Source organism: Pleurodeles waltl, chromosome 11, assembly GCF_031143425.1.
Source record: "Pleurodeles waltl isolate 20211129_DDA chromosome 11, aPleWal1.hap1.20221129, whole genome shotgun sequence".
Lineage (NCBI taxonomy): Eukaryota > Metazoa > Chordata > Amphibia > Caudata > Salamandridae > Pleurodeles > Pleurodeles waltl.
The window spans coordinates 425616756-425760934 of NC_090450.1; the positions used below are offsets into that span (position 1 = coordinate 425616756).

General features: G+C 44.3%; 1 protein-coding gene and 1 long non-coding RNA gene across 2 annotated transcripts; both read right to left on the bottom strand.

The window, feature by feature from the left end:
• Window positions 1-10347: 10347 nt before the first annotated feature.
• LOC138265108 (vomeronasal type-2 receptor 26-like) lies at window positions 10348-107596 on the bottom strand. The gene is made up of 4 exons (XM_069212650.1): window positions 107492-107596; window positions 91170-91397; window positions 52146-52269; window positions 10348-11328 (listed from the first exon to the last, which is right to left on the bottom strand). Exons 1-4 carry the CDS (start codon window positions 107594-107596, stop codon window positions 10394-10396), a joined length of 1392 nt encoding a protein of 463 aa, XP_069068751.1. The 3' UTR covers window positions 10348-10393.
• A 30523-nt stretch (window positions 107597-138119) lies between these two features.
• LOC138266627 (uncharacterized) lies at window positions 138120-141770 on the bottom strand. Its single transcript, XR_011199582.1, has 4 exons — window positions 141460-141770; window positions 139391-139554; window positions 138900-139170; window positions 138120-138500 (listed from the first exon to the last, which is right to left on the bottom strand). It is a non-coding gene; the product is annotated as an uncharacterized lncRNA (long non-coding RNA).
• Window positions 141771-144179: the final 2409 nt, after the last annotated feature.

The window sequence follows — 144179 nt, forward strand, 5'->3', positions numbered from 1 at the left end:
TGACCCCGTTTTGCAGCAAAAACTGCTTCAACAGCTCTGTTATAATACTGGTTTCTGACCTTAAATGTGCTATCCCATGCTATAGTATTGGGGAAAGTATTCCCTAAATAGTTGAAACTGGTGTACATTTGTTTTTGTCATTTTTGGCCCACAACTCATCACATAAGATGTGGACATATTTGTTGTCAGCACTAGGTTAAGCACGAACGCATTAAACTAATCCAATTACTTTTGCAGTCTGTTTCGAGTTCTGGCCAGCGGCACTGCATCATCTGCATGAATTAATATAGGAAAAGGTCTTTGTTCAACCTAGGGGAAATCACCTCCTTGCTGTAGGAGGAATCTCTCTACCTGATTTATGTGCATTGAGACTAAGAGGAGGGCCAATACACTTCCTTGGAGAACTCCCTGATTTATATAAAACGGCTCAATTAATTCCCAGTTGTAGCTGTAGCAGACCCTAGCTGATACTTCCCTATGCATCTCCTCAATAGATTAAGCATTGATCTCTCAAATCCCATAATCTACATAAAGTAGTATAGAAATGGGTCTTTGCTCAGCATAAGAGAAATCACCTTGCAGAAGGAAACTCTCTACCTGATTTAAGTATAATGAGAATAACAGGAGGGCCAACACACTCCCTTGGAGAATTCCCCAATTGATATAAAACATCTCAGTTAATTCCCTGTTGTAACTGTAGCAGACCCTGCCTGAAACCTCCTGTCATGAATCTCCTCAATAGATTAAGCACTGATCTTTCAAATCCCATCTCTAGCATTAATCCCCACAATTTTGATCTGTTAGTATTATCAAATGCCACTCCAAAAGCCAGATAAACTGGGGATTTCTTTGCGTATGAGATAAAGGTTCAGATATTGTTCCACTGTTCTGTCCGCATATTTGGAGCCATTCTGGATATCTAACAATACTCATTCCTTCTCCGCCATGACCTCTAATCTATTCAACAGTGCTCACCCCAAGATCTTTACCAAGGAGTACAGAAAGGAAGTGGGTCAGTAGCATGTCAGGTCATTCCTGCTTCATTTCTTAAAAATCCTTTGACCAGGAACTGAACAGGCTGTATGTGTTAGCTGTCCTAAAAATATTAGTTAGTAATGGAGCCTACAGATCGCTGTTCCTCTTGAAAAGGTCTGGTGGAATATCCTCAGTGCCGGGTGATTTATTACTTAGGATATTATTGCTAGTTTTACCTTTGAAATCTGGATTGGGGTTATCTTCTCTTCATCTCCTCTTCTCCCAAGGTTGGGCTTCTCACTTCACCCAACAGGTTTGAAGAATAAATATTCTTTAAATGATTGATCCACATTACTTGTGGGATGGAGTTCTCCATTTTTAGTGTGTGATATACTGATAAATAGTCACTTTTCAGAAACTCTGTTGATCATGAGCCTCGCTTGCTAATAGCAGGGACTGCCTGGCTTCTCACCAGGCTTCCTTCCTAATTACCCTCTTTCTTGTGGCCATGGTATCATTATAGGCTTTCCTATAGGCACAGATTTCTGCTTGTGAGCATGGCTCTGTTCTTATGGACACTCAAAGGGCGTGATGTACTTGTGTGCATTAATGATCAAACCATTTGTGCATCCTATCTTGAGTTACTTTCAGGGCAACAGATAAAAAAGACCTGACTATTTCTCCTTGGAATTCAAAGAAGCTAAGATCTTCTTCTGAATTGGATTCTACCTCCAGGCATCTCCAACCGGGGCTAGTAGTGAGATCAAAGATCACATATAGGTTGGTTGACTGTTCAGCACTTACCTATTTTCTCAAAACCCCTTTTGCAAACTCTAAATTACTTTCAGATTTGGGGGCAGATGGAGTTCTCTCAACCAAATTCAATGTGATCATCAGAGGGTTATGGGCACTTACAATTACTTACAATTTGGTGACACCTTATAATATGTAATGTGTCATACTAGGCTAAGGGATATAAAAATTAAATCTATCACACTATTTGCACCCCTCCCACTGTAAAAGTCATTACTCATCTACTAGTGAGGCCAAGAAATTAGCCACATGTGCAGGCTATATTTTAGTTTTAAGAAGTTAAGAGAATCTCCAGAAGGGTGATGTTCAGAATGCTTAACATCATTTACATTTTCATTTTCTCCTCCATCATCATGTCCACTTAAAAAGGGACAATTGTTAGATTTACATGCCAAAGTATTAAAGTCACCTGCCCATATTATGTGGGCTGCACAAGACTTTTTTGAGGCAAATAAATTATCCAAATCATTAATTATTGCATCTGTAGCAACTGTAGAGTAGCTATCGAATACATTGCGATAAAAATTGATCAACTTATTATCCAGTCGGTGGCCAACTTATTGGTACAAAATGTGATTGAAGGTGGAGTTCAATTTTGACAATACAAATATACACTGTATGTGAGTGGCCATAAAAACTGCCAAGCCCCACTTTTGCTCTGCCTCTTCTAGAGGGAGCAGCCTGTGCTAAGAAGGACTGATAACCATCCAAATATACTGGTTCAGTTGCCTATGTCTCCTGGAGTAATATTAGATTGTGGGACCTTATTAATTTATACCAATCTAAGTTCCCCAGCGTATTAACCTGACCTGCTATGATCCATGGAAGAATCCCAATGCTGTGAGTCCATGTCTTATCTACTAATGGAGAGGATATGTCAAGATATAGCCCTTGTGGGGAATCAAAAGTGTGAGTACTTGGTTCAATGGTACTCTGTAGTGGGTGGGGTTACTGTAGGGTTCCACCCTACCCTCTTAGGTGCCCCTGTCTTTATCCTATTGAATCAGAGGATGCAGAGGATTCCTGGAGGAGTCTTGCAAGCTGAATCTGAAGAGACACCTACAGGAGAGACCCTAAATAGCCCTGAGAGGGGGCTTGGCTACCTGCCCAGGTATGCACCTATCAGGAGGGGTCTCTGAGGTCACCTGCTGGCACTGGCCACTCAGAGATCTCCAGAGTGTCCCCACACCTTGGAAAACAAGATGGCTAATGTCAGGGACACACTGGAGGAGCTCTGGCCACCACCCCGTGGGTGGTGATGGACAGGGGAGTGGTCACTACCCTTTCCTTTGTCCAGTTTCACGCCAGAGCAGGGACTGGGAACCCTGAACCGGTGTAGACTGGCATATGCAAGGAGGGCACCATCTGTGCCCTTCAAAGTATTTCCAGAGGCTCTGAGAGGCTAGCCCTCCCACGCCTGTAAGACCTAATTCCAAAGGGAGAGGGTGTAACACCCTCCTCCCAAAGGAAATACTTAGTTCTGCCTTCCTGGGACTGAGCTGCTCAGACTCCAGTAGGGCAGGACCCTGTCTGTGAGGTGGCAGCAGCTGTAGCAGCAGTGCAAGCCTCAGAGAGACGGTTTGGCAGTACTGGGGGCCCATGGTGGAGCCCCCAGAATGCATGGGATTGGCCCCCCAATACCAGATTTGGAGTGGGGGGACAATTTCATGATCTTAGACATTTCACATGGCCATATTCAGAGTTACCATTGTGAAGCTACATATAGGTATTGACCTATATGTAGTGCACGCGTGTCATGGTGTCCCCGCACTCACGAAGTCTGGAGAATTGGCCCTGAACAGTGTGGTGGCACCTTTGCTAGTGCAAGGGTGCCCTCACACTAAGTAACTTTGCACCTAGCCTTCAGTAAATGAGGGTTAGACATATAGGTGACTTATGAGCTACTTAAGTGCAGTGAAAATGGCTGGGAAATAGTGCACACCCTGCAGTGGCAGTCCTGAAGAAAGTTTTGTCTGAGCTCCTTATGGGTGGCAAAAGAATTGCTGCAGCCCATAAGAATCTCCTGGAACTCCAATGTACTGGGTACCCAGGTACCATATCCTAGGGACTTATAAGGGGGGTCCAGTGTGCCAATTGGAATTGGACTATGAAGCCACTAAACTATAGTATCTAATTTGGAAGCAGAGAGAGCATAAGCACTGGATAGCAGAACTTCAGTGACACAGATAAGCACTACTGACAACACACACATTAGGCCACAACTTATGAGCACTGGGGTCCTAGCCAGCAGGATCCCAGTGAAACAGGCAAACATACTGACAAACAGGCAGAAATTGGGGGTAACATGCAAAGAAAGATGGTACTTTCCTACAAGTGGGTTCAATGGTACTCTGTAATGGGCGGGGTTACTGTAGGGTTCCACCCTACCCTCTTAGGTGGACCTGTCTTTATCCTTATGAATCAATCTGTGGCTTCTACATCTAATACTGGGGCAAGGTGATTTGCAGTTGGGGCAGTGTACCCATCTCTTAAGTTTGCCCCATTAATGCTGCTGCTGATGAGTGGGGAGTTACTCCCACTATGATCCGCTGGTCAGTAAAAGTAGTCAAGTGTAACCACTGCGTTCTTATCATTTCCTTCCTGAAGGGAGTATGCCCTGTGAATCATTGTTATTTCTGCTGAAGGGCCTCTAAAATATATCATCACCACACAGTCCCCACCTTCATCCTTTATATTAAAACCTAGCCAAGACACCATTCCCAACATGATAATGTTAGTGAAATGATAGTTTGGGCACAGGGTTACGTTAATGCAATGTGTCCCCTTATTATTCAGGTCTTGCCATCCCCCCTTTTGATTAGGATTTGGGGGGGGCGTGGTTAAACTTTTTTAAACCACAACATATGGCGTAGCTGCTGGGGGCAACTACAGGATACCCATTTGTTCATCACTAGGTACATTCACTTTACATTCACTTCCATATCATTCCATATCACATTTAAGTGACATAAAAACACACTTACCAGAGGGTTTCAGCTCCTGCTTGGATTTGGACCTTTGAACGTTGATTTGGTACCACCCCTCCATCACTTTCCATTAGTATTAGGTGGTGTTCTGGTAATGCAATTACTTCCATATCTTGTTTTTGGGTAATATTTTGATATGACTGCTCTACAGCGCTGGTCTCGTTCTGTGGGTCTGTAGAGTTTGACTCAAGACTATTAAACCTATTTAGTAGTAGGTTGTGCAGCTCTCTAACAGCTCATGCCAGCCGAGTCAGCCTTTCCAGCAGCTGTGACTTCAGAGCTACAAACTCTTTACCCAGACTAGAACTGGCAATGGCAGCATTCAATTGTGAGGTGATGTTGTCCCTAGCCATTGCCGTTGGTTTGGAGGTTTTAATTAATAATTGCACTGTTGGAGCAGTCTCTTAGTTGAGAGTGAGACTGATTGGGTGAGGGGATACTTTTTCTGGGCTGATAGTGTTTGCAAGTGAAGCATGGATTTCTCGCAATTTCTTGCCCAGGCCCGTTACCCTTTGTTATACGGTCAGCTGTTGGCGGTTGGGCTGTTAGAGCAGTGAAGGCTCCAACAAGCGGTAGATCACCCGCCAATTGCAGTACAGGAGAATGAACTGTCTGTAAATCAGTTTTATTTCTATATCTCTGCCACCATTGCACTGGTCAGGAAATTTGTTATGGAAGCAGTACTAGTTTTACCCCCCTCCCCACCCTGATTTAGCTTCCGCCTACCCATGTAGGGGTTTGAGAGTGTCCAAGCAGTTAGGAGTCTGAGCACTTTGTTATTAGATGGTTTAAAATGGTGGAATATGGGGCCAGGACACGTCCTTCACTGCGCAGCGGGAGGGCTCAGAGCCTCCAGGCCCCTCATCCTGTACAGAGGCCTCTGGATGTTGTAGCCCCCACCTAGGGGTGAAAACTAACAGCCATTTGTTGTTGTTTCAAGAGTCTGCAGAGGCCAGGACATGATACCAAATAGGACTGTAAACAAACTCCTATTAATTCACATTTTTACACGTCTTTTCTGCCTTTCTTTAATGATTGGTCCGGGGTCGTTATCGCATCTATAGAACACATTTAAAAGTGTTTTCAATTCAAATTTGCTGTTTGAAGTATGCACAGATAAAGACTAAAAATACCGAGTTTAGGTGATTTGCATAGTTTTTTGTACTGGCGAGGACACATCTCAACCCTATGACCACTGGCTGACAAGCAGGCATTAGTTAAATATGCGTCCCACTTGGGAGTGCTCTCTTTTTTTAGGAGCTTCCTGGCCCCTCCTGCTGTGTAAAGTCCTCTGGATGTTGGAATCCGGCTCGCAAGCAGGAATCAGGGGACAGTACAACAGAGTTGCAAATAAGGGTGCACTTGGTGCACACCTCCAGGTCTAGGACAGTTTCAAAACATCACTCAAATCAAGAGACATGCCTAGAACATACTAGGAGAAGGGTTTTCTCAAGTTGCTGTGCTGCGCTGCATTACATAAAAGGGAGAGAACTGAACCACAGCAATATCTACTAAGATTGGGTGCTATTTCTTTCTACTCCTGCGCTGGTGCACTTTAGGCTGCTATGCGCCAACACACACATCCTTGCACCACTGTGCAAGGGTGTTTGTTTAGTGGCAAACATAGGATTTGTACTGGAAGGGTACCATTACAAGACAAAATAAATGCTTAAACATAGTTTCATACTATTACCACTTTATGTGTGTTGTACAATGCAGTACACATGCAATGTTGGTGTATTTAGGCTAAAGAAAACTTTTGTCAAACTTTCCACCTGCCTTGAGTAAGCATAATTTTTATAGTATGACTGCCGGAGAGATACAGAGAAGCTGCAGAAAGCTATTCATAGGGGAGAGCACTAAGGAGACCAGAGGAGCAGGGATACAAAAATCCTTGACAGTACCCTAGTGAAAGCATACAGAATAATCTTTAGCCTGCCAAAGTACACCTCACTGGTACAGATCAGGCTGGAGTTCTGTCGGTCGAAACAGTCCTTGGCAGGGCAAGGACCTTTTATCATCTTCTGGGATAAAATCAGGAAGGTATTGCCTAGCACACTTAACCACCACTTATGGCAGGAACTGCAACAGAGACAAACATCCCAGGCTGGACCCTACCTTAAAGACTTTCTGGTTAAGACCGGATTAACTAAGCTGTGGGAAGCCCTGACCAGTCACACTATGTTAAAAAAAGCAGTGTGGAAATCGATTACGTTTCTGTTGTTAGTGGAAGACAAGGTGACCTTCTCTTTCAGAGCTCATGCCTGGATGGTCTTGCACACCTATACCACATTAACACCCCAGACATACCTAAGTTTAGGTTTTTCCACATTTTGTAAAGTGCAATTTCTGAAATACCTTCTGGGGCTGTTGCCCTGCTCCCAGCACCTCACCTACTGGCAGAAAGTTGGTACAACGAAGGTCTGCAGACTCTGTGGCACAAACTTGGAAGATATGCCACACTTCTTTTGTACCTGCAAGGGACTGTTGGAGGAAATAAGGCAATTGGTAAAAACTCCCTTTAATCAAAGGGGGATGTGTTCTCAGAGACATGCATTGATGGTCTGCTTCATCCGTGGAAAGCCTCAACTGATTTGTCGATTTGCTACATTTTGTGCACTGATGTCTAAGGAAATGCTGAAAGAGGACACCAAAGTGCCTTGACCTGGATTCTTCCTGGACGCTTCCGTTATCCAGTTGTAATATTATGTATTTGCAAATTTATTGTCATGACTGAAGCAACAGCCACGTGGATGCTCCTGGTGATACTTGCACATGGGCCCTGAGGGCAGGAGCATAACCTGTTTATTTTTAAGAAATGGCCCCAAGTAAGGCATGCAGCACTGTTGGCTTAGTTGCCGCAGCACTTGGCACTTTGGTACCTGGTTCCTGTATTTGGCTTGTTTGCGACGGGTCGTCTGCCAAGAAATTAGGAAAGAAGCAGTCACTTGCCCTCAAAATTTGAAGCAACAGCTATGTGGAAGCTTGGCATCACCTGTACATGGGCCCCGGGGACAATGGGGGGCCCTTGGCTTCTTTAAATTTCAATTGCTTTAAGGAATGCACAAGACATTTATGGCTTTTATATATATTTTTTTGCATTGGCACTTTGGAGCCCAGTCTTTCTACTTGAGCTCTCAGGGAGGGGCTCTCAGCCAGGTACAATGTTAGCTGTATGAGGCATACTTACTACCTAATATAGCGCTCCTGGTCTCTTAAAAATGGTTTGAGTCAATGGCGGGAGAGGAGGTTCTGACAATTGTTGTTGTTCCATACACGCTGAAACTCCTAATGTTCTGTATCAAACCAGATTTACATTTTTAGCTGTGAGCACTTTTTATGACTAGTATTCTATGCTTTTGATGATTTTTTTGCATTGGTTTTAAGTAACTATGCATAAAAATGAACTTGATAGGGAGATCAGTCCTAGCTAAACCCCGACATTCCCACCTAACAACGATAAACAAGAATCGCATGAAACCGGAGTATTTAAGTTACAACATTTGATATCTTTTACACTGAGTTATAATTGTGTCTTCAAGGTGGCACCGTCAGAGCCCTCAATTCCATCCACCAACCCTGGTCCTGCAACTGCTGCCACCTGATCTAAAGGCATCAAGCCCTCGTGAATTTCTAAATGTCCAGCAGCTTGCATTACAATCCTCAGCCTCTTAGCAACCCTGCCTCAATCCTGCGCTTGTAATCATGGCGCCGTTTTTGCATTCCTCAACAGTCCTTTTTCGGTGCTACTTCATTGCCTTTGTCCACAGTTCCTTCCATAAAGCTGCTTTATGGGCTAGTGGGACGTCTGAGATGACAACAGATAATTCTCTTGTTTTGTCAACTCAGAAATTAAAATAGAATTTTGGTGGGTAAAGATAAGCTTTTTTTTCCTGGTAGTCTCCTTGAAACCCCTCCTTGTTGTTGGGTGGGTGACCTCCTGCCACTTTTCTGGCTTCTGATCTTATTTGGAGAATTTTTAGAAAGTATGCATTGTATTTGCATCCCTTTTTATAGTAAAACACCACCCAAGTACACTTTGTGCCATACAACACAAGGTGCGTGTTGCGCTATGATGCAGAGCCTGTGCCACTGAGCTACATATAGTAAATACGGCACTGCCCATGTGGAAACAAATTCCATAATATAGCAAACATTTTTTTATGCACCTCAACACTATATGGCTGTTAGTAAACCTGGTCCGAACAGCTCAAACATTGCTGTGACAGAAAACATGGGGCTAGATGTACGACCATTTAATTTTGCGGGTCTCCAATTTTGATTTTTTGTGACTCACAATTAGAGACTCGCAAAATGAAATGCCCTAATGTGCCTCAGACACATTTAGCGATTCCCAATGGGGTCACAAATGACCTACCTCATCAATATTCATGAGGTAGGTCACAATTCGCGACCACATTGGGAATGGCTGCACTCACAGGGATGATGGCCTAATGGGAACAGCACACCACCATGTCTGTGACTGCTTTTTAAATAAAGCAGTTTTTTAAAAATGCAGACCGTTTTCCTTAAAGGACAATGGGATGCATTTCAAATAAAAAAATGAAGTTTTATTTTTTATTTTTTCAGAGTTTGCAGTGGTCTGTGGGACCACTACCTGCTCTGAAAAAATATTTTCCTTTCCATTCACAAAAAGGAAGGGGTCCCGTAGAGACCCTTTCCCATTTGCGAATGGGTTACCACCAACTTGAAGTTGGTGGTAACTGATTGTTTTGCAACCGCTTTCACGGTTGCAAAACAGCCTTGCATACCACTGAGACTCACTATTTGGAAGGGATGCCCTCGGCATGCCCCTTCCAAATAGTGACTCACAAACCTATTTTCCGATTCGGTAAATAGATGACTGGATCACAAAATAGCATTGGTACATGCCAAAATTCTATTTTCATGTCGCAAACTGCCTGCTTCTGCGAATTGGGCGAATAGCTGCATACATCTGGCCCATAGTGTAGGGAATACAGGGTGGATTGGTAAGACACCACTGTAGACTTAGACACCGGATTACTATAAACACTTGTGTGTGTAAATATTCTTCATTGAGCACATGTATTATCAAAGGATAAACAATATGGAAACTGCAAGTAAGATTTGCAGACATACAAAAGACATTTTAAATTTGAATAATTTTCATTTTTCTAGTAGACCTCAACTCTTTTTAAAATAAACATCAATGTGGGCTGCAAAAAAACTACGTTTGCATAAATATTTTTCCCTCCTGACTTTGCCTTTTCAAATGTCATTGTGACCATGAAGGCTGAAAATTTTCTGAATGAGATCTACAATTTTGACTTGTGAGCTTTTGTGGTGTCATAGTGATCGTGAAGGCGAAGGGTAGGTCTTGCATGAATGTAGAAGACAATGGGGGTTATTCTAACTTTGGAGGAGGTGTTAATCCGTCCCAAAAGTGACGGTAAAGTGACGGATTTACCACCAGCCGTATTACGAGTCCATTATATCCTATGGAACTCGTAATACGGCTGGTGGTATATCCGTCACTTTACCGTCACTTTTGGGACGGATTAACACTCCTCCAAAGTTAGAATAACCCCCAATGTCTTATCCTGTAAAGTGAAAGAGGAGATCCATACATGAGTTATTTATGCATTGAATCCAAACTTTTTCTCTTTATCCCCTTTTCTTCTTCCCATTATATGCTCCTTTGTGTTCACATCAGGTCTCAGAAGGATGTTGTAGCACTTGGGGAAGAATATACAACTCAGCAACCCAAAACTTGATGCCAGGATGGCAAAGATCTCCACTGACACCATGAGTGCACCCCTTGTGCTCAGGTAGGCAGGGACAAAGGAGACCCAGACACTAACAAATACCAGCATGCTGAAGGTGATCATCTTGGCCTCATTGAAAGAGTCCGGAAGCTTTCTAGCCAGAAAGGCCACCACCAGTGTGACTGTAGCAAGGAAAGACATGTACCCCAGCATCAGCCAAAATGCCCAACTGGAGCCTTCATTGCATTCATTTAGGATCTTCTTAATAGAGTAATGGAAATTCAGCTGTTGGAATGGAGGTGAAAGGACCAACCAACACATGCATATAAGGAGCTGAATCAAGGAACAAGTAACTGTGATGCAATATGGTATTTTAAATCTAAACCACTTCTGAAGCTGACTGTTTGGCTTGGTGGCACGGAAAGCCATTATCACCGTGACAGTTTTTGCCAAAACACAAGAGACACAGAGTGCGAAAGCAATACCAAATGTCACCTGGCGAAGCAGGCAATTCAGAGAATGTGGCTGGCCAATAAACATAAGTGGGCAGGAAAAGCATAGGGCAAGGGCTAGTAAGAGCAGGTAGCTGAGGACCAGGTTGTTGGCTTTTACAATAGGAGTCTGATTGTGTCTGATGAACACCATAAAAATAAATAATGAGAGAAGGCTACAGAGAAGAGAGATAGTAGTCAGGACTATTCCAAGAGGTTCCTGGTATGAGAGGTACTCAATCGGTTTGGGGATGCAACTGTCCCGGCTGTCACTGGGCATCTGTTCATATGGGCAAGGGAAACATTCAGTAGAATCTGGAAAGGAGGTCAAAAACATTGTTATTACTTGTGAACATGACTACAATTTCAATTTCGTTTTGAAAACATACTCATAGAGATATTATACATTAACCTCATTCAGTGAGTCAGCCCTCTATAAAGAATGCACGCTTATCTCAAGCAATAGTTGCCTCGTGGACTGAACAAATCATTTTTACAAGAGAATGTTCCATACAGTGCTACCCACAGGCACACTCACCCATCCTCATTATATGTGGAGAAGTAAAATGTACAAACATTTCCCAGGATAATATTTGTACATCATCCTGAAATCCCATTTGGTAATAGGGAACAATACACTCTTACACATTTTTGGACTGGTTGTACTGTATGCTACTTCCTTTACCGCAATATTTTGGCTGTGCAATTTCCTCCATGTATTATATCAGAACCTGGGGTTGACCCCAAATGAGTGTGAAACAAGTGATTATGTTTTGAATCGTGCTAGACTCTCAGAATGAGTCTATCAGTATGATAATATTGATATATTCCAAGTTCAAATCAAAAACGTGACTTAGCGATTGAGTACTACAAGCATACATTCACACACATATCTAGGAAATACAAAGACAATTACAATTAGGGCATACGGGTATTTATAATAAATTCACTGTATTTCATATTGATCATAAAACTACAGATACAATACAAATCGTACTATATGATAAAATCACATATCAGTCTCACAAAACATCCTGCTACTTAAATACCTGAGATAACCTACAGCAATTAAGAACTGACCTACAGCAAGACATTCAAAAGGAGTTTCCAACATATATATTTATAAAAGTCCATATTTAGACAACCTAATCCCACTCTCGTTTACCTTGGCAATGGACAATTTTTTTCCTATTTCCTCAAAGATGGGGCAGGAAAAAAATGAAATGCACTGTGGTTTGTATAGGTACAATGCATGTGCAAGTACAATCATCTTAAGGTTACACCCACTTCTGTGGATGGATCAATTTCTGTGGACAGCATAACATATAGGACAGTAGGCCCATCTAGATGAATTAACAGCATATTTTTAGTCAACACTCTCCCAATTCAATTATCTTCATGACTCTCTGCTCTTTAAATACACAATTGTGCATTTACAGGCACTTGATTCAGTTAACCTTATATCCTTTCCTCTCTTTTTAACTTGCAAATGCAAGAGAAGTAACATTGTTAACAGAGAACAGTTCCTGTCTGTTCAAAAGCAACGATGGCTCTCTATACTTCACCCCTGTTTTTTTAAAGCTTGCTCCTAATAGTGTAAACTACAGAGGGAAAATCTCTGCCCTAGGGATAGCCCAACCGAAGTACATAAAGCAAAAGGAGCCATCTTAATATTGTTCTCAATATATGAAAGGGATATATCGTTGTGTTAACTCGTTTTGCTGTCTTATCATAACTGAATACAGTTTTAACACCTGCTATGTTGGTTAACCCTCAGCGGTTTTGTGTGCCAATGTTGTACCATTCCAATCAGACCTTCTCGCTTTCTATGTGTCCTAGCCTTACTTTCATACTTGGCCGTCCAAAGTGAGAATGTAGAATTGAGTTTGCTCAGCAAGGAACCTCCCTTCATATATCTTAATGTCATTGTATTTTGCACACTTCTCATGAGAAAGCTGAGCATCTTCTACTGCCACTGCCAATGTTTCGGTTTCCATCTTGTTAACCTTCCTACTGTAGTTTATGTGAAACAATGTTTAAAAGTGGGCACATTTGTGGAAGAGCTGGCATTATATGCTCATTTGGTATTTGGAGGCGTAACTGTGACTCACAGTGTTGCAATATTGCTATTTTCTTTTCGCATAGTAAACATATTTTGGACTTCATGTAGTCGTGGAGCTGCTATTTTCTTTCACAACATCAAAAGTGATTCTAATTGTGGCAGCTCAACATACACTTAAAAAGCCAGTTTTTTTCCCTAATAGGTTTACAGTATCCCCACATCCCAGTGGGCCGGACTCCTGGAGTACCGATGGGGGACTTTTGATTTCATAAATATGTACCATGCAGTTCATGGCTTTCCCGCAGTATATGCTGCCTAGGTACACTTCAATGCATTCACCAAATATGCACATCCAGTTTTCAACAAAGGTTTGACAATCACTATAATAGATCACTATGGGGACTGTGTTGTGGTTAATTTTGGAACTTCTCATGTAGTGCAAAGCTTGACATTTCTCGCTGTATGAGTGCTCACACATTTTCCCGATGCATTTGCTTATTTGGATAAACCCTTTGATGTTGTATTTCTGATTTTTCCTGCTGGTCCACGTTTGAGCTTGTTACATGCATTATATAGTGCTAGTGCCGTGCCCCTTTCAAACAGATCTGCGGAACTTGATGGGTTATGAGGGGCTGAATGACTTAAAAATCTGCCTGTAGACAAGTAACCCTCAAGTGAACAGTTATGAATTTAACAACCATGGGTTCTGAGCTCGTGTTTAGCTTCCTATCTTGGAATGTGGCTGGGATTCATGGTAAATTGTCTCAGCCAGATTGGGTTTCTCTGCTAGGAAAATATATGTTTATAAACATGCAGGAAACCTGGGTTACTAACCCTAATCAGTGCAACAGGTTTTCCTGCAACTCCATACCTGCGGTCCTCTCAAATATTGGATTTTAACTTTAACAGCTGCGTGTTTCAAGTGTTACAAGTAACTCGTTTATGTAGGTTTTATTTTTTATAGTTAATTTTTATAATAATGATCTTATGAGTACCATCAAGGAGAATTTTGTAACCCTTTTTAAGATATTTTATAATCTTATGATCAGGTATAACCTATCTTTTTCCGAATGTGATGTTATTATATATGGTGATTTTAATGCTACATTTAATATACATTTATTATATACTAATTAGTTACTTTCTAATTGTTATAATACTATTGTCATGCAGGGCTCTTCTGATCACTGTGGTGTTCAGTTAGGCCATAATGTTCTGACTCAGGATCAGATTAACATCCGTGAGGCTGACCACAACAGTGAACCTAGGATTCCTACCTTCCAAGGCAGAGGTTGTACATCCATAACTAGTTACATATTTACCACTCTGGGGATATTCTAGAGACTGATGAAGTGTGAGTCATTGAATGTTAGGTATAGAGATCATAACCCCTTGGTAGCTACCTTACCTCTGGACCATGTGCATGTTTCATATGACATAGCTATTCAGCCTCTACCCCAATATGATAAGCTTAGACTAATCTGTCGTTTGTGCAATTCTACTGAGTTTTGGGGCAGGTTAATTAAAACTAACATGGATCATTTTGTGTCATGTCTGCAAGATATTGTGCCTTGTGGAAATTTAGGTCCCCAGTTTATGGTACTATGTGATATTATTAGGAAATCCTTACCCAAGGCAGTGTGCAGACCAGAGCAGGTACCACAGCCCTGGTATGACAGCTCTTGTTCATGCACAAACAAGGATTTGCATAGGGTTTTGTCCTCTGTACCAAGGAAATCCTTAGAAATGTCAAAAGTACGCACTGCATATAAAGTGGCTCTGTCAAAAAAAAAATATGAAATCCATAGAGATAATTGGGATTGTTTAACTGTAGCTGATTCTCTTTCGAATTCTTATATGTTTTGGAAAGTGTTTAGTGCCCTTTGAGTACAGAAAAACTCTGTTTCCCTTTTGAGTAGTCATATTATTGGATTTCAGAGTGTGACTCAGATCAGGACTATTTACTGTCTGTTTCCAGGAATTAACGCTACCTTTTTCTTTTTAAGTAATTATGGGGTAGATAGTAGGTTGTGTTTAACAGTTGATGAATTTGCTATTGCTCTTAACCAGAGTTCTCTCAGTAGAGCTCCTGGATCCAGATGGAATACCAATTGATGTCTTCAAATGCAGGGTTGACTTTTGAACCACATCACTTGTGAATGTATTCAACAACCTTGATGCATCTGATCTGCCTCCCTCTTGGTCAAGTTCGGTAATTGTCGCTGTCTATAAAAAAGGGAGCCGTTCTGATCCCAAATGCCACAGGTGTTTCAGCTTAATTGATTCAACAGTTACAATTTTAGGGAGGGTCATTTTTAACATGATTCGGTAATGGGCGATTGAGCACAACATCTTGTCTCCTTACCAAAAAAGGTTTCAAGAAATTATGGGCACATTGGAACAGTGCCTAAATTGGCATTTTTGATAGGCAAATATAGCATTGCTAGGCACAGTCAACTATGTCAAGTTATGGGCACTCTTGCTAGAGGTGGTTTCAAGAGGTGACTCCTTGATCACTTTCTAGCAACTCTACATTGGAACTTGAAGGTCACAATCAGATTTGGACCCAATGGGGAACTCTCTGACCCATTCACATTGCATCAATGAGTCAGGCAAGGGTGAGTTTTAGCTCCCCTGTTGTTTATTCTGTACATAAACAAACTTAATGGTTATTTGAAAGAAGCTACTCTAGATGTCCCTCATGTTAACTCCACCCTCATACCAGTACCCCTATATGCAGCAGTCCTCCTTCTTAGAACAATTTCTTCAAATCCACAAACATTGGCTGTACCGTCCTGAGGCTTTCATGGGTAAAAGCTGGTATAATGCAGGGATGAATTCCTATCAATCTATTTGGTGTACAATGCAGTGTAGATATGGCCCTGTTCATTTTGATGACAATGTCTACGAAATTCATTTCCTTTTTTGTTATAATAAATGGAAAACAAATGTTGGTAGATCTAGTGTTGAGCCACTTGTGAAAACCTATTAAATCACTCTCATCGTCTTTCCAAATCCTTAAAATGTCATCAATATATATTTTTCAGATATGTACATGATCCTGAAAAAGGTTATCAGTATAGATCAATTTGTCTTCATATTGTGACATGAACATTATTGCCATCTCAGTAGAAAGGGGTGACCAATAACTGTCCCCTTCCCTTGTGTATGAAACTGTCCATTTAAATGGGAAAATACAGTGTCAAGCAGATTTTGGCTGTTTGCAAGATGAATGGAGCAGGTACAAGGTGTGGTTTAGGCCACTGTTCTAAATACCACTCCAAAGCATCTAAAGCATCCTTGGGAATGTCTGTATATGCATATTCAACATCAAGGGTTACCAATAGTAGCTCCTACTCACAAGAATCCAGATTGTCCATTTAATTGATGATGGCCATAATGTCTCTGACAAAACTAGGTATTAATTAAATCAAGAATATTAGAAATATATCCACATATTTGCCAGAAGTACAAGGATAAAATTGACAGCTAATATTATCAGCCTACCTTGGGATTAGTTGTACTCTTATGGAGTTTGGGTAGGGTTTACATTACTGGACTTCGAATATGTGGGTTAATTAGGGAATCTGATTCTTTCTTTAATATCTAACCACCACCCCATCCTATTTGTACAAGCTGCTTAATTTCTTCTGGAATAGTCTGTATTGGAGCTTTGGGAACTTCTCTGTAATGTCCATTAATATATATTTAACTCATTATTTCTTATTCTTAATTAGTTCAATCCATCACTACAATGGTGTTGCCTTTATCAGCAGATTTCACAACAATATCCTGTGTAGTCTTTGTAGGGCCAGTAATTCATTCTTCATTAAGTTAGGTTTAACTTATTTCTACTGTATTTGTATTTTATCCAGTTCCCTCAGGCTAGTGTTCGCAAACATTTGAAGTTCCATGAGATTGCTACTAGTTGAAGGGTAGAATGGCAATGGCCTTTTTAAAGCAGAAATGTTCTGTGTCTGTTGACTATCAAAATTTAAACAATAAGGCCTTGATGTATTAAGACTGATGCAATGCTGCATTGGCTAGCATTGTCAGAAAAGTTGTGTTACGTTGCTTTGTTGCATCACGGATGTCCCATATTTACTAAACAGTGCACCACTACACAAAGAAGATGCAACCATGATGCAACACCATGTAAATTTGTTGTGTTGGAACGTGCCAATACACAATTCCTGTGTTGCAGAGCTGAATTGCCTTCCGCAATTCGTAACTGCATAGCACAACTCAGATTTGCATGACACAAGAGCAAAATGCTCTGACTTCCGTATAAAACAGACACATTTCAAGCACTGTTGGTCATTGTTACAATATGGCTACTATAGATAAAGCTACCAGTCAGGAGGGTTCAAGCAGGGATAGAGATGCTCTCCTGGAGGGCTGCCAAAAAAGAAAACTCACTTTTACCATAGGGGAAAAACAGGTTTTTATTTCAGAGGTGAGAAAGCAAGCAAAATATTTATTTGTTCCCTTCAAATTACTCTTATATAATACGAAAGATTAATAGCAAGCATGTGGAAAAAATGAATGCTGCAGCACCAATCAGAAGAACTGTGGTGGAGTGCAAGAAAGGTTTGCATGATTATAATTTCAGGACTAATAATAAACTGTCCAGAAACATGAAAGCTGCAATAACCACAGGAGGAGGACCAGAACTCCATAAGGAGTTGACGTCAATGGAGGAGCAGGTGGCATGTTGGAAATGGCCCTTTCTACAGGGTCTACCCCCAACTTTTTGCCTTCCTCCTCCTACTTTTAGCTGGATTTTTGCTTTTTGTCCTTAGTACTCTGTGTGCATTACCACAGCTAACCAGTGCTAAAGTGCTTGACCTCTCTCCCTAAAACATGACTTGATTGGCATATACCTGATTGGCATATTTATTTACATGTAAGTCCATTGTAAAGTGGTATACCATAGACCCAGGGCCTGTAAATAAAATGCTGCCAGTGAGCATGCAGAACGTATTGTGCCACCCACTTAAGTATCACTTTAAAACATATCCCAGGCCTGCCCTTGCAGCCTGAAGGCAGTGTCCCACCCATGTCATCTTGGCATTTAAAACACTTTGACAAGCCTTAAACTATCCTTTTATTACGTATGTCACCTCTAAGGTAAGCTCTAGGTAGCTCATAGGGCAGGGTGCTGTGCAATTAAAAGGTAGGCCATGCACTTTTTAGTTTCCCATGTCCTAGTAGTGAAAAACTCCCAAATTCGTTTTCGCTACTGTGAGACCTTCCCCTTTCGTAGGTTAACATTGGGGATTCCTTATTATATTTAATAAGCTATAATTAACTAGAGGTGGTAGATATCTCATGTTTGGTATCTCTGAACTTGTAATGATCAACCCTCTTTAATGGTAAAGTTGTATTTATCATTAAGAGTTTGAAAATGCCACTTTTAGAAAGTTGTCATTTTCCTGCCCTTAGCTCTCTATGTCTGCAGCCTGCCTTAGGTCACATGACTAGTTGTAACTGACAGTTGAAACTTTGTGAATTTATCCCAGTCATTCACACAATAGTGGGATTAGCAGAGCCTGAATGGGCTACTAACTGACTTGATGGGAGGGTGGCGGAGCTAAGCACAGCCCCGCTTGCATCTTTATACTCTGGGCTCAGCCACCACACAGTAGGAGCTAGGAGCCAGGGCAGGGGAGGCAGGAAACTTCTGAAACTTCAAAGAACCCTTCTGGAAACTTCTCCCAACTTCTAGGAGCCGGGTACCGGACTATAAAAATCAGCCTCTCAGACCTGCTCTTCAGTTCACTAATGGACCTAAGGAAGGACTCTCAGAGGACTGCCTGCTGCTGTGACCTGTTGTGCACTCTGCCAGACTGCTACTCTACCCGGAAGGACTACTATGGTGCCTGGAGCCTGCCTTGAAACTTCTAAGGCCAGCCCTGCTGTGGAGCTCTGTCTCTTCACCTGCACCCAGGACTTCAGAAGTGACTCCAAGGGCTAGTTTTGCTGGCCTGCTGTTCAGAGCCACAGGGACATAACAGGCTCCCAACATCTTCAACTCACACCTGGACCCAGCCTGAGTGAGTCCTGAACCCACAAGTGGTTTCCTTCCACTCTGTGTTGCTGTTTGCGTGCTGCATTAATGCTTTACACATTGCCCTTAAACTAAGCCTGGCTACTTTTTGTTAAGCTACCCCAGGTTAGCACAGGTTCATTTAGCGACTGTTAATGGTTGGCCTTAAAAGGGATTGTGGCTGTTGCTTGATCTGGCTCACACCCCAGTCAACCAGGAATTCAATTTCTCACATGGCATCACTAATTTCAACAGCCTTGGTTGCCATATTCGAGGGTACAAATACCACTGAGCTTGGAACTCACCATAATGTTTAAGGGTTTATAATTATAATGTCTAAATACTTTAGGTTAATTATTGAACATTTAAGTTGTCTTTACTAAGTGCGTATGTTTTTACTACACTGCATTGCATATTGTGAAAAAAATATATGAAGTGCAGCACAGCAAGTGTAGTTTGTGAACTGCGTTGTGCGAAAGGGAGAGAGCAGAAATGTGACTTCTATGGAAAGACATGGTGAAGTTATTTTTTCTCCTACTGCTGGCACATTTGTTGTTGCCTAGTACCAATGTACACACCCTAGAGCCATTGACCGAGGGTGCCTATGTTCTGCTCTGCTATTTTGTGGCTCTAGGTGTTCTTGTATGCACATAAATTATCCTTTGAGGTTATTTCCACTTTGTATGTGTGCTAAAGAATCCAGCAAAAATGGAAAAATGAAATACTGTGTACAACTAATATATAGTCAGGCTTATCTCAAGCTCAGTTTGTATTTTTTTTACATCACATTCTTGTTGACAAGTTTTTGATGATGTGGTTGTACATTTACATCACTGTGTGCGTGCATGTAAACGTACAAGACCCATCCATGGTGTGGCGCACAGTGAAATATTAAGGCTAAGCAGCACCAATGTTATGTATTTTCAAACATGTTTCAAGTCGTATAAATTTAATAATAAATTATACATTTTCCAAGTTCAAACATAACTTTGACTTATGGAAGTGTTAATAATTATATGGTAAAGTCATAGAAATGTTCTTGATATTTGTGTCATCATTACTTTTTGTGCATCTCAACATTTATTTAATCTAAGCCCAAAGTGCAGAGTTTCGCCATATCTGATAAGATATGTGCCCTTGCAGAGGTGCAGTTTATGCTGTAATGTGCCAACGGAGACACCCCAGCATCAAAATGCAAGGATGTTGGACTTATGGTAAGCATAGTTTTACTACAGGAAGGTGCTTCTTCCTGTACACAATATCTCATTTATGCCATTTCACTCAATGTACATGTGCTGTATAAAGCAGCACACATACAAAGAGGGAAACATCAAAGAAATGTAAACAATTTTCCTTGGTACATCTGCCTCAAGTAGGTGTAGGATGTGTGTGCTAATTCCTGTATCTAAATATTAGGAGTGAGGTAGTTGCGTAAAAAAGATGAGTGGTTGCATGTGAATGTCTTTGCACCATCCATGGAACATACCATTGACACAAAGAAAAGCTGAGGAGTGGATTGTTCAGTTTTGTCTAAATTTTTATAACAATCAAATTCATATAGAAATTTAGGTAGAATTTCAATTATCAACATAAATCTTTGTGTTGAGATTGCCTCACCAAAAGTTATACAAACACAACTCCAGGTGTTTGTAAAATGTTCTCTAACCAGCAACATGACAAAGGCGTAAAACATACTTTGAATTTCTCTTCTTTTATTTTAAGAACGAAAATCCCAAAGCAGGATTTTCATTCTGGAAATAAAAAAGCAATGATCCCTTCATCATGAGAATTTTCTCCCATGCTGTGGGGGTAATTGAAATGTTTTTACTTAGACTTACCGTCACATTTTGAATGGCAGTACGCCAAAGTAAAAACTTTTGTGCGCCTTCTCTAGAGAGGGCCGGAAGACAAATACCAACACCCCTAACACTCCTTACACTGTCAGACGATCAAAGGTATATGTCAGCGGCTGAGACAGAGTAGTCTTCGCTGCTGACAAACTAAAGTTCCACTTGACTCTAATTGAGGTGTGCAGACCTTCAGTATGGCAGAAAGGGTGCTCCATTGCAATGGATTACCCTTTACACCGCAATCTAAATCAGGCCCTATGATTTCAATTTTTGGAAGCCCACGCAAGTATATTTACTTGAGTTCTGCTAACCTCTGTTACAACGCATGTGCTTCCCCTTTCATCAGCGTGGCATTAATAAACACATGATTGCCATATTTTAACAGTTTAATCAGATATATATTAAATGTTTTGCAGGGACTGTAAGTTCAATATTTACATTGATCATCTTTACCCATTATGCAGGTCACTGCAGTTGCACCTAAAACATGTATACTTGCTTACTATAGTAGCTTTCATTCCCATCTTTGTTATTATATTTAAAAATATTTAGTCAGCCCTTAATAGACATCCAAGTAGTGTTTGAAGTATTTCCATTTCTTACATATTTTTTTAAAAACATGTCCATAATTAGAAAAGGATGTAATAATTATTTTATTATAACGGTGGCTAGCTGATCAATAGGGAAACAATAATGCTCTTTATGTAATATAATAATTAAATATTATTTGGTATCTAATCCAAAATCTGTACTCTTTCATGTCTGGCCGTTAAGTTGTTAACTGCTAAGGCTTTTTCACTCCAGTGCTGAACACTTTTTTGGCCAATTGGGATGTTTTCAGCTTACGCATCCGTTCTTTTCTTAGCATAAACTATCTATGCCTAATGTGCCTCTCTTTTTGCAACATCATGCATATTCTAAGGATACCAAGGGTATGTGAATTATCCTGAAGGGGACTGAGAAAATAGCTAAAATATAGCTGTATTTTGGGTTTATTGAAAACAATTTGAAAAGTGCTGCATAAAAAAGTGTCTGTTTTTCCCCTAGAAATGGCATCAGCATAAGGATTGCTGTGCCAAAATCACCATCTTCCCAGCTTTCAGAAACAAAAAGAGCTGGATTGAAAAATCATTCTTTACTAGTGTTGGAATTTTTCTAAGAGGTAGCCCACATTTTCTATTGTTTCTGTTTTAAACCTTCCAGTTTGTTGTGGAAACCTGTGTAAAACCCACTGGTGATGCCAGAAAGCTATATGTTTTTGAAAAGTATAAAAGAAAATGCAGCAAGGGGTCATTTGGGTGAATCCCTCAAGGTTTTCCCCACAAAACTATTGAAATTAAAAAATATTGACAATGAGTAGAAGAAAATAGCAATTTCTGACAATGTTTTCATTTGTAACTTCTTGTCACAATGGTTGATTTACAAAAGCAATATACTGAAGAGTCTGTTTGAATCTTCAAGTCACAGGAATATCCAAGGTTTGAAGGTTCTCGAAGATCCCAGGGTTTCCAGAGCCAACAACTGAGCTACATCTTACAAGGGTTTTCATTGTGTACTGAGGTAAAGAGCAATACATGTGGTAAAATATAAAGATTGTAAAATGAATTTAGGAGCAGTGGTTATTTGTACATCTCTGAATTTATGGTACCCATGCTACCATATGATTAAGTGGGCATTTTGCAAAGTCTTTTCTTTCCTATACACTGGCTTACACTTGCAAGGCAAAAATGCAGATAAGTACAATTGGTAGCCTGGCCACGCTGAAGATTTCAAAGTTCCATTTCTTTCAAAACCAATATTATTTTACATTACATTTACTAAAACCCTATATTTATATGTCACTATCACAGTTCTCCTGATGACAATGTATTGTGCTCTCTCTATCAAAAGTCAAATAAACGTTAAACCCAAGCCTAAGGTACAAATATAAATCTATTGATATAATGTAGTCTACTAAGAGAGACCACTGTGTTCTAAATTATTTCAGTATTATTATATTTCTAGCAATTCATACAAATGCAAATTTTCATTATTAAATGTGATTGATCTTTTTCTATTTATCAAAATTATTCTTCACACAAAAAATACATCTAATATTTTTAATTCTGCACCTTCTTTTACTTGTAGCCAGCCAATATCACTTATTTGTAAATTATTTTACAGGTACTCAACTATACCAAGTCTATGTAATATCTGTTTTACGCACTGGGAAAAAAAATAATAGGACAGTTCTAAATGATATTTTATGCATAAATGCTGACGTGTCCAGGGTACTTTATGGCATACATTTTGCAATAGCAATATGTTTTATGTAGTAACAAAATAGTATTTTATGTCAATTGACACTATCTCTAAATGTTATTTACTATTACAAAGTTATGTTGATTTTAATTAATTTTGTCTTTCTTTGAATAAATATTTATATTTTACAACTTTTAACAACTTGGAACACTTGCTGCATCATTATGCGTGAGGGTGCATAATTTCCCCCATGCATTCTCACTCCTTTGCTGATTGTGGGGCATTGGGAAGGAAAAGTCATGCAGTGGGTTACAACTCATCATGATGTTTGACAGAAGTGACACAAAGGCTGTGAAGAGCTTTTAGAAGTTTAAAGCTTAACACTTTTACTTTGTGTACTTGTGATTGGGAGGTGTTTGTAGTTGCTTGGGTAGTTTGGTGTTGTTTTGGTGAAAATTATGAGGAGGAGAGGTGTTTTTGTGTGAATTTGTATTGTGTGTGCTTACATTTAATTAGTTTATTTCATTTTTGTCAGTTGTGTGTAACTTAGTTTGTGACTTTGTACTCATGTTTTAGTCTAAGTCTGGCTTGTCTTATAAGTGTATTAAGTTAGGTGTAAGTGTGTTTTTGAAGTGTGTTTAGGATAGTGTTTGTTGGTATATCTGGAAAGGAGAGGAGGGAGAATTTTGCAGAGAGGGAGGTATGAGTCCTTGTTGGTTTGCCTTCCACTACCCCCCCTAGATGCTAGCATTTAGTGGACAAGTTTGGCAAGGTTACCTGTTGGACCCGGCCCTCTCTGCAGGGTCACTCCCAAACTGTATCCTTCACTCCTCCTGTTTTACTGAAGGCATTTGTGTTGGCTTTAGGACTCTGTGCAAATTACCACTGCTAACCAGAGATAAATTGATTGCAGTCTTGGCTTTCAACAAGGTGAAATTGACTTACCCCCAAATGGCCCTTTGAATCTACCTGTAAATCCCTAGTAAGGTGGTAATACATATACACATGGACTGTAAATTAAATGCTATTAGTGGGTCTAAAGCACGTATTGTGCCATCCACTTAAGTGCTTTAAAAACATGCCTCAGGTCTGCCATTGCAGCCTGTTTGAGTGGTTTTAAACTGCAATTTAGACCAAGCAAATACACCTTGTGCCAGGCTTAAACCTTCTGTTTTAATGCGTATATGCCACCCCTACTGTAGGCTCTAAACAACCCTTAGAGCATGATGTCCTGCATTTAAAAAGTTGGACATGTACTTTTAAGGTTTACATGTCCTGGTAGTGAAAAACTTTCAAATTCGTTTTTCACTATTGTAAAGCTTACATCTCTCATAGGATAACTTTGGGATACCTTATTACATTTAATAACTGATAACTTTTGATTAGGAGTAGGTATGAAAGTCATGTTTGGTATCAGAGGAATTAAAATTTAACACAATCTTTAATGGTAAAGTCGGAATTTAAGTTGCAATTCTGAAAATGCTACTTTTAGAAAGTTGTCACTTTCTTGTCTTGACCATTTGATATCTGCAGAATGTATCCGGGGTCACTTGACTAGGGATAGTTGGGGATGGCCTTTGTGTATTCCTACTAGACAGTATTTCAATAGAGGGTCTGATGTTGGCAGGATGGACCATTGTGACTAAAATGGGGGAAGCTGTTACCTACCACACTTGCACTTCAAAAGCACTGACCCAGCACACTGCCTCATGCTGACCTATGTGATATGGTCAAAACATGTCTCACTTTCTTTGAATTTTGGCTTGGGCCTTGTAGTTTGGCAGATTGGATACTCAATTACAAATGTTATGGACATCCCGTCAGTTGTATTCCAAGTGCCATAGGATATAATGCACTTGTAATACGACGGACAGGATTACCGTCATGTTTGTGACAGAGTATCCCATCGGCCAAACTGTAAATCAGGCCTAAGGGCCTCAGTCCATCTTGCAGGGCCATTGACCACTTCCTCTTCTGCTGTCACCTCCCAGGTTCAGGATCTTCTTCACTGTCTCTCCCTTGTGCAAGGGTTTATAAGTTGGGGTGAGAAATTGTAGATGGCAGGCACCCCTTGCCAATCCTAGGATCTCATATAATTATTCCATCCCTGTCCCAAGCCTCCTGCACAGCATTCTGGGACAATCCACTATGGTGTCATCAATTTTTATTTGTCAAGAGCTCCTCTGAGTGTCTCAGATCTACACTTAGCTGACATTACTGCCATGCCTCTTCCCACCAAAGCCTCACAGGCAAGCCTCTCTTCCAGGAACTAGATGAATCACTGATAGTTGCTCCTAGCGTGTGTGGAGACCTTTATTCCCTCTGCTAGTGAGCAGAGTAATTAACTTGGCCCAGCAGGCGGGACAAAGTTCCGGAATCTGATTATGAACTGATTTAGAGAACTTTTACAATTCTTGATGTCCCATAAGATGTATATTTGTGTTATTGGGACCTGATTTTCAAATCTTGCATGCATATTTTACCCCAGTTTGACACTTTGCTGGACTGTGCAGTGCTAAGTGGAGTAAAACCGCACTTTAAGGCAGAGTTGACCTATTTGTATAGTACAGTAAAAGCACTACAAATTTTCCAGTAAACCCTACTGACCTATCTATGAATGCCCAATAATATTATAAAGCCTACCTCAGGTCAGCACTAATGTTTGTAAAGTTCCTTCTGTGCCAGACTAACTGTGCGCAATTCCTGGGATGAGCATGATGATATTCTCACAAGCACAGACAGCACATATGCACACTCTCGAACAAGTGCAGATGCTCATCAGCAGAAACTAGGCTAAAGTAATTTTCTAAGAGCAATCATATATTCAACTAATCCTCTAATGTCATAACCATTGGAGACTGTAGGAGACTACCATATAGCAGATAAGGTTTCCACCTTTTGCAAGAGAAAAATACCAGACATTTGATGTTGTTTCAAAATTCTGCAAAAGTCTGGATGTGGCACTAAATAGGACTGTAAACAAAATCATATGTATTAGGTTGTAAAATGACTTTGCTGTCTTTGTTTACTTTAATCATTAGTCAAGGATCATTGGCCCAGGCACAGAACACATTTAACAGTTCTTTCTATTTATATATGCTGTTAGAGTATGTATAGGTTAAAAACTGGTTTTAGATGATTTTGCTTATTATTGTACTGGCAGGGGTGGGTAAATGGCGGTAGAAAACCTCATAAAACCCATCCCCCAGGGCCAAAAGATATCTAATAATGGGAGGGTGTGTGCAGCCCTCCTCCCCAAGACTTAATAGGCCCCAGGGACCCTATTCTCTGGGGTGAAATACAATAAAAAAGGGAGGGGCCTTGCAGTTCCTTCCACAAGCCTTATCAAGCTCCGAGGACCCCATTGTCATGGGGCTGCATGTTACTATGAAGGGAAGAGAAACTGTACAGCCCCCTTCCTGAGCCTTCTGGGGCCCGGAGACCCACTCCCTTGGGCCAAATACATTTTAAAAGGGGAGGAGGCATGTTTTTTTAAAACTTCAGTACAGGGAACTAAGCCCCCAAATCCTGTAACTGCTGGAAGTAACATTTTTCTCATGTTGCTGCCAACCAATCAGAGCGGTTACTCCCAGAGGAGTCTGACTCCCATGGGAGGGAGATGGCCAAGGGATAAAAAGCTTCCTGGGCCAATCATAATGCTTTATTTTTGAAATGGCACTACTGCAATACTCTTGTGTGAGTCCAATGGACACAAGGGTCCAGAAATGCAAGTATTTTATACAGTTATTTTTCAAAAACTACTAAACAGATTTACACCAAATCACAAACAGCACAATCTGCTGACAAATATCTAGTTTCCTGCCCAATTTTCTGTAATTCAGTTCAGCAGTTTTTGCAGTAGAGCTGCTAAAAGAATTGTGGAAAATACATGGGGAATTTTGACTTTGGGATCCCCCTTTATTCATGGCCCCTGTTCGACGGATGATCTTGAAACTGATCAGGAGGGAGCTGAAGTGAATTTGCTTTTTTTGTGAAGATTTGTCAAAGGCCGCCCAAGTTATTAGTAAACCAAAAATCACCTTGTCTGTGGAATAGCAGTCCTAATTATAACTCCCCCATTCAACTGCCGCTGGGTGATACAAGCAAAAAAAAACATTATCCATTAATTTATGTTTAACACACTGCTTAAGTGAAGCACTTTTGGTTTGCTGTGGGCCTGAAATTTGAGATTTTGCAAGGACTCTAATGTGCTCTGTTTCAGAACAGATCCTGCTATCCTAAAGTAAGTAAAGCTCTGTGAGCATAAGGGATGATTTCATTGGGGAACACCACCAGCAGTGTGCAGGTCCGAATTAGTAGCACATGAAGATGCATACTGCATGGCAATGCAGTGGCAAACGTTGCCCAACCTATCTTAGAACAGTGATCACAAAAACTTCAGAAACGCTTTCTTGTCTTGGTTAAATGTTGCCTTTATTCGATTTTAACTCACGTGCTTGCAGGAGGTGCTGATCATCAAAATCATTTAGGTATGATACCAGATTCTGCTGCGAGGGACCAGGTCACAATGTTGTGCCCTGTGGGTGTAGAGGTGGACAAGCCAGCAGATTAACAGGGAAAGCCAAGCCAGAGCTGATCCAATGGTCTTGATTGGCTCTAGGAGCCCTAATATTTGTCATGTAAATTGTGCAACAAAAGTTGTTTAAAAATATACTCTTCTCATTTATAAAAGTGTATTTCTTTAACAAGAGGAAGTGTTTCGCTTTAGTACATTAGATTGTATCACTGCATTGATTGGCCTACATTAGAAGTGTTAGTTTGTAAACATTAACTTTGAAACATTCATGCTTTTCCACCCACCACCCTGGCGACAATGCTAATAATCAACCAAAAGGCAAGTTCATCATTATGTGTGTAGATGGAGCAACACTTAAGCCTATTACAACACATACAAGAGAGGTTTTTGTAGCGTACACATCCTGAACTGATGTATTTCGAGGTCCTCTCAAATGCGATGATAAGGTAAAAGGTGTTACAGTGATACACTTAGATAAAGTCACAGTCAAAATTTTTTATTTGGTCTCATAAAAGCAGATCATAAAAGATACGTTATGTATTTAAAAAAAGGACATAATAAAAACAAAAATAATGAATTCAGGAGTAAAAATGCAATTATAATAAAATGGATAAAAACATGATAAATAGATTCACGGTTTTAAAAGAAAATCACACTGATCAAGAAGGAGGGAGGACCTCTATTACCATGTAAAAATAAATAAATAAAATATAACATTATTGTTAAAATATCATAGACGTCCGCAGATGAAGTACACTTTTTATAAAGGCGCCTACTGCATTACATGTAGCAGGTCCCTGTAGTTGTTGTAGAAAAAAAAAGAGGTAGTAAAAACCGTTTGGGGAGGGGAAGATAAAATTTGCAGAAAAAAACGAAGTGCAAGAGGGTCTAGAGCACATCTGATTACATGAGCAAGTACATATACCAAAGGGAGCAAACTGGCCTTGTGGGAAACATAGGAGCTACCTAATATAACCTAGTTTGAAAAGGGTCAGCAACATCCGTTGCTGTGTACCCAGAGCCAGATTCAAATATGGAGCCAGTAGTTTGCAAAAGACAATATTCTCTAGCTGTGGGTTTCATTGCTTCCCTACCCTCCTTCTGGGATCATCTATGGGACAGAAAACAATCTTTGAGCCATCCTTTGTCCTTTTTTTGTAATACCCTCTGGCTTTTCATATCTAAAAGAACAGTCTAGGGCAAGAGTTATCTCCCTGAAATATTTGAGGCAGGGAGTTTTGAGCCTATGTAAACTAGAGAGACAGTCTAGGATTAGTGCACGATTTAGACCAACCTCTTAATTTAACCATATTGAACACCATAGCAACAATGGGGCAAGGTTGATCAAATCTTCAGCATATTCCTAGCCTGATGGGATGCAAGGTCTTAGGTAGACGGGGGTACCACCTGCAGGATCTATTTTCCACAGATTGTATTCTTATCACTTTCCTAAAGCCTGTAACCCCGACTCATCATTCAGAGTAGGAAGGCACTTTCTACTGTAACTCTGTAATATAGGGGCTTTGGGATTTTTTTCTATCAAGGCGGGTAATGAGAAAATAGAGCCAACTGTGTGCAAAAAGTGATTTATCCTGTCCCCTACACATGGAGACAAAGTACATGCATCATCAAACATCAATCCAAGGTACGGGAACTGTCTCACTATTGATCTTCTACATGTAGAGCTTCTTTTAGTGTTTTGTTTATTCCACACACCATAGTAAGGTTTTTATCGAAATTAGTTTTCAAGTCAAGCTTTTTCATAAAGACACAAAGGTGGAAATTAATAACTTTAAACCACTGGCCGTCCTAGCAAGTAGCAGAGCATCATCTGCATTTAGAAATGCTGGAATGGGATTTGGATTGACCATAGGAACATCACCCCCTCCATTCACCAGTTCAGCTTCTAGTTTATTTACATACAGCAAGAATAGAATTGCAGCCAGCATACACTACCCTGTCGCACTACCCGATTGACTAAAAAGGCAAAGAACACTCTCCAATTTTCTCAAATCCTAAGAACACTGATAGGTCCCAGTGAATATGTCTTAGGAAAGTGACCAAATCTGCCTTAAGGCTCAGGAAAATCAAGTTATCCTATAACTTGGATCTATTTACAGAGTTGAAGGCACTTGTTGGGGGCCATAAAGACCAGCTAAAGGGAGCTGCTCTTGGCAAACATGTATTTGGACACAAGGAGATGGTGATTTAAACACTGTCTGTTCAATAGTGCCATGGCCTTTCCTAAACCCATATTGGGCCAAAGAGAGAATATGTTTCTCCGTAAACCAAAGGAGCAGACATTCCAACATGATTCTCCCAATTATATTGGTAACAGAGCCAAGGAGTGAATAGGTCCATGGGAATCCCATCCGACCCTGGAGCATTTTTTGAAGGGCCATTGAGAATGGCTTTAGGAACCTTCTCAGCAGAGAAGTATATTTTGAGGGGCAGAGAACAACCAGCCAATCCTTCCTCTGGATTTGGAGTACTAGAGTGATAGATGACACTAAAATGATCTATCCAGCTTTCAGAGCTGATATGGGTGCTCACTTTAACAGACGGTACCTCTGAGGCAAAACCAACACACACTGCCTTCCAGAAGGCCTAGGGGTCTTTGGTCTGGCAGGCAGCTACAAGTGTTTCCCATTTCTCATCCTTAATCTCCACCTTTCTTTTCTTTAGATCCAAAGTATAGGCTTTCCTACATATGCTGATTGCTTCCTAGTCCATCGGAGATTGCTTGAATTCCTTTTTCAACTTAGCATTTGCAGTTCTACAGGCTTTGTCAAATCATGACTTACTGTGTCTCATATGTTTTTTTGTGGGCCTAGACAGCATGTCTCTTATACAAGAGGTTAATTCTTCAAGGCTAGTTAATCTTGCAATTGGTCCCTAACATCTCCGATGAACAAGAATGAATCAAGTCCTCGCACCCATTGGTCATCTCATTCACTATTGACTTTATGTTTGCGGAACACCAAACAAGCCTACGCCCTGCATCTTTTGTAGATAGAACCTGCAAGCTCCTCTCATTAATCTTCGAGTCCTTAGCAAGAACCTTTATGGAGAGGATTAGTGGATTGTGATCACTCTATGTAGAGGGAAGAACCTCCCCATCCAGGGTGAAAGGGTGCATGCTCCTCGAAACAAAGACATGATTAATTACTGAACCTCACCCCTCACCACTATATGTTGGGTGGTATGGGTATTCGACTTGGTGACAACACTCTCTAGATCATGGGCTGCCGGATAGGTGTATTATAGACTCCCCCTAGAGTCCATATTAACCTCCCAATTATATCCAACTAAAGCTCAGTCAAAAGTTGATGATGAGAGAATAGGCACAGTATCCACTTTTACATTGAAGTCGCCGGCCATGATAAGGTTCAATTTTTTTCAAATCTGTTTATTGATCATAATAGGGATTGACAGAGCAAATGCTTACATAGGCAAGCAAACTAATTACACATACAGAGAGTCATACATTGTAATAAACATGTAGAAATACTATGAAAGCCACAACATCTAACTATGCCACTTAATAACAATTGGTGATGTTGCATTGTGTGTGGAGGGGGGGGGTTGCCTGCGTCCGATTCAAAGGGTGCAATTTTATGATTACAGAGCGCACAGTAGGTACCAGTTGCGAGCACCTAGATATGTTGGGCGATGATGCTAAGAGGGGTCAGCTTTGGCTATGACGTGACCGGCCGAATTGTGGGCAGGAAACATCCTAATCAGTATCTACCATACAGGGAACCTCAGAGACATGGTGGTGTGTGTCGGGTGAGTCATGTAGGCTGTGCCAGCAGGGCATAAGCAACCCAAGAACAGTAAGGGGCTATGTGTCTGTCCAGTACCATGCGATATGTGAATGGCTCAAGGTGGGTGTATGTCATTCTTAGCTTCAATACTTACAATGAAGGCGTCCCATATTGCAAAGCCTCCTTGAGCTAACACTCTATACATTAATTGGCGTAGGGTTTGAGCCTCCGCATGAGACCATTGATATGTTGGTAGCACTATCCGACCTTTAAAGGTAAGAATTGGAGAACATGCTAGAGCTTTGGCTCAACAGGACATTAGATATCCAGTGGTAGCGCATATGATCAGTTGTGGATCTCAGAACACAAGAGTTGGTTTTACTTTCTTTGGTGGTGAACAGGTGCTAAAAGATCAGAGAGGTGGCAATAGGGAATTAACGTTACGTAGAAAAGATGCAATGTGGATAATGAGGTTAAGGGCAGTAGAAGATGGATTGAATTCAGATAGGAAATTGGCATATTTTTTGGGAGACTGAAATACAACTCTACACGAATTTGGGTTAGATTTTGGCAAACATGGTAGTATAATATGAATTAAACTCTTTAGGACAAGATATAGGTATGTTATTTCTGTAATATGTGTTCAATAATTAACTTGTAACTGTTCATTTTCTCGTCAAACAATGTGATGGTATGGTATGTAAATTCATGTATGTATAATTTCAATATTTTATAATGGTCTACATATGTGGTGATACTAGAGATAAGCTTATAATTGGTTACATAACATTTACTCTTTTTGGTCTAATTCCACAAATCATTATTTGTTGTCACAGTACTAACAACCTAAGATGAAATGGCTACAGTAGTAAATACAATGATTTTTTCATTGGGTATCATCTTTAAGGAAGTCCTTTTTTACATTTAATTCTTTTATGATTTATGTAACATGGAGAGCAAAGTTTTAACCCTGCTCTATATATACAACAGATGGATTACTGGTCCACCGTTTTCCGATGTTGATTCGTTACGTTAGTCCTATGTTTATGCTTATAAGAATACCAGGGAATGTGGTCCTTTCTTTATTTCACTGTAGTCTGAACTTTCATCTGCGAGCGAAGGCCACGCCGTTTACGGCATCTTCAGGCGTACGAGCTGTTACTCGGGTTGTGTTTATTTGGTGTTTGATCTTTGAAAAAGACACGCAGTAGATTTTCATACGGGGGCAGTGTGCAGGCGGGTCACGCTCCCCCTGTTAATATATTTTTTTTCTTGGAGAAGTACGAGAAGGCACGAAGTAGACAAACTAGGTATTTATACCATGTGGGTTGATTTACGGTAACAAATAGTTACTAATGTGTGTGATTCAGATAATATTTTCGGTCATATAATTTGGCAGACGATAATTTAATCAGTTCTTTTTGTTAAGTGTAGGTATTATTTATGACAGATTACGTAGTGGATAACTAAAGTACATTTATTTATATTCTTTCTGTGCAGGATTTCTTTGTGACAGCTACATTTTGACTGAATGGAAACAATATTAGTTTACTAATTCTGACCACGGAGATGGTAATCGTTTGGAACATTGCCTAGTTACATATATATATATATTTTTGGGATTATTGTCAGGTAACTTTCGATTGTTCTCAATCCGTTGGATGATTTTAGATTACTTCAGGTATATCTAGTTGTTCGCGTATATATGTGACAACAAATAGGTTATATTGCCAACCACAATTCTAATCCCCTTTTCTTCTCTTATGGTTTCTTAAATTAACACAATTATACAATATTTGCATATGGTTTCTGTCTTTTCACTTTTTGATATTGTTATGATGAGTGCATGATATTGGCAAGTCACTTTTTGGGTGTCTGTATGTTTTAATATCCGAAGATCTTTTTGGGATACTAATTTTATGACAAGACCGGAGGCTCCTATTATGCGTTTCTCTTCTTGCTTTATTAACACAGCAGTCAAGAAGAAACTACAAATCCCATGGGGCTAACACAGAGAGCCAATGGGATTAAAAACGTAGTACATAACATGTTAACCAATAGAAACACCTCCGTGCCATTATGATGTCACTTGACTGCAAGCAGTCCTCTTTTCTTGCTGCTGCAGTCAAGATAAGTTCACTTTTCTTTCCTCTAATGTTGTTGAAATTTAATGTTAACATTCGGTATTTTCTTAACATATATTTGCTCCGGTTTTAATGCTATGTCGACGGCAAGTTGCCGCACTGCCTTATTTCAGCGCTTTCCTCGCGCTCACGTTCATTTTCCTGCCCTCGGGTAGCAACTCGGTTGCTCCCGAGTCAGAAAAATAAACAGCTTTGTGCGCGCTGCGCACGCGACGCGCTCTGGGTCTCCCTTGCGTCTAGGAAATAACCATCACTCGGTTTTTCCTGACGCGAGGAATCCAGCCTCCATACATGCGCTCCTCACCTTGTTTACATTCCTCAGAGGCCATTTCTTCGACGCGAGTCAGGGGGTTTCCCTTTTCTCCTACCGTCAAAACCTTCCTTGGCCCCGCCCTCGGACAGGAGGGTTTTTTTCCCTTGTTTAATCGACATTCCTCCTCATTTAACCCCAAGTTGCCTGACTACTTTCTAAGGACAATTTCCATTAATTCAAGCTGTTTTTCTCAGGAGTTTTTCCTCCTTATTTTAAATTTTTTTTACAAGAAAAACCCTGACATGGAACCTAATACCTATTCTGGGGAACAAGGTGTGCCCAGCGAGATTGAGGATATCAGAAATGAACTTCGGAATTTTATAAAAAACTCTGTTCAACAGGCAATGGCGTCATCAATGAAAAAATTATCAAAAAATGTGGAGTCTAATTTTTCTAATTTCTTATCCAAATCTTTGGCCCAGTCTGCGGGGGAATGCATTCAACGCCAGCCTGTCAACCCTACGGGTTTGACACAAACGGAGAGTGAGTTTACCTCACATATGGCAGAGGACGCGGTTCCTCACAAGGCTCCTGCCAAGGAGTATAATAATATGGCTCCCAAAGCCTCCTTGAAACGGACAGCTAAACAACGCAATATTTCCCTCCCCACTCCCACTGACTCCACCCCAGATACGGATGATAATATCCCTGATGCGGATTCTGACTACTTGGTCTCTGACAAAGACAATACTGATTCTTTTTCTCCTCCTCCTCCTAAGAAACCTAAAGTTCCCTCTGTTTCCCCCCCTCTTTTTGATGCAGAAGGCTTCCCCATGTTTGACCCTTCCCACATACTTCGTCCCAATTCCACGGAATGGTTCCCTGCTGACCATGTTGGTCGTTACGTGGCTCAAAAATTATTTTCTCCCCTAGATAAGCAAACCAGGGCCAAACTTAAGTCAGAATTCCCTCGCCCGGTGCTTCCACACAAGGCTACTTCTACCCCTTCCATCGACCAACAGATGCTAACCTTTTTCCCCAAACAGGGCAAAGACCCTCGCAAAGGGGTAGATAAAGCATGGTCGTCCTGTCAGGACATGTTGTTGGACGTCATTGGTCCACTCACCAGAATTTTCGACATGGTTGAAATGGCTAGACTGGATGGTAGCTTTTTAGATCCAGAAGAACTATCTTTGTGGGTTCAACGTTGTTTTTGTCTTCTGGGCAATGCTAACTCATCTCTTATACACGAGAGACGGAAGGGCCTCCTTATAAAATTAGACCCTAAATTGATTAATTTGGCAACGGTTCAACCTCAAATTCACACGGAAGGACAGCTTTTCGGGGACTCTTTCATTAAAGACCTCAGCAAATATGTTGCCACATTCACCTCCTTGGACAAAGCACAACAGTCCATGAGAAGATTTTTTAGTCAACGTGTTTTTGCCAGGGCCGGTAGAGGCAGGGGATGCTTTACCGGCCGAGGTACCGCCACCCAAGGCTCCAGAGGGTACTACGGTTCCTATCAACAAGACTTTAGACTGCAATTCTACCCCCAGCGCGGCAGAGGTTATCGTTCCAGATCCTTCAGACACAATAAGGCCGCCAACCCAACAGGTAAGCCCCCAAGTTGGTTTCTTTCCAAAACAGGGGGTCGCATCTTCCACTTTCTTTCAAATTGGTTAACAATTACTGCGGATGTGTGGGTGCTAAATACTGTACAAGGTTACATAATAGACCTTTATTCTACCCCAAACGTTCTCCATTCCTCTTCCCCATTTTTCCACAGAAATTACCCATCTTATATCTCTCGAAGTAAATTCTCTCTTGCAAAAACAAGCAATTTCAATCACCCAACCCCATCCTTTGGGATTTACCTGCCCAATTTTCCTAGTTCAAAAGAAGAACAAAAAGATGCATCCAGTCACCAACCTAAAACATTTCAACCGGTTTGTAGTATACAGACATTTCAAAATGGAAACAATTCTCCACCTCAGAGATATACTTCTTCAAAACGACTGGATGGTCAGACTGGATCTGCAGGATGCCTATTTAGTGGTTCCTGTACATCCAGACTCCAGGAAATTCCTTCAGTTCCACTGGCTCGACCAAACTTATCACTTTACCTCTCTACCCTTCGGGCTATCGTCTGCCCCATGGTGCTTCACCAAGCTCTTGAAGCCCGTGGTGGCTTTTCTAAGGTCCCAGGGCATAAGGCTCTTAATTTACTTAGATGATATCCTAATTTTAAGTCAGTCTCCTCAAACTCTCCTTCTCCACTTACAAACAGCCTGCTCACTTCTAGAGGATCTAGGTTTCATAATAAACAGAGAAAAATCTCTCCTAGTGCCTTCCCAAATCATAGAATTCTTGGGATTTCAAATCAATTCCATTTCAGCCACCCTGCTTCTACCTACGACAAAAATAAGATCCATAAAGTCAGAGAATCTACAAGTCCTTCGCAGTTCTCTTATCTCTCTCAGGACACTGGCTCGAATAGTAGGCCTGCTGTCCTCTTCTATACAGGCAATCTTTCCAGGTCTCCTCCATTACCGCTCCCTTCAAAGACTAAAGATCCAACACTTGAGGAAGGGTCTATCGTATTCCGAACTCATTCTCTTAGACGTGGAGTCCCGCACAGAACTTCAATGGTGGATAGACCATGTGGACGCTTGGAACGGGAAAGTATTTTTCCATCAGCCACAGATCTTGTGTTAGAGTCCGATGCAAGTCGTCTAGGCTGGGGGGCCCGGTGTGGTCCCATCTCGACTGGAGGTACATGGTCTTCCGAGGAGTCCAAATTGCATATCAATTGTTTAGAGATGCTTGCCGGCTCCTTTGCAATCAGAAGCCTGGCAAAACACAAAGTGCATTGCGCAATACTCCTCAGGATGGACACTATTTCTGCGGTAAGATACATAAATCATCTTGGAGGCACAAAATCCAAACCTCTAGCGGATAACCATCTTTCGGTTCATGCCTAGTACCTTCCAGCAGCTCTCAATTTGGTCGCAGATTGGCATTCTCGTCATCTCCAAGACTCCAGCGATTGGAGAATTCATCCTTCAGTTTTTCACAAGATTCATTCTTTATGGGGTCCATTCGCAATAGACCTGTTCGCATCTCGACTGAACACTCAGCTTCCCCAATTTTACAGCTGGCGCCCAGATCCCTTAGCCTTGGCATCAGATGCCTTCTTGCAAGATTGATCTCATTCCCTCAATTACACCTTTCCTCCCTTTATCATGATCAACAAGGTCCTAGCTCACGCCAGACGTCAGCATGCTTCTCTTATTCTCATTGTCCCGTTTTGGCAGTCCCAAGTATGGTTTCCGACCCTCCTGGAACTCTCAGTGGATTTTCCATTGTTAATTCCATCCTTCCCAGACTTACTATTGGACCCTCTCCAGCGTCCTCACCCCCTCATTGTGGACAACATTCTCACTCTATCCGCCTGGAAGATCTCAGGAATTCCCAATCTTTCCCTGTCATTTCGTCAGAAGCTTCCCAATACATCTCAAATTCCTGGGCCCCTGGTACCAAGAAAGCCTATAAGTCAGCCTGGTCTTTATAGGACGGCTGGTGTTTGGGAAGGCATCTTGATCCCTTTTCAGCAGATGTAATTTTTGTAGTTAATTTCTTGGCCGCAGAAGCCAGTAAAGGTAAGGCTTTCCGTACTATCAACCTTCATAGGTCGGCTATTTCTTCTAACCATATCCATGTCAATGGGAAACCGATAGGCGAACATCCGTTGGTATGCAGATTAATGAAGGGAGTAACATTTTCCAAACCTCCTTTACCCAAATATAACCAATTATGGGACGTTAATGTTGTTCTAAAATTTCTGATTTCTTTGCCGGACAATCCTTTTTTATCTCTAAAAATATTATCTGCTAAGTTAACAATGTTATTGTGTCTAGTTTCCATTAAACATTTATCAGATGTAAAGGCTTTGGACGTCTCCAACCGCCAGTTCACCACTTCGGGGGTGCTGTTTTCGGTTATACGACGTACCAAGACCAGTTTATCGTCAGTTTTTTATCCTTATTTCCCACAGCATCCCAAATTATGTGTGGGCCAATGTCTTAAAGTTTATGAACAGAAAACTGCAGATTTGAGAACATCCTCCTCCCAACTTCTTATTTCCTTTAGGAAACCCTATCACCCGGTTTCGTCTGCCACCTTAGCTCGTTGGGTCAGGTGGATTATGTCCCTAGCGGGTATCGATATTTCCAGATTTGGTGCTCATTTTGCCAGAGGGGCTATGGCCTCCAAAGCCTTCTGGGCAGGCTCCCGTTTAGAGGATATTATGAAATCTGCAGACTGGTCTAATGACAATACCTTTAGAGTCTTTTATTGCAAACCTGTTGACGATGTTTCACTAAATGCAATTAATATGCTTTGAACTCGCATAATAGGAGCCTCCGGTCTAGTCATAAAATGTAGATTTTCCTAGTTTATGACGGAAAGTCTTAATTTTATTAAAGACATGGAGGCGAGTATTATCCCGCCTCTAGTTTAAAAATTGTTTTCTCCCTTTCTTTCTTCCAGCGCCAGTTCCAGCCGCTCAACCAGGGTCCTAGTACGATTTCTTCACACCTTGGGAAGGCTTCGTTCATGGCAAGCACAGGATCGTATTCTCCTGATTTAATGGAACACTCTTTCCTTTGTAGGATTTTGGACTTTTCTTCTAACGTTTTTGCTTTCCTGATGGCTTTGTTTATTCTTTGTTCTCTATTTCCGTTATTATTCAACAATTGACTTCATTCGCAAGAAAAGAGGGCTGCTTGCAGTCAAGTGACATCATAATGGCACGGCGGTGTTTCTATTGGTTAACATGTTATGTACTATGTTTTTAATCCCATTGGCTCTCTGTGTTAGACCCATGGGATTTGTAGTTTCTTCTTGACTGCTGTGTTAATAAAGCGAGAAGAGAAACGCATAATACTTGCCTCCATGTCTTTAATAAAATTAAGACTTTCCGTCATAAACTAGGAAAATCTACATTTTTGTCACAAAATTTCCTTTTTTGGATACTGGTTCTCAGATTGGCACTAGCTTTCCACACATTAGCCAATTAATTTATTGTTACTAAAATGAGTTAATGTTATGTTCTCTTGATGACTCTTGGGTTCCAGAAAAACCTTCTAAAAGGAACGATTATATTCCAGCCCTGAGGAAGTCAAGTGACGAAGCACGTGTTGGCTGCGATATCGTTGTAAGAAATGTGGACATTTTGGTTTTCTATGGATTTCCACCCAAATTAGAGGTGATGATAAGGATTTCAAGAACATTTGTTTGGAACTAAAAATGGACTTTAGAAATTAATATAACATCTTTGGTGAATTCAGTTTACTTGGACTCAGATGGACTCAAGAAACTGGATTTGTGTAAATTATTTAGACTGTATATTAAATGAGACAATTTGTAGTAATAGAAAACCAAGATTCTTGACATGTTGATGATGCACTTATCTGATAAATACTGATATGAATGGTCGCTCTGGTGAATTAGATGTGGTATACAAGTGTTATGCTTTAAGATTCCTTACCTTAGGAAGCTTACTTTGTCAACGGGTGCCACGTTATGTACATAATGAGGGTGAACTGGTCCATATGGAATAGGGCGTGGATGATGTAGGCCAGATCTGGAAGTCCAAGCTCCCAGCCCTGCGGATGGCCTCATTCGCCCTGTTGCCCACCACCCCAGCATGGGGGCCCCGGGAGTGTGCCATGGATCCAACACCGCCTGTCCGCCAGCACAATAAAGGCACCCATGCCCAGCCGCGTGGGAAACAACACATCTCGGTCCTCCTAGTTACCAATGTGAGTAGTTTGGTTCAAATGTCGTCGGCGGAATGCGGAGTGAGAAGGGGGCCCAGCATTGAGTCCACAGAATCAGAGCGGGTCTCCTGTACAGCTTCAGTGTCTGCCTGATACGACAACGTTGTGGGGTGGACAGCCACAAATCGCGTGGTCTCATGCAGCAAATGAGAGCGCTCCTCCACTACCTGTGCCAGAGAGGGCTTGATCCCCAAGCGGGTCCGGCGTTTGAGCTTCACCTTGTGGGGCGACCATCCCTCTTCCACATCCTCCGGTTGTGCGGACTGGGCGAGACCCTTGGCATGGAGCCAGGTCCAGGCATCTTCTGAAGAGGCAAAGATGTGCACTTTAGAACCGTCCTGTACACAGAGTTTGTCAGGAAACAGGAGAGCATATTTAATGTTGTGTTCACGGAGGCGCTTCTTTACCTGGTGGAAGGACCAAATTTATTCTGAACCTCCGCAGTAAAGTCCGGGTAGGCCGTTATCAATGTATTTTCAAATTTCAGAGGGCCTACTTTGCGAAACAGCTGTAGTATTAGGTCCCTGTCCCAATAATTGAGTAATCTGGCTTTCATGGGGCGGGGTGAGCTCCCAGTGGCAGGGGTCTGCCTGGGACTCTGTGGGCTCGTTCAATCAAGAAGAACTTTGGGATTCTGTCCCCCAAGACAGTGTCTGTGAGCCACTTTTCTATGAACAATTCGGCATTGGGACCCTCAAACCTCTCCAGAAACCCCACCAAACAGATGTTGTTCCACCTCGATTTCCCCTCCACATCCTCCCCCCTGCGCCTTAGTCCATCCACCTCTGTTGACAGGTGGAGCATCTTCTCCTAAAGTTCTCTTACAGTGGGAGTCAATTCAACCAGATCTTTTTCCATGTCTGTGACCCGGTCAGCCAGCGCGCGATAGTCAGTTCAGAGTAAGTTGACATCTGTTATTACTTCACCAACTTTCGATTCCAGTGTGGTTTTGGTGTCCATTATAGCCTGCAGCACCCTTTCAAATTGTGAGGTGTGGTTGTGTAAAGTACCTTCCATCTGTCGCAGTGCCTGGAAGGTTGTGTCCTGCTCCTTAGGTGGGACGTCAGGTGCGTCCATGGTCCCTGCAGGCGCTCTAGTTTTCTTTGGCTTGCCCATTCGGCCTCTGCTACATAGGGGGAGGCCCCGGGGGGCTGCCCACACGGGTCCACGCCAAGCATGTCGACACAGGGGAAGGATGCAGAGGGGAGGGCAGCCGCCGCTCTGTCCAGCGTCTCTCTGGGGCGCCGAGAGGGCCCCGTCACCATGAAGTGTGGGCTCTGTCCCACTGGGCCCCCACCGGGCGAGTAACATCGAAGATAGAACCGGTGATGTGTTCCAAGTTAACAGATGTGGTGCCGTGTAAATGATTCCAGTCCTTTCCTCCCTGGAACACCACTTATGTAGGGGGCCAATACGGCCGAGCCCCAAGTCTGGGAGAATACCATGCCCCACAGGTCAGGGCCGGGTGAGCAGGGAGCATGAATCAGTCTGCCCCTGTCACAGGGCACAGTCAATGGAGCAGCAGCCCACGAGGCTGGCTCCCGATGTTGCGTCGCCATGGCACGGCTCCACCGCTCAGCGCCAGCCGCTCCCTTCTATGGCACTCGCTGGGCCTAGTAAGGGAAGCACTCGACCCCAGACCTTAGGTCGAGACCGGGTCCAACAGAGTGTGGCCCGACATGCACCGCCGACACGTTGCACCCAGTTCCTGGTGATCTCTCGCGGCCACACATGGCACTGCGTGGCCCAATCTGCCTCGGGCCGCAGAGTGCGACCCCCTCTGATGTTGGGGGGCGGCGCCAGCCAGCTGGACACCGCTCGTGTCTCTGCGGCGGTGTCGGGTCCACTCACCGGTGGCAGCGCACGATTGCGCCGCAGGCCCTGCCCCCTCGGCCCACGAGTCTGCACTGGTGCTCCGCTCTCGTTTTCTGGGTCTGCTCCCATCCGGTGGGGGCCGGAGTGCTGCGGGTGATCTTGGTCAACAGGGCACTTGGCGATCCACTGGAGAGGTCAGGTGCCTTTTATCAGGAGATTTTGGCTGGCCGGGAGCAGAGCTGCAGATTAAGCTGCCGCTCCTGTCGCCATCTTGGCCACGCCCCCATGATAAGGGTCAATGACCCTCCAAGATATGCACTCTTCTCAGTTATTGCTTCAACCAAGGAATATAGACAATGAACGCTCTGGTTTTCCCTAACAGAAAAATCATTGCTATAAAAGTTAATCATAACAACATCAAAATCTGAACCCCACCTCAGATCGAAGGCCTGCATAGTTTACCCCCAACACCGTCAGTATTGGCTATATTCTGCAGCTTTGCTTGACCTGCAGGGGAGGAAGTTGCAAAAAGTTTAAAGCATGAACACCCGTCAAAACAGACATCATTCCGAACCCACGTTTTCTGCAACAACAAAAAAATCATAGCTAATAATCATAGCACACTAATCCTCAATGCGTATCTTAGATGCCAAGGCAGCACTATTCTAGCTTAAGAACCTCAGCTTTGTCTCACCCTGATTACGGAGGGACAATATCTAGCCTTCCTTGCTAACCACAGGCCCAGTTGAGCTAAAAGCGAGGACCTGATTACCCCCTGGGTTTGGGTCAATTGTATAAGTATGCAGGTGGGGAACAAAGGGAAGTTTTTTAAGCTCAGTGAAAGATCCTGGACTACCCCTAATTTCCTGAGGAAGGGGAGTGATCAGAAAGCTCAAGTATATAGTATTCATTTTTGCAGAGTCCGTAGAGCCTGAGGTTTTAACACAATCACGCCCCCTTCCACTCTGACAGTCATTGTACTCAAGGCCAAAGAGTACCATAAATCTGTTCCCAAGCAGGGGTGGATCCATGTGCTCTAATGAGGGAGGGGTTGAAACGAGACTTGTTTGGCGACATGCAAAAGGGAAGTAGGAGCCAAATGTTGACAAAAAAGAGTCCAGCGGAAGGATCTTTATTGTTCCTGACTTTACTACAACTGCCCTATGTTGTCACAAGATGTCCCCAGCAACCAGAGGCCTACAAATGTTTACAATTATGCAGTCTCCATGGAAATTTCTGGGTAAGGGCTCCACTCTCCCAACTCTTTGCACAGAGAAGATTTCCTCGTAGAGATTACAATTGCATCTCACACTTAAATTGAGTCAGTGTGTCACCCTAATGTTTAGTTCCATTGTTGTTTCTGTCACAGTAAGGGTCAAACTTTGAACGGTGGCTAATATTATAACATAAGGGCAGGAGGCTGGTGGTAAATTAATCACAGGAAGAGGTGCTTAGGAAGTCTGTCCCCAACTGAGGCTGATTCCCTACTAACACAAGGCAAATGTAAAGAGTGAATGCCCCACTCTGGTTTCTAGGTTCAGGAGGGGGTCCTAAGAGTGTAATAGGCCTCTGCTTGTTTCCACGATCTCTATCATGCACTTCCCTTTCATGGATCCGGCGGTCATATATGATTGAGTTAATCTTACATCTACATTAGACAACTCTTTAACTGGGCCTCATTAACACCCCTTGCCATTGTTAATCTGGCTTTTGAGAGATACCTCAAAGGCAGAGAGACAGTCGTGCATAGGACATAGTTTTAGATCAAGCAGGTCCCTACGTTTTCCACTTATGCAACTCCAAAGGGCATAATCTGTCCATGAAGAGTTAAATATCATACTAAGCTTTAAGCAGTCAATGAGGGATTTGGGTTCCCCGTCTTAGGCTTTGAGACTCTTTTTCTCCATTTGGCTACAGGGCCTAGACCAGGAGAGGGTGTATCAAGTTCAATACCATTTATGCCTCCTTCTTCATTTTGTACCACCTACGTATTAGGAGTCGATCGGGTGGGGGTATGGAAACTAGTGAGATCATCGATGGTTGTGCTGGTGTGCGCTAGTGGAGCCCATGAGCCACAGAGTTAACTTTCCGTTTTCACAATTTGATAATAATGCAATACAGTGAAGGGAGAAGTGAAGCAGGCTCCCTTCCACAAATCCCTCCATAATCAGGAAAAAACACAAAAAACACAGAGTACCTTAAGAGTCAGTGAGGTCTCCAAGGTTGGAATAATGGTTGTAAAGGGTAAAACCAAGGGAAGTGGCCCAGCCTCCTCCTTGCAATGACTGGCGATGACAGTCCATATTGGCCTGGTCTTGGCCTGGCTGTCTGTCCAGGCATGTCCCACGCAAATCACGTGCTGCAAGATCCTTAAAGCACTTTTCAGGTGGGCCCTACCTTGCCACAAAGAAGGTAGTGGCTTAGTCCCAACCCAGCCTCTCCACACACGTTCACTAGAGTTGACCAAGGGCAGCCGGTATCACTCCCACACTGCAGGATCCTTTACGTGCTTTTAAGCACATCACAGCCTTGGGCCTCACCTTGCCTCAAAGAAGGCTGGGAGCCACAGTCCCACCCGAGTCTCGCCAGGTAAATTCACAAGAGGACAGCTGGTATCACTCCCACATTGCTGGATCCTTAAAGTGCTTTGAAGCTTGTTGCAGCTTCTGGCCCTGTCTTGCTTCATAGAAGGCGGGGGGATGTAGTCCCACCCCAACCTCACCAGTTAACTTCACCAAAGTTCATCAGAGGCAGCCAATATCACTCCCCGGCGGACTGCTTCTCCAAAGGAACTGACTGATTATAATCATTATTGTAACAAATTTTAACAAGCCCGTTCTACACTTCCTACCAACTTCTGTCTTATTGAACTGACATTATGTAGATGCACACCAGTGATATGGATAATGGACTACAATCAGACAATTTGATCAAACAGTGAAACCAAGACTCTTCCTAGGTTCTCTGGTTCCATGTTGAGCTGTTCAGCCACTAGATGAATATTTTTTATCTCCTAGTGTGAAATCAAAGGTTAATGCTTTGCATTACATTTTTTGAGAGTTTACAGCAGAACACCATTTTCACTATGTTAACTCAATATGTGGTATTACATGTTAACTCAAATTGAAACAAGAAGACTCTACAAAATTGCCAAGTTAAGTGGAGCGAATAGAAGGTGCACTCTTTTCATGTTGATGTCACCTGCTTTCCCTGACTTAAAAATGAGGCTATTAGAAGGCCTAGCCTCCTTTTAGTTCGAGGTTCCAGGAGGAACTTGTATCATGCTAGAGTATGGCATCTGTTTCGAGCTTAGCTTGTGAGTTACACACTCCACGTTGGAACTGTGTGTCCCAGTGACAGGAAACAGGTGGCTAAGATCCTGGCTGGGTTATCCCGACGGAATATTAAGTGAAGTTCCTCCATTTCTAACAAACAAGTCAGTGCTTCAAGTCCGGTGAAAAGCTATGTGTTAGTAATGTGAAATTACTAGGAGTTACAACAGACCAGAATGACATGATACTAGAAGAGCTATATACGGGACTCAGCTCTGAAATAAGAGGAATGCTGCAAGTCATCATTGACGTACCTGGAAACAGCGTGGATTGGGATACCAGTAATTTATAGCAGGGCACCTGCAAGACAGGAGCAAGGAGAAATGGAAGTGCTATGTGTGAAATTCCCCACTAGAACAGCAAGGTTGCTGCAGGTATTCGCCCGTGTGCTGGGTGCAACAGAGGGTCAAAGTGTGGGAGCAGCAGGGGTGTTTGTGAGAAGTTTTAGGATAGGAATGAGCTACTTTGTCTGAGCTATGCAGTAAGTCTCAATACTGAAATATGAAGGTTATTAGATGCAGTGACAGCTGTCTGTATTAAAAGGTGCAGCAATATCAGGAGGTGTTATAGTTAGAACCGAGGTGTGTAATAGGGCAGAGCCTGTGCAGGCACCCTTTATGAATACACAGCCATCTATGTACTGGAGAACTACATCTATTTGTGGTGCAGACATGAAGAATAAAAGCAGAATCTAGTGGAAAACTAAACTCATCAAAAAAGCCTTTTAGTAATGTGTTGCATAAAGATATTAGAATCAGTTTAATGTAAGTCAAATTTAACAATGGGGCTCACAATGTGTAGATAAATGCACAGATATTCTTTTTTTTCCTGTAAAAACATTTTGTGTACAAAAATAAAACATTTACTAAGAAATATCTCCTTTCTGCTCACCACTGCTCATTTGAGAAAAGGATTTGCTCCTTTGTTCAAACTGAAGCTGCAACGATGCTCAGTGAGCTGCCTTTCGCCTTGGCTGCTTGCAGTAGGCAAAATTACCTCACAACTTGACTCACAACTTGAATGGCAAAACGTATTGCAGTCGAACAGTGTAAGAAATTGGGTTTGTTTTGGTACAAAGCATACAGTCTTAATTTAGAGACAACGTGTAAAATGTTTATGCATTACTAAAACAGTAATAAAGTCAAAATGCAGAACAATACAAATCCCAAAATGAATTTAAAAAGTAAAGTAACATTTAATACACAAATTAACTCCAAAATGACAAAATTTTGAAAAGGGGAACTAGAGATATGAATGTTTAAAGATTTAAGTAGAAATAGCGCCAAGAAGGTCAAAGTGACAATGACAGTCAATGGTTGTGGTGGAATAGGACTTAGGCGCAATTTGATGCTGACCGTGTTGGAGTGCAGATTGGGTATACAGATCAGTTTTACCCTGGTAAAAGATTTTACCTTCTGATTTGAATCCTTTAAGTCCCATTATACATCAGGAACACACTTCTAAAGCCCCACAGAACCTCAGAAAAGGCACTTTGAGGTGGCAGGCAGTAGCCACAGCAGGGCCCCGTCCAGGTCCAGTTGCCACTGGTCTGCTGGCCAGTTGCAACAAAAGGCCTCTTTTAGCTTGTTGTGTACATGTAGATTCAACAGAAGGTCAGCCCTTGGAGCCCACTTCTTTGCCCTGAGCACAAGAAGGAGTGCAGGTCAAGTCTTCTAGGTTCTTCTCAGGTCTCAGACAGAAAGTACAGCCTCTTCTGAACTTCCACAGGTCAAGGAGTGTTCTAAAGTGAGTACCTAGAGATGCCACATTTATGTCTTGCACAATCTTGTAGGTGGGAGTAGCCCCTGGGGACGCCCTAACTAAAGGTTCCCAGTGCTACCGCTACCCACTTTTGGGCATTTCCAAGATGACTGAAGTCTTAGGACACACTAACTTGGGCTCTGAGGGCGCTGGGTGTCTGTGGGCAGTGTACTATGGCAATACTATTTTCCTCCCATATCTAACACCAAAATACAGTTTTAGGGAGTCCATGTACCCAGAAGAACCTCAGAGACAGATTTCTGGTAGGACAATAGATAAGCTTTCAGCAACCAGACAGCGGATACACATCAAAGAGATTTGGCATTCTGTTTCCCTCCTTTGACATGTGCCCCAAATGTTCTATGGAATCTCATCAGACCTGTCAGACAGGCTGACACTGTAATGTCTAAGAGAGTCCCACTGCGATTGGGGTCTGACGGGTTGGCAGAGCAACACAAGAGCCTTGCCCCAGTTTCAGCTGACATGTGCTTTTGACAAGGGAGGCCACTTTGAAGTGCGCTCTGGTGTCATATGAAAAACCCCAACTGACCAATCCCGTGCCACACACAGCAGTAGGCAGTGTGTGGTGGGGTTTTGGCTGCCTTGGGGGTCAGGCTCAGGGCCTAGGCCCTTCAACCAACCCAATGTTGCACATGACCGAACCTTGTGCGTGGTGGGGTGTTGGCTGTCAGGGGGTGGTGAGTGCAGAGCTTGGCATGTGGCCAGGCCCTCCACCCAACTACAAATAGTGCTTATTAAAAAAAAAAAACTAGAGATTCACTGAGAAAAACTGATTTAAGGGCTGTTATGGCTAGGTATGATAATAATAGCTTACTTTACATTTAAAGAAAACCTCAGAACTGAGCTGTCTGGAACATGAACACCCACCATGCTTTCCTTATAACTCCACAAAATCCACCACTATTGACATGTTCAATTACATCATTGATGACATCACTGATAACATTTCAAATGACATCATTATTGACAACACTGGGCATGGTGTGGGCACAACTTCTAGTTTCCTCAGTAAACTATAACTGGTGAATTCCAGTGCTTTTGAAGGTTTAAACCTTATGTTTTCACTGCCATTTTTATCTAACTATAACATCATATGAACCTTTTTTAATGTAGAATAAGAGAATAAGATATTATTAACATACCTAACCATAGCATCAAGTTAACCTGTATTTTTTTTCCAGAGACACTATATATATATATATATATATATATATATATATATATATATATATATATATATATATATATATATATATAAAATATATATATATATAAAATATATATATATATATATATATATATTTATGTGTGTGTGTGTGCGCGCAAATAAATATGTATACATTTGTATCCGTGCACACTGACAGTATGTGTGAGATATGGAAAATAGCATAGGAAAGTCCAGTGTTGAAACGGCAGTTAAAGAAATATTAGGCTGATAAAATAATTAATCGTTGTTACACGGGACTGTGAAACCGGGCATGATATAGTGCCTTATATAATGGTATAATGATGATACCATTCAGAAATTAGAACTTGATGTGGTGTGAAAACAAAATAGCCATGAATGGTGTCTCCGAGGAACGTTTCAACCATCCCTGCAAAGGTTGCCTCTGCGCTGATCTTGCTTCATAGTGTGCTATGCATAGGACAGCTAGCCCAGATCCTCTTATGCACAGTTCGGTTCACGCTGCAGGTCTTGGTGTAGCATTTCCTGTGCATTCTCCTTGTACGCATAATAATACTCAACCTCAATGTTAGTGCTCTTTCAAGCACGCATTTCATGTATTTAATAAGGAATTACCTTTCTGAAATATTTAATTGACTTTTTAATTCAATTATTTATTCATAAACTACACTCTTGTGTTCTTGTGTGGTTAGGAACATGCATTTGCATAAGAAAACGTAATATGCATAGTTACATTTTCCTTGCCTTTCAAAGGTAGCAACTTTCTATTGAGGAAACTAGTTTTTCTCAGACAAACTTAAATCTGAAATATTTGTTGTGCATCTTCCTGGAAGGGTGTTTCTCTGCATATGTATTTGTATAAAAAGAGTATGTTTGAACGCACAATAACGTATGGGACATGCTGTGTGTTCAGTGGAAAGATGAGACTTCTTTTATCCCCGTTCAAGAGCTATTCCTTGGCATATGGTGCAATAAAGTTCTCCGGAGATGGATTTATTTTTCAATCACTTTACTTATTTGGCCTTTTTTTCTAAAGGGTTCCATTTAGTAAAAGAGAAAAGTCACAGCCTTAACCAATACTAAAAATATGTCTCATGGTCATAGACCCGAAGGAGTTTGAAGCTTGAAGACGTTTGTCATATTGATGTTCAATAAGCGAGGTGAGGAAACCGCAGTTTGCTCTTCATAGGGATCTTCTTAGAGGGGGTCTTGAGTAAGATGATCAGCAATGAGGGAAGGCAAGGTTGCCCATGTTGTAAATCATTCCTTAGTGGTATGAAGTGAATTATTCACAAGCCTGATGTTAGAGTCAAAGAGCAGTAGGGAGTTATGTGAGTCGGTCAGTACATATCGTGCTAGCTCCAGGCAGGAGAATAATAGCAGATGCTCCGAGAAACGTTTTGGTTGTATGGTAGATTATCACACAGACAAAAGAGGATTTTGGTCCAGTGATGATTTTTCACAATTGAGTTTTTGAAGGACTTGTATTTTGAAGCCAGATAACCTGTTGCCCAGGATTGATTCATAGAAGACTTGGCTACCCCACCTCCTGAACTATGTTGTGCCGGAGATAAATATGGCCAGTTGATGAAAGGTACTAGTGGACAGGCAAGAAAGATCTCATAACCAGGTATCAGTGAATGATGGTATGTTGGGGAGTCTTACGTGAAGATTTCAAGGATATCCGAAGTGTGCTTAGCTGTTCACTTAGGACTGTAGAGTGCTCACCTGAAGGGAGTTGATTCAGGAAGAATATGGGATGTGTTCAGTATGGAGGAAGTGGATCTGTTAGTCATTGTTGTGCAGTGGCAATTGTTCTGTATTCTTTTGTAGTGGTACTCGTTCTGTAGTCCATCTATTTAAGAATGGTGGCATAGGAGTAAAACTGTCTTCATAGAGAAGCTATTGGTTCCAAATGCTTATATCCTTGGTGATATACATCAGAGTGAGTGGTGGAGATTTTGTGATTTCATGGCAAGAACCGAGGAGGCTTCAAGTAGGCCAGCGGTGTGGAATGCTGCAGGATCTTCAATAGCGAAGGCAGCATGGAGGTGAAGAGTCAGATTAAGAGCAAACGACCTCCCAGTACAGCTTGGGAACGTATTGGTGTCCTGGTTTAAATATATTTGTCCCACTGTGGTCTTTTTGTGTTCTGCATGTAATTCACTTAAAATTCGTAATACAAAATAAGTAGAGAAAAGGATTGTGCGACCTTGATCAGTTACTGCACCGTCATTGGGTGGTGGTAGCGGTGGGGGGGTCCGTTCAATGAGACTTCAGACTCTGGTGGTCATTACAACCTCGGCTGTCTTTTTACAAGACCGCCGAGGGACCGCAGTGCGGAAGACCGCCAGTAGTGGCGGTTTGCCGCTCGGCGTATTATGACTGTTGGATGCTCTCTGTCCTTTTTCTGACAGAGAGCCGCCAACAGCCATACTGGCGGGCGGCTGGGAAGTGGAGGTTGCTCCACCTCCACGCCAACAGAACACCGCCCAGCGAATCACGTCCTGTGATTCGGCGTGGCGGTGTTCTGTTGATGGTGTGGTGTCGGCGGAGCAGCCCCCATGGCTCCCATCCCCTCCCGGAGGATCGTCAGACCAGGTATGTCGATCGTTCGTGAGGGGAAGGGGGTGGGGGGGTGTAGTGTGTTGTGTGTTGTGTGCGTGCATGGGGGTGTGCGTGTGTGTATGTAGGGGGGGTGTGTGAGTGCGTGTATGCTTGCGGGGGTGTTGTGTGTTTGGGAATGAGTGCGTGTATGTCTGTAGGTATGTCTGTATGGATGTGTGCGTGTATGTTTGAATGTGGGTGTGCGTGTCTGACTGTGTGTGTGGATGTTGGCATGTATGTCGGTGTGTGTGCGTGTGTGTGTTGGTGGTGCCTGCGTGCGTGTTGTGTGTGTGTGAGTTCTGTGATGTTGGGGGTCGGGTGGGGAGAGGGGCCCTGCCACCTTAGGAGGTGGCAGGGGTATTGGGGGTGTAGGGGAGGGAGTCGGGGTGGGGGAGGGGGGTGTAGGAGACCCCTATCAGTGCCAGGGAAGGAATTCCCTGGCACTGATAGTGCTTACCGCCATGGATTTCATGGCGGTACCAACCGCAGGAAATCCACGGTGGTAAGCCGGGTCCAAATACCGCCGGCGGTATAGTGACGGCTGCTTGGCTGGAGACCCTGGTCTCCAGCCCGGTGGTCGTCTCCGCCCTGGCGGGCGGAACGGAGACCCGGCGGATGACCATGGCGGTAACCGCCATGGTCATAATACGCTGAGGAAAGACTGCCAGCCTGTTGGCGGTCTTACTGCCGCTTCTCCGCCTTCCGCCAGGGTCATAATGACCCCCTCTGTCTGATTGTGTAGTTGAAGAGCAAGGGTCCTAATAAGGATGAATAATTAGTCAAATGCATTTAAGAAGCTTCAGGGTACTTGGATCATGATGATTTTACCGTTTTAGAGATACACTGTCCTACTGCATCTGCATTTCGGTTTGGTTTGAATGATTTGGGAGGAGCATCAACAGAATGACTTTATGGGTAGAGATGTTATATTCAGATTCTTCGGACATTTTGCTGATGGCTAGCTGGTGAGGGTTTTGGAGAGAAAGAGGTGGTGAGCTTGGATGCACCGTTCAGATCGCCATGACAGTGGTCATGAAAGAGAGTTTCTGGGTCTTTAGTGAAACTGTTGTTTTGGGTTTTTCCTCACTCGTTTTATGACTATTGTTTGGGCCTTGGCGATGTTGAAGAAGACCACTCAAGCTCTCCCTAGGCAGCTTGTACTGGGGCTCGATGTGGGATTTCTAAGAGTACCCATCTACAGGGATGACTGAACATACCACGCCTTTCAAGCAGTAGACATTAACGCAAACTAAGCTGATAAAAGGCTTGAAGACTGTCCTCAGTACCAATTTCTTTGGCAGATTAACAGACCATTTACACTGGCATACATGGATGATATCGCTCATGAAGCTTTTACACTGCATTCCAGCAATTCTTTAATTCGTTTAAATGTTAACGTCATATTTTTTATCTGGGCCGACTGTTGATGCCACTGTGTTTTTATTTTCATCTCAGTGGACAATTTAAAAGCGAACTATTGGCATAATCACCCACCCTCTCTTATAGGAGAAGGGGAGATTTGTCAATCTCCAAAGGGTAGAGGGGAAAAAGATGTTAGAAAGGACATAGAAGAGGGAGAACATCAAAGCAGAGCCGAACACAGAGAGCATTAGAAAAAGAGTGAGAAACTGCGAGAATCATATTTTTTTTATAGAAAGACCAACCTTTAGGATCTGATATTTCTTTTTCCGAGCAGGGAACACAGTCAAAGCAGCAAGGGGCTTCTCCCTGACGGGAAGCCCGTCTAAACCCCATTGGGCAGGGCATACTGCACACCGAGTTAGGGATCTGCCAATGGAGAATTAGAAATTCGAATTCAGAACGCATTTGTGGCCTCCACTTTTTGACTGAAAGAATTGAAAGACAGTAACATTGTCATTTATTATTTTTTCATTTTATACCAAGTCACTCTGCACTTGCTTCTGTACCCCTCGCGCACACACACCTGGCTAAGGTGCACCTGTTCGGCCGTGTATCTCTATAAAATGAGTTTATGCTTCTTCTAACGGAATGGCCATTCATTTAAGTGACAATTGTTGAAATAACACAATGTTCCTCAAGATTGCCACACCGATCATGTGATAGCTGTCTACTGTTATTCAGTGCTTGTGATTAAAATTGTTAATGTTCCTCCCCTGGATAGTATTTATGAGCCAGATGTCTTATTTGCAGAATTTAATTGTATCTGAAAGGAAATTGTTTTCTTTGGTAGGATCGTCTGGCATATACTCATCGGCGGAGGAGTCTATTCTAGTGATACAAGATAGAAGGTGGGCTACTATTAAATTGTTCTTTGTGATGCATAGCTGCCTAGCCACATAAAAATAAGTTGACTTCAAAAGACTCTGTGGGAAAAGGAGCCAAGATAGAATTAAAAAATACGATTTATTTAAAGTTTACTTTACAACCATTATGTGCATACAATATTTAGAATATTTAAAAATATTGCACATTTCATAGATCTCAAGGTACTTCGTCATCCAACAATCAAATAAAGACCTGCAACTGGAGGATCTCCTAGAACACAACCATGAAATACGACGCCTTTAAGCAGATCACCAACAGAGCAGCCAAGCTTTCATCCTAAACTTTAGTTAAGACTGAATTTGCTAAAAAATGCAATGTATAGGCAGTTCTGCCATCTTATGAGACTAGGAGCCAACAGCAATATCTGACTTTTCATTTCTCTGTGGCTGGGAAACACGCTTTGCTGCTTTTCCGCCTCAAGCTTTTCCCATCTGAGGACTTTGTCCCCTCCTGGAAGCTGTCTTGGTCCAATAACCACTGCCGATAATGCAGATATATCCATGAAACGTTTCTCCATCTGCTTTTTATGTGCCAGGCCCTCTTAACACACAGGCGAAAAGCACTTATGACCAGCTTTAAGAATTCCGCAAAGCAGATCATGCCACCCAGCAGTAATAGTTCTACTAAATGGGAATTCAAGTCAGTTATCTGCAAGGCAGTGAGGTTCCTCACCTATGCTTCAAAGTAGCTGAAAGGGCACATAAATTGTTCAGGTGGGGAGGTGATGGTGGGAGGGGGCTTGTGGGTCTTCACCCGCAGTGGCTTGGTACTGGTGAACCCAGTCGTGGTTTGTCGCACATACATCAGCAGTTTTTTGGTTTTACCTCTGACTTGTGGACAGAGGGATCCCTCATATTGCTCATTCTCATTTTGCAATTGAAGCACCTTAGTCTAGCGATCCTACAATGTATTAAGACTGCAACTCCAGATGCCGCTCATATCATAAGCACAAGTACTTTACACCTCAGCATAACAGTAATGTTCTCCATTCCAGGGCCTGTTGTCTGATAGCTCTAATTGTCCTGGATGGTGCTTCCCAAAAGCTCTTCACGAGTTTGTTTTAATATTCGCTATCAAGTAACTAAATTGACTAAAAAACATAACTAATTTGGTTCATGTGTACTATTGACTACAGAGGTCCAACTGGAAGCACTTTAGTCAGCGAACACACCCATAATGCAGGAAGATCATGTCTCTACATGTCGTGGCCACTTCAAGCACTAGTACTTTATTTTCCAGACTGGATTACTATCTTCTGTATTCAATGCCTTGCTGACTTGAGTGAAATACAGCCATACAATCGGACATCATGTGTTACACATTAACCAACCAGAGTTTTTATCTCTTTTACTGCTTGTTCATGTAAATATATTTAATAATTTATATTGTAATGATTTGAATTTATCAAACAATAAAGCATTTCAGATCCTCACGTTTCATAAAACACTGAAAACTCAACCTCTTAACTGCACATCTTCATATCATTTGGATTCATCTGATAATGTTGTTTTATTTCAGTAATTCTAAGCAATTCTGCAATATTCTCACTTAATACAATTTCTAATAATATTGAATGCTTCAGCCCAAAACAAAAGTAGAATACATGTACAGATAGCACGGTGGCAATAGCAGAGCATTTTAGTTTCTGTTACTAGTATTTAGTTAAAACTGAACACCAGAAATATGGTGCTGTTTAAAGCTAGGTTGTTTTGTGCTTGTTATGTTATGATATGCTTCCGGGAGGGTACCCTGGGGTTCAGCAGGTATGAGTCTAGCCACACAAGGGGCCTAGTGGAACTTTTCGACAAAGTCCTGTCTTCAGTTTCTTTCGAAATTCAAGAAGCAAGGAGGAGGACCTCCTGTGAAGCACCGGGTTGTTACACGCTTTAGGAGGGATGTGTGAGAAGGCTCGACCAATGGATCAGGATTTCCATACATGTGAGATGTGTGCAAGTAAGAGTCCAGATGAGCTGAGGTGTCTGAAAGGTTTGTGAAGGCAGATGCAATTGTTGAGGTATGCTGGACTTGTGTTATGTAGTGCCCTTAAAGTGTGGGTGAGGAGTTTGAATTGTGCTAATTTGTGAACTGGGAGCCAGCGGAGCGCCTTCATGTGTGGTGTGATGCGAGTGCTGTGTGGGAGTTTGGTTGAGGGTGATTCTAGCCAATGAGGTCTGAATGGTCTGCAGCCTTCTGGTGAGTTTTGTGTTGATCTCAGCATACAGAGTGTTCACATAGTCCAGCTTACTTGTGACCCAGGCATGCATGATAGTTTTCCGGGTGCTGATTGAGAGCCATTTGACATCATCCTCAGCATCTTCAGGATAAAGAAGAATGAGAGTGTGACAGCATTGACTTGGGCGATCCTGTCAAGTTTGCTGTAGATGATGATCTCAAGGTCCAAGGCGTGGCTGGTGGGAGTGGGTCCTTTCTCTGTTGGCTACCAGGTGCAGTCCAACTGATGTACTCTTCCCAAAGACCACAATTTGGGTCTTGTCAGTGTTCAGCTTTAGACAGTTGGTCTTCAGCGAATGGGCGATTTCATTCATGCAGCCACTGCACTTCATCTGGGTACCAGGTGCCTTGTCTGTGTGGGAAAGAATGAGTTGCTTGTCATCGGCTTAGGAGATGACGCTGATGTCATGAGAGCAGATAATGCTGGCTAGAAGGATCATGTATGAGGTCTGGGCTCAAGGAGCATCCTTGTGGAACTCCTCAGATGAGGTCACAGACACCCGAGGGGTACGGTGTTTAGGTTGATTGACTGGGTCCTTCCAGTCAGGAAGGAGCAGATCCATCGAAGTGCATGCCCTTTGATTCTGATGTTGTGTAGGTATTGGTTGATGATGGAGTGGGAGACTGTGTCAAATGCTGCAGAGAGATCCAGGAGGATGAAGTCCGCCCGCCATGTCTCAGCCATGTAGATGTCATCTGTGGCAGCGATAATGGCACTTTTCATGCTGAGATTGGGTCTGAAACTAGACTGAGTGGTGTTGAGGGGTTGGTGGTCATTGAGGTGTTTGGTGAAGTGTCTGTTGATTGTTTTCTCTAAGAGAAATCAGTCTGTAGTTGGTGAATGTTGAAGAGGTTCAGGCACAGAGGCTTTCTTCAGCAAACAGAGGAAAGTTGTGAATTTATATCTACCTGGGATGGCAGTAGAAGAGATGCAGGCTTTCAGAATGGGTTTGAGCATGGCACTGATTGGAATGCAGTCCATTGAAGTAGGCTTGGTGGAGACAGGGGTCTGAGGAGGCCCCTGAGCAGATGCACTTTATCGAGATGGAAGTTTCTTCTGGGTTGATGATGTGCCATATGGTTAACACTGGTTCCTTGGATAAGAACGGGAAGCGTCTGGCAAGGTCTGCCACATCTAGTTGTGGGTTTAAGTTGTTGTAAATAAAGGTGATCTTGTTACTGAAAAATTGAGAAAGATTGATGCAGATGTCCTGCACTGGGGTGATCTAGTTGGAGGCGGATGCTGGTGAGGTGAAATCTTTCACAGTGCTGAAGATTTCTTTGTTTTTGTTTGAGCGGGCATCGGTGGGGTTCACCAGAGCAGCATATTTGGTCATTCGGATCATTTGGTCTTAGCGTCTTAGGGTAGATGTGAACATAGTCCTGTCAGCATTGTCCTGGCTAATTCTCCATTTGCGCTCCAGTAGTTTCTGGTGACATTTTGGCATTCTGAGCTCCTCTGTGCACTAGCTGGCCTGGGGCCTGAATCTTTTTGAACTGCTGTATTTGAGGGGAGCCAGGGAGTCAGTGCAGGTGGTGATCCAATTGTTGAAATTCTTGAAGGCTTTGGGGAATCTGTTGCTGTGTTCAGGTCTGTGGGTGTTGAGATCGGTGTTCCATCCTTGTCATTGATGCTGTTCCAGTTTTGGCAGGCTGGTCTGGCAGGGGTACATGTACATTGGATTTGATGGGGATGCTGAAAATGACAAGGCAGTGGTCTGTCCAAGGGACTAATGTGAGCTTATGGAGTCACGTCAGATGTTGTCAACTGTGGTGAAAATAGAGTCCACAAAGTGTCCGGTGATAGGGTTAGGTCCCTTTACTCATAGAGTGAGACCCAGGCTTCCAAGGTCTTCAAAGAGTGATATTGAGTTGAGATCGGCATGTTCCTCCATGTGGAAGTTCAGTTCTCCATATAGGATGCATTTGCTAGCATCAAGGGGGAGTACTGCAATGAAGTCTGTAATGGTGTCGGTGAATTAGGGGCACTGTCCCAATGATCTATAGAATAGTGCCACTTAGGGTGAACTTGGCTGTGAGTGTGGCACTTGGAGGTGTTCCATATTAGAGGATAATGTATCCATGAAAGAGGTGCAGCTGATGGTGTTCTTTATGGAAGATGGTGATCCGACCACCAGGCTTGTGAAGACTGTCTTGCCTGGCAGTCTTGTAGCTGAGGGGATGGCTGTGGTGATGTCAGTTGCCGCAGGGTTCACCCAAGTTTCCTTTAGAAAACATAGGTTCAAGGCATTGTTGTGCACCGGTCCTATTGCTCTGTGGCATGTTTGGTGAGTGAGCTGTTGTTGAGGAGCATGCAAGTGAGTATGGAAGGTTGTTCTCCCAAATATTTATTTATCCTTTTTGGTAGGTGCCCACTTAGAAGTTCTCCCACTCACAAACTCCAAAATGCCCAAGCATATTTTGCCTGCGACTTAAGAAATGTGCATGTCCGTCTTCCAGAGGCAGCCTTCCAGTGGATGCTTTACTTCCCATTACCAGCTTACACCAGCACAAATACTCTCCTTGCGTTTTGAAGCTAGCTCAAGACCTTGTTGAATGAAAAGGAGAGGGCAGAAACTTAGATAGCTTTTCCTGAATGAGCGCCTTACATTAGAAAATTGATCCACATTGGAAACAATCCAAATGTGAAGCCAAAATGTTAATATGGGAACTGCCATGCCAATATCTTTTTATCAAAGGAACATAGGTTTGCTGTGGAAACAAGACACTGAATTTATTCAGATTATTTTTAAGAGCATCATCCATCTTGTTCCGCCTTCCACAAGGAACTCCAGTATAGGTCATCATTAACCTTTACGCAAACATCATTAACCTTTTCTCAAAAACCTTTACCTTTATATAATCTCTGTAAAAAGAGTACCTGCTCTTACCATACTTAATGTCAGGAATTTGTTTTTAAGACAACTGGAGTATTTCCTCACAAAACCTGGAGAGTGCATCTAGTAAACATTGTAACTCTATTGCAGTTGGATCAGGAGACTAAGGATGTGTTCAGAACTAAACTTAGTGAGAAGGAGTCCTAGGGCAGTAGCCACAGTAAGGAACACACAGATCAAGAGGTAGTGCTGGAAAATCACACGCCTGTTTTACCCCCACCTCAAGTCCACCCTTGTATAGACAGTGCTGCAATTTGATGCTTCTTAAAATGCCCTGGTGCCATGGTGTCCATCTATAAATAACCCAAGGAGAGTGGATTCACCCTAACAGGCTTCTGTCAAGTTTATCAAAAGCTTTGCCAAAGTGAACAGATCTACAATGAAGTGCCTTAGTGTAGGAAAGTACCATCTTGCCTGGCATGTTACCCCCATTTTTACTTATATGTCAGTTTGTTTTTGCCTGTGTCACTGGGATCCTGCTAGCCAGGACCCCAGTGTTCATAATTGTGGTGTGTATGTGTTCCCTGTGTGGTGCCTAACTGTATCACAGAGGCTCTGCTAACCAGAACCTCAGTGTTTATGCTCTCTCTGCTTTTAAAATTGTCACTTCAGGCTAGTGACTATTTTCTCCAGTTCTTATTGGCACACTGGAACACCCTTATAATTCCCTAGTATATGGTACCTAGGTTCCCAGGGTATTGGGGTTCCAGGAGATCCCTATGGGCTGCAGCATTTCTTTTACGACCCATAGGGAGCTCAGACAATTCTTACACAGGACTGCCACTGCAGCCTGAGTGAAATAACGTCCACGTTATTTCACAGCCATTTTACACTGCACTTAAGTAACTTAAAAGTCACCTATATGTCTAACCCTCACTTAATGAAGGTTAGGTGCAAAGTTACTAAGTGTGAGGGCACCCTGGCACTAGCCAAGGTGCCCCCACATTGTTAAGGGCAATTTCCCCAATCTTTGTGAGTGTGGGGACACCATTACACGCGTGAATCACATATAGGTCAATACCTATGTGTAGCTTTACAATGGTAACTCCGAACATGGCCATGTAACATGTCTAAGATCATGGCATTGTCCCCCCGAGCCAAATCTGGGATTGGGGTGCCAATCCCATACATCTCCGGGGCTCCAGCATGGACCCCGGGAACTGCCAAACTAGCTCTCTGGGGTTTTCTCTGCAGCTATTCCTGCTGCCTACCCTCAGACAGGTTTCTGCCCTCCTGGGGTCTGGGCAGCCCAGTCCCAGGAAGGCAGAACAAAGGATTTCCTCTGAGAGAGGGTGTTACACCCTCTCCCTTTGGAAATAGGTGTTAAGGGCTGGGGAGGAGTAGCCTCCCCCCAGCCTCTGAAAATGCTTTGAAGGGCACCGATGGTGCCCTCCTTGCATAAGCCAGCCTACACCGGTTCAGGGAGCCCCCAGCCCCTGCTCTGGCATGAAACTGGACAAAGGAAAGGGGAGTGACCTCTCCCCTGTCCATCACCACCCCAGGGGTGGTGCCCAGAGCTCCTCCAGTGTGTCCCAGACCTCTGCCATCTTGAATGCAGATGTGTGAGGGCACAATGGAGAGCTCTGAGTGGCCAGTGCCAGCAGGTGATGTCAGAGACCCTTCCTGATAGGCTCTTACCTGGTTACGTAGCCAATCCTCCGGCTATTTAGGGTCTCTCCTGTGGGTTTCTCTTCAGATAACGAATGCAAGAGCTCACCAGAGTTTCTCTGCACTTCTCTCTTCGACTTCTGCCAAGGATCGATCACTGACTGCTCCAGGACGCCTCCAAAACTGCAACAAAGTGGCAAGAAGACTACCAGCAACATTGTAGCGCCTAATCCTGCCGGCTTTCTCGACTGTTTCCTGGTGGTGTATGCTCTGAGGGCTGTCTGCCTTCACCCTGCACTGGATGCCAAGAAGAAATCTCCCGTGGGTCGACAGAATCTCCCCCCTGCTAAATCAGGCACCAAACTTCTGCATCACCGGTCCTCTGGGTCCCCTCTCATCTTGACGAGCATGGTCCCTGGAACACACGAGCTGGATCCAAGTGTCCCCGACAGTCCTTCTGTCCAAATTTGGTGGAAGTAAGTCCTTGCCTCCCCACGCTAAACAGTAATCCTGTGTACTGCGTGATCTTCAGCTGCTAGGGCTTCTGCGCACTTTTGCAAGATTTCCTTCGTGCACAGCACAGCCCAGATCCCCAGCACTCGCTGAGTTGACCTCCGGCTTCGTGGGACCCTCTTTTGTTGTGTTGAGACGACCGCCATGCTCAGATTTCTTGAACGCCTGTTCAAGTGCTTCTGCGGGTGCTGCCTGCTTCTGACTGGGCTCTCTGTATTGCTGAGCGCCCCCTCTGTCTCCTCCTCCAAGGGGCGACCTCCTGGACTCTTGCAGCTAGCAAGGCTTGTTTGTGGTCTTTCTGCGTGGAAACAACTCTGCATCCTCCAGCACGCCTTGGGACATCTTCTGACCAAAGGAGAAGTTCATGGCACCTTCCGTTGTTGCAGAATCTTTGGCTTCTTCCACCCGGAGGCAGCCCTTTTGCACCTTCATCCGGGGTTTAGTGAGCTCCTGCCCCCATCTGGAAACTTGCGTGACTCTTGGACTTGGTCCCCTTCCTTTTCAGGTCCTCACGACCAGGAATCCTTCTTCAGTGCTTTGCAGTCAGTTGTTGTCTTTGCAGAATCCCCTATCTCAACTTTACTGTCTTTCTTGGGTACTAGGGTAACTTTACTCCTACTTTTCAGGGCCTTGGAGTGGGGTATCTTGGACACCCTTAGTGTTTTCTTACACTCCCTGCGACCCTCTACACACTACACTAGTCCTGGGGTCCATTTGTGGTTCGCATTCCATTTTTGGAGTATATGGTTTGTGTTGCCCCTAGGCCTATTGTCTCCTAATGCATTCTATTGTGTTCTACAGTGTTTGCACTACTTTTCTAAGTGTTTTACTTACCTGATTTTGGTTTGTGTGTATATTTTGGGTATTTTACTTACCTCCTAAGGGAGTATATCCCTAAGACACTTTTGGCATATTGTCACTAAAATAAAGTACTTTTTAGTAACTCTGAGTATTGTGTTTCTTATGATATAGTGCTATGTTGTGAGAAACTAGGGCTGATTGCAGAGGCCCCATAACTTTTTGCCCCCATTTTCCACTTTATGCTGGTGTTTTCCTGACTCTGATGGTGCCCTGGGTACTGCTAACCAGTCCCAGGGCCTGTGCTCTGTGTAAAATGGATATGCAAATTAGGCTAATTATAATTGGCTAAGTTAACCTACCTATAAGTCCCTAGTATATGGTAGGGCATGTAGGTTTAGGGACCACAGCATAGGTGGTGCACACCTAGGTGCATTGCTGAGGTGCCCAGTGTCATTTTAAAAGCAAGCCTGCCTTGCTGGCTGCTTTTAAATTAAAGTTATATGCAAATTCGACTTTGGAATTAAAGGTACTTCCAAAGTCTTAAACTACCTTATTTTTACATATAAGTCACCCCTAAGGTGTGCCCTATGTGCCCCTAGGGCTGGGTGCCATGTAACTATAAGCAGGGATTTTATAAAAATAGATTTATAAGCCCTGGTGAGGTAAAAACAGCCAAATTCGTTTTTCCCTCATTGAAGTAAATGGCCTTCATAGGCTAGAATGGGCAGACTTTATTTTAAATTTTAAAGTCTCCTTAAATGTTACATACCAAGAATTTGGTATCAAATTGATTGTTATAATAAATCCCACAACTTCCAGTTGTTGGATTTAATATAACCAGTTCAGGTAAAAAGTTTAGACTTTACCTAAAAAGTTGCCAATTTCAGCTCTGCATTGTTTTTGCTGCTGTGCTCTGATTGGCCAGCCTGCAGCAGCTTCTGCCAGGCTACTTTAATGAGGTGTGAAGTGGCCTGGCTTCACACAAAGGAATGTGCTTGGGGGAGAGAATCTCCCCTCAGCAGATGGTGAGGCAGGAAGGGGGAGGGCTGCCAAACTGGTCTTCAAAGGCAGAGAAGGACATCTGGAGCACCCAGCAACACCCCCACATCCTGCAACCCCAGACAGCTAGGTGCCCCCTTGATTAGATTAGGAGAGGGCAGGAGAGGGGTGTGTTTATGATTTTTAGCCACACCAGTGGGTGGGCTCAGCCAGATCTCTCCTCTAAAAATCAGATTCAGCCATGTTGGATTTTTGGAGACTGTTGCCTTTTGGGATGGATTTTTGCCACACTTCCCAGGAAGTGGTCATCACAGGGGGACGACCCTGTACCTGATTGGAGAACCAGGGCCCCCCTGCTTTTCACCCAGGAGCAAGAATAAAACTGGCAGACCTGCCCCCACACCTCAGATCCCCTCCAGAATTCAACAAGAAAGGAACTAAAGAAGAAGAAGGACTGCCCTGCTGGACCCCTGGCCTGCACCTGGACCCTGCACTCAGAAGGACTGCACCAGCTGCACACTTGGGCTTCACCACAAGAAGGACTTTGCCTGGCTTCAACTGGTTCAAGGAGGGACTCCCTGTTTGCTACAGGTGAAAAATTGCTAAACCAGAGTCCCCTGCACCAACTCCTGAAGAAAGCGACCAGCTGACCACTGTCCAGTGGCCAAAAAGGAGTTTGCGCCAGGTGCATTCTGGGAGTTGAAGTCCGCACCCCCCAAGGACCATCACAGAACTTCTGGACCCTTGGGGTGAGCTGTGGACCCCAAAAGAACCTTAAAAGAACATCTGGGTGAAGCCCCAGAAGTTTGGAAAAGATTTGAGAATTTTTGGAAAAAAGCTCCAGAGAGGGACCGACCCGCCCCAGAAATTCTAGCCGGCTTGCCTCAACCGCGACCCGGCCTGACTTCGTGGTTCGTCCCGGTAAAGAAAAACATCCAAAAAAGAGACTAAGGGGGTTATTCCAACTTTGGAGGAGGTGTTAATCCGTCCCAAAAGTGACGGATATACCACCAGCCGTATTACGAGTTCCATAGGATATAATGGACTCGTAATACGGCTGGTGGTAAATCCGTCACTTCTCCGTCACTTTTGGGACGGATTAACACCTCCTCCAAAGTTGGAATAACCCCCTAAGTCCGAACGTAAAAAGTTGACCGGGACCTCCCACCCATCGTATCCGAGAAGGGCTCCATGGACGTCGGATCAAGATCCAGGTTTACCCCGGTCGAAGGATTTTCATCTCGAAAAAACGACTAAGTCCGAAGGTAAAAGTCTCCACCGAGGAAACCCACATCGCGTATCCGGACAAGGGCTCCAGGAGGTCGGATTCAACTGGCAGGTTCGTCCCGGTGAAAAAAAACTTCAAAATAAAGACTAAGTCAGAAGGTAACTTTTTAACCGAGGCCTCCCGCGACCTGTAGCCAAGCAGGGCTCCATCGCGGTCGGCCTGAAAGTTTGACTTTGCCCCGGTCGAGGTGCAACCAGATGACCCGATTGGCGCTTTTTGTTTCTAAGCGCTAGAAAAGTAATAATTCTTTAAAAATTCATATCCCCGGTCCCCTGAACCGATTTTAATCGTTTTTGTGTCATTTTAAAGATAAAAATATAAACTATTTTTATAAATTGGTTTTGGATTTTTAAACTGTTTCCTGTGTTTTATTTAATTACTGTTTTGTGATATTTGAATGCTTTACACTTTGTCTCCTAAGTTAAGCCTTGACGCTCGTTGCTAAGCTACCAAGGGTTGAGCTGGGATTAATTTACTGAGACCTAACTGTACCTATGTGGAGGTTAGTGGCTTGTTGCTCGGTGTAGGTACCTACCTGCCCTACCAATAACCCATTTTCCAACATAATTGGAAGCAGCGACGGGATCCTGTACTTGTGTTCAATATCACGTTACAGTTTTAGGTAAAACAAATTAAAAATCCTTTAAATTGTCCTAGTGCAAAAATGGTTTTTAATTTTTAATTTGGATTAATTTCAAATATTGAATTTTAGTAATTTTTCTAAATTCTTGTTTCCAATTTTTGCAAAAAGTTTTTGTTGACACAAAACTAGGGAACCATGGAGCTTGATCTGGCTAGCCTACCCACACTGACAGTAGTCCAGCTTAGGGGGTTGTGTATTGAAAGAGGGTTGCCTGCAACCACTGATCTCAGGAAGCAAATCCTGATCACATCCCTGACAGCATGGGCTGAGGCCCAAGAGGTAGAGTCAGAAGAAGCTCCAGAGGAGGGAGAAAGAAGGGAGGATGCAAGCTCTAACCACTCAGGGGAGGGAAGGCATCTGAGCCTAAGTGAGGATGAGGAAGAACGGTCCTCAGTAAACACAGTCACTAGGGGCAGATCCAAAGCTAGTGGTGGGAAGGGGGTCCTTTCAGGAGGAGAGAACCCATCCATCAGAGAAAGAGAGCTGGAGGCCCAGCTAGCATATATAGCTTTGGAAGCAGAGAAGCTGGCCCTAGAAAAGAAAAACTGGGCAAACAAAGAGAAAAGAGATGGAGGCAGCGATAAAGAAGCTGAGGTGTCCATGGGTGGGGGAGTTTGCCCCAGATTACCCAAGGGGGTGGTTCCTGCTTATGTAGAGGGGGATGACATAGATAAGTGGCTGGGGGCCTTTGAGAGGGCACTCCAAATGAGAAGGGTTAGGCCTCAATACTGGGGTTCCCTTTTGTGGGAGTTGGTCCCCAACTCAGGGAGGGATAGGCTTCTGACCTTAAGGGGGGAGGAGGCAGATTCATACCCTAGTATGAAGAGGTGCTTAGTCAAGAAGTTTGGTCTGACCCCAGAGCAATATAGAATGAAGTTCAGGGACACCCAGAAGGTCAGTACCCAGTCTTGGGTTGACTTTGTGGACATTTCACTAAAGGCACTAGAGGGCTGGATTATTGGTAACAAAGTAGATACTTATGAGGGTTTATACAATCTGATCATGAGAGAGCACATCTTGACCAATTGTACCCAAGAAAGGTTACGCCAGCATCTAGTGGACTCTAAGCAGACCAACCCTAGAGAGCTAGGGGAGGCAGCTGATGAGTGGTTGAAAACCAGGGTGGTTGTCAAGTCCCAGGGGGGAGACTCCAAGAAGGGGGGGACAGGTCCCCAAAAACCTAAGGAGGGAGGTGGTAAGCCCACCACAGAGACTCCCTCTGTACCCCAGAACCCTAAGAAGGAGGAGAGTAAATCCCACTCCCACTCTGACATGCAGAGACAGGGAGACCCAGGGTTAAAAAAAGCTCTTGGACAGTAGGGCTTGCTTTGACTGTCAGCAGACAGGTCACTTCAGAGGAGATGCAGCCTGTCCAAAGAAGGTGGTTAGCATTGGGCTGTCCAGTGTAGCCATAGAGGAGGATTCCTCAGAAGATGAAGTCCTCCTAGCATTGTGCTGGGAGACAGGACCAGATGGTAAGCTGGTGATCCCTGAGGGTGGGAGTAGGCACTTCCACCACATTCAAGTGAATGGGATCCCTACCACTGGCCTGAGAGACACCTGTGCCAGTCACACTATAGTGAGTGACCGGTTAGTGACCCCAGACATGTATGTCCCAGGAAAGACAAAGAAAGTCAGGATAGCCACAGGGGAGGTCACCTCCAAACCTGTAGCCATAGTGCCCCTAGAGAGGGAGGGTATCCTTGACTGGATTAGGGTGGTAGTCAGTGCTGATCTTCCCCTAGATTGTATCCTGGGCAATGACCTCCCAGAGGTGAGTCTGGTCACAGATGGGGTGGTCGCCCAAGGCGCCCCCCCAACCCAAAGTCCTGGGGAGTCAGTCCCTACAGTTAGGAGACAGGGGTCCCCAAGAAAAGGAAAGAAGAAAAGGAAGGGTAGGCCACTCTTAAAGAGAGTTCCAGGGAGCCAAGGGCCTTCTGCCCCAGTAAGGGGGGAGCCCAGAGTTGGCACTGGTGAGGCCTCACCTGACACCAAGGAAGTCCTGAGTAGTCAGGCAGTTGTCCAGATGCAGGGTGTTGCCCCTGCACTGACAGAAGAGAGAGTGGAAGGAGGGTGTCTGCCACAGGAGGTGGTAGCCCCCCACTCTAGACAGCAAGAGGGGTGCCAGGACCCCAAAGTTGCCCCTAAAGCAGCTCAGCCACCTGTCAGTGGAGAGCTTAGGGTGTGGTTCTGGGTGCTGACAGCTGTCAGTAGCCTCTGCTGGGTGCTAGCCTTCCTGGCAGCACTGTACTTGGCCTGGGAGGCAGACCCCAGTGCCAATAGCAAAGTAGGCCCCCTGACCCTATTGGTCATGGTGGGGTTGCTCAAGTGTTGGGTGACCTCTTTAGGTAAGCTAGGTGTTGCCCTAGCAAAGTTAGGAGTAGGGGAGGTGGGCACCTCACTACCCAAGTTGGCAGAGAGAGAGGAGGAAGACCCCCCTAGAGGGAAGTGTCAGTTTGAATTGGGTCCTTTTACTGTTGGGATGGCTTCACTACCCAGAGGGAGTGACCCTGACAGGAGGATATAAGGCAGAGTAGGCCCTGCAAAGGGACAGCCAGTTTTCTTCACTGTCTTCCTCGCCTAACAAGCCAGGAAGACTCTCCCAGGGTTGGGCTGAGTCTCCTGGGCGTGTGGGCTGGGGGGGGGTTGTGTGAGAAACTAGGGCTGATTGCAGAGGCCCCATAACTTTTTGCCCCCATTTTCCACTTTATGCTGGTGTTTTCCTGACTCTGATGGTGCCCTGGGTACTGCTAACCAGTCCCAGGGCCTGTGCTCTGTGTAAAATGGATATGCAAATTAGGCTAATTATAATTGGCTAAGTTAACCTACCTATAAGTCCCTAGTATATGGTAGGGCATGTAGGTTTAGGGACCACAGCATAGGTGGTGCACACCTAGGTGCATTGCTGAGGTGCCCAGTGTCATTTTAAAAGCAAGCCTGCCTTGCTGGCTGCTTTTAAATTAAAGTTATATGCAAATTCGACTTTGGAATTAAAGGTACTTCCAAAGTCTTAAACTACCTTATTTTTACATATAAGTCACCCCTAAGGTGTGCCCTATGTGCCCCTAGGGCTGGGTGCCATGTAACTATAAGCAGGGATTTTATAAAAATAGATTTATAAGCCCTGGTGAGGTAAAAACAGCCAAATTCGTTTTTCCCTCATTGAAGTAAATGGCCTTCATAGGCTAGAATGGGCAGACTTTATTTTAAATTTTAAAGTCTCCTTAAATGTTACATACCAAGAATTTGGTATCAAATTGATTGTTATAATAAATCCCACAACTTCCAGTTGTTGGATTTAATATAACCAGTTCAGGTAAAAAGTTTAGACTTTACCTAAAAAGTTGCCAATTTCAGCTCTGCATTGTTTTTGCTGCTGTGCTCTGATTGGCCAGCCTGCAGCAGCTTCTGCCAGGCTACTTTAATGAGGTGTGAAGTGGCCTGGCTTCACACAAAGGAATGTGCTTGGGGGAGAGAATCTCCCCTCAGCAGATGGTGAGGCAGGAAGGGGGAGGGCTGCCAAACTGGTCTTCAAAGGCAGAGAAGGACATCTGGAGCACCCAGCAACACCCCCACATCCTGCAACCCCAGACAGCTAGGTGCCCCCTTGATTAGATTAGGAGAGGGCAGGAGAGGGGTGTGTTTATGATTTTTAGCCACACCAGTGGGTGGGCTCAGCCAGATCTCTCCTCTAAAAATCAGATTCAGCCATGTTGGATTTTTGGAGACTGTTGCCTTTTGGGATGGATTTTTGCCACACTTCCCAGGAAGTGGTCATCACAGGGGGACGACCCTGTACCTGATTGGAGAACCAGGGCCCCCCTGCTTTTCACCCAGGAGCAAGAATAAAACTGGCAGACCTGCCTCCACACCTCAGATCCCCTCCAGAATTCAACAAGAAAGGAACTAAAGAAGAAGAAGGACTGCCCTGCTGGACCCCTGGCCTGCACCTGGACCCTGCACTCAGAAGGACTGCACCAGCTGCACACTTGGGCTTCACCACAAGAAGGACTTTGCCTGGCTTCAACTGGTTCAAGGAGGGACTCCCTGTTTGCTACAGGTGAAAAATTGCTAAACCAGAGTCCCCTGCACCAACTCCTGAAGAAAGCGACCAGCTGACCACTGTCCAGTGGCCAAAAAGGAGTTTGCGCCAGGTGCATTCTGGGAGTTGAAGTCCGCACCCCCCAAGGACCATCACAGAACTTCTGGACCCTTGGGGTGAGCTGTGGACCCCAAAAGAACCTTAAAAGAACATCTGGGTGAAGCCCCAGAAGTTTGGAAAAGATTTGAGAATTTTTGGAAAAAAGCTCCAGAGAGGGACCGACCCGCCCTGGAAATTCTAGCCGGCTTGCCTCAACCGCGACCCGGCCTGACTTCGTGGTTCGTCCCGGTAAAGAAAAACATCCAAAAAAGAGACTAAGTCCGAACGTAAAAAGTTGACCGGGACCTCCCACCCATCGTATCCGAGAAGGGCTCCATGGACGTCGGATCAAGATCCAGGTTTACCCCGGTCGAAGGATTTTCATCTCGAAAAAACGACTAAGTCCGAAGGTAAAAGTCTCCACCGAGGAAACCCACATCGCGTATCCGGACAAGGGCTCCAGGAGGTCGGATTCAACTGGCAGGTTCGTCCCGGTGAAGAAAAACTTCAAAATAAAGACTAAGTCAGAAGGTAACTTTTTAACCGAGGCCTCCCGCGACCTGTAGCCGAGCAGGGCTCCATCGCGGTCGGCCTGAAAGTTTGACTTTGCCCCGGTCGAGGTGCAACCAGATGACCCGATTGGCGCTTTTTGTTTCTAAGCGCTAGAAAAGTAATAATTCTTTAAAAATTCATATCCCCGGTTCCCCTGAACCGATTTTAATCGTTTTTGTGTCATTTTAAAGATAAAAATATAAACTATTTTTATAAATTGGTTTTGGATTTTTAAACTGTTTCCTGTGTTTTATTTAATTACTGTTTTGTGATATTTGAATGCTTTACACTTTGTCTCCTAAGTTAAGCCTTGACGCTCGTTGCCAAGCTACCAAGGGTTGAGCTGGGATTAATTTACTGAGACCTAACTGTACCTATGTGGAGGTTAGTGGCTTGTTGCTAGGTGTAGGTACCTACCTGCCCTACCAATAACCCATTTTCCAACATATGTGATATAGTAGGAGCTTTGCATGTCTCCTAGTTCAGCCTAAGCTGCTAGAACACTACTAATCTACTAATAAGGGGTAACTGGACCTGGCACAAGGTGTAAGTACCATTATGTACCCACTACAGGCCAGGCCAGCCTCCTACACTTAGCATCCTTGACAAGAGACCTAATGACCAATAATGTGACGGCCTGAGCATTGTGCATTATGGATACAGCTTAATATATTCCACCTTGGCATAACATATTACACAGGTATTTCTGGTTCATTCTCATGGTGCTCCAACATGCCTTTACCAAAGAGTTCCCCTAATAAACTCAACCTTGCTGACAAATGGGAATTGACTGAGTTTTGCCAGTGCCAATTTCTAAGTATATGTGAACAGAAGCTAAAGGAGTACCATCAGGCAATCTTGACACGTCTCCAGAGCTTCACTGGGGAGTTCACAGTGGCAACTGGCTTTAGAAAGCATTTAGGGCCTCATTCCTACTTTGGCGGGCGGCGGTTGCCGCCCGCGAAGCGGGAACCGCCACTTGGCCGCTCCGCGGTCAAAAGACCGCGGAGGCCAATCTGACTTTCCCGCTGGGCCGGCGGGTGCCCGCCAAAGGAGCACCCGCCGGCCCAGCGGGAAAGGCCCTGCAACATTGAAGCCGGCTCCGAATGGAGCCGGCGGTGTTGCAGGGGTGCGACAGGTGCAGTTGCACCCATCGCGATTTTCACTGTCTGCAAAGCAGACAGTGAAAATCCTGCTGGGGCCCTGTTAGGGGGCCCCTGCACTGCCCATGCCAGTGGCATGGGCAGTGCAGGGGCCCCCAGGGGCCCCACAACACCCATTCCCGCATTCCTGTTCCTGGCGGTAAAAAACGCCAGAAACAGGATGGCGGGAAGGGGGTCGGAATCTCCATGGCGGCGCTGGAGATTCAGCCCAGCCAGGGGTAATCTGGCGGGAAACCGCCGGATCCCCTTTTCTGACCGCGGCTTTACCGCCGCGGTCAGAATGGGCACTGAAGCACCGCCAGCCTGTTGGCGGTGCTTCCGTGTCCCTCCACCCTGGCGGTCCATGACCGCCAGGGTTGGAATGAGGGCCTTAATCTTCTCCTAGAACCATCAGTTACTCATAACTTTGAGATGAATCACAGTATCACGAGTCCCATGAACTGTGACCTTAAAAGATGGATCAATAGCTTCTCTTTCTACTTACTTTGGACCACCACCTATTCTATTGCACTTGGTATTAGAAACCAATCTATGGGAATGTGACATTATCTCCAGGTTACATACGTTGATGCATGCATTTCCATTTCTTATTGTAAATATACTTTTACCTTTACTCTACATCTTGCATCTTTGTCTTAACTTCCTTTGTTCAGTTCTTCACAAGAAAACTCACCAACCATATTGCAAAAAGAGCCATGCTTACTCAACTGTAGGGGATATGTTTCCTTTCTTTGTGTACGAACTAACCAAGGACTGAATTCTCAGCAGTCTCTAGAAATCACATATATCATGAGGAAATTAACTGTCATGGGGGCTCTTTAATGTAGTTTATGTTTATCAAAACAGTAATCTTTCTTTTTTTCTGGTTTAAATATTCTTTTATGGTTTGAACATTTATTGTCAGTTTCAACTCATCCATTTGGCTTGTCACCTTGTTGAATTGGAATGTCTCCTGTATGGTGAAATAAAGGGCACCCCTGTCCCAGCTGAATGTTCTCTGGTGTCCTCACTTCCTTTTGGCCAAGCCCACACAACGATCCTGTGTGGGTGCTGATGCACAGGCTTTTGTACCCGTTCCAGGACCTAGAGTTGGGCTCTGTGATCAGGAGGAATGCACCAAATGCGCACTCTGGTAGACAAAAGAATACCTTGTGTGTCCTGGTTCGCATACATTAGGCATAACTTAGGTGGTAGCAGCATGTCGTTTTTGTAATTCCTATAGCTAGACAGGCCTTTTTCATGTTTATGTCAGTGTGGTACTGACTGGCTTAAAACGATTAGAGGTCTGCTTCAATTTAATGTCCAAAACCTGCATTGACAACCTGTGTGAATGCATGTAATGTGAATGGTTTTGGTAGCAGGACTCCATGTTGAAAATGCAAGTGTGACAGCAGAGATCAGTGGAATCCATTTTGGATTACATCTACTACAACTGCTCTTACCTCCACCAAAGTTGGACAGCTGGATGTTGGGACTGTCAGGGTCCCTTTATCCACCACCTGCGTTGCTGTATCCACGCTCCGGTCATCACTGAGGAGAGGTGCCTGCTGAAGCAGGGAAGTGACTCTGTCATTCCATGGGACATTCCTTTGGTTCTTCTTGTGCAGACTGAAGACAGGCAGTCCTCGGAGGATGCACGACCTGGAAACAGTTACAGTTGCTGCCAGGAGCTGAAGTTACAGGATTGCAGAGGTCGTCTTTGCTTCTTTGTTGCAGTTTGCAGAGTTCCTGGAGGGCTAAGCTGTGGTTCCGTTAGTAGAAGATGAAGTAAAGGATGCAGAGGATTCATGCTGGAGTGTCTCAATCTGAATCTGAAGAAACACCCAGAGGAGAGACCCTAAATAGCCCTGAAAGTGGGATTGGTCACCTAACCAGGTAAGCACCTATCATGGGAGGTCTCTGAAGTCACCTCCTGGCACTGGCCACTTAGATCCTCCCAGAGATCCCTCCCTATCATGAAAACAAGATGACAGAACCCAAGGATACTCTAGAGGAGCTCTGAGCACCACCCCTGGGGTGGTGATGGACAGGGGAGTGGTCACTCCCCTTTCCTTTGTCCAGTTTCGCTCCAGAGCAGGGACTAGGAGTCCCTGAACTGGTGTAGACTGGATTATGCAAGGAGTGCATCATCTGTGCCATTCAAAGCATTTCCAGAGGCTTTGGGAGGCTACACCTCCTATGCCTGTAACACCTACCCCTCTCCCTAAGGAAATTATTTGTTCTGCCTTTCTGGGCTGGAGCTGCTCAAGCAACAGGAGGGCAGAAACCTGTCTGTGAGGTGGCAGCAGCAGGGGCTGCCTGGAAAACCTCATAAAGCTGATAGGGCAGTACTGGGGCTCCCCTGTGGATCCCCCAGAGTGCATGGACATGTGCAACCAATACTATAATCAGGATTGGGGTACAATTCCCAGTTGTTAGGCGCCTTACATGGTCATATTTAGAGTTACCATTGTGATGCTGGTGTTGACCTATATCCAGTGCACGTGTAAAATGCCGTCCCCACACTCACGTAGTCTGGGAAAATGGTCCTGGATGACTTGGGCTAGTGCAGAGGTGCCCTCACACACAGGTACGTTGCACACAGCTTTCAGGGTTGAAAGGCCTGACTTATAGTTGACTTATTAGTGACCTGGTGCAGTGTAAATGGCAGTGATAGGGTGCATGCACCATTTCACATAGACTGCAATGGCAGTCCTGTAGAAGAGTTTGCATAGGCTCCCTATGGGTGGCAAAAGAAATGCTGCAGTCCATATGGATCCTCTGGAACCCAATGCCCTGTGTACCTAGGTACAATATATTAGGAACTTATAAGGGGGCACCAGTATGCCAATTTGGAGTGAAATACTGGGTTACCAATATGTAGTGATCAATATGAGAACAGAGAGTGCATATGCACTGAGGTCCTGGTTAGCAGGATTCCAGTGCCACAGTCAAGCATACTTTCAAAAACAGTGAAACATATTGACAAGCACGCAAGGAACAGTAAGCACTGGGGACCTGGCTAGCAGGATCCCGGTGACACAGTAAAAACACACTGACATCAGGAAGAAATTGGGGGTAACGTGAGAAAAATAGGGTACTTTGCCACACAACACCCCCCACCCAAACGAGGGACAATAAGTCTAACCTTGCCCAGATGAGTCTTCATTGTCTAAGTGGGAATATCTGGAGAGTCCATATGTATTAGACTGGTTGCTCCCAGGTCTATGTTCCACTGTAAAGTCTATCCCCTGTAGGGAAATGAAACACCTCAACAATTTAGGGTTTTCACCTTTTGTATGAGGCTGGCCTGGTTTGTAGTGGGTACCAAAGGTACTTACACTTTATACCAGGTCCAGTTATCCCTTATTAGTGAAATGTAGTCAGTGTCTAGAAGCCAGGCTGTCGAGACATAGATGTAGCAGAGCAGCCAGGATGAACTAGGAGACATGCAAAGCTCTTGCTATACCACTGTAGTCACACAGTACTCACACACATGAAAGACAATTCTCAGTGTTACAAAAATAAAGGTACTTTATTTTAGTGACACAATGCCAAAAATACTTTGGAAACTATGCTCTCTTAGGAGATAAGTCAATTACACAATATATACACTAGTAACAAAAAACAGATAAGTACATAGTAGGAAAACAGTGCAAATAGTAAAAATCACAATAGGTTGCAATGGACTTAGGGGGAACAGAAACCATATAGTAAAATAGAGGAATGTGAAATGCGGTTTCCCACCTAGGCAAGTGTGGTGTGCAGAGGGGCGCTGGGAGAAAGAAAACACCAAAGGTAAGGAATATACCTCACCCCAGAGACCAGGAAAGAGTAAAACACAGCAAGTTTCCTAAAACACTCTAGAAGTCGTGATAGAAGATAATGCAAGAACCAGAAGATACTGCAAGACACCAATGATGGATTCCTGGACCTTGAGTCCTCTGGAAGAAGGGCACCAAGTCCAAGGACCGATGGAGAGTCCAGGGAGAACGGGGGCTCCTGCTAACCCGGATGAAGGTGCAAAAGAAGAATCTCAGGTGAGAAGACAAAGTCAGGATTACACCAAAGAAGACAGATGTGGGTTCCTGGTTGGTGCAGAAGATGGCCCAAGCCAAGTGGATGAATGCAGTCTGATTTGCGTCGCTGGATTCCGCCAACAAGCCTTGGCTCACGCAAAACACGTGGTTTGCAGAAAATGGCGCTGACTGGGACCAGGAGGGACTTGCTGGCCTCTACCCAGAAGGGGGAAACAGAGGGGGCTCTCAGCAACTCAGAGAACCCTCAGAAGACCAGGCAGCACGCACAGGAGTCCCACAGCACGGGGACAAAGGAGGTGCAAATGGAGGCCCAGACAGCACAACACAAAGGATTCCCACGCCTCTGGAGAACCACTCAGGAAGCTGTGCATTTCAGGATGGAGTGCTGGGGGCCTAAGCTGTGCTGTGCACAAAGAACTTCTTGGAAGGTCGCACACAAGCCTTGGCAAGTGCAAGTCACATGGTGCACGGGGGTCCTGTCTCGCGTGGGGAGGCAAGCTCTTCCCTCCACCAAAGTTGGACAGCTGGACGTTGGGACAGTTGGAGTCACTTTAGTCCACCACACATGTTGCTGGATTCAAGCTTGTCATCTGGAGAGGGGACCCAAGTCACTGGTTGTCACTGCAGAGAGGTGCCTTCTGAAGCAGGGAAGTGACTCAGTCACTCCACAGGAAATTCCTTCAGTTCTTCTGATGCAGGCTAAAGACAGGCAGTCCTCAGAGGATGCACAACCTGAAAATAGTTGAAGTTGCTGCAGTTACAAGGTTGCAGAAGTCATCTTTGCTTCTTTGTTGCAGTTTTGTTGGTAGAAGATGAAGTAAAGGATGCAGAGGATTCCTGCTGGACTCTGCAATCCGAATCTGAAGAAACACCCAGAAAAAAATAGCCCTGCGAGTGGGATTAGTCACCTAAACAGGTAAGCTCCTATCAGGAGGGGTCTCTGATGTCACCTGCTGGCACTGGCCACTCAGATGCTCCCAGAGTGCCGCACCACCTTGGAATCCAAGATGGCAAAACCCAGGGACACTCTGGAGGAACTCTGGGCACCCCCTTTGGGGTGGTGACGGACAGGGGAGTGGTCACTCCCCTTTCCTTTGTCCAGTTTTGCACCAGAGCAAGGACTAGAGGTCCCTGAACTGGTGTAGACTGGATTATGCAAGGAGGGCACCATCTGTGCCCTTCAAAGCATCTCCAGAGGCTCTGGGAGGATACCCCTCCCATGCCTGTAACACCTATTTCCAAAGGGAGAGTGTGTGGCACCCCTCTCCTAAAGGAACTGCATTGTTCTGCCTTCATGGGATTGAGCTGCTCAAGCCCAGGAGGGCAGAAGCCTGTCTGTGAGGTGGCAGCAGCTGGGGCTGCAGTGAAAACCTCAGAAGGCTAGTATGGCAGTACTGGAGGTCCACTGTGGAGCCCCCAGAGTGCATGGAATTGTAAAACCAATACTGGAATCAGTGGTGGGGTATACTTCCCAGTTGTTAGACACCTGACGTGGCCAAATTGGGATTTATCATTGTGAAGCTGGACATAGGTATTGACCTATGTCCAGTGCACACTTAAAATGGTATCCCCACACTCAAGAAGTCCGTAAAAATGTGCCTGGACAATGTTGGGGCCCCTCTGCTAGTGCAGGGGTGCCCTCAGACAGAGGTACTTTGCACCTAGCCTTCAGGGTCTGAAGGCCTGACATATAGGTGACTTATAAGTGACCTGGTGCAGTGAAAATGGCTGTGAAAAAGTGCAGGCACTATTTCACACAGGCTGCAATGGCAGCCTTGTAGAAGCCTTTGCATGGGCTCCCTATGGCTGACAAAAGAAATGCTGCAGTTCGTATGGATCTCCTGGAGCCCCAGTGCAATGGCACCAAGTCCAAGGACCGATGGAGAGTCCAGGGAGAACGGGAGCCCCTGCTAACCCGGATGAAGGTGCAAAAGAAGAACCAGTGGTGAGGAGAAAAAGTCAGTTATGCACCCAAGAAGATGGATTCGGGTTCCTGGTTGGTGCAAGAGATGTCCGACGCCAGATGGATGATTGCAGTCTGGTTTGCATTGCTGTATTCTGCCAACAAGCCTTGGCACCCGCAAAACTCATGTTTAGTGGAAAATGCGCTGCCTGGGACCAGGAGTGATCCGGTGGCCTCTACCCAGGAGGGGAAGACAGTGGGGGCCCTTAGCAACTCAGAGAGGCCTCAAAAGACCAGGGAACATGCACAGGAGACCCACAGCATGGGGACAAAGAAGGTGCAAATGGAGGCCCATGCAGCATGACACAAAGGGATCCCACGCCGTCGGAGAACCACTCAGTTAGCTGTGCATCGCAGGGTGAAATGTGGTGCATGGGGGTACTGTCTGGAGGGGTCTTCTGCAATTCCATTGTAGAAGATGAAGGAAAGGATGCAGAGGATTCCTGCTGGAGTCTTGCAATCCGAATCTGAAGAAACACCCCTAGGTCACCTAACCAGGTAAACACCTATCAGGGGTGGGCTCTGGCATCACCTGCTGGCACTAGCGACTCAGATGCTCCCAGAGTTCCCTGCCCGTCCTGAAAACAAGATGGCAGAACCCAGGGACCCTCTGGAGGAGCTATGAGCACCACCCGTGGGATGGTGATGGACAGGGGAGTTGTCACTCCCATTTCCCTTGTCCAGCTGCACACCAGAGTATAGACTGGGAGTCCCTGAACTGGTGTAGACTGGATTATGCAAGGAGAGCACCATCTGTGCCCTTCAAAGCATTTCCAGAGGCTCTGGGAGGCCACCCCTCCCATGCCGGTAACACCTGTTTCCAAAGGAAGAGGGTGTAACACCCCTCTCCCAAACAAAATCCTTTTTTCTGCCTTCCTGGGCTTGAGCTTCTCAAGCAACAGGAGGGAAGAAACCTATCTGTGAGGTGGCAGCAGCTGAGGTTGCCTGGAAAACCTCAGAAGGCTGGTATGGCAGTACTGGGGGTCCCCTGTGGAGCCCCCTGAGTGCATTTGAATTGTGCAACCAATACTATAATCAGGAATGGGGTACAATTCGCAGTTGTTAGACACCTTACATGGGAATAATCACAGTTACTATTCTGAAGTTAGATAAAGGTATTGACCTATGTCCAGTGCACACGTAAAATGGCATCCCCACACTCGCGCAGTCTGGGAAAATGGTCCTGGACAATGTGGGGGCACCTCTGCTAGTGCAGGTGTGCCTTCACACACAGGTACCTTGCACACAGCCTTCAAGGTTGAAAGGCCTGACATATAGGTGACTTATGAGTGACCTGGTGCAGTGTAAATGGCAGTAAAAGGGTGCATGCCCCATTTTCACACAGGCTGCAATGGCAGTCCTATAGAAGCCTTTGCATGGGGTGGCAAAAGAAATGCTGCAGCCCATAGGGATCCCCAGGAATCCCAATGCCCTGGGCACCTAGGTACCATATACGAGGGACTTATAAGGGGGCACCAGTATGCCAACTTGGATTGAAATACTGGGTTACCAGTATGACGTAATCAATTTGAGGACAGAAAGAGCATAAGCACTGCGGTCCTGGTTAGCAGGACTGTAGTGACACAGTCAAGCATTCTTCCAAAAACAGCGAAACACACTGAGAAGCAGGCCAACAACCATAAGCCCTGGGGTCCTGGCTAGCAGGGTCCCAGTGACACAGTCAAAACACACTGACATCAGGCAGAAATTGGGGGTAACATGCCAAAAAGAGGGTACTTTCCTACAGTCTGAAGTTGGCCAGCTGATTTGTTGGACCTTTTAACATAGAGCCCCTCTAGCTTTCAGGAATGTTTTTTGTCATAATACAGTGCTGAAACAGCACGATTAGTAAAGTTGCCCATTCTTCTTTTGCGGGAGCACCGGCCAAGAGAAGTAAGGCAATTAGTGAACTTATTCTGTCTGTGTTATAGTTGTTATCCTGCCACCGAACAGTGCCCGACACCAAGGACTATTAAGATCTCCGTGTGCATTCCTTCATCAGATGTGGCATATAGATTTGTTACACAGTCAACCCATTTTTCTGCCAGAATGCTAGGTGCCAAGCTCTGCACGTTTCCATTTGACCGTTTCTGCAAAAGCCTCCAAATCTTGCTTGATTTTTTTTTATTTTCAAGGCTTCATAAAGTTTAATCCACTACTTTTCTTCAGTTTTCTTTGGATTTCCCATAACTTGGATCTGTAGGCCTTTCTTGCCTCCGTATGCCGGAAATTAGTACGCAGTAGTTTGTATTGATACGACCTCTTCTTAGACGGCTGTTCAATTTTTGCTTACAAGCGCTTAGTTCTGGTAAAGAGGTTGCCCCTTTTCAGAATTACATATACATGACTTGAGAACTGGTTTAGTACCTGCGCAGTAAGATCGGCCCATTGGTGTCGAGGTTGATGCCTGGTCATTTGACTCTGCATGTAGGAATTTCTTCAGTTTCTCTATTCTGGTATATATCTCACAATAGAACATTTTATTCTGCAAAGGCCACATACTCCCGCCTGGTCTCCAATTGTTTTACCTTGGGGTAACCTAGGTGCAGACGTGGAGAGAGTCCAAATCAACATTGCATGATCACCAATCAAACTGGGGTGCAGTTGAAACTTGCTCACCTGAGTGATTTTATTTGGGTCTGCACTCAAAATTACAATTAGTGACAAACGTTTTTGTGCATTGTACATGGAAGTTGGTGGTTGTTTTAAAACACTTCTACCATTTCAAGTTCTATAGCCTTGCAGGTTGACAGTGGTAGTCGTTTTTCCTTCAATGTCCTTGACATTCACTAAGCAGATCTGGGGAATGTCGTCCTGCTGCCATATTAAAGGCTTTGCTGTTTCTAGAAGGTACATATTGAAGTCCCCCACTATATCCCACATGGCTTCTTGATACTGTTGTTTTAGTAGTTTGGTTACTTTCAAACCTTCTGCAGCTACTATTCTTTTCTTTGGTTCTTTTGGGTTGATATAAAAGCTTCCAACAATGACTGATGTCACTTTCATAAAATGTTTTCTGTTGGCGGGTGCTAATTTTACAAATATGTAGGGCCGAGACCGCTCGCCAGTTGTGTTCCATGTAGCGCCAGGGATTTTTGGATTAGGATTGATACACTACTGGGTTGCTGCCCCCCTTTCGCGGACGGTTCATCTGAAGAGTTGTTTCAGCTAATTGCCACTTTTTAGGCAGGGAGATTATTTTATTTTTGTTAATTTTCTCTATAACGTCGCTGTTGGCTATGAGATTATTTACACCGCGGATGATCCAGGAACAAAGTTGCATAGTAGTCGAATGGTTTAAGGATGTACTATGCTGTAGTTTCGCCTGCGATGGCCTTTCGCCATTCACGGTGTTGTGTATTAACCTGCAGACCCTGGCATTGCCAAGTAGGTTCTTCTTCACCTGAATCAACTCTGTTCCAGTCCTTACATTTTCTGGGCCTTTTGGGCAGCGTAGTGCAGACTCCCTCTCTGGCTTAGTGTGGTGCATTTTACCAAGATTCAATGGATAATCTGGCTTTACCAATTTACGGATTAGAGTCTCCCAATTGTGCCAGTACTTTTGCTTGGCCCTCAACTTGTCTTACTGTCTCTGCTTGTTGAAACTGCACTTTAGTCGCTTCCCTTGGATGATCCTTTGTCTCAGGTATAAAGACAATACATTCAAGATCTTTAGATTCAATGATTTCAAGTCTTGTCCAGCAGATCGTCTTATTGAGTACAGGAGAAAAGGTCTTCACAAAGGTTTACCGTCCCACCCTGTTCTACTTCTGGGATGCTTGTGATCTCATGACAGACATATTTTTCTGGTCCTACTAGATGGGCTGGTCGTATGTGATCACTTGCTATCATAGGGGCGATATGTGTTCTTTCCATCCATTTGTGCTCATCGCTGGGCACGAGGCAGTTAGTGCAGTGACTTACATTTCATAAATGGAAATGAGTGTCCTGCGCTTGAGTCTTATTATTATTTTCTACCACCTGTGATATCCTAGGCGCCAGAGTGACGTTTGCAATAGTTGGTGTCAGGTGGCCTTTTACTTGCTGTTCCCTGGTAACTGAGGTTTCGGGATTTCCCCCTCATTCATGTTTTGCAGATATTGAGACCATGAAGTTCCCCCCAACTCTGGGAACAGACGTGTACTGCCAGACATTTGGTCCCATCACATCTGTCTGAGAATATGCAATCATTATCTTTTTTGGAGGGCTCACATCTGTGTCTGTGACTTGATGTGTTTTTTTTCTGGTGTGTTTTTCTCTGTTTGTTTGTGAGGTCCGTTATAGGAGCCATTCCTTGACCCTCTTGTATTAGCTGTTCCTTACTGTAAATAATATCACTTCTCAGCATAACTTTATCATTTATTTGACCTTTGGTCATTGTCTTTCACATAGACGGATAGTCTTCAAATATGGGAATTACTTTCTGTTCAACCTTTGTGTGGCAATTTAGTTTTTTGCTTAGTTTCCATAAACATTTTTTTTTATTTCCTTGAGTGACTGGTGGATGCTGCCTCCACCCTGATTCGGCGTGGTGTACCTTCATCTGAGGGATTTATCTCAGCCTTATTGTGGGGTGGGTTTTAAATACTCGGTGTTCCAGCAAGTTGTTCCATCAGGCCAACAGAAGACGGGCCAAGGTGCCTCCCTGCCATGGCCATCATGTTTATCAACGTTCTCTCTTAAACTGGATTTAGACGCTATAGTTTTACATTCTTTGACCTGTTCTGATATTATTCCCGGAAGGGCACACACCATTCCTAATTTCAATCAATTAAGCTTTATTCAGCAATTATTAATGCCATGAAAATACATAACACCATAAAAATGAAATAATTGAAACATCAACAGAGAAAGCTCTAAAAAAAGACATTGTCCATAAATAGAGGCATGATTGTCAACATATAGGCTCCACAATTTAAAATAAACTTCCTAAATTACATAAAAATGAACTCCTCGTGACTTAACTTGAGATAAAAAACAAGACGTACATAATAGGTCCACTTGATTGGAATAATAAAACCATTAAGTATCATACAATCCCCCTAACCAATCCATATAACAGTTGACCAACACACAGCACTGAGGACGCAACAATCTCCTGGCAATATCCATGTCTCTCTTCCCCCTAATGCAAATTCAGCATGATTAACACATTCATTTACTTAAGGACAGATGGGACAGGTCGTGTCAGAATCGGTAGAGGGGCATTGCCATTTGGCAGTAAAAGAACGGAGCAGCAGGGTCCCAATACAAAACTTGATATACAGTGTTTTAGCTAGCTGTGACTCAATAACATCCATCTACTCCTCCAAGGTGTAGACATCTATAAACTCTAGTAAGGCTGTGGTCAGAAGGCCCACTCTCCCACTTCTACGGAACCATCTTCTATACGCCTCCAATAAGTCCACTTGAAGATGGACTTCTATATTCTGCATGCAGTATCTGGGTTCGTCCACAAATGCTCACACCCTAGTTCTATTAAGTGAGATTTGATATAGCCATCCCAACCCAGGGTATCCTGGTAGCTACAGGAAACCTTAAAATCTTCTCCAGTCCCATCCGATATGGCACTAAATCCACAGAGGACCAAAGCCTTCTCCAATACATTAAGAGTCTAAGACCCACTCTGTGGACAAAGGCTCTATGGCTAAGTTCTAGCCAGAGGGGAAAGAGTGGAGTACTAGAGGGGAGACTGGTTAAAAGTCGTAAAGATCGATTTTCCAGCAATCCTAGATCACATGCCCCCTTACTTTTACTCCTCCATATAATGATCCCAGAGTGCTTGCAAATTATAAATATGGAGAGCTGGGGATAACAACTGAAAACTAGATCCCTGAATGTCTTCAGGATGCCACCTGTGTAATGCTCTAGCTTAGGTTTACACTTCTGAATATGTGCAGCCCAGGCAAAATGCTCTGTGAGATTAAACCCTAGATATTGAAAAGTACTTATTCTCTCCAAAGGAAGATCATTTGAGGCCAGGGGCGGGAGGATTGTGTAGCACAGGTTCAAGACCATATACTTGGTCTTGGTAAGATTGTTCTTGAGTCCTCTCTGCTTGCAGAAAACACAAAACTGGTCCGCCAAATTTTGTAAACCCATAGGAGATTTGGAAACAAGTAAGGTGTCATCGGCAAACAGGAGTGCTGGGACTTTCTTATTAGCTGGAGTTGTGGCATTATGCTTACACAACTGTAGCTGGGCCACTAAATCACTGATGTATAATAAGAACAAGGTCGGGGCAAGGACACACCCTTGCCTCACTCCCCGAGTAACTGGGATGGGCGCTGTCAATTCCCCACCGGAGACACATCTAACCTATTTTTCCTCATAAATGTGACCATTACCACAAGTCTGTGGACTTATCTCGTTGTCTAACCGAGTGTCAATATTTCTTACATAGGTTGCAAATTATTGTAAAATGATTATTTGCATCTCTAATTTATCTGCATGCATTATGGCGGCTTGCCCAATAGCTGTTATGGCTTTGTCCATCACGTCCCACCATCCCAGTCCATTCCTGACAGCGTCAATGCCATTATTAGTTTGGGTGTTTAGATCATATTCTTTTACTTTTCATGTACTTCCAGAGTTTTATGTGGCAGGGACGTTTTGACTGTCTTTACTACAAGGTCATTATCTATGATATTCATTTCATGATGCCCACCTTTGCTAACTGGCTCTTGTGACATTATCATCATTATCATCGTAGGGGACTGAATTTGATCTTGTTTTAAGGGGTCAAACGGATCCATTGCTCTGAGGATCTCCTCATCCTCAATATATTGCTCTTCTAGTTTTCCACAGGAGTCGTCAGTGTCAGTGTAATTATTAGGAGTTTTACTTGCTCTCCTATGTTGATTACATTTGTTTTGAGAGGGTGGAGTGGCTTGCAATTTCTGGTAATATATTCGTCCCAATCAAGCAGAATCATTTTGTTATTGATATCGTAGCACTCCGTAAATGTGCCTCAGTTTGTTGCTCATTTTTTACTTTGTAATACTTTTTTATTCCCTCATTGAAGGTTGTTAGTTTATCCATGGCAAGCTTGGTGGAGGATCTTGTAATTAAAAAGAGTTACAGTACTTCTGTGGGAGCTGATTCTCCTGCTTTTTCTTACCAGTTTTGACTTTGGGCCTTGTTGTATGTACTTTTAAGAGCAAAGAACTTCATGTGCGCATCATTTGGCTATGCAGCCTATACAGGCTTTCTTTGTCCTTTATCAAGGTTTATTTCAGCTCTGTCTTTTATTACCTTCAATAGCCTCTAATTGTTTCAGTTATAATTGCAGTTGACTGCAGAGGACTGCAGTTGGTATTGATACGATGAATAACCAGTTATTAATGATAAAATGATGTAATAGATGGGCAACAATAGAGCAGTGTAATACACCCACTACCTCTATTCCAGTCCACATCAATCCACTAAACAATACTTAATTAAAAAGTGTCTCAAGAGTGAAAGAAGAGGTGAAAATCGGGAGAAGGCCAGCAGATTGTAAGTGGGGCCGGATGGGCAGTTGGGGTTGTCGTGGGCCGCAAACAGCACCAAACACTAATATGGCCAGTTGCATCGCACACCTGCATACTGTTAGCTGTTCACCTAAGTGGCAGGGCTAACTGTTGTATTCTGCTATGGCAGGGCGCTGGGCAGGGAGCACTGAGAATGCCCACAAAGACAGTCCTGTGTCAGCTCGGCTCGTTCTCATGGCACACTGCACCTTTCTCCAACACCCCAACCGGCAAGGGTTCCCCCACTGCATGCCAATATCATCACAGGTGGTCTTCCCCCTCCTCACAGCAGCAGCTGTATGCACAAGGAAAATGTGTGTACACACATGTAAACGTCTCCATCACTGAGCACCATCTAAAAAGTGTAAACTTACTCAAAAGTGCTACTTACCTTTGTGAATCAGGCCTCTTGTGTATGACTTATTCCCCAAAAAAGGTCTAGCCCCACAAGTGTAACAGGGGTAGAAGAGACTTTTCTTGTTGGAAGATTCTGACTTGTTGAAAAAGACAGAGGTCTGTGGATCCATCCAGCCACAAAAGGTAATGCAAGACTTCCCTTCTGAGAAAGGGGTGTTAGACTTGAGGCATAAACCCTCAGGTTCTACTGGAGAAATTATTCTGGAGAAGAGCAGAGAGGATTCCAATCCATTGACTTAACAGACTTTAGAAAATCTGAAAGTTGGTTCCTCTGATGAAGGCTGGAGCTCTGAACCTATCCACCTTATTGGCTGGAGTTCAGATCATAAAATGAAGTGGGTTAGGCACCGGTAGTTGTATGGTTGTTTTCAATGTATTTTTCAATGTCATCTGCTGTTTTGAAGTTAACATTTACTGCCAAGGGTTCCCTGCCTGATGTCGGGGAATAATTCAAGCATGTGAATCTTTGAAAGATCCACAGATAGAGAATGAGTGCTCTCTCATGTCATTTTCACTGCACTGTGATAATAAGATGGAATTTGACCTTTTCAGTGTAGTAATCAAGGAACTGATTGTCATGTATTAGTGTAGGTGCTCTAAATAATGTGTTATTAGGCCACCTTTATTTTCACTAGCATGGCATAAATTACTGTAGTAAAAAGATAACATTGCTTATTACCACAGTACAGCATAACAGACCGAGAAAATAATGCTTCAAAGATTCCTTTTTAGAATCACTTTACAGAAGAGAACAAATTGGAACACACTGTAGGAAAGTACCATCTTTCTTGGCATGTTATCCCCATTCTTTTCCTGTATGTCAGTATGTTTTTGCCTGTCTCACTGGGATCCTGCTGGTCAGAACCCCAGAGCTCCTAATGTATTGCCTAATGTGTGTGTCTGTATAGTGCTTGCCTGTGTCACTGAGGCTCTGCTAATCAGAACCTCACTGCTTATGCTCTCTCTGCTTTTAAATTTGTCACTGTAGGCTAGTGACTTCATTTACCAATTTCAATTGGCACCCTGGACCCCCCTTATAAGTCCCAAGTATATGGTGCATAGGTACCCAGGGCATTGGGGTTCCAAGAGATCCTTAAGGGATGCAGCATTTCATTTGCCACCCATAAGGAGCTCAGACAAACCCTTCCACAGGCCTGCCATTGCAGCCTGCGTGAAATAGTGAACACACTATTTCACAGCCATTTTCACTGCACTTAAGTAACTTATAAGTCACCTATATGTCTACCCTTCACTTGCTGAAGGTTAGGTGCAAAGTTACTAAGTGTGAGGGCACCCTTGCACTAGCAAATGTGCCCCCACATAGTTCAGGGCCATTTCCCCGGACTTTGTGAGTGCAGGGACGCCATTACACGCGAGCACTACATATAGGTCCATACCTATATGTAGCTTCACAATGGTAACTCTGAATGTGGCCATGTATGGTGTCTAAGATCATTGAATTGTCCCCCCATTCCAAATCTGGTATTGGGGAGCCAATCCATGCATCCTAGGGGCTCCACCATGTACACCCAGTACTGCCAAACCAGCTCTCTGAGGCTTGCACTACAGCTAAAGCTGCTGCCACCTCACAGGCAGGGTTCTGCCCTCCTGGGGTCTGAGCAGCTCAGTCCCAGGAAGGCAGAACCAAGCATTTCCTCTGAGAGCAGGGTGTTGCACCCTCTCTCTTTGAAAATAGGTGTTAGAGGCTGGGGAAGGGTAGCCTCCCCCAGCCTCTGGAAATGCTTTGAAGGGCACAGATGGTGCCCTCCTTGCATAAGCCAGTCTACACCGATTCAGGTTCCCCTTGTCCCCTGCTCTGGCACGAAACTGGACAAAAGAAAGGGGAGTGACCACTCCCCTGTCCATCTCCACCCTAGGGGTGGTGCCTGGAGCTCTTCCAGTGTGTCCTAGACTTCAGCCATCTTGCTTTGCAAGGTGAGGGGGCACTCTGGAGGGCTCTGAGAGGCCAGTGCCAGCAGGTGACGTCAGAGACCCATCCTGATAGGTCCATCCCTGATAAGGTAGCCAATCCCCCTCTCAGGGCTATTTAGGGTCTCTCCTGTGGATTCTCTTCAGATTCTGCTTGCAAGTTTCCTTCAGGAAACCTCTGCAACTACTACTTCTGACCTCGGATCAACCGCAGCCTGGTCCAGGAACCGCTCTAACAGCAACAAAGTATCCACAAGGGATACTTTTCTTCTGCAACTTCATCTCCAGCCAGCAACTGCAACAGTTTCCATGGTTTGCAGGCTCTGAGGACTGCCTGTCTTCTCTCTGCACCAGAAGGGCCAAAGAAATCTCCCGCCACGGGACGGAGGCACTCCCCTGCTCGCACAGGCACCTTCGTTGACAACTGGTTCTCTTGGACTCCTCTTACAGCGACAAGCGTGCTCCTTGTAACACAGAGGGTGGTCCCCATCTACACAGACTGTCCTGTGGTCCTGCTGACGTAATTTGGAGGAGGTGAGACCTTTCCTTCCCTGAGAGCGACAGTACCCCTGTGCACCACGTCTTCTTCACCTCCTGAGGCCTCTGTGAACTATTTGCAAAATTCCTTCATGCACAGACTGGCCCAGGTCCCCCGCACTCTATCCTGGATGCTCAACTTGCTGAGTTGACCTCCGGCTGCGTGGGACACTTCTTCATAGTGCTGCACCAACTGCATTTTGCACCTCCTTTGTCCCTGTGTCCTGGGACTCCCGTGGGTGCTGCCTGGCATCCCGAGGGCTCTCTAAAGCGCTGAGACCCCTCTTCCTCCTCACACAAAGATGAGGCCCCCAGGTCCCTCCTGGGTCCAGTCAGTACCATTTTGACGCAAAACACACATTTGTCGTAACCAAGGTTTGTTGGCGACCTCCAACACAAAATCACATCTGCATCCATCTTCAAATCATGGGACATCTTTTGCATTACACAGGAACCCACTGGCATCTTCCTAGCGTGCATTCCTGCTGTCTTCGTCTAACATGGGACTCTTCTTTTGCACCCTCTTTTGGGTTGGCAGGGGCCCCTGTCCTTCTTGGATCTTCTTTCGACTTCTGGACTACGTTCCCCTCTTTTTCAGGTCTTCAGGTCCAGAAATCCAGCAGATGTTGTTTGCAGACTTGGTTGGTTACTGCAGTAATCTATATCACGAGGTGTAGTGTGTCCTAAGGAAACTTGCAGTACTTTATTCCTGCTTTTCTGGGCTCTGTGGTGGAGTAATTAACTTACCTTTACTGTATTGTTACTCTCCCAGTGATTCTGCACACACCACACATGTCTAGGGGGGAATTAGTGATTCACATTCCACTTTCTTAGTATATGGTTTGTGTTGCCCGTAGACCTATTTTCTCCCATTGCATTCTACAGCATTTCCTATTGTTTGCACTATGCTATGTCTAATTACTTGCCTTATTTTGGTGTCTAGTGTATATATTGTGTACAATACTTACCTCCAGAAGGAGGATTGCCTCTAAGATATTTTTGGTACTGTGTCACCCAAATAAACTACCTTTATTTTTGGTAACACTGAGTATTGTCTTTGCTTGTGTATTAGTACTGTGTAACTATAAGTGGTATTGCAGGAGCTTTGCATGTCTCCTAGTTCAGCCTACGCTGCTCTGCTATAGCTACCTCTATCTGCCTAAGCTGCTAGGACACTACTACATTTCACTAATAACGGATAACTGGACCTGGTATAATGTGCAAGTACCCAAGGTACCCACTACAAACCAGGCCAGCCTCCTACAACTTAGCCTCTGATAGAGTGCTTGCACTGCCATGCATGGGGGACTATTTTATATCTCAAAGGTACACTGATTAATCAAAAGTAAATTCTTTATGATAGATGTGTTGTATACAGAAAGCGATTTTTTGTATTATTTTTCACGTTTGCATGTTTAAAAAAATGTTTTAGTTAGTCTTTAAAATGTGAGCTAGATATTTTGGTTTGCCAAAGCTTGTTAGCAATTGCTGACCAAGAGTATTCTGTAGATTCAACCTATACAGCGCATGAATCCACCGGTCAACAAATAGCAATAGTCTTCAGCCATACAACACCTGCACCTGCTGCCTATTAAGATGCCTTTGGCTTCACCTTTATTCTATTACCTGCAACCACTGTTAATGAAGTTGTGAGAAACTATAGCTGAATAGCATCAGCATTTTCCATCATTAGGGTGCAATATATTTCACAAGTGCAGCAGCTGCATGTTCTGGCCCTAAAGAAGCAGAAGACTTTAAATACACTGCACCTCTTTGAAATGTGGATAAGATAAAGTTAATCTAGTCGGCATATGCTGGCAAGCAATATACTATAAGTTTCACTCCCACAGCTTCTGCATCAGCTGATTATGATGGTGTTATTTTTCCAGGTGTGCAAAACTGTAATGAGGGGTGTGCAAAATTATTCCTGTGACACATTTACCAGACCCACATGGGTTGGGCAAAATCTGCCACATCAACGTCACATGTGACTTTTTTGTACAATAAACAAAATAGATCGCTTCTTGGAGTGATTCAGTGTTTAGTATTTGAGCTGCCCTGGAAGTCCCAATGAAGGCTCATTTGAAGCTTCATGCGTAGGCAGGGCTCAGAGAGGTCAGATACATTTGCTTGAATGTCCCACTCAGTCACTCGGTCTGCACAGATTAGAAGAAGGGCTAGTAAACTTTCTCCGTATTAAGAGGGCAACGGTGTGGGTGACCTACTGTGCATCTGGTTGATTTCCTTTGATGTTGCAAGGGGTCCAGGTAGCCTCATACAAGCAACAAATTGGCCAGTCCCTGCTCGTGGTGAGGTGGGGGAAAGCACTGCCAGGGCCTCAGTCCAGAGCTCCATTGGGGACTGCCTGTGATCCATGTGCTGGACCACTGTGTTGCCGTGAGCCAGGAGAGGGCTCCTATTCCTCACCAGACTAAAAAGACCTGCTGGGCCTTAGGTCAGAGCTCTGCCAGGCCATAGGTGAGAGTCCCCAGGACCTGGAATTCGTGTGCTTGCCCACTGTGTTTCAGAGTGCCCAGGATGGGCTTCCTCAGGCCGAAGGAGGGCTCCCCTGCTTTGCCAGGATAACAAGCTCTGACCGGGCCCCAGATCAGAATACCAGCTTGCTTAGGATTGCAAGGCCTTGGCCTCCATTCTCTGGCCTGATGTGTTGCAGCTGCCTGTGGCAGGGTAATATAGGCTGAGGAGGGCTCCCCTACATCACTAGGATAAGAAGCTTTGACTGGGCCCTGGGTCAAAGCTCCAACAGGCCTGGGGTTGCAAAGCCCCGGTCCTCGGCTCCATTCTCCAACCAACGTGCCCCGACAGGGGGCCAGCAGCTGTTTTTCAGAACTAGGTCCTCGATTAAGAGGGCCTATGGGGCATTCATATTGTTCTGCTATGGGTGACATTCTTGGACCAGCACAAGAGGAACCAAAGTGAAAGCATTTCCCAAAAACATTTTAATTAACCAAGAACCATAGTCGTATGTTCAAAGACAATAAGATTGTGGTGTAGTTCTGACCATAAACAATACCGACTAGAGATCTAGCTGCTTTATTTCCATTACTCAGCACACAAACTTCAAAGAGTGACAAGTGGCATTCAGCCACTCAAGACCAAGCAATAACGTTTCGGTGATGCCCTTAGATGTCCGGTCCACGTGCGCTCCATTAAATGGATCAGCATGTGTTTACCCTATGCTGACAGGTGCTGGTAACCCTGCTGAACCATGTTTGTGACAAGGATTGATGAGTGGAAATATTTCCCATGAAAGAGGAATTCCTGGGAAGGGTGGGTCATAATCTCATTTTGATGATTTCAATGCCCTTTGTACACACCTTATGAATCTATTACTGATTCAGTAGTTTACTAAGGTCCTCAGATCAGCCACGTTGGTGGTGGGCAACAGTTCTGGCACAGCACAGAGAAGATGGTCAAACTTGACTATTGATAAAAAGTAAAAGATGTAACAAGGTTTCTGTAGGTGAACCTGCTGAAGGACCATTAACGGCGGAGTGGCCAGAGTGTCGGCAGTGCTAGCCTGAACTTTGGTCACCTACCAGAAAGAACCCAGGAACAGGACCCTGCACCTATACTTGTTTGTTGGTTGCTTGACCAAGGGCTGGGTGAAGGCAGGCTCCTCTTTTTGTCAATGAGAATCTGACTGACACACGCGAGGGACAGTAACAGGGTAACTGTGGCTGGTGGGCCATGGAGGGGCCAGATATGACAGAAAGCCCTCCCAAGATGGAACCAATGTTCACCAACATGACCCAGCTGAACTAAATTCAAAGAGAGAGACAAAGAGAGAGAGAGAGACAGAGAGAGAGAGAAAGCGAGAGAGAATGTAGAGAAAGCAACCTTTCATCCTGGTCCTCCCATGCGTGATCCTGACCTATCTAGGTTTTGAGCAACCAAGGAGTGGCCACCTCCAGGTGCGAGGGCAGCCTGGAATGGGAAGAAGCTGGAGCATGAGTGAAACCCTGCTCCTCTCTGTAGAGACTCCGGGCCACTTTGAGATGCCACTGGTGCAAACCTCAGTGACCACAGGTGGTTGTTGCTTCGTGGGGCAGAAAGGGGGATGGCCCTGACAGCTCCAGCTTCAATGCACCTACCCAAGTGGTGGTTGTGTGAGTCATTTTGATGGCACTTATATCCTGGCTCTTGTCCACAGGCACCTCCAAACCAGTCAAGTGGGGACCTAGCCTGGCGGCATGGCTCGGGGCCAATGACTAGGCTGGGGACCGGGGAGGAGACTTAGAACACTCAGTGGTCTAGCCCTGTCTCCCACCAGCTGTGGCAGGTGGTGGATGTCTGTTGTGCAGATGGGGCAACCCTCCCTTGTTGCCAGGCATCCCTTTGCCCAGTCTTTGTGGGCTGCACTGGTGTTTGAAGACTTGTATGGATCTTCCTGAATGCCCAGGTGGGCCAGTGGAAGACCTGCCTGCCTCGACTGCTGTGGGAACTGTTCACCAGCCTGGTGCTGCTGGTGGGGCTCCTCGACTGAGCACATAAGAACTTTTCATTTCTCAAGGCTGACTCCCAGAGAGGAATCCTGATGGAGGGAAGTGCCTTCTTGCTGCAGGCGCAGCAGACAGGCGGTGCAGCCTTCCCCCTGCTTCTCCAGGACTCACACAGGTGGGAGGATGTTGCAAAGGTTGCTTGCGACTCCGGGATGTGGATTGATAAGCCCATGTGTTGATGAAGAACACAGCTCGCTGTGAGAATTACTGTGAATTGCAGGACAAATTGATCATCAAAACTCAAACTCACCTTGTGGCCCTGGGTTTCTCCTTGGGCTACACCTGTTGGAGGGTCACTTGAACATCAATCGGCCTAGGGCAATCCCAGGGCACAGTTGGGTTTCGCACGAGAGACTGTGCTTTGTTCATTCCCTCAAGGTCTTACCCCTTTGGCATGTCACAGGAACCGGCCCTTGGGGTTCTGAATGACATCATAGACAATACAAGCTTTGCTCTTGTTGTCTATTTAATAACACTCAGAACCTGCTGGCAAAAAACATCCCCGTAGCTCACAGCTACCCATCTATAATTTTAGATGTATACTATTGCACAAATAGTCAATAACTACCAGGCAATGCCTTCTCATTGGCTAACATTTCCTAGATGTAGCCTTGGGTACCTAAAGTCTTCAAGATAAAGTCTTACCTGCAGCCCCCGATCGTTCCACATGATTGCACTCTCATTAATGACAAACTGCTCATCATAGGGAGCACTGCTGTTGAAAGTTCCTACTTTCACATGGAGGATGGACCCATCTCGTGAACGGTGCCAGTTCAAGATATCGTAAACTGCAGGAGGGTCACCATTTTCATCAAAGTACACTTCATCTCCTGCTGGGTTTGTGAAATGCACATTCTTCAGATAGTGGAGAAGCTGAGGAACACAAATGTTGGTCAAAGTTAGTCCATGCACTATATACGTTCTCATGAAGGCCAAAGGGCCATTGGAGGCCTTATTTATTTGTCACTTTATTCGCAGGCAGACTGACTCACCCTGCTGGAAGTATGAATGGAAGCCCTAAATTAGTTGGATGATAATGGCAAAACCATGATATGTGAAGGACACGATAAATAGACAAAGATACCAAGTTTTAAGAGCTTACATGTGACATTTCCATGGTTTCAGTAAGAGTGAGATTCTACTGCCAAATGTGTGGCACTTCAAGTAACACATACAGTGTGTCATGCAATTTAAAAAGAATAATGACTTACATATTCAGGGTGTCTTCTCAGGTTCAGGCTGTTACCTTGTAGCACTATAAATACACAAGTCTGAAGTCCCCACTGAGCCAGCAAGGTTTTATTTCTGTTTCTCTCTGGTTACACACAGACAAATGCAGAAGTGAATTTCCCACCATTAACTTTCACTTCTATTTTTCTTTCATTTAAGGTTGCCTCTTATTTTATGTACAGGAACCCTTGTGTTTTATAAAAATATATATTTTGAAAGCATTTGTATATTAAACAAGAAATCTATTTGCAGATTTTGTGGCAGCTTATTTTATACTGTATTTGATGCATCCTTAAAAGAAAGACTTGCATATTCACGATATCTTCTCAATGACAGACTGGGACTTCGTAACATTATAAATAAACAAGCCACGAGTCCCTACTTCGCCAACCAGGATTCAGTTTTGTTTCTCCCTAGTTACTGCAGTGATTGCATTAACCAGTTGGCATTTCATAACATCAAAGAATGCATTTCCCACTGATTACTTCAACTTGTAGTTATCTTTCATTTAAGGTGTGTGCATTATTTTATATGCAGTCACCTGAAGGTGAAAGACCAACAAAATAGTTATAGAAAATGTTGTCCTTTTAAGCCATGTCTTTGACCTGATCCCTCACCCTGGCACCACCACCCCTATTTCACTATTGCTTAGTTTGTAACAAATTAAGTGGCAGGGCCCAAAGTATTTCTAGGGGGTTCCCTGCAGCTGGCACATCTACAACTCCTGCAAATGCTGCCAAGCGCCAGTGACAGCAGGAATGGAATGCTAGTGTTAGCAGTTTTTAGAAAGTATAGTAGATTGCGTTAGATTACATGAAGTGCAGACAATACTGTATTTAACAGAAAATGTAACCCACATGAACCACGCAAACCTCGGGACAAACTAAACCTGTACATACAAACATCTAAACCCACGTGAATTCATACATCTTATACTACAAGTCTTACCGACAATATATTTAATCACGTACTCTCTAGCAACCCATAACCTAAACCACTAAACTTTAAGAGTTGCATATTCTCCTCTCCTCTCTCTACTTTATCTCTCTCTCTCTCTCCCTTATCCTCTTCTAGGTGGATACTAACAACCAACAATGCCGTGAACCCTCTCTAGTAAATCTGTCGTTTACTGTCGTGAATTGACACAATTATCTGAAACTCATTTATTTTTAAGCATTGCGCCGCTATTTTTTGTTGTCCCATATCTCAATTTCCTTCCAAAAATGCTTACAGTAAACATCTTTGAGAACAAAAAAAGTGTATTAAATTGTTAAATGTATAATTGCTCCACTGATAAATTCTGATGATAAAATAGACACTCACTGCCACCATGCAGTGGATAAATATGCGCTAGTGTTCAGAAAGAAATGCGAATGCTGAGCACCGGCAAACATCGGCATAAATTAAGCACTGCATTGCACTCACAATGAGTTTGATGCTCTGCTGGACCTACCTGGGCCAAATCGAGCTGAGTTCTCAATGACTGCCATGTTGAGCCCGAAAGTGTCTTCACACCGAACTGAGGGCCACTGGACTGAAGACAGTGCTGAGGCGACAGGGCAGGGCTGGTAGTCATTTGCCTGATAGTTGTCAGTGGCAGCAGCTTAGAGCAAGCTGAAGAGGGCTACTTGCGTTTGTTTTATTATATCCTGCAGTGCCTCGTCCCATAGGAGCTGTATTATGGACTTTATGGGCAGATGTATCAAAGAGTTTTACCCATTCTATGTCTATGGGAAAATGTGTTCGTACATATGGCCCTTAGTGCGGTGATGCAGACACCAGCACTATAATGTGTCAGTCTAACCCCCTGATGCGTAGTACTTGGTAGGGTTGAATAAGCAAATCCACTGGTTGAATGTTATCCACTATGTTATCCTTAAGGTGGAGAAAAACCCTTGGCCCTTTTCCTTCAGATTCTTGCACTTCTTCCAGAACATTTTCTATGACCACAAACCTTTAAAAATGGTCCTTAGTCTCTTTCAGGTAGTTTTTGTGATCGGCAATTTCTTCCAGAACCACTTGTTATTCCAGTTCATACTTAACTGAAGTGTCTTACCCTCAATAAGCAGGCGCCCAGTCGCTAACCATAATAAATAACATTTCCACAGAAATGTCCATAGTTGTGCACAATGTGGCCCATATTTATACTCTCTTTGCACTGGATTGCGTCATTTTTTTAGGCAAACTTAACACCATATTTATATTTTGATGCCAGACCCGTCTGGCGTCAAAATATCTGAGTTTGCGTCATTTTCTGGATGCGTGAAACTGCCTTGCGTCAATGAGATGCAAGGTAGGCGTTCCCGTCCAAAAAATGACTCAAACACCCGTGCGCCATATTTATCCATCCGGGCAAAAATGATGCATGGCTGGGAAGCGTACCCGAAAAATGACGCAAAGCTCGATTTGCGGCAAATTTTAAAGCCTGGGTCAGGGCAGGCGGTAAAATGGTGCAAGCACACCACTACTTAAGGAAACTCACACAAGCAACATCATTGCTCAAGAAGGATGACATGGAGGTGCTACTCATGCCAGACGACGCAGAGCACAGGATCAACAGCAGCAGCTACCACTACACCAACGTAGACCCCAAAGGCAATGCAGAAGGCAGGAGAGGCTAACTGGCAAGCCATACAGCAGCTGCTGCACCAAATTGAGCCACAGTTAACAGCCAGCCTGCAGACACCCCATAATATTCCACTGGCGACCAAGCTGCTAGCTGTACATGTTGGCAAGTGGCTGATTCCAAACTGCGGGTACCCTGGTTGCTGGGGTATCACAGCCCTCATTCTCCACCTTCCTTCCCAAGGTCCTTGATGCCATTATCTCCCTTACACCCCGCCACATCAGCTTCCCCAACACACAGCAGAGGCAGCAGGAGACCAAACAGGGGTTTTATCAAATACATGGCTTCCCGCATGTGCTTGGTGCTATTGACTGCACCCATGTCCGGATTGTACCACCTGCAGCAACCGAGCACCCATACTGCAACAGAAATCATACCCACTCCATAAATGTTCAGGCCATTGTTGACCACCATGGTTTGTTTATCAACATCTTGGCAAAGTATCCTGGGAGTGTACATGATTCCTTCATCTTCTACCACAGCACCATAAATTGGCACTTCCAGGATGAACGATATGGCAATGGCCTTCTTGTCGGTAAGTCCATAAACCTAGTAATATATACATGGCACAGCAGCCCTGTAGGACACACAATACATACACCACTACATTGACACGTGGCCAGGAAGACACTGAGGTGCGACACAGGTTGTTATGTTTGACATCCTGACCCAATGGGATACACACCTATGGACAAATGACGGCTGCCAATAACAATAGATGCCACTCTAGAGCCACAAAGGACCAATTAAAAACCACACAGTGACAATGACATGGCCTGCACTGGCAGTACAGCTTGGAAGATTAACAATTCAATATTACATAGGCCACATAGTCAATCCCACCACCTCCCAAGCAATAAGTACTGTGGAAGGGGTGTGAAATGTGGTTGAAGCAGGTCAAACACCATGAGACACATAGCATGATGATTCTGATTCACATGTAGGTTATAGGCAGGACAAACATCACACATCACTCCTGGGGTGACGTTGCCAGCTAGCAATAAGGAAGTGGACTGTGCTATGAACACATATTGATGTGACACTAATGCAAAATGCACACTGCTGCACATACTGAAAGAGCCAATTCTCCATCTACATAACAGATGTACAGAGAGGTGGCCCTTCCTGCACACATACATCCACCTCCACAAGTCAGTTAGTCAGCTCGCCTGGATCAAGTTCAGTAGTGTAGGTGCATGGTCGCACATAAGCCACTGGCAGAGGGCATCACAAAGGTCTACATAGAACCAAGTTACACATGGGACAACTCTGCATTGACAATACTGAACACCTTTGTGCTGGCAACTTAGGGAGATGTGTTGGGCATTGCCACTAAGCCCAATCAAAGTGCCTCACCTCTGGTTTTCATCTGCAATTACATATGTCCAAGTGGATGGGATGTCCAGGCCATGTAGTGCAACCATGTTACCACCACATTGGAATCTATTGTGTGTGCGGAAGTATCATGTCCCCTCCAGTGAATGCACACTAAAACATCTTGCTCACTACATAACTCATGGGAGATACACACTGAACTGCAATTCGGAAACTAAACCATAGATATGAGGTCAATGAGCCAAACACGAGTTTTCAAGTCAAACAACCCAATGCAGAAAGAACCTCACAGAAGCCCAGGATCCCACACAAGGCCACAAACACATATGAGTCACAGACAACACAAGATATCAACTGCCATGCTACATGACATTCCTGGTGCAAGCAGGAAGAAAATACTTACTCTTATTTTCTCTTTCAGCTGTTTAGGGTTATGGGATCCAGCCATGGATCATGACCCCATTCCCCAACCCAAGCACAGCAGCAAAGCGTGCCTATAATGAGGCATATCGGAGGACACACAGCATTGTTGAACGGACCTTTGGCATCCTGAAGTCCAGATTCAGGTGCCTGGACATCACCGGAAGCAGCCTCCTACAATCCCCAGAAATGGTCTGCAAGATCATATTGACTTGTACCATCCTGCACAACATTTGTGTTAGGAGGAACATCCCCCTAAATGAACCTGAACAAGAATCGCCTGAAGAGTAGGAGGAGGCAGATGGTGCCTGGGAAAATGAGGGGGAACATCCAAACACAGCTGCAGGAATGCGTCGCAGACAGCAGATTGTTCAAAACCTTTTTCAACAATAGTCACTATAAACACATTGTTACAATATGGAATTAAACATCTCACTTTATCACTGAATCCTGCTCTGGGTAATTATTTATGCATCACATGTTCTTTTGGAATCTGAGTATTACCTCAGGGAACATGTCACAAAGACAAAATTGACTACTTCTGATGGCACATCACATTTGATGGGTATGATTGTACAGCAAACATCACACAGTTTGTACCAAAACCATCTTTTATATTTCACATTTGAAGGGCAAAATCATAGGACCACAGCTATGACAGACATTTATGTTGCCAACATGGTCTACTATAGCACATGACGCACAACTATGACATCTTCAATCATAAGGTAAATAAACGCATCATACATGAGGCAGTGGATGTGAAATTGCATTGGTAACAGGAATGTATGAACAGACCCTTGACATTAGTAAGTGTGACATTAGCTACTTCTGCAAGGAGCTTGTGTGACAAGAGGTGCATCAATCGTGAAAATGGATAGCATGAGTGTCCCAGGCATGACAAGCACTGCTCACAAGACATGCCCTGAGCAGTCCATCCCAGGTAATAAGTCGCTCCACAGCCATGTTTTAAGTCTCTGCCCTCCCTTCTCTAGGGGGCACTGTAAATGGGCTATATGTACCCAGGGAATCATCATCAACACTCACCCAGACTCCCATTCTGACTCCTGTTTGCTTCCCTTTTCTGTATGGCATGCCATAGTACAACTACATTAGTTTGCATGGACTTCAAGTCCCATACTGCACCGCCTGGTAGTCGGTAAGACCTGTAATCTTCTGTCCATAGCTTCCTATGGGAAAAGTCCAGTTGGCCCTTTATTCTGGATTCTCTCCTCCAGGACTTGTGAGAGACTGAAGCTGCACACACCTGTGAGGAGCTTGTGTGACAAGTGGTGCATCAATCCTGAAAATGGATAGCACAAGTATCCCAGGTATGACAAGCAATGCTCAAAAGACATGCCCTGCGCAGTCCATCCCAGGTAATAAGTCCTGCCACAGCCAGGTTTTAAGTCTCTGCCCTCCCTTCTCTAGGGGGGGGGGCTGTAAATGGACTATCTATACAGTGGGAATCATCATCAGCACTCACCCAGACTCCCATTCTGACTCCTGTTTGCTTCCCTTTTCTATGTGGAATGCTATGGAACAACTACATTAGCCTGCATGAACTTCAAGTCCCATAATGCACTGCCTGGTAGTCGGTAAGACCTGTAATCTTCTGTCCATAGCTTCCCATGGGTAAAGTCCGGATGGCCCCTTATACTGGATTCTCTCCTCCAGGACTTGTGAGAGACTGAAGCTGCACATACCTGTAAGCTCCCTCATGCAGCCCAGCCATTTGACTCTGCCCTGGCCTTGCTGCTGCCTGGAACTGCTTAGGATCTGCCATTCCCTGAAGCTCCTCGTCGTGCATTGGAGTATGATTCATTTGTGTACCAGAGCCCTTGTTGGATTGTGTTACAGTTCTGAGTACCCCTGAAACTGCTGTGTGTTTCCACAGTGTTGTTCCTGCTTGTTCCAGTCAGACTCTGCTCCCTGTTTTTCTGCCTTGTTCAGGTTTCTTCCTGACAGAGCCTACTTCATGTTAGCCAGACCAGTTCTGGTCTTTGAGTCAACCAGAGCCTGTTCCCTGTACCTGCATTTGCCTCCTAGTTAGTTCCCATGCCCTCCATTTCCTCTTGGGTTATTGTGTCTGGTAAGTGTACAATCAGTCCTCAACTGTATAGCATGGTATAATTTTGTATTTGTACTGGCGCATGTTTTCCAGGTGGCTAATGCAGCCCTCATTATTAGTGACAAAAAAGTGACAGTATGCTATGGCTGTATTCCTGGATTTGTTACTGTGCCTCCAGTCCAACAAACAAGGGCTGGTCTTGTGTATGTAAGGACAATCCATTTTGTGCCCTGACAGTCCAGACACAGATTCACTTCATCCTCCACCTTTCTGGTGATTAATCTGCACAGAGGCACTGATGTTCCTTATTGCTGTGGGAAGTTCAGAGCCCTACCCTGTGTACAAACGTAGTGATGAGCCCTGCATGTTTGTCCACTACTGATCCGTTAAATATTTGTCCACACCAAGGTTGCTCTGTCTTCATTCTTCTGTATTATCTGCCGTACCATAGCTGCCCTATCCCCTTGTATGCCTTTAGCGGATCTTCTGCTTTAGGTCAAATCTGCTTTGAAAATATACTCTGTGAACTCAAGGGTTGCCTCCACAGACTCCTGACTAGACCTGCACGAAACCATAACACCATGGAGCCCAATACTGACAAAGGGTACACATGCCCACACACTTGAACTGGACACTTCTGTGCAATGCACCTCTGAGAATATGTGAACACATGCAGCCTGGGATGCTGGTCCAGCACAGCCACAGGAGGAACTTAGGTAATTTACATTAGTCAAACTGACGTGTACATAACAATTTTATGATTGGAATTGATATTCTGTTTCGCAAACACTTTACCTACCAAACATGTTAAAATGCCTGACTTATGGATAGTATACACACAAGTGACCATGAAGTGATAGGCAACAATTGATAGGCAACATGCGAGGGATAACATATCAGACATAGCCCTCATTAGCCACCCTCGATCTTCCCTGTGTATTGTTTGTCATGGGAAATGTATTGTCCCTAAAATCAAACAACAACACACAGAAAAAGAGTTGACACATATTACAAATATATATCATGACTGTTGTACCTCAGTGATTGGCATCTGATGTTGATTTCCCTTTTGTAACACATTCATACATGAACATCACGCATAATGTATTGCATACCATTCCAACAGAAGCACACAAATGGTTGTAACAGTCAAATCACACACAAAACACACAGGCCATGATTTATATTTTCGTAGTGTAGCCTTGCTGTCCTCTATTGACGCACCATCTGTGCAAACATACAATTTCGATTTAAATTACCTAAGTTTGTGCTGCTGTTGCATCAGTAAAAAAAAATCAAATCCTGCACAAAGATGTTAGAAATGTGGGCCGCAGTTGCATTGTCTACCGCATGTGGCTAAACACTAGAACACACACTGCAGGCCATACCATCCTATCTTTGTCTAGATATAGGCTGCATTCATGTTAATTAAAGAAAAATGACACAAACACAGTTTGAGTCAGAGATTTTGACGAAAATGCATTGAAATAAATGACACAAACGCACACTAAACACTAATGGGTCCCTAGCACTCATTCCACCAGCGCACCCCACGCATGCGGATATCCATAAAAATTGTGGTTTTCCATGAATGTGTGGGATTTTGACGTTTATGTAGCTAATGCGTAAAAAATAGTCACGCAAACTACATAAGCTTAAAAAAAGTTACATGCAAGACGGAAAACGGGGTGCAAAGGAGACAGGAAGTGATGTAATAGGATATTCTGTTTACAGACATGGAACAGTGGGTGTACTTTCACTTTCACTTTGCAGTCTGTGATTTTTCTGTGTGGCTGTGTGTTGGTCTCTTGTGGATTGCGTATATTGTCTCTTGTGTGGTCTATCTTTTGTCTTTTGCTGTTACCTGATTGTATTTTGTACCTGTGTAAGTGTTTATGTGCCTTTTCTTGTTGTCAGAATTGTATTTGTACTGTCGGGGGTCTGTTTGTGGGTAAGATTAGTTGGTGTAGTTTGGGTCTGTAATTAGGGTTTGTAAGTTTACTTTTTTTTACTTTCTTTTCCTTTATTTCTCATTTTATTGTAATACATTTTGTACTGTACCATGTCAGGAAGGGCAAGGCTGGGGCCAATGAGTGATTGGGAGCCTGGGGCATTTGTGTGGCTGGTGTGCCACTTCCTTCCTATGATGCTTGAGACAGGGGCTGTGTGATACAGGGGTATCACCCAGAGGCAAGACGGCTGCGTTTGGCAAAGGTGCCTTTCCACGTAAAAAGAATCTTCAACACCTCCAGGAACAAGCAGCAGCTTAAGCATCTCAGGGCTGACCTGGTGGCCTGAGAGCAGGACCTGATAGACCACCTGGGTGTGGTGATCGGTGGCCCTGTTGGTGAGTATCACATTGACAAATGTGTACAGCTGAATGCTTCTGAGTGACAGTAGCAAATGTCGTGACATGCTGCATGCAATGTTTGTGGCCATGTGGAATGCAAGTTGAACAAATGTTAGTGTACCAGTAATGTGATATATTACACATGTTAATACATGGTAACAATGCAGTCCAGAGTTTCATTGAGCCATGTTCGACTATTATTCAGGGCCATATGTTCCAAGCTCTTGACAACTTTCACTAATGGCTAAGTTTACTGAATTTTTGTGTTTACGTCAGGACAAATATTCATTCAAGTGGACAAACCTAAATGTCCCATTCTGCTATCAGATTGCGCAGTCACAAAACAGGGTTTTCTAGTGGCATTTAGGATTACACATTCAAATCCTATCATTGAGTCGCAGACACCTATTTCTTTTTTTCTTGGGCACAATTGCCGGGACTGAGCTATTGCAGTTACCATCCGTTTCAAATTTGTGCTAACCCATTTTCAAAAGAGGAAGGGTCACCATGGGATCCCTTCCTCTTTGTGAAAGCATGGCCACAAACATTTTCTGAGCATGAAGTTGTGCAAGGGACCACTGACTGCTTCCAAAAATCTCTTTTAGTAATGAAATAGGTTTTAAAAATACTTTCTGTACACCCCTGCTGAAATATTGCTGCATTTCAACATATATTAACATCTCAATATGAAAGCAGGCACAGACATGGTGGTCTGCTGAGCTCAGCAGGCCAGCATCCCTGTGAGTGCAGCCATTCCCAAGAGGTTTGCAAAATGAGTCCTACCTCATCTTGATTGAAGAGGAGTGGCATTTGCTACCCCATTTTTGATTTGCAAACAGTGTCATTTCGAGGTTCTACCTCTGATCATCCAACTTGCTAATTACTAGTTGAAAAGTCTCGCTATGTGTAAATCACAATACCTGATATAGGTACATATGACCCTGAGTGACACATTTCAGGTGCAATGACTACACCTGTGCCCATGCATTCTGTCAACGATGATCAGCTAAGACACTGTCAGCATATCATCTTTCGCAGTTATGGAACAGCAAAGTGGCCAATCCATGTTTAGCGCTACATTGTCATCATTACGCACACACATACAATCCCTACCATCATGTTGTCATATAGGGTATATACGGTTTAGGGGACACTGCCAATGGGGCATATGTTACCTACATGCAACACTGGCAAATCTATTAAAGACCACTGAAAGCACGATCATTCCTGAATGAAAATCGACCCACATGTCCATCACCCAGTTACTTATTGTACCTTGATGCACACGTCACAATCCCTGAGTCACTTGTATTGCAGTGCACCAGGGAAATGCCATTACAATTGTCACCCAATAACAAATAATGAAATGGAGAACCATCTGAAATGGATTAGCCACAAGTGTGTAGTCAGGTTTAGCACCACATGATTGTTAGGGCCAGTGCATGTGTGCATATGTGTGTCTATCACTCACTGGAGTGACAGTGCCAATGCAAGTTTGCAGTGGTTTGTCTGTTGGAGTGTCTACATGCCTGATGTGCAGCTCTATCATATACAATGTCATACACTGTGATATGTTGTCCCCACGTTTGTACAGTGATCAGACATTGAACACATATCTCCCTTCTATGTTTTACAGGTGGACCGGCCCTCTATACGATTGGGGAAGTGGCTCGATTCGATGACCCAGACGTATCCAATAAGTGTGAAAATGTCTGTCCTGTGTTGTGATTGCAGCTGTTGTGTGATTGACTCTTCTGTGCTGGACTCATTGCAAGATATGATGAGCTGGCACGTGATCTGATATGTGACTTGACTGGAGGTTGACATACTGTTCCATGCAAGGGTTGGACATTCACTGGCAGAGAGTCATACCTTGGGAGTCTAGTGATGTGCAATAGGCAGGAGTAGGTGAACAAGGTGATTAGTAGCCACATGTAGGCCTGCATTTGAGTTGGAGGCGGTCAAGTGTCAGAATATTGTCAACAAGTCATACCCTAATTTACACAAGACAGTAATGCATCAGTTTTCCACACAAAATTGTGCATGCCTGTATTGTAATGAACATATAGGGCTGTATGGGGGAGTGTCCCCCAGCATCTAGCCCCAAATGTTGTACTCCATTTACGTGGCACTTAAGTGGTATGTTATAGGCGTGCATGCAGGTCAAGGCCAGATGTGTGCTTGCATCAACGTGGGTGATTTAGGAAATGTGTCAGTGAGATCTGATGTTGACGGTTGTCCACAAATGGAAACATGAATGTAGATGTGATTGACCAATGGTTGACTCACTCCTAGTTGGCAGGCCTCCTTACATGTGTTCCACTCACTAAATTCATGTACAGCTGGACAAGGCTTTGTGGTTGTCCTTGACGGTTGAGAAGATGTATTCCATGCCCATCCCGCGTGAGGCACAGGGGTCGGGGGAGAATATATATAAGTTAGGTGTGATGATCACAGTGTGTAGATGACAGACATCTTATTCAAGCATGCATGTGTCAACAACAACACTGACCACTTATGATTAGCAACTGCATACCATCCTGCCATTTCCATACGCAAATCACAGGTCTTGTGTGCCTTGAAGTTGATCCAGATGATAGGGATTAGACAGCCTGGCACAAGTTGAGTACTTGCTGCATTTGCATTGTGACACATTGCACTACATAAAGGCCCAGATCAGTTAATTTGGTACACACCTTGTTGTGCTTTGCTGTGCTGTTAAGTAGTTGATGGGTAGGCTGTGTTACCATGTCATTCCTCAGGGACAATCTATCATCTGTACTGTGATTTGGACTGCATATGCAATTTGAGGGAGAGTGTTAGACTATCATCTGTACATGCATCACACAATGATGACACTAATGTTTGCCTGTCCCTTTTTTTACAGCTGCACAAATCAGAGAGTTCCAGAGGCGGGCAGTGCGATACAGGCATATCATGGATGTGGAGTCTGGCTTTCGAATGCTGGCAAGATGCTATCGTCGGGAGAGCCACTGCAGCATAGCGGGCTTTTAGCCAAGGGGGCCGGGCATTGGCCACAACAGGTGCAGCCACCACCCTGACTGCAGGCAGTGGCACAGTGGGCACCAGTGTCTTCGCCACACCTACTGCACCCTCAACCTCTAGAGCTACAGCAACAACACCTGCTGCACCGTCTATTCCACCACCCCGACCATGGCACCTGCAGTTACTACGACATCAGGAACACAGACCACCACAGCAACTGGTTTGGACATGGACGCATTCAGGCAGCTTCAGGGGGACATGCGGAAGGTCCCGAAGAGAATGGACAGTCTCCAGCATGACGTTGCTCGCAATAGCCAAAGACTGAAATCTATAAAGAAAACTCTGAGGAGCGCAAACCTCTAAGTCCTGCATTGCCTCAACCCTAATTCCGTACCCTCCCTCCTCTTTCCTTATACTGTTTATTAGTGGGTTTAGGGGGTTTAGTGATAGGTTAGAGTAGGCTATTAGTTTAGATAGGATAAGTAGGTTGGGGGTGGGGGGAGTTATATTATTAGATGTTAGTTTGTGGGTGGGGGTTGATGTTGGGGTTTTTGTGAATTATTTCATAAAACAAAATACATATATATATATATATATATATATATATATATATTACAAAAAAAATATATATGTTTAGTATTAGTTAGTATCTGGTTAGGTTAGTATATGTTGTCCTACATGTGTCCCATCATATAAGGGGGCGGGGTTAATGTTTAGAGTGTTTAGTTACATGTGGTAAGTAAGTTTAGCATAGGGTAGTTAGGGCCAGTTGTGTGTAATGTATAGTTAGGATAGGTTAGGTTAGTATAGGTGTGTGACATTGTTTTAAGTTTTCTTTTATACATAGTTAGCAGAGTTTTAGGTACTCCTTTACGGTATGTGTCATATGCTTGGGGATCGGGGCCTGTGCATGAGTGTACAGTGGCAAATTTGTGTTGGCCTGTGTATTCCATTCTGCATCCACATCCCATTCTTGACATGTTTATTCTCACTTCCAAATGAGCTGTCACATTGGCAGCTACAAAAAAGCTACTTCTCTATGTATCTGCCATCCAATGTACCCACTACTAAAGGTGACTATGTTTCCCATGTATTGGACAGGTAGGTGTGCTTTTGAAGCTGTCATCATTTGGGTCCTGTGTTGGAATCTTGGGCACTGTGGGATGTCTGCCTGCAGCCTGATGTTCATGTGAACCCTGGTAAACTGAGTGGTGTCAAATTCTTATGAGTTTAAGTATTGAAAATTCACGCCTATGGGTTTAGATTGTACTCCAAGGTAACATTATTGTCCAAACACTCTTACACAGCCATTCCTGCTGTATGTTGTGTTTGTGGCATTAATGTTTAGAGTCACATACAGAATAATTGTCTGATAGGGGATGTGGCTAGCACTGAGTTCAATCTTGTAGATACCTTGGGCCTCACATATACAATTTTTACACAGCATTTGACTCATTTTTTTAAGGAAATAGCAGCACAAACTTACAAATTGCAATGATATTTTGTGAGTTAGTGCTGCTTTTACTTCAGAAATGAGCTACAAGCAGCACAGATGATTTTAAAATCAAGACCCTTGTGCATAGATATCAGCCCACATTATTTCTACGCTCTTGTTCTGACATTCTGTGACCATTGACATTTTCCATGCATCACAAATCTCCAGCAAAGTAGAAGTCTCACATTACACAGAGACAAAGTGGTTGTGTAGGTGCTGTTTATTTTAAGGTGCTGTAGTGCAATATTTACATAGTCCAAGTTTTTAAGTCCATTAGTGTGACGCATTCTATTGTGACGCAACACAAGTGCAATGTTGAGGGACATGCTATTGAACATGCTGCGATGGAGTGTCATTCAGTGCAGAGGAACATGAATTGCCAATTGGGTAGTGAGAGACAATTTCAGACCATAGTGGTAAGGTTAACAGTGTGTCGGAGAAGAGTGCATGTCACCAACTGTAGCAAGACTGGCATGTTGTCAAGCACAGGACAAAGGAAAACAGTGCCCATGTGGCTGGTGCTAACGAGTCCTCTTCCTCTAATGTGTGTGTCGTCTCCTCTTCCCTTGATGGTGGTGGTGGTGGGTTTGAGGGAGAACTATTAAGGGCAGCAAGGAGGAGCTGCTGGTTATTGAGTATGGCAGTAACATCCCTGTGGCAGGCAGCCATGTCTGCCTTGAGGGAGTCCTGATTGTTGTCATGCATGCAGTGAAACGTTTGGGAGGCCAGGTGTTGTGGCAACTCCCTCCCTTCATTGGTGAGGTCCCTTAGACACTGTTGGAGTCCTTACAGTATTGATTGTTGGACTTGCATAGCTGCTGACTGTTCTGTGGATGTCATCATGCACATGCGCATCCCCTCAAGGCTGGCTGCCATATTTTGCATCCCCACCCGCACCTCCTTGGCCGGCTCCCACTGTACTCCCACAACTGTCCTCTGAAAGGTGGTCCCAGTATCATCAGAGTCCTCAGCTGTGTTGGAGCTGGCAGGTTGTACTATTGGGGTGGTGGGTTGGTCCTCTGTGATGGCTGCTACATGTGTGCTCCTCCTTGCGACTGGAGTTGGTGTCTAGAGGGTTCCCAGGACATCTTGGAGGGTTTCCTGGCTGATGGTTGTCAGCTCGTCATCCATGTCATCAGGATGGTCCAGGACAGGCACATCCACAGGAGAGCCATCGTCCTCTGCAATGAGAAATTGTACAATTAGTGTGTCTTTGTTGTGGCAGTTGTAATGTGACGTCACTGACTTCTTATTGGTGGAACATTGTAATCTGGGTTCCCATTCATTGTTCCTGTCATTAATATTTGCATTCTCACAGGCCTATGCCCCACCTGCATGTCACATGTAGTGTGGGCACTTTGGGGAATTGTCTGCGTCACATCCTCTAGGTGTCAGTTCTGTCCAAATTGTGTTTTGCCACCTTTTTGTCCTACTCAACCCTCCCTCTGCTACCATTAGCATGGTGAGCCCTTACAGTGCTTGTTGGTGTTTTGATGCCACATGCACAACACATAACAATATGGTGCTGACCCAGTCTATGCTATTTCACATACACCTATACGTTGCTGAGACCTATCACCATATCATGTATTGCATTGGCATGACACAATACAGGTGTCAGTATTGGTAGTTTGTCATGTTGATGTACGTGTTTGTGTGCTACATTGCATTGCACTGATGGGCTTGGCAGTGTTCCATTTCCTCTTATGACTGTGCGGGTTTGTTTCGCAAGCTACACACATACGTCCTCCCCCTCAATGCTGCTGTCTTAGCACTATGACACTGGAGATGTTGCATGGTTGGATTGCAGCTATTGTAACACAGGCACGGGGTAGACCCTGGAATGGGCAGCATGGGTATGAGATTACTGCTGTGTACTTCATAATGTAAGTGACAGTGCCCATGATGTTTATTGAGTCTATGGACATGAGCAGTTGACAAAAGTTGCACTTGGATGGGAATTGGAGGGGATTGATCACGTAGTCATCCTGAACCGTCATTTTGAGTGTGTTTGTGCCATGGGCACCAAACTGCCATATCCTAATTGACCAGCACACACAGCACAGGTAGTAGTGGCAAGTGTTGTCAATGGTAAATGTCGCTTGAGGCAATGGCCTGAGACTGGACATTGTCCCCTAGTTGACATTCTGACAATACCAGTGTCCTGTGACAGCAGCCAGTTTTATGTTCTACCCTACCCTCCTGGACTGCTTTTCCTTTTCCGGCAGCCTGGGCATGGTGGTGTACCCCCATGCAAAGGTTGTTAGTGTTGTGTTGTGCTACTGGATGCCCCTGCACAGCCCATGCACCCGTGCCGGGCCCCTTTGCCCTTTCCACTGCCCCTTTTCCATGGCTGACATGCAATATGTAGTAGGTATGTACCTCCCCTTCTTGCACTTGACATTTAGGCATTTTGTTCCCCCATGCAACTTACCCTGAATATATGTTGTTTCCTGAAGTCTGCACTGTCCAATCCTGCAATTCCTGTAACGATCTCCTCCAGGATGATGGCTGCAACCATTTCCTCCATCTCGTCCATGGCCTCCTGCGGTGCTGGACTCCCACCTCCAGTCTGCAGTACTGCCTTCCTGTTCCTTGTCATTTTCTCCTTTGTCCTGCGCTTGCAGTCATGCCAGCGTTTCTTACACTTGGTGACAGTTCTCCTGACCTCTGCCACACTGTTAATCTTGTCCACAATTTGTTGCCGAATTGCCTCTCTCCTCCCAATTGGCAATTTAGAGGTGATGAAGAGTTGATGCTGGTGCTCCGTCACCTATCTGACCAGTATTTCATGCTCCCTGCGCTGAAACAACACTTTATTTTCTTCTTGTCTCTTCCCTGGGTCTTGTCTGTGTCCTCCTGGCTGGTTCCTGGTAGATTGAGGTCTTCCTGGGGTCTCTCCTGGCTTCTGGGATGCATTTTGGGGCTCCTTAGCACTGTTTGCTGCGTTTGCATCGCTTTTTTACGCTATTGTGGGGAAAAATGGGCATATCCGGTTTGCAATGTTTTCCATGTTGCAAACCAGATTACAGTCATTTTTCCTGCGTTAACGTCATTTTGCTTTACGATGCGGCGCAATGGTTAGCGTAAAAAAAAAAAGACTCTAACCTGTTCTTAGCGCCACCGTGCATCAAAGTATAAATTTGACGCATGGGAGGCGCTAAGATATGGTGTTAGCCTGCATTCAATTTTTTGACGCAAAACTGCGTTAGCGCAGTTTTGCGTCAAAAAGTAAAAATATGGCCCTAAATACTCTCCTTGCAAATACCATCCTGTTATTGTCTTTTCTCATTGAAACAGGTAAGTCACTCTCCGACTACACCTATGTTATATGCAGAAGAAAGTCCTCGGTCCAGCTGAGTAGATTGGTCTTTGCTGATCAATGACCTCAAAGGCCTAATTACGAGCTGAGGCGTTATTTATCATCTCTGAAAAATAATGATACCACGGATATTTATCTGGCGTGATGATTAACACCTATTATGAATATGTGGGGAACAACATGCAGATTTTGGTGTTTAATGCAATAACCTTTGCATGATACGATAAATACCATATGTTTTCCCCTGTTAAATTTCAGCAGTTTGACCTGCCGAAATTTAACAACTGTTGCATTATTTAACATATCCGATAAATATCAGATGTGTTAAATAAACCAAGCTCATAATTCTGCCTGGTGGGTAAACAGTGGTTTACATATGGAATTTAACAAGAAACTCGAGATCAGGGCCTAAATATGGCTCTTTTAGAATGTCAAGGCCGAGGACATTAAGGGCCAGATTGACAAAGAAAAAATAACACTTTTGTGTACGTTTCCAATTGTTTGCTAAATACAAAGGAATTTAGCAAGATGTACATCTGCCTAGTCTCCGCAAATAGAAAGGACTATTCAAGCTTTTTATGTGCGGAGACTCTGCAGTTGTAAAGATACTACTTGTAAAATACCTTTGTGAATAGCAAACAATCATAAACTTACCCTAAAGTATATGCTTACCTTTGTGAATTAGGCCGTAGTTATTTTTGTAATTTTTATCATTCCTGAATAACCCAGTGCAGGTCCTAATTAATAGTGTTCAAAAGTGTATTTGGCAACTTAACCACAAAACCTTTGATTGGGATCCTCATTATTGGATTACCTGTGTCTCATGAAATTGACTATTGTCCTTATGCTGATGGCAACATGTTTAGAGTAAAAGTTGGTTCAAGCAGAACTCTCAAGAAAGTGTGAAATAGGAGGTGTGCTGCACACTCTGTGCAAGGAACATTCACTGCATTACTTACAGAGACTAGATGGACATACGTCTTTTTTCTCTAAAAAAGTTTTTTATTTACCAAAATTCACTTTAGAGGGTATCTATTGTCCGAACTTTAGCATGCGTTTTTTTATTATTTACAGTAGAAGTATCATACTACTAGTCTTAGTGTATCTGCCTCTTTCTTTCCTCCGGGCATCTCTTATTTACTTTATTTTTCTTTATTTGATTGGTGGGAAAGCATTGTGGATCCTTTGCCTCATCCCTTGCATTATTTAAGAAAACTAAACAGGTTTCTTGAAAGACACTAGTTTTGCTGAGCTGAAGGCTGAGGGAGGCATAAGAGGCCCCATTAATTATTATTTACCTCATCTTGGATGGGCAGGCAGCAGTAGGCAGTATGGGACAAGAGGGTCTGTGTTTCATAAGATCAACAGACACAATTTTGCACTATACAGGGATGGTGGGGGCTGGATATGCCCGTTACAATTTATCTTGAGGTGTTTTAGTGTGTTTTTCTGTGTTGGGCCTGGTGTACTTGTCAATAGACTACCAATGCTTTCCTCAATTTTAATCATTTTTTAACAGTCTACTATGCGAGTGTGGATGGGCCCTGATGTAATGCCAGATTGCTGCATTTTTTTGCATTCCGCTCCCTGCACGTGTTGTTCTCCCCATGGCTCTTTTTTAGAGTGGAGTGTGCAAGTGCATGCGGTTGCATGAGACGCTGTTGTGTTCAGTAAAGGGCTTGGTGCCTACCTGGCGATCACCATTTGTTGGTTTGCGTGGCACACTTCTTTAAAGCCTCTTAGTCAAGGCATGTCTGCCATCATTTCTGTTCCTCTGTGTAGAGCAGGGATCAAACATTAATTGAGTTCAGCTTAATTAGTGCCTGTCTGCTGCTCTTGACGTGATCCAGGTAGTGTTTTGTTCTAACTCCCCATGCCCGCTGTAGGAGGCTGGCCTGGTTTTTAGTGGGTACCAAAGGTGCTTACACCTTATACCAGGTCCAGTTATCCCTTATTAGTGAAATGTAGGCAGTGTCTAGCAGCCAAGTTGTCTAGGGGTAGCTGTAGCTGAACAGCCAAGGCTGATCTAGGAGACATACAAAGCTCTTGCAATAACACTGTAGTCACACAGTACTCACACACATGGAAAAAAATACTCAGTGTTAGAAAAATAAAGGTAATTTATTTTGGTGACACAAATGCCAAAAATACCTTAGAGACTATACTCAATTAGGAGGTAAGTAATATACACAATATATACACAAGTAACCAAAAACAGGTAAGTACACAGTCAGAAAACAGGAGCAAATAGTGAAAATCACAATAGGTTGCAATGGGCCTGGGGGAACACAAACCACATACTAAAATAGTGAAGTACGAATGTCGGTTTCCCACCTAGGCAAGTGTAGTGCGTAGAGGGGGGCAGAGAGTTTAAGAAAACACCAAAGGTGAGTATTATAACTCACTCCAGAGCCCAGGAAAACAGGGGTAAATCACAATAGGTTTCCGGAAACACACAAGAAGTTGTGATAGAAGGTTATGCAAGAACCAGAAGAGACTGCAAGTCACCAACGATGGATCCATAGACTTGAAGACCTGTGGAAGAAGGGGACCAAGTCCAAGAAGCACTGAGAGTCCAAGGAGAACAGGAGCCCCTGCTAACCCTTATGAAGGTGCAAAATAAGAACCATCAGTGAGAAGACAAAACCAGTTATGCACCCAAGAAGACAGATGCGGGTTACTGGTTGGTGCAGAAGATGTCCCACACTGGATAGATGATTGCAGTCTGGTTTGCATCGCTGGATTCCGATAACAAGCCTTGGCACACGCAAAACTTGCAGTTGGCAGAAAATAGCGCTGCCCCGGACCAGGAGGGACCTGGTGGCCTCTATTTAGGAGGGGAAGACAGAAGGGGCTCTCAGCTACTCAGAGAGCCCTCAGAAGACCAGGCAGCATGCGCAGGAGTCCCACAGCATGGGGACAAAGAAGGTGAAAATGGAGGCCCATGTAGCACAACACAAAGGGCTCCAACGTCACCAGAGAGCCACTCAAGAAGCTGTGCATCACAGGACGGAGTGCTGGGGGCCTAAGCTGTGCTTTGCACAAAGAACTTTGTGGAAGGTAGCACACAAACCTTGGCAACTGCAAGTCATGTGGTGCATGGGGGTACTGTCTTGCGTTGGGAGGAAACCTCTTACCTCCACTAAAGTTGGACAGCTGGACCGTGTGACTGTCGAGGACACTTTAGTCCACCACCCGTGTTGCTGGATCCACGCTCGTCATCTGGAGAGGGGACCCACTCTACCGGTCATCGCTGCAGAGAGGTGCCTGCTGAAGCAGGGATGTGACTCCGTCACTCCACGGGAGAATCCTTTGCTTCTTTGCTGCAAGTTGTAGAGTTCCTGGAGGGTTCAGCTGCAGTTCCGTTGGTAGAAGATGAAGTAAAGGATGCAGAGGATTCCTGCTGAAGTCTTACAATCTGAATCTGAAGAAACACCCAGAGGAGGGACCTTAAATAGTCCTGAAAGGGGGACTGATCACCTAACCAGGTAAGCACCTATCAAGGAAGGGTTCTGACGTCACCTTCTGGCACTGGCCACTCAGATGCTCCCAGAGTTCCCTCTCCATCCTGAAAACAAGATGGCAGAACCCAGGGACCCTCTGGAGGAGCTCTGAGCACCACCCCTGGAATGGTGATGGGCAGGTGGAGTGGTTACTCCCTTTCCTTTGTCCATTTTCACACCAGAGGAGGGCCTGGGGTCCCTGAACCAGTGTAGACTGGATTATGCAAGGATGGCACAATCTGTACCCTTCAAAGCATTTCCAGAGGCTCTGGGAGGCTACTCCTCCCATGCCTCTAACACCCATTTCCAAAGGGATGGGTGTAACACCCCTCTCCCAAAGGAAATCCTTTGTTCTGCCTTCCTGGGCTTGAGCTGCTCAAGCAACAGGAGGGCAGAAACCTGTCTGTGAGGTGGCAGCAGCAGGAGCTGCCTGGAAAACCTGAGAAGGCTGGCGTGGCAGTACTGGGGGTCATAGTGGAGCCCCAAGAGTGCATGGAATTGTGCAACCAATACTAGAATCAGCCTTGGGGTACAATCCCCAGTTGTTAGACACCTTACATGGCCATATTTGGAGTTACCATTATAAAGCTGGACATAGGTATTGACCTATGTCCAATGCACGCGTAAAATGGCATCCCCGCATTCACAAAGACAGGGAAAATTGTCCTGGATAACATGGGGGCATCACTGCTAGTGCAGGGGTGCCCTCACACAAAGGTACTTTACACCCAGCCTTGAGGGTTGGAAGGCCTGGCATATAGGTGACTTATATGTGACCTGTTGCAGTGTAAATGGCTGTGAAATGGTGCCTGCACCATTTCACACAGGCTGCAATGGCAGTCCTGTAGAAGACTTTGCATGGGCTCCCTATTGGTGGCAAACGTAATGCTGCAGCCCATAAGGATGCCCTGGAACACCAATGCCCTGGGTACCTAGGTAACATATACTAGGGACGTATAAGGGGGCACGAGTATGCCAATTTGAGAGTAAATACTGGGGGCCTTATCTATACTTTTTGGTGCAAAACTGCACTAATGCAGTTTTGCACCAAAAAGTTTTGCACCTGTTTGCACCATTTTTTAGCACCAGCTGGGAACCATATTTATGGAATGGTGCAAGCCGGTGCAAAGGGTAGGCTAGCGTAAAAAAATGACGTTATGCAGGTTAGTCAAAATAAATGACTCTAACCAGATTAGCGTCTTTTTTTTACGCTAAGGGGCATATTTATACTCTGTTTGCACTGAATTAGCGTACTTTTTTTTTACTCTAATTCGGTGCAAAACTAACTCCATATTTATACTTTGGTGCTAGACCTGTCTAGCGCCAAATTTATGGAGTTAAAGTCATTTTTTGGAAGTGGAAACCTACCTTGCCTAAATGAGATGCAAGGTAGGCGTTCCCGTGCAAAAAATGACTCTATGGCCTTAACGCCGTATTTGGGGGCATATTTATACTCTGGGGCATATTTATTCTCTGTTTGCACTGAATTTGCGTCATATTTTTTACTCTAATTCGGTGCACAAAGGCCCCGATTTATACTTTTTTTGCGCTGCATTAACGTCATTTTTGGTGCAAACAGAGTATAAATATGCCCCTGGGCCACCAATATGTAGTAACAAATTTGAGGGGAGAGAGAGCATAAGCACTGGGGTCCTGGTTAACAGGACTCCAGTGACACAGTCAAGCATACTGACAAGCAGGGCAAACAAACTATAAGCACTGTGGTCCTGGATAACAGGATCCCAGTGACACAGTCAAACATACTGACAGACGGGTAAAAAGTGGGGGTAACATGGCAAAAAGAAGGTACTTTCCTACATCCGCAAACAGAAGGCTTGTGACAGGCAAAAACGTGCCCAGCAGGACAAACAAAATGGCAAATATTTATTGCTTAAAGCTAACTTTATTTTAAGTTGTCTTTTTTCAGGTTCCACTCGTTTTTTTTTTTTTTTGCTCATGAATTCTGATGTCAAAAGATGTCAATTAACTTGTTTGAAATACGCGAGATCTATTGCATTGCAAATGCTTGTTTCCTTTGTGCTGTTCTGTCTGTGGCTGCTCTTACAAATACTGTTACAGTTCTAGGGGTGTTTGTAGACAAATGTACTAGTCAATAGGCCATAGTCTTACTTCTGCTTCCATGGGGATGTTATTGGACTGTGAATGGGCCTAGGTTAAAGGTTAGACAAATGTGAGTTATTTTTGTTCAATCATTGCCCTACACGTAGTGGTGGCGGAGGACGCAGGGGCAATAACGGAAGCTAGTCATCTTAGCTTTGTGCTTCTTGTAGGAGGCTGGCCTGGCTTGTAGTGGGTACCAAGGGGTACTTACACCTTGCACCAGGTCCAGGTATCCCTTATTAGTGTAGAGGGGTGTCTAGCAGCTTAGGCTGATAGAAAAGGTAGCTTAGCAGAGCAGCTTAGGCTGAACTAGGAGACGAGTGAAGCTCCTACAGTACCACTAGTGTCATATGCACAATATCATGAGAAAACACAATACACAGATATACTAAAAATAAAGGTACTTTATTTTTATGACAATATGCCAAAAGTATCTCAGTGAGTACCCTCAGTATAAGGATAGCAAATATACACAAGATATATGTACACAATACCAAAATATGCAGTAATAGCAATAGAAAACAGTGCAAGCAATGTATAGTCACAATAGAATGCAATGGGAGCACATAGGTATAGGGGCAACACAAACCATATACTCTAGAAGTGGAATGCGAACCACGAATGGACCCCAAACCTATGTGACCTTGTAGAGGGTCGCTGGGACTGTAAGAAAACAGTGAGGGTTAGAAAAATAGCCCACCCCGAGACCCTGAAAAGTGGGTGCAAAGTGCACCTAAGTTCCCCAGAGAGCACAGAAGTCGTGAAAGGGGAATTCTGCCAGGAAGACAAACACCAGCAATGCAACAACAATGGATTTCCAGACGAGGGTACCTGTGGAAGAAGGGGACTAAGTCCAAGAGTCATGATCAAGTCGGGAGTGGGCAGATGCACAGGAAATGCCAGCTGTTGGTGCAAAGAAGCTGCCACCGGATGGTAGAAGCTGTTGATTCTGCAAGAACGACAAGGGCTAGAAACTTTCCCTTTGGAGGATGGATGTCCCACGTCGTGAAGAAGCTTGCAGAGGTATTTCCGTGCAGAAAGACTGCAAACAAGCCTTGATAGCTGCAAGGGTTGCGGTTGGGGTTTATGGATGCTGCTGTGGCCCAGGAGGGACCAGGATGTTGCCAATTGCGTGAGGAGACAGAGGGGGCGTCCAGCAAGACAAAGAGCCCACTCAGAAGCAAGCAGAACCCTCAGAAGTGCCGGAACAGGCACTACAAAGTGGAGTGAACCGGAGCTCACCCGAAGTCACAAAAGAAGGTCCCACGATGCCGGAGGACAACTCAGGAGGTCGTGCACTGCAGGTTAGAGTGCCGGGGACCCAGGCTTGGCTGTGCACAAAGGAAATCCTGGAAGAGTGCACAGGAGCCGGAGCAGCTGCAAATCACGCGGTACTCAGCAATGCAGTCTAGTGTGGGGAGGCAAGGACTTACCTCCACCAAACTTGGACTGAAGAGTCACTGGACTGTGGGAGTCACTTGAACAGAGTTGCTGAGTTCAAGGGACCTCGCTCGTCGTGCTGAGAGGAGACCCAGAGGACCAGTGATGCAGTCTTTTGGTGCCTGCGGTTGCAGGGGGAAGATTCCGTCGACCCACGGGAGATTTCTTCAGAGCTTCTAGTGCAGAGAGGAGGCAGACTACCCCCACAGCATGCAACACCAGGAAAACAGTCGAGAAGGCGGGCGGATCAGCGTTACAAGGTCGCAGTAGTCGTCTTTGCTACTTTGTTGCAGTTTTGCAGGCTTCCAGAGCAGTCTGCGGTCGATTCCTTGGCAGAAGGTGAAGAGAGAGATGCAGAGGAACTCTGATGAGCTCTTGCATTCGTTATCTAAAGAATTCCCCAAAGCAGAGACCCTAAATAGCCAGAAAAGGAGGTTTGGCTACTTAGGAGAGAGGATAGGCTAGCAACACCTGGAGGAGCCTATCAGAAGGAGTCTCTGACGTCACCTGCTGGCACTGGCCACTCAGAGCAGTCCAGTGTGCCAGCAGCACCTCTGTTTCCAAGATGGCAGAGGTCTGGAGCACACTGGAGGAGCTCTGGTCACTCCCCTTTCCTTTGTCCAGTTTCGCGCCAGAGCAGGGCTGGGGGATCCCTGCACCGGTGTAGACTGGCTTATGCAGAGATGGGCACCATCTGTGCCCATCAAAGCATTTCCAGAGGCTGGGGGAGGCTACTCCTCCCCAGCCCTGACACCTTTTTCCAAAGGGAGAGGGTGTAACACCCTCTCTCTGAGGAAGTCCTTTGTTCTGCCTTCCTGGGCCAAGCCTGGCTGGACCCCAGGAGGGCAGAAACCTGTCTGAGGGGTTGGCAGCAGCAGCTGCAGTGAAACCCCGGGAAAGGTAGTTTGGCAGTACCCGGGTCTGAGCTAGAGACTCAGGGGATCATGGAATTGTCTCCCCAATGCCAAAATGGCATTGGGGTGCCAATTCCATGATCTTAGACATGTTACAAGGCCATGTTCGGAGTTACCATTGTGACGCTATACATCTGTCGTGACATATGTATAGTGCACGCGTGTAATGGTGTCCCCGCACTCACAAAGTCCGGGGAATTTGCCCTGAACAATGTGGGGGCACCTTGGCTAGTGCCAGGGTGCCCACACACTAAGTAACTTAGCACCCAACCTTTACCAGGTAAAGGTTAGACATATAGGTGACTTATCAGTTACTTAAGTGCAGTGGTAAATGGCTCACTCAGGCTGCAGTGGCAGGCCTGTGTAAGAATTGTCAGAGCTCCCTATGGGTGGCAAAAGAAATGCTGCAGCCCATAGGGATCTCCTGGAACCCCAATACCCTGGGTACCTCAGTACCATATACTAGGGAATTATAAGGGTGTTCCAGTATGCCAATGTAAACTGGTGAAATTGGTCACTAGCCTGTTAGTGACAATTTGGAAAGAAATGAGAGAGCATAACCACTGTGGTTCTGGATAGCAGAGCCTCAGTGAGACAGTTAGTCATAACACAGGTAACACATACAGGGCACACTTCTGAGCACTGGGGCCCTGGCTGGCAGGGTCCCAGTGACACATACAACTAAAACAACATATATACAGTGAAATATGGAGGTAACATGCCAGGCAAGATGGTACTTTCCTACACTTCTTCATGTCTTCTTCCTATTTGTTAATCGAGCATGTGTATGTGCATGTTTACTGGCTGACCAAACTCAGTATTGTAAAGAAGATACCTTCAGAAATGGACATAGCTAGCATAATGTCACAGGTACCACATACTGGATGAAAACCCCAGAGTTACATCAACCATACCTCCTCACCATAGAAATGACATCACCCACTGACTGGGGTTGGTACTGCACAAGAAGCAAGTTCACCTATGCCCCGATCAAATGTCGATTCACCGCTGGATCCTCTGCTGGTAATGACGTGGGCCACAGGCCCTGACGCTAAGGTGGCATTACCCAGGTACCCTGGTGGCAGTGACGTAACCCATGGATTCTAAAACAAAAGGGACCTCACCCAGCAACCATGAATTTCCATACTGAAGTACCTCATCCATTAAACCCTCTTAATACCTGCAAAAGAAATAGAATTGCAGAAAGTAACTCAATATGTTGGTCCAGAGGTGTCAAATGCACTCATCCATCAACCCATCGCTCCATGTAATGCAAAGGAATTGATATAATAAGTGATTCAAGCACCCTGATCCCAAATGTTAAACCACACATACCCTTCAACCCCGCCCACCATGCAATGAGCAGAAAATGAAGTAAGAAGTACTATAGGGGATCCAAAACATTTTAGATCCCAGAGTAGATATGTAAAGACCTCTTGACATAGTTTCATTGTATCACTCACTACAATAATGAAAAGAAAGAATATCTGCCACCGCAATTAAGAGATAAAAATACTTTGCCAAGAAGATGCCCATGTTAGTGCTGTGAATGATTTAAATTATTATTGTAGGTTGATACTTCTGCTGCCAATGGAAGAATGCTCTCAGCAGCTGATTTATAATGCTGTGTCCCCCGCTGGTGGTTTGAACGTCAACTTTGCCAGAGAGTGTCCATTTAAGCCTTTGTGAATGGCTGCAGCTGGTATCACCACTAAGTTCGACCAGGGTGATGAAGCTATTAGGGCAATAGGTTCTAACCCATGCAAAACACACAATTTCTCTGAACTCTGGTATCTAGATGTCTGCTGAGTGGTGAACCTCCCTAATGTAGTTACACATGGTAAATTGGATTATGATCTGCAACATGTGCCTTTTAATATATGGATAGCTGCCCGTGGACTGCAAGAGTAAGGGGCTCTGCATAGATTACAGAGCAGGTGTCTCCAACCAGTTGAGCACGAGCTACCAGTAGCTCCCAGCCTTGAGTTCATTTTAAGGTTTCACCTGCTCAGTGCTTGCAAGGTGCTTGTCAAATCCATTCTAATTAAAACAAATCTTAAAAGGGGCTTATAGCCTGCCCATTACTGCTCATTACATACCATTTCTAGGCTTTGCCAGTCACTCAGCTTTTTTAGCTTCTTACTGGTCAGCAGCAGCTTCTCACGCGATCATGTTCCACTTCCTCCCCTTTGGCTGTTCGGAGGAGCTTGGACCAATTACCCTTTGTAGTTGGCAGTTAGTGGCTGGCAGTCAGTGTCCTTTTACTTGCCGTCCACTTCCGAGGTACATTTATTTTTAATTTTATCACTGTCCTTCATACGAGTGTATGTATTCCCTTTTACCTCCCCTGTTGTTTCCTACCCTGCCTTGTGTTTCTGTACCACTCCCCTTCTGCTCTTCAATCTTTTTTTAAATTTTATTTTATGTGCAATTTTAGATTACCCAAAGTATCAGAGCACTTTATATGAGCACCAGATGGCCACATTCTCAGACACTGAGAGATTAAGGGGGTGATTCCTAGATTGGCGGGCGGCGGTCGCCGCCAGCCAAGCGGGAACCGCCGAATGACGGCACCGCGGACCGCGGCGGCCATTCTGGCTTTCCCGCTGGGCCGGCGGGCGACCGCCAGAAGGCTGCCCGCCGGCCCAGCGGGAAACCCCCTTCTACGAGGATGCCGGCTCCGAATGGAGCCGGCGGAGTCGAAGGGGTGCGACGGGTGCAGTGGCAACCGTCGCGATTTTCAGTGTCTGCAAAGCAGACACTGAAAATCTTTATGGGGCCCTGTTAGGGGGCCCCTGCACTGCCCATGCCAGTGGCATGAGCAGTGCAGGGGCCCCACGACACCCGTTACCGCCATCCTGTTCCTGGCGGTGAAAACCGGCAGGAACAGGATGGCGGTAAGGGGGTCGGAATCCCCGTGGCGGCGCTGCAAGCAGCGCCGCCGTGGAGGATTCCCTGGGGCAGCGGGAAACCGGCAGGACACCGCCGGTTTCCCGTTTCTCACCGCGGCATTACCGCTGCGGTCAGAATGCCCCCGGAAGCACCGCCAGCCTGTTGGCGGTGCTTCCTCCGTCACCTGCCCTGGCGGTCTATGACCGCCAGGGTAGGAATGAGCCCCTAAGTGATTTCATCAGAATCACAGGATGTTGAGTCTCCTGGTAGACTAGAACCTGGTCCCCCTGCTTCGGGAACGGCCCTTTTAGCCCTTACACTATATCCTCTCCTCTCCCTGCTCTGTATCTGCTCTCTATTAAGATTCAAGATCAGCATTTATGATAGCTGGCACTCCTTAGGAATGCACATTAGAATGCATTCCCATTAAGTGTTCTAAAGCTGCACCAGCCATCTTGTTATTTTATTGAGAATGGCAACTCACCCAGAGTGTTTCTTATCGCTAAAGGGAAGTACAACCAGAAACCCGGCATCACTACACAAATAAACAACAGATAAAGACTGCTGCAAAATATGGTGTTTTAATTTTATTCTTTCTTACCTTCTCCTTTTTATGTATTTATATTATACATACAGGCAATTCACTGACATAGAATTCGTGTCCGCGAACATGTGCATTGCCCTTGGTTTTGCATGATTAGTGATTGTCTTGGCCATGAATGTTTCGTACATGTGATACACAATGTTGTGTTTCACATGCAGAAACAAGCCAGGGCCACACATTCATCACCTTCTGGAAGATTGTCCAAAGGGAGGAAGTGAGCTCAATATCTGTGACTAAATTTGAAGTGACATTGTGAAATACTCCATGCATCTATTTTAAAGTGTGCATTGTGAGGAGAGTGGAATTTTGATCTTTCGGAACTTCGGTGGTCACTGAGAGTTCATACAAAATAAAGTATGAAATTATTATTATTCAATCGACAGTATTTTCACACGTTTTACCAATGCTGCAGCAATATATGCATACGGTTATTTAGCAGGAAAAGGTTATATATCTCGCTCAGACATCTGTAACAAGGCACTAAAGGCCAGGTGTAGGTACGTTGCAAATTGCGACTTGCAAGTTGCGAGTCCGAGCGACTCGCAAATTGCAACTCGCAATTTGCTATGCAGAAAGGTGTCTCAGACACCTGCGACTCGCAATGGGGTCGCAAAGACCCACCTCATTAATATTAATGAGGTGGGTCACAGTTTGCGACCCCATTGCCAGTCTGGGCACTCACGGGGATGGTGGCCTGCTGGAGACAGCAGACCACCATGTCCGTGACTGCTTTTCAATAAAGCATTTTTTTTTTTCATCTGCAGCCCATTTTCCTTAAAGGAAATCGAGCTGCACTTGGAAAAAAATACCTAAACCTTTTGTTTATTTTTTTTTCAGAGCAGGCAGTGGTCCATAGGACCACTGCCTGCTCTGAAAAAATATTTTTGTGATCATTCACAAAGGGGAAGGGGTCCCATGGGGACCCCTTCCCGTTTGCGAATGAGTTACCATCCACTTCAAGTGGATGGTAACTGCGAGTTGATTTGCGACCACTTTTGCGGTCGCAAATCAACTTACAACGCGCTGCGAGTCGCAAATAGGAAGGGAACGCCCCTTCCTCTTTGCGAGTCGGAAATGCATTTTGCGAGTCGGTTCCGACTCGCAAAATGCGTTTCTGCATCGCGTGAGGGCTTTTGTGCCCCGCAAACGGCGTTTTTCGCCGTTTGCGAGGCGCAAAAGCCTTGCTACATCTGGCCCTAAGTGCGAGCTATCATGGAAGACATCTGCGTGTAGCTATAACCCTGCACATGTGCTCATGTCACGCTGCTCCTAGCTCTTGAACTTTATTCATTTGAATTTTATGATGTAGAAAGGGCATCAGATCGTGAACATTGAGTTTACAACACTGTGGCCTAAGAGTGGACATGTAACATTCCAAATGTATTTTTTTCACCTCCTTCAATTTCATCAGTCAAACTTCAATTTTTGTTTTCGTGTTTCATTCCATCCCTCTTGTCTGCTTGAGAGAGGAATACAAACACTGTAAGGCATCCAAGCATCGACAGGGAGAACAAAAATGTACATGTGTGATTCCATAAGTTTAGCTAGATAGCAATGCTTCACATGCTGACCATGCAAATATTTGAAAATAATTACATTTTCATAAATGTTAAACGTGTTAAACCTACTGATGTTGTTTTCAAAAGACTGTCATTTGACTTCAATTGCATTAAAATAAAGAATGCAACGCAAATGTATATTTGTAGCACAAGAATAAAAAACTGTTGCTGCTATTTTACAAACATTCTGTATTGTTAGAGCATGGCAAAAATTAAGTCTTCACAGGTGTACTTCCGAAGAAAAGGAAATAGTCTCACCATCCTCGTTCCAGTTACTTGTCCCCCTCTGAGCTCTCCCGAGCTGTTTTTTTCCATCTCATGTTGCACAGAAGCACGGACTCATGTGCAACATGTGAAAACACTGACAAAGCCAGTAGATCTTGCATAGGCGAAACCTGTTGGCTTTGCAAATGCTTGTTAAAGAGCACAAGGTCAAATTTTTCTTTTAAAGTTAAGGGAAGACTGTGCTTATTTTACATTGTTATCACCAGGTTGCAGATGGCAGGGCCTGATAAGGAGCAGTGCTCAGTCATGTGTGTGACCCAGACTAAGGCTGGGGTACAGAGGTGAAGAACTGAAGTACTGAGGAATTTAACTCTTAAATAAAATCATCCTGTGAAAAGGAGAGGGATCATTGACCACTGCTATAGGCGAGTGGGTGACATAGTTCTTTTGTAGGATTGTAGGATCGGTTCGAGAAAAGCATTTCACATGAGTAATCACTAGATCAAGGAAGCTGCATGCTTGCCAACTCAAAAAAAGTAAAATTAAGTTATAGAATCAAAAAGATAAGGAGGGTAGGTGGCTGATAAAAAAGTAACAAGCATTTGCAATGTAATAGGTTTTGCATATTCTTGAGTTGGAGCTATTAGCATTGTAAATTCAGAACTGGACATTTCTTGCCACCTAAATTGGCCAAGACTGTCTCATAATTTTGTTTTTTCCTGCCACGTTTTGGTGGTCACTGGGGGCTACTGACATCAGAAATCACAAGCCCTTGAGACGATACAAGATGATTGCACTACCTCGAGTTGTGTAAACATCTGAACAGAAATTGGTAAAAAGGATGCAAAAGTATTTTAATTTTTCTTTCAACAGAATAAAACTTTGCAAGCATTCTTGCCTTGCATTTCACAAGCAGAGCAGCCTGAGAAGATTTATGGCCTCAATAAAAGTGATAAGCAATGCCCTTTGTGCGATGTCATGAGTGCTGGCAGGAAGTGGGCCCAGAGAGAGAGAGAGACTTGAGATGCAATATCATTGCTTTTAGGTTTAGCTACATCATATCCGAAAGGGCATATTGTGGCTTTCGTGAGCAGTGAGCTAAACGACCAGGTGTTTCTGTTGTAAAGTAAGATTATTTTCAGAACCAAAGGAAAATGAGGACAGCACTGGAATAAAGCCAAAACAAATATTAGCGACATGGGAGGAGATGGGAGGAACGGAATGCTGCAATAAAACGCAGGCAGCTACCAGCTTAAAACAGCCACAGAGAAAGGGGAGCACCAAAGAAATAACAAAAATAGTCTGTCACAATATCAGAGAAAGAAAACAAAGTGGAATAATACAGTAGTTGGTCACTGCTCTGAAACAGAAAAAGGAGGGAGAAAAAGGCAGAATTGACCAGTAGCGAGCAAGAATTTTTAAAGGACACTGCAACCAAGAAATTAAATCGCTTTAAGCCATAAGAAGTATACTAAAAGTATACATGAGTTCGAACGCTTTCGCTCAACCTAAAAAAGACAATACTGAATTAGTTGTAATCAACATCTACGTCTCTATCAGTGACATCAGCGTTTTCTGGGTAAATCCCAATAAGCCTATCATTAAACTTAAAAAAATATTATGCTGATTGCAGAGGAAGATTTCAACTTTCCCATAGATGGTGTCCTAAATAGGGTATTAAACACCAGATTCAGAGTCAATAGATCTCACTGACAGATGCTACATCTCTGTGACATGAACAACCTCTCAGGAATCAAGTAACTTTACAATCCAACTAGAAGAGATTTCCCATTCCTCTCTCAACCCCTACAGTACCTTTTTCAGGATTGACTACAAACTAACGACTAAGTTATAATCCGCTAACATATTCAACCCTAGAATTGAGTCCCTCGGTATAAGAGACAACGCATGTATTTCGCTCAACTACAGACTGGGCTGTGCTAAAACTAAAAATTAAAGAATAGAAAGTAAAAGACAATTTAGTAGTATTGACATTTAACACCAAATCAGGGAATCTATCCTTCACTTTATAAAGAAAAACAATATAGAGGAGACCTCTCCACATCTGCTATGGGATGTTTTAAAAGCGACCCTCAGGGTTCCATGATCAACATAATGACAAATAAAAAGTATAATCTCAAACTTAATGAGATTCAGGTTAAAATTCAAGCCATAGAACAAAAATACTTACATTCTAAATACCAGTCAATTCTTCCAGAATTTAAATCACTTAAATTCAACTACAATAAAATCTTGAGTGAGAGAGCCGACACATAGGTGACAGGGAGCAAAGCAATGAAACTTAGTGAAAAAACAAACAAAGCAAAATGCTGGGAACTGCCTTAAATGCAGCAAAAGTAAAAATTGCATTGTGGCTATTAAAGACACTAATGATAATATTCAAACTGCAACCAAAAAAATTCCTATGTGCATTTCATCCTTTCTTCAGAAATCTATACAATTCAAGAGAGGTAATAAACACAGAAACCTTCAGTAAATACCGGTAGAACATTTAACTTTCCACTTTAGATCAAAAGCGAGAACAGCGCTGGACAGAGCAAAAGAAGGCTCAGACATCATTAAAGTTATACGTTCCTTGACTCTTGGTGGGGTCCAGAAGCCAGATGGCATGAATGGCAGGTTCTATCAAGCTTTCCATGTACTGTTATTGAGCTACTTGAAGCATTATTGGGGGAGGACTCGGGGGTGGGGGATGGGGGAGACCCCTATCAGTGCCAGGGAAGGAATTCCCTGGCACTGATAGTGCCTACCGCCATGGATTTCGTGGCGGTTCCAAACCGCCCGAAATCCATGGCGGTATGCAGGGTCCTGATACCGCCTGCGGACTGGTGACGGCCGCCGGGCTGGAGACCGAAGTCTCCAGGCCAGCGGTCGTCACCGCCCTGGCGGTCGGAGTGGAGAAGTGACGGATGACAATGGCGGTAACCGCCATAGTCATAATTCCATTGTTTTTCCACCGGCCTGTTGGCGGTTTTACTGCCACTTCTCCCCTGTCCGCCAGGGTCTTAATGAGGGCCTAAGGGCCATATGTATGAACACATTTTCCCATAGACACAGAATGGGTAAAACCCTTTGATACATCTGGCCCTAAAATACTAGATTGTAAAAAGCCTTACACTCACTAATACATCAAGCACTAAAAGAAAGACATGAGTTTGGCAGTACACAATTCTCTGTCACTTATTAGAAAAGGCTAGGTTTCTGAGCCCCTCTGCCACTCTAATTGCCTTAGACACAGAAAAGGTTTTCAAGAACGTTTTGTGTCCTTTCCTGCAGGCAGTGCTGAACACATTCAGCCTGGACATGCAATTCACACAGGTGACCTTTGCACTGTACTCTATACCTGAATCACCCATTTGGAGAAATGTGTCTGGATCCAAGGATGCGCTGTTACATGAACAGGTTATGGGGCCAATAATCCAAGACACTGGTGAGCATCCCTACTTTTGACTTCATCCTGATAAAGTGCTCAAGAACTGTTTAATTACTCTTTGAGTGCATTGTGCTCACTTTTTGAAGCCCCTGGGACTACATGTCCTGGGAGGCTCAGCATTGCCACCATCTTCGTCATGGCCTCACTATGAAGAGGATCCCCAGCATAGCCTCAACACACATTATTTGAGGAGCTCAAGGCAAGTGATTGAGGCCACTGAGCTTCAGGTCACCAGCTGGGCATTTGTGACCGGACTGGTCTCAAAGGAAGAAGCACATCTGCACAGCTCCCTTTTGTGACCTATTTGTAATGTTTTCGGAGAAAAAAAAAGTTGATTACGACTGACAGAAACAGATTTTGTGAAACATTTTGAACACTGCAATGAGATGAAAGGAGCAAGTAAGGAAAACAGTATATGGACTACAGCAGTGATTAATTTGTGCTTGTTGTTTCCGGAGCTGAGCACCAGCACTTATTTTTGAGGGCGGGGGCTTATTCTTCTGCCTCAAGCATTTGCTGCGAGCAAAAGACACATATTGAAAAGACGGATGAGCAGAAATATAAAAAAGCGTCACAAAGAGAGAAAGCAGAAAGCTGCAAGAGTGAGCTGAAGGGGCAGGGAGTGGCTTTATATGGATTGAAGAGGCCCAAGATGGCTTCAGGATTACACCGCCTCAGTATTCCGTGTTCACACATTTAATTGCAGCATGCGCGTGTTTATGATGAGAGCTTTGGGCACGGCACCTTTTTATTTACAAATTAAGCACTGGACTACAGGCTAGTATATGTTTATGGTCGAAGCAAATTTTTTTTGTTGGTTGAAAAGAAACATATTTCACAAGGTAAGAATTGAGTGGGCTAAGATTGTTCAGAACTACCCAAAAAAGATTGTGCTCAAGTTATATATAAACACATATGTGACTCTGTGAATCCTAAAGGGCAGCTGTGGTGAAGTTGAACCACACAAGCAGACTGGACTTTTTTTAATCCAAAGAACGTTTCTTGTGGTATTGTAATGCTGTTGTGTCATTAATCAGTGATTATTGGTTGCCTTGTTTATGGTCGCAGATATAAAAAAGTAAATACAAATTTCAGTCTTTTTAGCATTTCACATTCAGATCCCAAATTCCACAGTATTTGGTTCTGGAGGAATATGCTGGATTCAATTAGATGAGACAAAAATAGTGAGCAAAATCAAGGAGGTTCTCACACTTCGGTCTCCAAAATTCACAAATGGTGAGGAGGGAGAGAAATATTTTAAAATCGTGATCTTGCCAAGAACCAAGTTCACCTCGAGTATGCTAACATATCTCTTTCAAGAAACTTGTACAACATAGTGAATAACTATATCACTAAATTCATGTGGCAAATAGGAAACTTGGACTCGCTCTATAAAAACTGAGACTACTTAGAACTGTGGGGATATTAATCTCCCAGCCAGCATTCCTCATTAAACACGGCGGATGGTGGCTTAGTGAGGGAACAGTACACGGTCGCCTTGGTTCCCAAAAAAGTATGGTCTGTTATTTCCACTTTCTCCTTGTGACTCATTGACAAGTAGACAGATCAAGGTGGAGCATCCACGCAACATCATAAGTGGCATGGTTCATGCTCAAGAAGAGGGACATAAAGGTTGTGCATAAAAATTAATGCATTTTTACTGTGCCTTTTATGACATAACTGTGAAATCAACACAAATGGTAAAACACTATTCTGGGCAGAATTGGCAGGAAGAGGCATAGGGCCAGATGTAGAAAACTACAATTTTGCGACTTGCAAATTGCGAGTCTGACCGACTCCCAATTTGCAACTCGCAAAATTGTATGCAGAAAGGTGTCTCAGACACCTTCTACGACTCGCTATGGGGTCGCAAAGACCCACCTCATCAATATTCATGAGGTGGGTCGCAGTTTGCGACCCCATAGCGAGTCCCTGCACTCACAGGGATGGTGGCCTGCTGTAGTCAGCAGAACTCCATGTCTGTGACTGCTTTGTAAATAAAGCAGTGTTTTTTTTCTTCATTTTGCAGCCCGTTTTCCTTAAAGGAAAACAAGCTGCAAAATGAAAACTAAACCGAAACCATTTGGTTTCGTTTTTTTCAGAGTAGGCCTGCTCTGAAAAAATATTTTTTTCGGCATTCACAAAGGGGAAGGGGTCCCATGGGGACCCCTTTTGCTTTTGCGAATGAGTTACCACCAGTGTGACACTGGTGGTAACTGCGAGTTGGTTTGCGACCGCATTCGCGGTCACAAAGCAACTCGGAATGGCGATGCGGTCGCAAATAGGAAGGGAACACCCCTTCCTATTTGCGAGTCGAATCCCCAAATTGCGAGTCGGTACCGACTCGCAATTTGGGGATGAGCATCGCGTTCGGCCTTTTGCATGCCGCAAACTGCGTTTTTCGTACTTTGCGACATGCAAAAGGCTTCGTACATCTGGCCCATAGTACTTATCAAAGATTTAGACACTCAAGAACAATTTTCATAATATTGCTGAATTACAAGGTACCCACAATCTGTCATGACATGGACTTCTATAACTTTATGTAGTCTTATAGCCTGCTGCTGAGGGATATACCAGTTGTTAAAGGCTCTGAACCAGATTTAGAGGCCCAAGATGCAGGCAAGAGGTTATAACAAGGGAGAGGGCTTTAACAGCCGGTGTAGAAAAAGGACTGGAAGGCCATTAGAACATTCCACCCACTGAGGTTAGAATGTTCTAAATTACAAGGAAAGAAAACAAAATTGGAATTTTGGAGCTACCCTAAGTAAACTAGGAGGAGTGTACTTCCCAGATTTACCAGTACTTATCAGGAATCTTCTTAATGCCGAACATATTACCTCTAAAGTATTCAAATATCTGTCATCCAAGAAAGCATTGACAACTAAGACACTAATCAACAAATGGAATGCTTCACCATATGAGATGCTATCCATTCAGGACCAAACTCCTGACGATATCCAGATCAAGCTGGTTTAACATGGAATTCTACATTGACAACTAAAATAGTATCATCTATACCTTAGTCTGGGCTCTGGACAATGCACAGAACATTTTGGACCCATAACAACATTTTTAAGCTAGGTCTAAAAGAATCAAATAGATATTTGAATGGTGAAGAGGAGGCCGGTGGGCACCAAGATAAGTTATATACATAAATCATGACCTTCTTGTTTAAGATCCAAGACCATGTAAAGGAACTTTCCACATACAACTAGACTTAAATTGCACTATAGTTGGTTAAGGTATATGTGCTGAATAACCAACTCCACTCACGCAATATGTTGACCTTTTATTCACTGAACTCTTCTTAGGCCTAGGAATCAATTTGTACTGCCTCATTGGAAAAACTCTGGAAACATATCAGTACATACATGGGGAACATGGCTATCCTTCACAGGAAGTGCTTCCAATATATTCTTCTCCAAAACGGACTCAATTAACCCATCAAGATAACTCTGGAATAAACTTAACTTATATTTACAGAAAATAACAAGCCTACATGAATATCTAAACAGAATATTCTTCCCCTTAATTTCTTATTTTTTTTAACCCATATACAGCCCAACTAGCCACCCTCTCCCTACGTCCACTTAGAGGTTCATAGATTAAAACTCTAATCCTCATATCTATAATGACCCTTGTAGTCTCTATTTCTTCTACTCTCTTACCCTTCCATTGTCCTCTTCCTTAAATCTTCTTTTTTCTTCTTTCATCAGTCTAATGCAACCTACAAAAATAACGACAAAGGATACAAACTGCTGTTCTTATACACCTTTTGTTGACATGCCACTGTCAACGCTGAAATTTTACTAATGAATATTCATGTATTCTGATTGTTAAATCTGCATAGAAAATGAGTTAACATAGAAAATTAATACACAAGTTGGAAATATGTGCCTACTTGAGTGACCACCAATAATCATGAAGTGTACTTATTAACAGCTTATTAATGTAAATTGTCAAGCTTTTATTTGGATTAATGTAGTAGCATGTCATATTAATGGTTATGTATTATGTACTTGCTTTATTAATAATAGGACTTAATTTAGTGAGGTCTTTGGCCTAGTTGTACGGCCTCCTGTCAAGATGCATTGCTTAGAAGAATCATAAAATGTCTGCTTAGAGAATTAAATTGGAAATTTCCATTGCATTGACCGAACGTTAGTAGCTAGAATCCTTTCCCATGAGAACTGCTTGCTAGAATATGTTGTACTAACTAAGGATACTTTGTATAACTTAGTGTACTTAGTGTGTGTGAAGGCAATGTCCCAGGAGTTAACAATGGATGCACTGACTGGAGTATAGGCTGATACAAATTTGTTACTTGACGAGCCCAGCGACGGGAACAGGAGAAGAGGAACCAATCATTGACATGTGAACAATGGTTTAGTAAATTCTTAGATTTGAGGTACTACTTACATTGAACTAAACATAAACGTACGATTCTCTGACCATTAGCAATGTGGGAAGTAGTTTTAGGGAATCTAACTTAGCCAGACTGCATGGAGAGGGGAGAAGCCATTTTGCCCTTTTCTTTCTTAACTGTCCCGAGAGGATAGTTATCATTCTTTCTGATCTGAATTAATAGCCATTTTCCTAGTTGAACTTTAATGCTGAATTTTGATGCTTTGATGACCAAACAGATGTCCAGTTGACGAAGACAGTCACAGCTTGCTGAACCATACTGAGGCAAGGTATAAGAAATGTTACTGATTGCTATGTATATTTTCGTTTGTCCCTAGGTACCAACCGCTAATTTTGATATATCCATAGTTAGATGTTTTCTAAATTTGTGTAGACTAAATTGTTTTGCATGAAGCCCAAACATGCCATTCTCATCAGAAGGTTAATTACGATACTCACTGATTGATGCCTGCTAAACATTAATAACAGTTGATGCATTTTCGTTGCTAAAATCTAAATGTATGCCATTTCCATTGCGCAGCTATTCTTACCATTAATTTGTACGGTAACTTTGGAATGTGTAAAGATCCAAGCTTTGATGAACTTGCGATTCATTAGAAGATTCGGTCAACCAGTGTTGTTTCTGTAGGCTTATCATTTGATTTTGAGACTACAGCACTCATTACAACCCTGGTGGTCAGTGATAAAGCGGCAGTAATACCGCCAACAGGCCGGCGGTAAAAATGATGGAATTATGACCATGGCGGAAACTGCCCACACATACAGCCACTTTAACACACCAACCGCCACTGTGGTAGCAACAAGCATCAAGCGATAACCGCCAACAGCCAGGCGGAAGACAATGTACCGCCCACCATATTACAACAGGCCTATCCGCCACCTTTTCTGGGGCGGTACCAATGACATCAAAAGCACAGCAGAAATAGAACACAGAAGGCAAAGTAGTCATCTCTGGACATTCAAGGAAGAACCACGATGCCATGCAGCCCGAGTTGCACATATTTCCCATGATTGTAAACCTTTTCATTCACTACGAACATCAACGCTGGCGAAGACGACCACAGTGAGTACTGCTGCCTAGAACAAGAGGGAGGGGTGAGGAAAAAGAGAGAGACACACACATGTAACATGCAACACCTCCACCCCCAACACCATACACACAAACAGATGCAGTAACATTACATATACACCCCATACCCGTCAGGAATAATGCAAGGACAAAAGGAAATGATTAAAGTGAGTGTAATAAGATAAAACACTAGAAATTTGTGATTCAAAATCAAAACAGTATCTACATATATACAAATGGAGGGACACTGCCCAGTCCTCAATGTCTGTGGGCCACAGGGCCACATCACATAGGCCAAGGCCCCACTTGACTCCTGCAACAACACGGAGAGAATACTGCAGGGGCATCAGGTCGAAAATGCACAGGCATCTCAGGGGGATGGGGAATTAGGGGGCACCTCAGCCGGAAGATGGTACAACACCACTAGTCCTGGAGGGGGCTACATGCCCTGTGTGATGTCCTGGGGAGTGCAAAGCAACAGTCTCTCTAGTGGGTGATTTGCCCACTGTTTGGTCCTGGGGAGTGCAAAGCCACAGTCTCTCAAGTGGGTGGTTTGCCCACTGCTTGGTCCTGGGGAGTGCAAAGCCACAGTCTCTCTAATGGGTGGTTTGCCCACTGCTTGGTCCTGGGGAGTGCAAAGCCACAGTCTCTCTAGTTAGTGGCTTCTCCACTGGTTCTGGAGGGGGGCTTGTGCCCTGTGTGCTTCATCCTGGCAAGGAGGGGGTGAGTGTATGGCTTCTTCCACTGGTTCTGGAAGGGGCCTTGTGCCCTGTGTGCTTCATCATGGCAAGGAGGGGGTGAGTGGATGACTTCTTCCACTGGTTCTGGAGGGGTCCTTGTGCCCTGTGATGCAGATCTTGGGGAGTGCAAGGTCACAGTCTCTCACCTGGGTGTCAGACCCACAGGATTTGCAGGGTCCAGGACGCAGTACAGCTCGTGGAGGGAGGACTACACACTGCCCACCGTCACTGACAGTTGCTCAGTGGTGGCATCGGCGGTGCTGGTGTAGGGGCTGGCAGTGGTGGCGGGAGGCTCCAGCCCTTCCCTTGCAGCCTTGGACGGCTGCCCACTGGGGCTGCTGCTGCTAACAGTGGTGCTGGTGGCGGTGCAGGCAGTGGTGGGGGGAGGCTCCAGCCCTTCCCCTGCAACCTCAGACGGTTGCCCACTGGGGCTGCTGCTGCTGGCAGTGGTGCTGGTGGTGGTGCTGGTGGCGGGGATGCCAGTGGTGGGGTGAGGCTCCAGCCCTTCCCCTGCAGTCTCGAACAGCTGCCCACTGGGGCTGCTGCTACTGGAAGTGGTGCTGGTGGTGGTGCTGATGGCAGTGCTGGTGGTGGTGCTGGTGTCGGGGATGCCAGTGGTGGGAGAGGCACCAGCAGTTCCCCTGCAGCCTCGGACGGCTGCCCACTGGGGCTGCTGGCAGTGGTGCTGGTGGCGGTGCTGGTGTCGGGGATGCCAGTGGTGGGGGGAGGCTCCAGCCCTTCCCCTGCAGCCACGGACCGCTGACCACTGGGGCTGCTGCTGCTGGCAGTGGTGCTGGTGGCAGTGCTGGTGTTGGGGCTGCCAGTGGTCACGGGAGGCTCCAGCCCTTCCCCTGCAGCCTCGGACAGCTGAACCGCCATGGGTGGTGGTGGGGGCTCAGAATCAGTCCCAGCACCAGGCCTCCTGTCCGTCCTGCCTGCAGGTGCAGGCCCTTTGCCCTTCCCCTTGGCAACAGGCAGTGGTGCCTCCTTGCCCTTCCCCATGCCAGCTGGTAGTGCCTCCTTGCCATTCACCTTGGCAGCTGGTGGTGCCTCCTTGCCCTTCCCCTTGGCAGCTGGTGGTGCATCCTTGCCCTTTCCCTTGGCAGCTGGTGCAGGCACACTGTCAGTGCTGATGGCTGGTTCCCTGGAGCCTCTCCCACCTGCAGTAGCTGCCGACACTACTATGGCTGTGGACTGGGTGGCTGAGGTGCTCGCCTGGGTTCTGATCACCCTGGCCCGATGTGAAGGACAGGGGGGAGGGGTAGGGAAGAGGTCAATGGTGGAGAGGAAAAGCTTCTTAGGGACACGGGGTGGGAAGAGGGTGAAGGTTTGGGAGTGGAGGAAGAGGCAGTGGTTGTTGGAGGCGTCTGTCTGCGGTGTTTGGGTGCAGGTGCATGGGCTAGATGCTGTTGTGAGATGGATGGCTATTGGGTGTCTGAGTGCTTGTGTTTGTGTACTTTGGGAGGAGGGGACACAGACACAGTGGGAGAGGACACAGGGGACATGTGCATGGATGTAGGGGTGGTGACTGCCAGTTAGGGGTGTGTAGTGATAGGTGTGCTGGTGATGGTAGTAGTGGATGAGGATGTAGTGCATGCAGGTGGGAGTGGAGATGCTACTGGGAGAGTGGTGTAGGAGGAGGGGGGGACACAGTGGAGGCAGTGGGTGTTGTTATGTCTGCATCTGGATGGTGTTTGTGTGAGTTCCTGTGGGATGATGTGTGGTGCTTGCGTTTGCCTGAGCCACTCCTGTGTGTTGTCTTGGGTGCATGCTGGTCTGAATGTGTGCTTGGGATAGGTTGGGGTTGAGGGGAATGGGACTAGGCAGAGGAAGCTGGAGGGGGGAGGCTAGAGATAGGGACAATGGATGCCATCAGGGAGGAGGCCAGAGCCTGGATTGATCTCTGTTGGGCCGCCATGCCACAGTGAATGCCCTCCAGGAATGCGTTTGTTTGTTGCAAATGGCCTGCCAGGCCCTGGATGGCATTCACTATGGTTGACTGCCCAACACAGATGGATCTCAAGAGACAATAGCCTCCTCACTCAGGGCAGCAGGGCTAACTGAGGCAGGGCCTGAGGTGCCTGGGGCGAAGGAGATGCCCACCCTCCTAGATGAGCGGGCAAGGGAAACTCGCTGAGGGGCTGCTGGGAGGGCGGTGGTACGGGGGTGGCGGCTGTTCCTGTAGTTGGGGTGGGCACTGAGTTGTCCACCACCAGCAGGTAGCTTTTCCCAAAAAGGGCCCATTATTTCCCCCCCCGTTGTTATCCTCGGTAGAAGATTCTAAGAGGAGAACTTTCGCCAAAGGTGGGAAAAACCCTAAGAGATTGAAGAAACTAAATCGACGAATCAGCAGAAAAAAAGAAGGAAAGTACTGTTTCCTGAAGCGATAACTGATGGGACAATCTCTCCTCAAATTCATATAGAGCCATACGCGATGCAGACTACTATGCCCTCTCCGCGTAGGCCTTATTTTACCAATAGGGGTCCTGTAAGCATGCACTTAACCGACCTTCCTACTATCCCAGCCTTGAATCCAACCGCCTCCCCATTTTTGCCCTCCAGACAGGAGATCATTTCCATTGAATCCTCTATCTTGTTGTCCAGGGAAGGAGCTCCTTCAACAGGCTGTAGCTCGGATTCTCCGATTATTGACTTTTTCCCCATTTTTTATCCCGATTAAATTTTAAATAGGTCCACCTTGTTAAGATGCTTTTCTGAATCCAGTTTTTTGAATCACAGCTCCAGCAATGATATTGAGCTTGTCTCCCTAAGGATGGTCGGCGGTGGTTTCAGGGCTAGGGTCGCCTTCTGCTCATTGCACACGGCGAACCTGGTCCTCTCTCATGCTGACTCTCTGCAGTGTCGGGGGATTGATGTGTTTCCATTCTTGTCCCACACTGCTTGTGGAGGGGAAAAGTTTGTGACTAAAAGCTCCGAGAGGCCCCATCCCCCGGCCCACTTTAAAGACACTGATTTTACGATTTATAGACCTAGAGTAGATCTACAGGCTCTCAAAGTGTCCTTAACAGGGAAGGATAGGCGGGTGTTACTGCTGGAGACACGACACGCTCCGAATCTTCTAGCCACCTCTGCCCTGGAAGATTGGGGTTGGCTCCCGGGAGCCCTTGCGCAGGACCGGGGGCCCAGGGACCCACTCCAGCCTTCTTCCGAATAGAGGTTTAAAAATAATTTCCTGGAATGCAGCCGGGATAAAATTTAGTAGGGAAAAACTATCTTACCTCAGCACACTCAAACCAGATTTAATTTGTCTTCAGGAGACTTGGTCAGACTCGGACTTGCTGTGGGATAATTATTTTGTAGTTGATTATAAGGCCTCTTTGTCTCGAAGGGGACATGCTAAAAGGGGGGTAGCTTGTTTACTGTCCAACACCCTCAAATGGGATTATTCCTGCTATAAAGACCTCAGCAACCTCTTCATGGCTCTTACGATTCGATTGCATAATACCTTGCAAGGTCCTACCTCTTTGTTATTAATTAATGTGTATGTGCCCCCAGAGGCCGCGTACGATTCTCTGTTAGAAAGGCTATTTGCCTTTATAGGGGACGCCTTAGATACCGAGTTCCCTCCTCTGAGATCACTAATGGGAGATCTAAATTGCAAAATTTCCAACTTTGCCCTATGTCAAATGCGCGACATTTAGAGAGAAACAGCGCTGCGTATCCCAGACTGTATTTTCCCCCCTCTAATTAAAACAAACAAAAGGGGTAATTGTATTATTGCTAATGGCAGGACCACTTCGGATTCCCCTGCCTTTTTTACGCATATTTCTCTGGGGGGAATGGCCATTTTAGACTATTTAGTACTGGGTTACTCCTCATTCGGCCTATTGGAAGATCTTAGGATAATAAGTACCCCTTATAGCGATCATAATGTGTGCTTTTTATCACCTTAGAAACTTCCATATTGTCATTAGACTCGTGGATATCTGGTGGGTTTACCCAGAGTTTTTCTATTAAGACTGGGAGGACCCAGTGGAATTTTAAGAGGATTGCTGGTGTTTCCGCAATTTTAGCTCCTGTGGTTGCTAATCTTATTAATTGGGAGGGAATTGAGCTGCTAAACTTTTCTGATCTCCTGAAGCAATTGGTGGCTAACAACTTGTCGGGGGAGCATAAAGTAGCCCAGAAAACAATCCCCCGCGTATTGCTTGACTTAAATAGAGACATAAATAACTTGGTCAGGGCCCAGTATTTAGTTTTCTCTGAGGAAAGGAAAATCAGGGTTGTCATATTAAAAAGGAGAAAGAAGCGGATGAAGATTCGTCTTGCAAAAGAAGCAGGGGACAGGCTCTGGATCCAGCTCCGGGAAGCCGCTACAAAGGGCCAGGCAAGGCATTGTTGGGCATTAGTGGGTGAAGGTTGTGGGTCAAGAATCGGTCCCTCCCCTGCTGCAATCACTGCAGCCCGCTGGTCAGAATCCATCTCCTCCCTGTATGACTCCAATGGGGTTGCACCCTTCCGGCTCCCAGAAATTACAGGAATTCTCACTCTCTCTCCCCGTCAATAAAACAGATCGACTGTGCTATTGGTGAGATGCGTTGTTCCGCTGCAATGGGGCCAGAAGAACTTCCTCTATCAGTTATAAAACAGGACAGGAGCTCTTGGTCTAAGACCTTATACATGGTCTTTAAAAGATGTTTCCTCTCTAGATGTATTTCTCCCTCGTGGGTTGGTAGCATAATTGTACCCTTATATAAAAAGGGCGACCAATCCTGTCCGGGTAATTATCGTCAGATCGCCCTCTTCGATGCGATGGGAAAAATTTTCACCAAATGTCTGCTCTCTAGACTGATGTCTTGGGCAGAGAAGAATAAAATCATCCCCTTGGAACAATCTGGATTCAGACGCAAACATAGTACGCTAGATAACATCATGGTGCTTCAAACTAATACGGAAAAATATGTTAAACTGAGAGGTGGGGCTGTTTATGCCGCCTTCATAGACTTCTCCACAGCCTTCGATAAAGTAATTAGAGATCTTCTACGGTCTAAGTTATGCAGCTTGGGGATACCTTTACCCCTCCTGGAGTTTATAATAGCTTTCCACTCCAATACTTGGAGTAGAATCCTCCTTAGGGGTGATAGAGCTTTATCCCATAAGATTTTTAGATCTAACGGGTTAAAACAGGGCTGTCTACTGGCTCCCCTGCTTTTTTCCCTTTAAATCTCAGATCTCCCCTCTTTTTTGTCTAAGGGTAATGGTTTTCCCCTGCTAGTGGGTGGGCGCCCAATTTGCTGCCTGTTATACGCTGACGACATCTTAATTTTTTATTTAACCCCAAAAGGCCTCCAGAATCGCTTGCAGCGTTTGTCAACATACTCTGACTCTCATTATCTGAAGATCAATGTATCCAAAAGTTCTCTGTCTCTTGGGAAAAAAAAGACTACCTTCCCCAATTATCGTTGGATATTGGGCAATCAAAATCTTGAAATCGTGAAATCTTATCACTTCTCAGGGAAAATCGTGAGCGGGAACCTTAGCGATGTTGCCCACATCGCCTCTAATAAAGCAAAGGATGAAGGTCAGGCAAGAGGTTTGGGGGCTCTATATGCAGCCACAGGGAGAAGGCATTTCCTTTACTTTTAATCAGCGTATCGAGTTAAAATTCCTGCATCCCTGTTATATGGGGTGGAACTCATAGACATCTCCAAATGGGGGTTCCTAAATCAAGTAGAAGGTAAAATTCTCAGAAAAATATTATCTGTTAACACGGCAGCCTCAGTGGCAGCTCTGAGGCTGGAAATGGGGCTTAGAAGCGCGTATGCTCAAGGATTAGCGGGGGTTATACGATTGGCCACCTCAATTTTAAAGAGTGAAGAAAACACTATAAGATCACTTTTAAAGAAAGAGCTCTTTTTAGATAATAGTAAGGCTAAATTCGCCTTTTGTAAGAATTTTTCCATTGCTCTGGAAAGGTTGGAGCTAGATTTTAGCCAAGTCCTAGAATTTTCCCCATTGCACCTGAGGGCGATTTTGAAGAGCGCTTCATGGAGCCTGAGCTTCCGCCAAGACTTGGAAAGCTGTAAAAAAAGAAGCTCCTTTGCTAACATAGTTAACACTCTAGTAATACAAATATCACAACAGTATCTCATTTGGAACATCCCTCATAGCGTTAGGCACTTTTGGTCTCTGCTTCGACAGGGATTGCTCCCTTTGAACACCTTACTAGCAAAATGGTATGGTACTGCAAAGGAGTGTACCTTTTGTCCGGCAGAATCTCAAGACTTACGTAACGTATTATTTGTTTGCCCTTCTCTTGCCCCTTTTCGGCGTAAATGGTTAAAACCAATTTGTCTTCAGCTCTATCTGTTGTCAGTGTCTGAGTTTTTCCAAGCCCTGTATGATCCTCCGAATGAAAGATTCTGTTTTAAAATATTTAATTTTTTCAAATGTATTTTAAACTTATTTTAAGAAATTTGTGTAGCAGGGCTAGTCAGGTGGCTTGGTTAAATAAATTAATAGGATCACTGTTTTTAACTTGTTCATAATAATAATACTATTACTATGATTTTATATGTGGGACTGAAGAAAGCAGGCCCCTTTTGATAGAGCGCAAGATTGGATTGTGAAAATGCTGTTTTTGCACAGGTATATACCACCAATACTATGGTTAACACGGTTCTGTCTTCCCACAGTCCGGTATTCTTACCTCTTATGAATTGGAGTTTCATTGAGTGTGTATATACAAAGTTGGTACCCTTGACATAGGATTTTGATGAAATATTTTATTGTATATATCTTTTAATTTGAATTTTTTGTACCTGATTGGTTGTAAAGTATAAATAGTAATTTTGATTCTTGGCTTATTTATACTATAAACTTTTATAGGGTTTTCAGCTAGATGTAAAGGGTGAATTAGATTTTTTGTTTGGCTGTAATACAAATTATTTTTTTCCTCTTTTTTTCTTTTTCTCTTTTGTTTTTCCCCTTTTTATGTGGACCTCAGTTGAGTTCCAAATCATAAATAAAAATTAAATTGAAATAAATTCGGAGGAGGTATCACTATCCGAACTGCCCCCTCCTGTCTCTGCTGTGGTGCTCCCCTCGCCCTCTGTCCCACTGGTGCCCTCACGGTCAGTGGATTCGGCCTCCTGTGCCCTGTGTGATGCATCTCCCTCTCATCGGTGCTTCTGCTCCTCCGCCAAATTATGCTAATGCACATACGGATAGGGTGACAAAACAATAAGGGGGGAAGAGACAAAGGACACACTTGGTCAATGGCAGTAACAATACCACAGTTGGCGTACACTACACCCACACACACAGGGAACAGCCCTATACACTAGGCAATGCACCACCAGTCACAATGCTACTCACCAGCCCATGGACAGGAATACCTAACACCAATTGCAGCATACCTGAGACCCACAGCTCCCTGCCCAGTAGTGAATGCCTACTAGCTTGTTTGGAGGTGGTGTTCATCAGCCCCTGCCCAACATGGAACCTACCCTGCAGTGTCCATCCTGGCCTAGGGGCACTGACTGGCCCACCTCCCCAACCCAGAGACTACCCCACCATGCACACGTAGTATAATGTGAAACTGTACTCACTCCCTTGTGGCTGCTGTGATGCCCTCAAGCGCCCATCCAGCTCCGGATAGGCCACTGCCAGTATGCGGGCCATCAGGGGGGTCAGGGTTCGACGGGCACCGTTTCCTCTTTGGGAGGCCATCCCCAGCTGAGCCGCCGCCATCTTCCTTGGCCATTATCTCAGGTCCTCCCACCGTTTGCGACAGTGGGTGCTCTGCCTGTCGTAGACCCCCAGGGTCCGCACGTCCTTGGTGATGGCATGCCATATACCCTTTTTCTGATGGGCGCTGACCTGCAGAAAAAGATACATTGAAAAAGGTATCAGTCACATTGTGTGGCCTGTTACACTTATGGCCCACCATAGTCCTCACATCCCCTTACGCACAGACATTGCCCAACATACATGCATCACACTGCCCAGAACCCTTCCACCAACCCCCCCTACACGAGGCCCTCACACACAGCACTTGATGCATCCATACTCCTTTGCATCGTGCTCACAGTGTACTCACCTGTTGGTCTGGAAGCCCATACAGCATTCGGTACTGGGGTATGACCCCATCCACCAGTCTCTCCTACTCCTCAGCAGTGAAGGCAGGGGCCCTTTCCCCAGTGACATGAGCCACGGTCGATTCCAGACACAGGTCACAGCAGTACTTGCAGTGTACGTCCTCTCCTGTTGAAGGTCAGGTAGCAAGTGAGTGAAGATAGAAAATGGCGGTCACAACCGCAGCGGTGCGTATCATCACCACCGGCATACATCACCATTGGCCACTGTAACCCATGGGGCCCATACACAACCAATGAGGTGTTGCACCGCAGTACTCGACCGCCTCCCGCAACGGCGCACAACGTCAGTGGAATTACCTAATTTCCACCTGTCCCTCCAAACTGTACAGGCGGACGCCATTTCGGGGGGGGCAGGCCATGGCACCTAGCTGCTCAGTACACATAGGCACCATTTGGGCCTGTCCAACAACATACTGTTACTGTCACTACATGCAATGCAGTGTAGTGTTTGGAAATGTGGAATACTGACAAGCTGCTCCCCGTTTTGCCCCCTAGATTACAACTGCTGCGGATGAATAGGAGATTGAGACATTCCCCTGTGTACAGACCACTGGTGGACTTGGCAACACTGGAGGACAGTCACATTATCCTCACCTATAGACTTGACAGGGCCACAGTCACCGAGCTGTGTGCCCAATTGGAGCCTGACCTGATATCTGCTATCCGTCACCTCACCGGGATCCCCCCTCTCGTGCAAGTCCTATCTGTGCTCCATTTCTTGCCAACTGGCTCCTTCCAAGCGACAGTGGGTTTGGCAGCAGGAATGTCACAGCCAATGTTCTCAGTAGTGCTAACCAGAGTGTTGTATGCCCTGATAAAACACATGTTGCAAAACAACATGGACCTCCTTAGAACTAAATACAATCCCAACACCCCTCATACCCAAACATGCAGCATTACCATTCATTACTACTGAAGAACATCCTTTAGTCCAAATATAACAGAAATTCTTTCTTCACATATATCAATTAACAAGGCCCCCCCATTGTATCACCAAAACAAAGAAAAAAGGACAGATCAAGGTGCAATCAGATCAAGTTCTCGTGATTCTGAAAAAGGTAGAAGATAATAGATATCCCATTACACAAATTAAAAAATGCATAAAAATATGCTAAAAAATCGCCTGTTGGTTATTCCTTTAGCCACATTGAATCACAGTATTATTTCCAAAACAGAATTATATCCCTAATTAGGTTCTTCTAAAAAATAAACCAAATCCACGATAGAGCATCATCGTCGACGTTTTGACCCCCTCTCGCTCTTGGGCCAATTACCGGCTCCACACGGGTCTTCCTCAGGACTGATCAATAGGGGACACCTACAATCATTCAAAAGAATAAATCAACCTTCATATCACCTTACCAACCTCTTCGATAATCTACTGCATTTAGACCCTATCAATACTCACCTACATTTCTCTACATTATATTTAAACATCCATCTCCATCAACAAAACTTAAATGGTCCACAATCTAAAACACAGGGAAAGGTACCAAAATTAGTTCCCTCACAATCGAACTAACAATCATACTTAAAAACATCTTCAATTATACTCTTACCTCAAAAGCCATGATATTAATCCGTATACCTTTCTGTTTAAAATCTGAACCATCGAAACCTTCCATGTCTAATCTCTTCCAATTCGATTATATGGCCTTAGACAAAGATAAACAAATCACATTCATACATCATTATTAGAGGCCAAACCTATATCATATAGTTCCTTAATGGCTTTAATTACAGCCCAAAGATTTTAATCGAATTAATAATCCAAACTCCCCAGACAATAAAACCTCTTTTACAGAGTCAATATTAAATCCAACTCCTTACAAAATCTCCATCTGCCTCTCAAGTCTCCCATGAGTACAACACCACATCTAAAAAACTTCAAACACACACATTTATGTAGACTTCTCAGAATCATAAACCAGGGAAACATCTCTCTCCAGTCAAAAGTGATCAGAAAATATAGCATTCACTAAATGCCAAATTCTCTTCATTATAGCCTTACCCTTCAATTGCCACTGTTTGTTCCAACCAACTTCGTGTCTCATATCCGCCTTCTAGGAGATTGGGCCTCCGTGTTTAAATCCTCTTCAATGACATCTACGCATGCGTCGTCCCACTGACTGTCTAAACTGTGGAAATACTTGCATTAAATTATCACGTGTCTTTCCAGTGACCCAAAGAACCAATCTCTCCAGCAGCCTCGGCAGCGCCCACGTGGGCGCCGTCCCAAAGGATGCAGAAATGCTCATCTTAAACTGCGCTCATGTCACACAGAATCGAAACCTTTAAATCTTGGAATCTTTCGGTCTCCTTACTTGACGCCTACTCATGAGTCATCTCTCCAAATCTCACAAATGCGGAAATGCTCACATTCAGAAATGCCGCATCCCATTGAGGATTAGAAACCCAATCCCTACAACAGGTTCAGCGATGTATGCGCATGCGTCCTATCAAGGAATGAGGAAATACTTGCATTTAAATATGCTCGTACCTCACAGGATCGAAAATTTTATTCAGAAAATGGCATTAAATCCTAATATCAGCTACTTTGAATTAGGGAGGAGGTTATTGCTTCAAATGGGCCAACATGAATCCATATTTAATAGAAACCAACCCAAAACTCCCGAAATATAAAAAATAAATAGGACAGAATAAAATATTAAATATCCATGATTTCCATGCAAATCTATGTTATAAATACAGAGCAAACCTACATACCCCTCTGGATCTAATATATCAAAACCAGCACAATGTAATAATGTGCCTCAAGTGCAACATCTGTATCAATAAATCAAAAAATGTACAACCCAAGTTTTAATTTAAAATCATGAAACCTACTATATTCAAAGACTCACTCTACCTCATCACATAGCGATTGGTGAGAGGGAGAAAGAAAAATCAGTACAAGTATATAACACCACTTATTAAATAAGGAAAAAGCCAATACAACACAAAATATAATGTGAATAGAATTCATGAACTTCCCATGGATCCCAATCATCCCCAATCATGTCCTCAATGAATGTATTTATCAAAACGGTGTTCACTGACTTACAATAACATACCTCACCTATTGGATAGACTATCTGTTTGTCTAGTTATCTCCTCATATTCATTTAGACCATGAAGGACAGAATCCAAAAGATTAATCCATTTACATTCCCGTAAATTGAGGCTATCTGATATATTGCCCCCTCGTCAGTTGACATTGATTTTTTCAATTACAAGCCATCTCAGTGAATCCACTGAATGATTCAATGTGGTAAAGTGATCAACCAAAGGTGCCCCTTAAATTTTACTTCTAATCCGACTACAATGTTGCATAATCCGCACCTTAACTTTTTGTTTTGTCTGTCCAACATGTATTAAATCACAGGGACATTTAATCACATAAATGACATGATTACTGTTGCAATTGGTATGTTCCTTCAATGTTATCGACACATGTTTATGTTTAACGATTTTTGTTTCCAAACAATGTGCACAAAACTTACAATGTCCCACATTTAAAATGTCCAACAATTTTCGGTAAATTCAACTTTGTTAGAAGGGAGGGTCTTGGTGGTTTCGCCTACAAAGAACTCACCACCCAATATTTAATATTCTTACCCCTCTTAAAAGCATGTATTGGAAAGTCATTAACTCCAAGTTCGTCTGAGACCAAAGTCCAGTGTTGGTTAATAATCTTTCTAATTTCCGTACTTCTAGTGCAATATGTCGTAACACAAACCATCCTGTTATTATCTGTGTCTGTACGGATCTTAGGTACAAGCAAGAACTCACAATGACAGACCCAAGCTCTTTTACATGCTTTTCTCACCAACCCCTTTGGGTAACCTCGCATGAGCAAGAGATTAATCAACTCTTCAGATTCCACAAAATAATCCTGTTTACGAGAACAGTTCCTTCGGATACGAAGGAATTGACTATACGGCAAATTATCCCTCAAATTCCGAGGATGATGACTTGTATTTTGTGACAGAGAAATTATCTCACTCTCCTTCCTATATAGAGTCGTATATAGTTGATCATCTTGTACTCTAATCGTTAGATCTAAAAAGTTGATCTCAGAGGAACTATACTGTATAGTAAATTGTATATCCTCTGTTCTCCTATTTAACCATCTATGAAAATCCAACAAATCACAGTGTGTACCTGTCCAGATCATTAACACATCATCTATATAGCGTTTCCATAGTTTCCATATGTGCAAAGTATGGTAATGTTTTTTTTTAAAATAAACTGTGTCTCAAAATTATCCATATATAAAATGGCTACATCAGGTGCAAAAGTTGCACCCATCGCTACTCCTTTTGTCTGTACATAATATTCCCCCTGAAAATAGAAAACATTCTTAGTCATTGCTATCTCCAATAAATTCACAATGAAATCAGTAGGAACTTGCATCGTCTGTACTCTTCCCTCCAATATCTCTCTAATCACCTGTAACGCATGTCCCTGAGGGATATTGGTATACAGTGAGACAATATCCATTGTAACCAAAATGTGTTTCTCATAATCAAAGTGAACACCATCCATCAATCTGATGGTGTCCACTGTATCTCTCACATAGGCCGCCATTGGTACTAAGGGTTTCAAAAAGAAATCAACATTCTTGCAAACTGGTTCAAGAATTGAGCCACACCCCAATATAATAGGGCGTCCTAGAGGTTTAACAGGATTCTTATGTATTTTGGGGAGTGTGTAGATATTTGGTATATG

Bases quoted from the DNA above. Each gene is read 5' to 3' on its own strand.
- LOC138265108 (XM_069212650.1), bottom strand. From the start codon at position 107,596: ATGGACGAGATGGAGGAAATGGTTGCAGCCATCATCCTGGAGGAGATC. The intron at 91,398-107,491 runs GTAAGTTGCATG...TGTGTTCCTCAG, and splicing joins GGAAACAACATATATTCAGG to CTTCTCCACTATCTGAAGAA. The intron at 52,270-91,169 runs GTAAGACTTTAT...CTCCATTGGCAG, and splicing joins GGAACGATCGGGGGCTGCAG to ATCCCTAACTCGGTGTGCAG.